Consider the following 124,262-nt stretch of genomic DNA (forward strand, 5'->3'; position numbering starts at 1 on the left):
GAGCTTAATATCTGCAGCATAGTGCCCAGAGTCGATCGCGGTCCTCTGGTTTGGAGCCGTGTGGAGGGTCTAAACCAGAGGCTCAGACGACTCTGCGACTATAATGGTTGCAAATTCATCGACCTCCGTTATTGGGTGGAGAACTGTAGGGCCCCCCTAGACAGGTCAGGCGTGCACTACACACCGGAAGCAGCTACTAGGGTAGCAGAGTACGTGTGGCGTGCACACGGGGGTTTTTTAGGTTAGAGGGACCCCCCCTTGGGCGAAACGATAAAATACCTGACGGCTTACCAGAGAGAACATTATCATCATTGATAAAGAACGTCCGTCCTCAGAGACCAAAAACAGGAAAAGTTAACGTAATATTGGTAAACTGCAGGAGTATCCAGGGCAAGGTTCCTGAATTAGTATCTCTTATTGAAGGAAATAGTGCGCATATAGTATTAGGAACGGAAAGTTGGTTAAAACCGGAAGTGAACAGTAACGAAATCCTAGACACAGAATGGAATATATACCGCAAGGATAGGATAAACGCCAATGGTGGAGGAGTATTTATAGCAGTAAAGAATTCAATAATATCCAGTGAAGTTATTAGCGAATGCGAATGTGAAATAATCTGGGTCAAGTTAAGTATCAAAGGTGGGTCAGATATGATAGTCGGATGCTTCTATAGGCCACCTGCATCAGCAACCGTAGTAGTTGAGCGCCTCAGAGAGAACCTGCATAACGTCGTGAAGAAGTTTCGTGATCATACTATTGTAATAGGGGGAGACTTCAATCTACCAGGTATAGAATGGGATAGTCACACAATCAGAACTGGAGCCAGGGACAGAGACTCTTGTGACATTATCCTGACTGCCTTGTCCGAGAATTACTTCGAGCAGATAGTTAGAGAACCAACTCGTGAAGCTAACGTTTTAGACCTCATAGCAACAAATAGACCGGAACTTTTCGACTCCGTGAATGTAGAAGAGGGTATCAGTGATCATAAGTCAGTGGTTGCATCAATGACTACAAGTGTAATAAGAAATGCCAAGAAAGGAAGGAAAATCTATTTGCTTAACAAGAGTGATAGGGCACAAATCGCAGAATATCTGAGTGACCACCATCAAACGTTCATTTCTGAGGAAGAGGATGTGGAACAAAAATGGAAAAAATTCAGAAACATCGTCCAGTACGCCTTAGATAAGTTCGTACCGACTAAGGTCCAAAGCGAGGGGAAAGATCCACCGTGGTATAACAATCATGTACGAAAGGTACTACGGAAACAAAGAAAGCTTCATCATAGGTTTAAGAGTAGTCGAATCATAGCTGATAAGGAAAAGCTGAACGAAGCGAAAAAGAGCGTAAAGAGAGCAATGAGAGAAGCATTCAACGAATTCGAACATAAAACATTGGCAAACAATCTAAACAAGAACCCTAAAAAGTTTTGGTCATATGTAAAATCGGTAAGCGGATCTAAATCCCCTATTCAGTCACTCGTTGACCACGATGGCACCGAAACAGAGGACGACCGAAGAAAGGCAGAAATACTGAATTCAGTGTTCCGAAACTGTTTCACTGCGGAAAATCGTAACACGGTCCCTGACTTCAGCCGTCGCACGGACGCCAAAATGGAAAATATTGAAATAAACGATATCGGAATTGAAAAACAACTACTATCACTTAGTAGCGGAAAAGCATCCGGACCAGACGAGATACCCGTAAGATTCTACAGTGATTATGCTAAAGAACTTGCCCCCTTTCTATCAGCAATTTATCGTAGATCTCTGGAAGAACGTAAAGTACCTAGCGACTGGAAGAAAGCACAGGTCGTTCCCATTTTCAAGAAGGGTCATAAATCAGATGCGAATAATTATAGGCCTATTTCACTTACGTCAATCTGTTGTAGAATAATGGAACATGTTTTGTGTTCTCGTATTATGACGTTCTTAGATAATACAAATCTCCTTCATCATAACCAACATGGATTCCGCAAACAGAGATCATGTGAAACCCAGCTCGCCCTATTTGCCCAAGAAATTCACAGTGCCGTAGACACTGGCGAGCAGATTGATGCCGTATTCCTGGACTTCAGGAAGGCATTTGATACGGTTCCGCACTTACGTTTAGTGAAAAAAATACGTGCTTACGGAATATCGGACCAGGTTTGTGATTGGATTCAGGATTTCCTAGAAGAAAGAACACAACATGTCATTCTTAACGGTTCAAAATCTGCAGATGTAGAGGTAATTTCGGGAGTACCGCAAGGAAGCGTGATAGGACCTTTATTGTTTACAATATACATAAATGACTTAGTTGACAACATCGGTAGCTCCGTGAGGCTATTTGCAGATGACACGGTTGTCTACAAGAAAGTAGCAACATCAGAAGACTCGTACGTACTCCAGGAAGACCTGCAGAGGATTAATGAATGGTGCGACAGCTGGCAGCTTTCCCTAAACGTAGATAAATGTAATATAATGCGCATACATAGGGGCAGAAATCCATTCCAGTACGATTATGCCATAGGTGGTAAATCATTGGAAGCGGTAACGACCGTAAAATACTTAGGAGTTACTATCCGGAGCGATCTGAAGTGAAATGATCACATAAAACAAATAGTGGGAAAAGCAGGCGCCAGGTTGAGATTCATAGGAAGAATTCTAAGAAAATGTGACTCATCGACGAAAGAAGTAGCTTACAAAACGCTTGTTCGTCCGATTCTTGAGTATTGCTCATCAGTATGGGACCCTTACCAGGTTGGATTAATAGAAGAGATAGACATGATCCAGCGAAAAGCAGCGCGATTCGTCATGGGGACATTTAGTCAGCGCGAGAGCGTTACGGAGATGCTGAACAAGCTCCAGTGGCGGACACTTCAAGAAAGGCGTTACGCAATACGGAGAGGTTTATTATCGAAATTACGAGAGAGCACATTCCGGGAAGAGATGGGCAACATATTACTACCGCCCACATATATCTCGCGTAATGATCACAACGAAAAGATCCGAGAAATTAGAGCAAATACGGAGACTTACAAGCAGTCGTTCTTCCCACGCACAATTCGTGAATGGAACAGGGAAGGGGGGATCAGATAGTGGTACAATAAGTACCCTCCGCCACACACCGTAAGGTGGCTCGCGGAGTATAGATGTAGATGTAGATGTAGATGACTTTCAACAGTTCAGTCAAATGGCGAAATGCATTAAAGCTCATAAGAATCTATTTCTTTTAGCACAAAAGTTTGTTGCGCACAATTTAAGTAGTAGATGGTAGGCACAACTAACCTGTTCAGCTCAGTAGTTAAGTGTGTCAATAGACCTATTAGCACCTTCACATTACATCTCAGTGACTGGCACAACTTTGCCACAATTGGAGCAGCTTTTACTGCTTAGTGGATCACCACCGTAAGCATTTACTCTCTCCGACATTACATTTGCCATATTTCTCTGCTCTAGTTGCTGATTCTTAAGACTATAACTTATAATATAGAAGGGCACAACTGTTGCCTTAGAGTAGTGCAAGCATCTTCTTATAGTATCCACAGGGACTGTGTTCCTTATTTGTTGCTAATAGTTCTGTCCGACCAACACAGTTTACAAGTGAGCATATGGGCACCCATTTCTCAGAGCATAGCGAGGACAGGCCGCCAACAGCTTATCCTGCTTCTTTTTTTTTTTTTTTTTTTGTAGTAACACCTTCACTTGTCAATTCAACTTTTGAGAAAGGAGTAAGCACTGCCGCTGGTGGCAGCACAGCTGGCCATAATACAGTTAAAACTGGTCAAAATTAACTATTACAGTGCGATCAGACAACTGAATTTCTCATTTACTGGAGAGGTCACCCATAAAATAGGATATGGGCCCTCATACACCGAGATGTGAACTTCTTTGTTCTTCCTTTCCTAACTATAGGAGTTAGGAGCAATAGAAGATCAATGGGTTTATACCATGGGAGTATAGCCCCTGTCTTTGAGTACTTTTGTCATTACTCTACTCAACTTATTTCCAAATTGACTTGAGGCACAGGGCCGATACTTTTACTTCACTCATATCTACTCCAGGTTGGAGTTTACTGAGTTCACACTGAGAGTTCATGGCCTTCCATAGACTGCGTTGTAGGGAGAATACCCAGTCCATATGTGCATACAGCTGTTATATGCCGAAGCGACATAAGCAACATATTTATTCCAGTCTTTGTCTGCCTTTCTGTCAAAAGTGAGAGGCTATCCCAGCATTTGGGGCACATTGCCCATTATGGCAGACCTGCAAACTGTTATGACATTGTGCCATAAATGCACTGCTGTAATTCTTTAGGTATTACCACTCTGTTACCCAAGGGTGTCTTGCAATATGGAATACTGTCTTTAGTGATAAACTCTGGATGAGATGTGTACTGGTGACATTCTACATTCTTGTGCTTTCTTTAACTCCTCTATTGAAGCATGGTCTGTCTGAACAATTCTAACTTTGTGGCTTAACCCATCTGGATTTTGGTGGAGACAGCCGTGTTTGTGATGTACTATGTGAAAATACTCCGCTAACTTCAACGCCCATTGAGTTAAGTAACTACTGGGGTCCTTTAAACTTAACATCCAAACAAGAACGGCAGTCAGTGACCACAGCAGAAAGATAGTATTTAAATATTAACTCCAAACATAACGGCTAAGAGCTCTTTCTCGGTAGTGCTATTATTAATCTCAACTGAATTTATCTGCCTAGAGGCGTAACATCGTATTCCTGGGAAAGAACTGCACCCGCAGCATAATCAGATGCATCTGTGGAAAGAATAAATGGTTTTTCAAAATCTGGGTAGATTAACAAAGGTGAACTTGTTATAAGATTTTTAATTTTTCCCATAGAAATACCACATTCCTCTGTCCACTCACATTTAACACCCTTCTTTAACAACTTTGTCAATGGCTTGACTATCATAGCATAATCCTCCACAAAATGGCAATAATAATTTGCTAATCCCAGAAACAATTGCAACTCTTTAATGTTTGTAGGTACTGGAAAGCTGTCTACAGCTTCTATCAACCTAAGGTTTTGCTTAACTCCATCTGTACCAATAATATGTCCCAGGTACTGGATCTGTGACTTAACAAATGAACGCTTCTCTATCTTCAAACTAAGGTGTATATTTTGCAACCTAGACAACACACTCATCAGTCTCTCTGTGCGTTCCTCAACTGTCCTTGAAAAAATTATTATGTCATCCAGATACATGAGACACACAGTAGGCTACAAACCTCCCAATAGTAAGTCAGCAAACCTTTGAAAAGTGGCAGGCACATTCTTTTGACCACAAGGCACATGAAGAAACTCATATCATCCAGTTGGAACCACAAAATCAATTTTGGGTCAATCTTGTGGTAATCACCGTGTATGTCAAGGGCGGTAAAATACTTACAATTCCCTAATTAGTCCAATGTTTTGTGGATACTGGGTAGAGGGTAGTATCAGGGGTAATGACTGTTTATTGCACTCATATTGAAACACAGATGATTTTGTTGGGAATGACAACCACTGGGGATGACTATGTGCTTGCAGAAGGTTGAATTATCTCTGCAGCGAGCTACTATTGAATAGTTCCTTCAACAACAGATTGTAAATGATTTGGTAATCTATATGGTTTCTGAGCGATTGGTCTAGCATCTCCCATTGGAATTTCATGTTGCACAAGGTCAGTTGCTGGCAAGTACTGCCTTTTCTCAAATAACCACACATATTCCTCCAAAACTGGATATGAAAGATTCTGCTCTGACTCTCGCAAATGTGCCAACTTCTCCCTTAATTGATTTCTTAGCAAAGGGGTGACGTACAAACCTTCCTCGTTGGTAACTGTTTCTTTACCTTTCTCTTAAACTGCTTCTGGCTGATTCTCTGCTTGTAATACTCCCGTACCACTTGCTAACATAGTTACACATGGAATTTCTATCTCCAGTTGCCCAGAATTGTTAACTCACACCAGTACTCGAAATTTCTTTCCTAGTACTTCTGGTGTAGTTAAACCCCTTTTGACATGGATCTGCAATCGATCGAGATCATCATTATGGGCGAGTGGGTCAACCAGGAAGTCCAATCTTGGCGATATCCAGTCTTTACATTGATCCAGAGGACTTCTCCCATTCTTCCAGTGATTCTAACAGGTGTGGTAGTTCTTAATGCCCAGGTGTTGGAGTCTGTGTGGGAGGCCCCACCCAACAAGTCCCTCGTGACTGCAGCATGTGCTTATTGTCAAAACAGTGCGTAGCATCGAACAGTTGGCATCTTATAGTCTATCACCGCCTGGTAACAGGTCAGGGAATCCTTTCACAGGATGACATAAAAATCCCATCTGCCCTTAATTACTAATTATGCATCAAATTGTATGATTTTCTATCAATGTGCTTTTTACTGACAAGTTCCTGCAGAAATAATTACTTTTCACCCAATCTACTTATGTTGAAATGTGGCAATTTAAGCATGCCCTTATCAGTATGTCCAACAAATAAAACGCTAATCTGAGCTCCAGTGTTGATAAATATCCTGACAGTCTTCCTCTCGGAGCTTATCACCTACAGCTAAGTTTGCCACATCTGAGGTGTCTCCTGTATTGGGTTCACAATTTTTTACAGTGGTGAGGGTGAGTGGCAGGGCCCACCACTTGCTCGTTTCCCCATCTCCTGTTGCCCCTCTGTAACCATTCATTTCTCCTCCTATTTTGTAGTGCACCCCTTTGTGGGTAACTTCGCCGTCGATTTTGGGGTCATTTGTCAATGTTGTGTCCAATTGTGTGATAATTTGAGCAACATGGAGCACGACAACGCTTGACTGTGTGATTTAGTTTTCATGTTGTGCTTCATTAGTGCACGCAGAGGCTGCAAACCGTCCTGCTTCTTTGTGCAGCAAGGCTAATCTAACTGCTTTGGGCAGGTAGGTTGGGGAAGCTACTTTCACTTCACTCCCAGTTTGTGGCTTAATTCCCCTTATAAATATGCCAATAGTTCTTAACATGGATCTTCAATTAATATCTCATTACGGGCATTCTCCCTTCCCAGAGTGTATGTTCAACAGGGTACCACTCGTATCTAGTCAGCAAATGCCTCAAAAATTTCACCAATTTTTTTGTTGGAGTATAGACAATTGTTCATGGTAGTAGCTAAGACCTCTCTTATCGGAGTAGCACTCTTAACTCCTTGACTATATCATCAAAAGGGATTGCGTAACACAACACATCGACTGACTCTAAATATGTGCATGCATCAAAAGTTTTAATTTGGTTACATTTAAAAGAAAGGTATTAGGCCAGGAACACGTTTGCCCTACATCACAGACATTTTGGAGGAGCATGGTGACACTGTCACCTGGATTTCCAGAAAATGAAGGTGCAAAATTAACTGCAGGGGAGTACTGGTAACATCTGGCACATACATGATAGGATCCACGGCAGCAGCTTTGGAAGAGCTTGCAACAGTCTGTATTGACACCTGTCGGGTTTCACGGCAGGGCTCACATAAAGCTTCCTCAAGCTGTCCCTGTAACTCTAATTTGTCAAATGCCATTTGATTAAGCTGCTTTTGTAAGAGCACTAGGTGATCTACCTCATCACTTGCAGCAGCAGTGGCTGCAGAAGTTGTTTGTAAACATTCTGGCAAAGTACACGATTGTGTATCTGGTATGGTTACAATATTAGGGCCACAATTTCTGTAGACCAACAACGTTACAAGAGAGGGATCTGAGCAGCACCTACATTAGATTAAGCAGTGACAAGTGAGATTTAAAACTTTCCCGAGATACATGATGTTCCACAATATTTCGGGAGAACTGCTGGATGTTTGTAACTTCCTGTCACGATATTTCGGCACAGAGTCGTCTGGCCATCTTAAGGTGATACTGACAAAAACACACTGAGCTCTGGTATTTACGACTCCATGAGCTTACTATTGTGAGAATTATCACACAATCAGCTGAACAGCACATGCATCCAAGTTACTGACAAGAATAATATACAGAGGAATGGAAAAGAAAATTGAGGATGTGTTAGATGATGGTCAGTTCGGTTTTTGGAAAGGTAAAAGTGAAATGAGCGTTTGGTGTCATTGGCCGGGAGGCCCCTTATGGAGCAGGTCCGGCCGCCTTGGTGGAGGTCTTATTACATTCGAGGCCACATTGGGTGACCTGTGCGCCGGATGGGGATGAAGTGATGAAGACAACACAACACCCAGTCACTGAGCAGAGAAGATCCCCGACCCAGCCGGAAATCGAACCTGAGCCCCATAGGACGGCAATCCGTCACACTCACCACTCAGCTATCGGGGCGGTAAAGGCACCAGAAAGGCAATTCTCACATTGCAGTTGATAACAGAAGCACGACTAAAGAGAAATCAAGATACATTCATAGGACCTGTCAACCTACAAAAAGTGTTCCAACAATGTAAAATGGGGCATGACATTTGAAATTCTGAGAAAAACAGATGTGAAGTATAGGGAGAGATAGGTGATATACCATATGCACAAGAGTCAAGAGGAAGTAATACGAGTGAAAAACCAAGAATGAAGCACTTGGATTAAAGAGGGTGTAAGACAGGGATGTAGTCTTTCCCCCTCTACTGTTAAATCTCTACATCAATGAAAAGGATGGAAATAAAAGAAAGATCCATGAGTGGAATTAAGATTCAAGGTGAAAGAATATCAATGATACGGTTCGCTGATAACATTGCTATCCTAAGTGAAAGTGAAGAAGAATTACATGATATGTTGAATGGTATGAACAACCTAATGAATATAGAATAGACAAAAGTAATGATGAGTAGCAGAAACGAGAACAGCGAGAAACTTAACATCAGGATTCATGGTCACAAAGTAGATGTTGAAGACTTCTGCTACCTAGGCAGCAAAATATCCTATGACAGATGGAGCAAGGAGAAGACCAAAAGCAGATTAGCACTGGCAAAAAGGGCATTCCATGCTAAGAGAAGACTACTAATAGTAAACATCGGAACAAAAGAGAATCGAAGCATTTAAGATGTGCTACAGACGAATGTTGAGAGTCAGGTAGACTGATAAGGTAAGAAATGAGGAGGTTCTATGCAGAATCAGAGAGGAAAGGAATATGTGGGAAACACTGACAAGGAGAAGGGACATGATGGTAGAACACCTGTTAAAACATCAGGGAATGACTTCCATGGTGCTAGAGGGAGCTGTAGAGGGCAAAAACTCTAGAGGAAGACAGTGACTCGAATACATCCACCACATAATTGGGGACATATGTTGCAAGTGCAACTCTGAGATGAAGAGGTTGGCACAGGAGAGGAATTCGGGGCAGGCTGCATCAAACCTGTCAGGAGACTGATGACTAAAAAACAAAATGGTGTGAATGTATGCAAATAAATATTATGCAACTGTGTAGTAAGTACTGGAACTGGTGTGAATGCTGATTGTAAAACAACCAATTTTGTCTCTGACAAAAGGATTTGACTATTTTCCTTCACAAAACAGCAGATAGGGGCAGTTTGATATTAATTTGTTTCTCTTAAATTTTGGAACAAGTTAACTGTAACAAGACCTGAGGTTGGCTGATCAGTGGAAGAACCAGATTTTCTGCTGACTGGCTTGTACAAGTGTGTGCTACTATTAAACAATCAATAGTTGAATGACCCTATGTTTCTAGAAGGTAAGACAACTTGGGTAAGTTATGTTTCTCGGTGGGAGGGGCGGGGGGGGGGGGGGGGGGGGGCAATAGCCTCTGAACCTAAAATATGTGCCACCTAGAGCTCTGTAAAGTACAATGGTATGTCTCAAAACAGTACTGTGCGTAGACCACCATGCATATAAAGTTAGCTGTTAGTAGAATTGTGGATTTAACAGACCAGTTACTTTTTTTGTCTACTGCTGTTAGCAGTGAGACTTTTAGCTTGTTCTTCCACGTGCAACATAAAATATGCTTGGCACCATATGTAATGAACTTTCTCATGAATAACAATGCCTTTGTGGAACAGGGACAGTGCAATATAGTGTGAGTGAGAACTACAACTAAGTACTGAGTAAATTTAGATTTGGTTTTGAAATGACTGCAGTCAATTTTTATACTCGTAGTTTGTGGGTTTATAATTTTTTCTGTGAAGGTAACGGCATTGGGGAAACTAACATATTGTTGTGTGCTAAGAACTGCTTAGATTTGGCAGGACTTGACATCAGGAATTTCAGAGTTTTTAAACTTAACAAGATAAAGCAGTGAAATGCAAAGCTTCCGCACGCACTGGAGATAAGTATCTCCAACTTTTTTGCATAGAATAAATGTGTTTTAAAATTATTTCTAGACTGACACAAAGACACATGAAAACAGCTGTGAAAAAAAGGCATTTATAGACACTTCAATCTCTACTTATTGCTTTAGGAACAATAAGAATACCTATGAAATTTATTGAGGGAAGTGCACAAATTATTAGCTGAAACAGTAGACAGGCAAATGCGAGAACACATAATCTATAAAGCTATCTTTTTGACTGACTTTACCAGGAATAATGTAAAGAATGTTGTGTATGTTTAAAGCTGTTGTAACTTAAAAATTCTTCACTTCCACTTAAAGACAAAACTTTGTTGCCTCCAACTTCTGAATCCTTTCCCCTTTGAGAAGCAGATAGTACTCTTGCTCGTTTTCCAAGTCTGTTAATCCAGACTTTCAGGTATGAATGTTGTGCACTGTACTTGGGCGTTAATAAGACAGTTCCCACAATCTCCTTGTCTTTTACAGGTGAGTGCAATAGTTTTAGTCAAAGACATTCATTTTCTGACTTCCTTCACTACATTTAAAATTTTGGTGTCACCGTGATACTCCAATTCTTCCTGTGGCCTTCTGCTGTAATTCTTACGAAGTAATTGCAATCCCACTTGCTGTGGTTTCAGGTTTCCTGTCACTTCACTGCAAAGTGATATTCCCACTTCTCTTACTTTTTGTGGATGTTCTTAGCTGAATGGGTATGTTGGTCTTCACAGGAAAGTGCTGTTACAGAGACTACGGCATGGTTCATGCCAGCAATCTAACACCTTAATATGTAGAAGAGAAATGATTTCTCAAATGTCTCTTCATGTCACTGCCTAATATGAAAGGCATTTGACATGCAAACTGTGTCCTACTTTTGTTAAGAAGTTTATTCAGAAATTTGTCACAGAGAAAAATGAATCCGGATGTTAAATTTTCTTATCTATGAAATTAATACAAACACTCTGTAGAATTTTTTGACACTTAATGAAAGTGGACCAGTTTACAAGTTTAAAATAATCATTTCCACTTATGTACATTTCAGTTCATAAGCTGTGGTGAAGATATTTAGTTTCATGATATTAGTAAACCTGAAAATTTTGTGACTAAGCAAATTTATTTTCCACAGCATCTTCTGGATATTTCACAAAAAATTATAAGCATAAGGGTTAAGAAAAAAATATTACAAATACTGCAATATCTTATTTCTTCCAACAGTTTTACTTATATATACATAACACATCCATATAACTCATAACATCTGCAATAAGATCATTTCAGGTGTCACATGAACAAATTTTAAATTATTATTGTACATTTTCAGCTGTCCTGTTCTTCTTCTTCTTTTTCTTCAGATTCTTTTTAAGTAACCTCTTTTTCTTATCAAGTTTATGACTCCTTACTTTTGCTTTCAGTTTCAATGCTTTTCCTTCTTTGCTTGCAATTTCGGCTGCTTTTTCTATGGGATCGCCATGGAATATATCATCTGTCTCGTCTAACTTGTATGATTCTTTAGGCTTTGTTTTTTCATATGCCACTTTCTGCTGAATTCGATTTATGTACTTCCCTGATGCAGCTTTGGCTATTTGCTGACGGTACTGTAAACAGAGAAGTGTTTTAATACGCATGTTTACATCAACATCCTATAAACATTTAAAAAAGGTTTTTAAGGGCAGGAATGATGGTGGTATTATAAAAACACGCTATGGGATTTCAAAGCTTGGGTGGTATTAAGGGGGGAAAATAATGTTAAGCACAGAGGCCAATAATAATCAAATAAAAATAAGCTTCACTGTAATTTAAAAATGCTGAGCAATCTAAAATACGTGGAATTCTACCTCAAATTAATCAATGTTTGCTCACAAGTCCCTTAGTGTAGTGGTCTGATTAAAATCCTTCTGGGCATACTGTGCATCATCTTATAAAATTCTTAATAAGCAAAATACTAAAACAACTGATGTTTCAGTCCTTCCTTATAGCACAGACTAGTTAGCTGGTGAGTGAGTGTTTATATATTGTTGATTAGTCCAGACCCTGACAAAAGCCAGTGCAACATGGCCAAAAGATCAGCTATGTTACCTTGTTAAGAGCCAACTGTATAAATGTAACTGACTGCAGATCAACTTTGGCCCTAGTTCAGAAAATAAACCCAGTTCCACACTCGCTATTTTGTCAACTTGGGTTAACTGAACAAGGTTCAGTGTTGATCTAAATTACCACAATACAAACTTGGCAACATCGCTGTATCAGCCACATCGTGATTATCGTGCTTCAACCACATCGTGATTATCGTTATTCAACCACAGATGTAAATCATAAATCATAGATACATGGTATTTATTACTGCAGTTTTTGTGTTGTACAGGCAGAGGAAAACAAGCAGAAAAAACTTCAACTTCAAGAAACTCCTCACAACCAAAAAACATTGAAATTGTCAGATTTCTGTAAAGTACACAAAAAGAAATGATTGAGAATTGGCGTCTAATGCTCTCGAACATTGAATGCTGCTCACCACAGCAGCCTAGAACGCTAGGGAAACAGCATGTGGCACAATCATGCAGTGTGGTCATAAAATGTAATGCTGTCATAATTATCTTCATAACAAGTATCATACATTATACATTGTATCCTGTCATTAGTAGTTGGATGGTGCAGCTGATTTGACTATAGACGACAGCTGCTTTGCTTACGGATTTCAGCTGTTTGCTGAAGGCGGTGAAAATAAGCATAAACGGGTTGACAACAGATTTAGGTGGCTTTCTGTGTGATGAAAGTTTCATTACTTCTCAAGTTTTAAAGCCACTGTTATTTCACAAAAAAACAAATTATAAGCACAGAGAGCGGCAAAAGCATACAGGGTGTTTCTGTAAGAGTATACAAAAATGTAACAGGATATAGAGAATGTGCCACTGAACAATTTGAGGTACAGAACCTGACGTTGGCGAAGCCAGCTTAAGGAGACATGGAAATAAACTTGTCTACCGCTTTGTCTAGCATCACTGTTTTGCAGCTTATATACAGCTCATACACATACAAGTTTACACATATTCTTACTGTGCTGTTTATTTACATGTACATTCTTTATTTCCAGCAAGGACGCAAGGAGGATGAGTCTGAATACTAGTAAGTCATAATGCAGGCTTTGTTTACTTTACTTGTCCATAAGGTGGCTCTGTTGTGTCGTATTTACTTTGTCTCGTGACAGAATGTGCTATGAATCAACAACAGACCCATTCATTACTCAGTGCTATTCAGAGAAGTACAGTACAATATAATGGAGAAGTACTGATACAGTTTTTCTGGTCACTGGTTTGGAAGGAGAGGACCTATTCCATGGCCTGCAATCACCTTGATTATTTCCTTTGGGGATATATATAAAGTCACTTGTGTATGAGACCCCAGTGGATATGGAGAGGGAATTAGTAGGCAGAATTGTAGCTGCCTGTGATGTGATTCGAAACATACCAGGGATATTTGTCAGGGTGCGTCAGACTTTTGTTCGCCAATGTCATGCTTGCACTGACATTACAGTTTCAGCACATTTTGTACAACACAGTACAAATGGGGTGTTCATTGTGTTAACGATGGTATTTGCAGTTAACTAATGTACATAAAAAAGTACACAGTAATGTGATTTTATTCCTATTATCTCCTTAAGCTGGCTTCCGTGACCCTAGGTTCCTTACCTCAAATTATTCAGTGGAGTATCCTCTATGCCCTATTAAATTTTTACACACTCTTACAGAAACACCCTGTATATTTGCACTGCACAATTTGGTACAGCTGTCATCAACATGAAGTTCGGTTTCACCACCAAAATGATTTACTGAGCATAGTCCTATTCAGAGATATGTGGGTACCTTTAGTACAACATGGACTCCAAATCACAATACAACTCACAATTTTTACATTAACAAACATGACCAGAGATGTAGAAGTGGTACTTGAAAAATAAATAAATTAATAAATAAAGAAAAACTGAGAACTGACCCGGGATCGAACTGCAGGTCTTTACGACCATAGTCCCAGTTGCAAGCAGTGCTTATGAGCTGGCTGATAAATATCGCTTCTGTAATTGATTTACATGAGCTCACAATATCTGGTGAATGTGTGTGCATTTTCATAACAGTTTAAGCATGTTTGGTAGTCAGATACTCAATGAACTGTGTAGTAATGCTATCCGAACCTACAGAACATTTGGATGTTTTGTGTTGTACAGATGGAGAAAACAAGCAGAAGACTTATATTGCTAATAACCAATCCTATAAATCAAAACATTATTTCAAACTTTAGCAGCACAGGAGTGACACATTCATTTGCCATTTTCTGTGGTAACATCATATTTATGATTTACTTATTTTCAACTTCTATTTGTGCAAAACTAAATCTGTTGTTTTGTAATGTTACTAGATTGTGAACTTAACTTGATTCACAAAATTATGTCAGTCAAATATGATCCTAATTCATGGTGATTTCTGAGCATATTCTCTGTGCTAATCTAAGATGGGCTCTAAGTATTTTATATGATCACACACAACAGTATCTGCAGAAGAATTTTAATGAGACTGACATTGGTTGTGGAAACCTTCATATTACATCACTGCAGTGTTGCCTGCTGTGTTTATTATTGCATTTATTACAGCCAATGGACTTCAAAACACTAACAATAAAATATAACAAGATTCTCTGGGTTTTAAGAACACATACTTCATAAAAAAATAGATCCTTAACTAAAACATTATGATTAAGTGTAGGACTTCATTTGTAATCCTAATTATCAGTTTTACTTGGATTTCCATACTCAGAAACTTTGTATTGGGTTACTTCAAGTGATGTAGTCCAATTTTAGAGATGTTCGCCACTGATCCATCTCAGATTGTGTGTGCAAGCTGGCTAAATGATTACAGGAGAAGCTGCAAAATTTTAGCCAATCTCATTAGCTTTGTGAGTAGCAGTCTTTTAAATGAAGAATGACAAAACTGGTATGGTGATATTTCAAAAATTTTGCCCAAATTTGAACTTCTTTATTTTAAGTTTGATGGCATCTGGTTCATTATGTTTGGTAACACTCAAAAGTGTCAAACTTTGTCATGACAAATTTTTTCCAGGTTTGAGAATCTAGATCTCTCCACTTAATTTGATTACAAAGCTTGTTTATAACTGCTACAAGTTTTATCACTTTTGGATTTATAGTTTTTGAGACATGTGGGGGCTGAAGTAGACTGAAAATTTGCTGCAAAAATAAACAACCTATCACAAAAGTGACATACAATCCATGCAGTGACCACTACTTGGAATAACATTACTTTCTTTACAGAATATTAAATTTCTATGAATGCCTTCCCCCCCCCCCCCCCCCCCCCCAGGAAGTCTACAATTATCCAGTGAAGTCTATGCACCTTGTTGTAAGATCTCACAATTTATTTGAAAGCTACTGAACTAACCATGCTAAAATCACTTTTCAACTTTCTAACTCTTTTAAGCATCCTCCTCATTCTGTGAATTTCTAACACTTTGTAGACCAAGCCTGAGTGTAGGTCAGGCTGCAATTTCATCGACGAGTCACTTACCATTGAAAACTGGACGCATTGCATATTAGAACCCTGTACATACGTCTCACTACCTGTCCCTTGACTGGTGCTGCCTTTTGTTGTCAATTTCTAGAATTATCTCTAAAGAAACATTAGCCAACGTAATAGCTGCTCTCACAAATATGACCGCACTGATGTAATACCATGCGTGTACTTATTAGGTTTCGCCCTGTTCTGCAATTGTGCTGTTTGTTGAGTGAGCAAAAAATTTTGGAAGCTCAAGAGGAAAAAAATTCTCAATAACTCACTTTTTTTTAAGGATAATTATACTTTCTGTCATCATTATTTTAAAATTTGTAATTTATCAAAGAACCAAAGTAAATATGAAAAACAGATCTTGAAGCTTGATCTTTTGAAGATATATCAATTACATATGTGCCAGTAACACTTTAAATAAAGGCACAGTTTCCTAGAACTGAGATTTTCCTAAGGGGCTGGTCTCCAAAGCGTTAATGGACCAACTCCTTGGCACCCTTGAAAATCTGAATTTTCGAAACACGAGTAGATATGTGAAGTTCTTCTTTTACGTTTGACAATAGCTGAATACCATCAGGTAATCCATACACTCTTGTTTACCTGAAGCTGCTTGCTGATGTAACTCATCACAGTTCAAACCACTAGCAGTTATTTGTTTGCTTATTAAAGTTTGTGCTTTTGAAATTGTGTTTATATCGCGTTTACCGACTCTATGAATTTTAAGAGGAGAAGCTCCAAGAGAACATAAAATTGCTCTTATAATTTTCATACATTTCCATCTGCATATCTTCAGCAGATAAACCTGAGGAAACCAATTTCTTATGAGTTCCATGTGACAGATTATACACAACTTTTGCCTAGCTGTACCGTGCTGGCTAAACATTTTACTGCTGGTGTGCCAGTTTCATTAACCCTGTCTCAATTTTTAAAAATTTCACGATTATTCTTTAAAAAATGATTACTAACTTAGCAGGTATTCACACTTTGTCATAAAAGTGACTTTATGGGGTGAAATGTGTAGTACTGCCAATAGACACAAATAAAAGTAAAAAGAACTAAAATGATTGGTTGGATATGTGGTTTTTATACACTGATGTGCCAAAGAAACTGGTATAGGCATGCGTATTCAAATACAGAGATACGTAAACAGGCAGAATACAGGACTGTGACCAGCAATGCCCATATAAGACTACAAGTGTCTGGTGCAGTTGTTAGATCAGTTACTGCTGCTACGATGGCAAGTTATCAAGATGTGAGTGAATATGAATGTGGTGTTATAATCGGTGCAAGGGCGTTGAGACACAGCATCTCCGAGCTAGCCAAAGGTCCACTCGTGTACCCTTGATGACTCCACGACACAAAGCTTTATGCCTCGCTTGGGGCCCATCAACACTGACAATGGACTGTTGATGACTGGAAACATGTTGCCAGGTCGGATGAGTCTTGTTTCAAATTGTATTAACAGATGGACTTGTAAGGGTATGGAGACATCCTCATGAATCCATGGACCCTGCGTGTCAGCAAGGGACTGTTCAAGTTGGTGGAGGCTCTGTAATGGTGTAGGATGCGTGCAGCTGGAGTGATATGGGACCCGTGATATGTCTAGATACGTCTCTGACATCACCTGAATCCATTCATGTTCCTTGTGTCCTACGGACTTGGGCTATTCCAGCAGTACAATGTGACACCAACACATCCAGTATTGCTACAGAGTGGCTCCAGGAACACTCTTCTGAGTTTAAACACTTCTGCTGGCCACCAAACTCTCCAGACAAGAACATTATTGAGTATGTCTGGGATGCCTTGCAATATGCTGTTCTGGAGAGATCTCCACCCCCTGGTATTCTTATGGATTTACAGACAGCCCTGCAGGATTCATGGTGTCAATTCTCTCCAGCACTACTTCAGATATTAGTTGAGTCCATGCATGTTGTGTTGCAGCACTTCTGGGTGCTTGTGGGGGCCCTAAATGGTATTAGGCAGATGTACCAGTTTCTTTGGCTCTTCAGTGTATGTAAGTACTCGAATATATAATATACCGTTTTGACTATACACTTAGGGATTTCTCAGGCACACTGTACAGTGACTTACAGTGTAATCAGAGAAAAATATATTTTAATGTAGTTGAAAGCACCATTTGCAGAACAAAGGAATCACTGAAAAGGTACTGGCAAGCAAATTAAAAAAAAAAGGACACAATCAACAGAATACCAGCACCAACAGAAGTCAAAGTATAGAAAACGTACCTTAGCAGGAGAAATATACGAGGCATTCTCCCACAGTGTCTGCCCACCAAAACTTGAACCAAATATCTTGACAGGATTCAACACAAATCGTGGTCCTAAAAAAAGATATGACCTATAAAATTCCCTACTTCTGTTTAAACAACAATTAAAACAAGAAAATTAAGAATTACATAAGCAAATAGATTTATATGTACTTTCTACTGAAAGAATACAAATTTTTCTATCAAGATATCTAATGAGTGTCCCCTCTTCAAAACTTGATACTAAATGTTAAATATTTAACAAAAAAATAAAAAAATAAAATAAAATAAAAAATGGATAACATGACAATGCAAAAACCACAAAACACCTTCATATTGTTATCTGCACAAGCCTGCACACTTACACTCATTTGCAGGCCACAACAAACTTTTGGGATACTGTCTTAACATAAACTTATTTTGTAGACATGAAAAAAGTTAACAAGAAAACATTTATCATATGAAAATAGCTGCAAATAATGACCAAAAGACACACCATACAGAACTTAAATTCATCTAATCATTACCTAAAATAATAGATACCTGTATATTTGTAATTGAGAAAAATTCCCCTCTTACTGTAAAGAAATAAGATTCAGTTAAATTAACTACTGAAACCCATGTACTCAAAACCAGCACACAAGTTAATTTAGAAGCCAATATAAAATTAAGTGATACAAGGCAAAATCCTGGTGTGATTCCAACTAAAGTATCTTTGCCCCATCTAAACAGGGGAAAGAAAGAAAGAAAGAGATATATGGCATTACATGATTATTCATTTCTCTCTTTCTCTTTCATAAATGCTGATGAATTACTAATGGGAGGGGAACAAGAATGCTAAAGTCAGGACACAATGCAACCTACGAGATATCATTTGTGACAAAGCTCAAATAATACAAATAATGCACATATAATACAGATGGGAACAAAAAAGTGGTTTTGTTTCTTTTATTCTAGGCTATGATGACCATCAATTTCCGTCTAGTTACCCTCTTCCCATCTTGGTACCGTCAAACAGGATGATTTTGTCATTATTTTGATTGTTATGGAAGTGGTAGGGTATATGTGTAACGAATAAAATATCCCAGAACCAGAAAGTGTATGTGTAGGTATATTTATCTGAGGCACTTAAAGTGACTGAATTCACCCCATGGACTGTCCGAAGTTACAGTATGTAGAGGGCAAATTCGGGCAGTTACTGCCTTTTTTAAAATTCAACATGCTTTTTATTTGATTTTGGTGACATTTTACACATTTTAAGGTAGCCCTTTGTTATGAATAAGTGATATGGAATGATATAATGAATTTTATATATTACAGATAAGTTCTGCACGAGCTCGTTTAATATTTCCGCTTAAGCAAACAGAACGATCTTCTGTCGTTTGAGGAATAAATGCACCCATTCTTCTCCTGGAAAATTATTATGAAATTTCTTCTCTTTTCGGCCAGATTTAACAAGGTAGCCTTTAACTAAATATCTAATATACAATTTAGTGAAGGGAAATCCCCAATATGCAGCCCTCAAGATACATTGCTTCAACATTTCTTCTTCTTCTTCTTCTTTATTTAGCACTGGCTGTCCTCCCTTTTTTTCGGATTTGCTTTCTGCACTTTATTTTGTAGGGTTGATTTAGATATACCATACAAATCTCATGCTTTTCTGTACGATAATTTACCACTCTGAATATCACGAACAGCTTTATCTCAAAGTTAGGGGTCATAATTACACTGTACTTTGGCACCTCTCCTGCTCTTATACGTTCTTGGCATTGTCCGAAATCGCCCCACACAGTATACAGTTTTACAAAAACCGTCGTTATTTTATAACCTTGCATAAGAAACTTGACAAACTTGTACAGAAATTGTCTCAATGCTGTTAGCTACTGAGCGCATCGACAATTACGGTTACAATAACTTCCCGCTCGGTGCAACAATAGAAAATTTCCATTTTATGATAAAGCATGGATTTTTAACATTGAGATTGTTCATCAATTATTCACCTAGGGAAACAATTGACGTAAAATAAAAGTTGTGGGAAGTGATAAATGCAACCTTGCGCTTAAAATAACTGGCGCACGGACGTTAAAATAAGTAACTCTTTGTTTCTATGCAGTGGCAAAGAGCAAATAAGCCATACTGTCTGAATTCACCCCCGTGTCCAAAATAACCCCATTTGACGGTACTTATTTTCTGCTTCAGTTTACAAAGCGACACTGTAGTACGACAGACATGTTCTACTTTCCCAAGTTGCAATACAATCATGAATGAAAACAATGATGCGAGTTTGTGTTTAAAACTAGAAAAATAACGCTAGCTCAAAAGTTGTGTGGCTGCCCTTCCTGACTTTTGGTTTATTCCTGGAATCACCATTATTGTAATATATATTCCAGTTACCTGGAAGAATCCTGGAGATACTAATAGGTATCAGATAGATTATATAATGGTAAGACAGAGATTTAGGAACCGGGTTTTAAATTGTAAGACATTTCCAGGGGCAGATGTGGATTCTGACCACAATCTATTGGTTATGAACTGCAGATTGAAACTGAAGAAACTGCAAAAAGGTGGGAATTTAAGGAGATGGGACTTGGATAAACTGAAAGAACCAGAGGTTGTAGAGAGTTTCAGGGAGAGCATAAGGGAACAATTGACAGGAATGGGGGAAAGAAATACAGTAGAAGAAGAATGGGTAGCTCTGAGGGATGAAGTAGTGAAGGCAGCAGAGGATCAAGTAGGTAAAAAGACGAGGGCTAATAGAAATCCTTGGGTAACAGAAGAAATATTGAATTTAATTGATGAAAGGAGAAAATATAAAAATGCAGTAAATGAAGCAGGCAGAAGGGAATACAAACGTCTTAAAAATGAGATCGACAGAAAGTGCAAAATGGCTAAGCAGGGATGGCTAGAGGACAAATGTAAGGATGTAGAGGCTTGTCTCACTAGGGGTAAGATAGATACTGCCTACAGGAAAATTAAAGACACCTTTGGAGAGAAGAGAACCACTTGTATGAATATCAAGAGCGCAGATGGCAACCCAGTTCTAAGCAAAGAAGGGAAGGCAGAAAGGTGGAAGGAGTATATAGAGGGTTTATACAAGGGCGATGTACTTGAGGACAATATAATGGAAATGGAAGAGGATGTAGATGAAGATGAAATGGGAGATAAGATACTGCGTGAAGAGTTTGACAGAGCACTGAAAGACCTGAGTCGAAACAAGGCCCCGGGAGTAGACAACATTCCATTAGAACTACTGATGGCCTTGGGAGAGCCAGTCATGACAAAACTCTACCATCTGGTGAGCAAGATGTATGAGACAGGCGAAATACCCACAGACTTCAAGAAGAATATAATAATTCCAATACCAAAGAAAGCAGGTGTTGACAGATGTGAAAATTACCGAACTATCAGTTTAATAAGTCACAGCTGCAAAATACTAACGCGAATTCTTTACAGACGAATGGAAAAACTGGTAGAAGCGGACCTCGGGGAAGATCAGTTTGGATTCCGTAGAAATGTTGGAACACGTGAGGCAATACTAACCTTACGACTTATCTTAGAAGAAAGATTAAGAAAAGGCAAACCTACGTTTCTAGCATTTGTAGACTTAGAGAAAGCTTTTGACAATGTTAACTGGAATACTCTCTTTCAAATTCTGAAGGCAGGGGTAAAATACAGGGAGCGAAAGGCTATTTACAATTTGTACAGAAACCAGATGGCAGTTATAAGAGTCGAGGGGCATGAAAGGGAAGCAGTGGTTGGGAAAGGAGTGAGACAGGGTTGTAGCCTCTCCCCGATGTTATTCAATCTGTATATTGAGCAAGCAGTAAAGGAAACAAAAGAAAAATTCGGAGTAGGTATTAAAATTCATGGAGAAGAAGTAAAAACTTTGAGGTTCGCCGATGACATTGTAATTCTGTCAGAGACAGCAAAGGACTTGGAAGAGCAGTTTAACAGAATGGATGGTGTCTTGAAGGGAGGATATAAGATGAACATCAACAAAAGCAAAACGAGGATAATGGAATGTAGTCGAATTAAGTCGGGTGATGTTGAGGGTATTAGATTAGGAAATGAGACACTTAAAGTAGTAAAGGAGTTTTGCTATTTAGGGAGTAAAATAACTGATGATGGTCGAAGTAGAGAGGATATAAAATGTAGACTGGCAATGGCAAGGAAAGCGTTTCTCAAGAAGAGAAATTTGTTAACATCGAGTATAGATTTAAGTGTCAGGAAGTCGTTTCTGAAAGTATTTGTATGGAGTGTAGCCATGTATGGAAGTGAAACATGGACGATAACTAGTTTGGACAAGAAGAGAATAGAAGCTTTCGAAATGTGGTGCTACAGAAGAATGCTGAAGATAAGATGGGTAGATCACGTAACTAATGAGGCGGTATTGAATAGGATTGGGGAGAAGAGAAGTTTGTGGCACAACTTGACTAGAAGAAGGGATCGGTTGGTAGGACATGTTTTGAGGCATCAAGGGATCACAAATTTAGCATTGGAGGGCAGCGTGGAGGGTAAAAATCGTAGAGGGAGACCAAGAGATGAATACACTAAGCAGATTCAGAAGGATGTTGGTTGCAGTAGGTACTGGGAGATGAAGAAGCTTGCACAGGATAGAGTAGCATGGAGAACTGCATCAAACCAGTCTCAGGACTGAAGACCACAACAACAACAACAACAACAACATATTCCAGTTCGTTCTCTCTCATCCCTGCACCTAATTTTATCACAGCTTTGTAGGTGTCTTTCTTTCCTTATCTATAATTCAATCATCTGTTCTTCGTTACTTCTTATTTCTCTACTTCCCCCCCCCCCTTCCCCCATCAAATCTGCTTCCCAGATGCACACCAGTCACCTAGGTCCTGCAGTATGAATGACAGCTGTTGTGCTGGCCTATTACAAGTAGAGTTACCATAGTGCAACATCCGCTCTCCTAATCACAAAAAATTTAAAAAGGGAAATGGATAGGTTAAAGTTAGATATAGTGGGAATTAGTGAAGTTCAGTGGCAGGAGGATCAAGACTTTTGGTCAGGTGAATACAGGGTTATAAATACAAAATCAAATTGGGTTATGCAGGAGTAGGTTTAATAATGAATAAAAAAATAGGAGTGTGGGTAAGCTACTACAAACAGCATAGTGAACGCGTTAATGTGGCCAAGAGAGCCCACACCTACTACAGTAGTGCAATTTTATATGCCAACTACCTCTGCAGATGACGAAGAAATTGATGAAATGTATGATGAGACAAAAGAAATTATTCAGATAGTGAAGGAAGACGAAAATTTAATAGTCACGGGTGACTGGAATTTGATAGTAGGGAAAGGAAGAGAAGGAAACGTAGTAGGTGAATATGGATTGGGGGTAAGAAATGAAAGAGGAAGCCGCCTGGTAGAATTTTGCACAGAGCACAACTTAATCATTGCTAACACTTGGTTCAAGAATCAAAAAAGAAGGTTGTGTACATGGAAAAAGCATATAGATACTGGAAGGTGTCAGATTATATAATGGTAAGACAGAAATTTAGGAACTAGGTTTTAAATTGTAAGACTTTTCCAGGGGCAGATGTGGACTCTGACCACAATCTATTGGTTATTAACTGTAGATTAAAACTGAAGAAACTGCAAAAAGGTGGGAATTTAAGGAGGCGAGACCTGGATACATTGAAAGAACCAGAGGTTGTACAGAGTTTCAGGGAGAGCATTAGGGAAGAATTGACAAGAATGGGGAAAAGAAATACAGTAGAAGAAGAATGGGTAGCTTTGAGAGATGAAATAGTGAAAGCAGCAGAGGATCAAGTAATAGTGAAAGCAGCAGAGGATCAAGTAGGTAAAAAGACGAGGGCTAGTAGAAATCCTTGGGAAACAGAAGAGATATTGAATTTAATTGATGAAAGGAGTAAATACAACAATGCAGTAAATGAAGCAGGCAAAAAGGAATACAAATATCTCAAAAATGAGATCGACAGGAAGTGCAAAGTGGCTAAGCAGGGTTGGGTAGATGACAAATGTAAGGATGTAGAAGTACGTATCACTAGGGGTAAGATAGATACTGCCTACAGGAAAATTAAACAGACCTTTGGAGAGAAAAGAACCACTAGCATGAATATCAAGGCTCAGATGGAAACCCAGTTCTAAGCAAAGAAGGGAAAGCAGAAAGGTGGAAGGAGTATATAGAGGGCCTATACAAGGGTGATGTAGTTGAGGACAATATTATGGAAATGGAAGAGGATGTAGATGAAGATGAAATGGGAGATATGATACTGCGTGAAGAGTTTGACAGAGCACTGAAAGACCTGAGCAGAAACAAGGCCCCCGGAGTAGACAACATTCCATTAGAGCTACTGACAGCATCGGGGAAGCCAGTCCTGACAAAACTCTACCATCTGGTGAGCAAGATGTATGAGGCAGGCAAAATACCCTCAGACTTCAAGAAGAATATAATAATTCCAATCCCAAAGAAAGTGTTGACAGATGTGAGAATTATCTATCAGTTGAAAGGTCTCTGTTGGATTCCTTTCATGTTAATTTCTTAAATCTGTTGTCATTTACGGCATTAATTCCTGTTATAAATTTACTGTGGTATTTCTGACTATCTGGGAGGACACTGAGCAGTGAAACGTGTTACTTTTACACATAAACAAGAACGATCTGTCACACTACTACACTTTAAAACACAGTTTATATTTAATTCATGTTCACAGTCTCATACGGAACCTACATCCACTTTCTTTTATATACGGTATATGATAAGATACTGTCATCCCCCTTCCCTTCTGTGTGAGAGGATGAATGAGCAAATGTGTTTCTAGTTGCATGCTTGAGGGTAGCAGACAAGCCTGTCTGCTAGAGAACAGTAGGACCAACGTCGGAACAGGTAGCTACACTTTCTAAAAGCAGAGAGGTTTCCATTCTTAGCATGTTTCTGTCCGTCCCTTGTCATGTTGGCATAGGAAGCTGTCTCTCTGGCCACTTCCATTCGTATCTGGGAAGCACGCTCGGTAGGAGCGCAGGTCAGTCTGTCAGGCGAGCGTCTGAAGTGGTAAGATCTCCGGCTAAGCGCGTGTCTGCTAAGTCCGTAGGACAATGGATTTCTTAAGTTCAGCCTAACTAAAAATTTAACCACCTTTATTTCAGGTTTATCTCCAAAATATCTAATGTTATCGTAAATTGCAACGCAGTGTAATTCGCGTGTGAAGTTCAGAATATCTTCCGGTAGTTGCTTTGTCACTACTTTGTGAGTATAGTGGAACCACGTGTTGATCAGTAACTCTAACTAAGATCATCAATCTTAAATGCGAATGCTTGTGTGATTATAACGTCTCGTCTTGACAATATTTTTCAATATAGCAACTTTTCTTTATGTTCAACCCACGTGGGGTGTACTTGGTGAGACCATTACCACGTGCTTATATAACTGTTTGACCCATCATGTTAATAGTAAGACGATAGTAACCAGTTCGAGGTTTTTCTTTTGTAAACTGCTTTTCGATCTAATTTATTTTAATTATCAAAATTATTGTGGAGTTACACTCTTTGTGTAAACCAAGTTGACCACATGATGCATGTGGTGTAATCATCAAAGTAGCCCTCAGCTATTCTTTTCGGGAAGATTTCACAGAGTTAGTATGAATTTAGTATACCAGTGTGTGGTAATTACATGATGGACTGGATTGTGCTACGAACGTATCTTCTTTTGGTGAAAATTGAATCGGTTGGTTGTGGTTAATTTCCTCTTGCATATGTTTCAACGTTCTTCGTGTGTTATTTTATGAATGCAGTGTTGTATGCAGTCTCCCAATCTTGGCTCCATATTTGATGTGCTCCGTAAGATTACAATCTCTCATTTTCACAATCCTAAATACGGCACCAGCTTAGTTATGAATTGAGTTTAATATGCTGAAATTTCAATGATCAATGTTAAAATAAATTTCCAAATATAAACTGATTTATTTCTTTTTATTTAAATTCTCTTTTTTGTATACGTATCACCGGTTGTCGTATGACTATTAAAAGATTATAATTAAAGTTAGTCTGGTTGGGAATTTGGTAAGCTAGACTGGATACCTGGTGAAACAGTTGCTCAGTAATGCAAGGTTAACTTCCCCAGACAGCTCACAGCTTTAACCTGCTTTTATTGTCTATCAGTACCGCTTTCATAGCAAATTGAAGTAACAACGTTACACAGTTCAATAAGTCACGGCTGCAAAATACTAATGCGAATTCGTTACAGTCGAATGGAAAAACTGGTAGAAGCCGATCTCGGGGAAGATCAGTTTCAATTCTGTAGAAATGTTGGAACACGTGAGGCAATACTGACCCTACGACTTATTTTAGAAGCTAGATTAAGGAAAGGCAAACCTACATTTCTAGCATTTGTAGACTTAGAGAAAGTTTTTGACAATGTTGATTGGAATACTCTCTCTCAAATTCTGAAGGTGGCAGGGGTAAAATACAGGGAGCGAAAGGCTATTTACAATTTTTACAGAAACCAGATGGCAGTTATAAGAGCCGAGGGACATGAAAGGGAAGCAGTGGTTGGGAAGGGAGTGAGACAGGGTTGTAGCCTCTCACTGTTGCTATTCAATCTGTATATTGAGCAAGCAGTAAAGGAAACGAAAGAAAAAGTCAGAGTAGGAATTAAAATCCACGGAGAAGAAATAAAAACATTGAGGTTCGCCGATGACATTGTAATTCTGTCAGAGACAGCAAAGGACCTGGAAGAGCAGCTGAATGGAATGGACAGTGTCTTGAAAGGAGGATATAAGATGAACATCAACAAAAGCAAAACGAAGATAATCGAATGTAGTCTAATTAAATCGGGTGATGCTGAGGGAATTAGATTAGGAAATGAGACACTTAAAGTAGTAAATGAGTTTTGCTATTTGGGGAGGATATAAAATGTAGACTGGCAATGGCAAGGCAAGCATTTCTGAAGAAGAGGAATTTGTTAACATCAAGTATTTAAGTGTCAGGAAGTTGTTTCTGAAAGTATTTGTATGGAGTGTAGCCATGTATGGAAGTGAAACATGGACAATTAATAGTTTGGACAAGTAGAGAATAGAAGCTTTCGAAATGTGGTGCTACAGAAGAATGCTGAAGATTAGATGGGTAGATCACATAACTAATGAGGAGGTATTGAATAGAATAGGGGAGAAGAGGAGTTTGTGGCACAACTTGACTAGAAGAAGGGATCGGCTGGTAGGACATGTTCTGAGGCATCAAGGGATCACCAATTTAGCGTTGGAGGGCAGCGTGGAGGGTAAAAATCGTAGAGGGAGACCAAGAGATGAATACACTAAGCAGATTCAGAAGGATGTAGGTTGCAGTAGGTACTAGGAGATGAAGAAGCTTGCACAGGATAGAGTAGCATGGAGAGCTGCATCAAACCAATCTCTGGACTGAAGACCACAACAACATCTCTGACTGCCATCCATCCTTTCATACAAACACTTTTCTGATTCCAAAATCCGTATACCTCACAACTCTGTCTCTAGATCATCACACCACTGCATCACAGAGAATAATTTGCTGATTTTGCTCCACTTGCAAAATCCATCCACCCTTTGTCAATAATTTCCTACCACCCAGTTCTCAAATAGACTGTTGTCCTCCAATAGGTGGATTACCTTCTTGAACATAATCTGAAGATGGTACCTCAGCCACTTGCACTTTTTTTGCGCCTGGGACTCCCTCTATCTATCCACCACATCCTCTCTAGCCCCTTTTACCCCCAAAACCTCCCTTGCTGATCTACTACAGCTCCCACATCTCATTCCCCACAAAACACTACGTTCCCCAAAAACCTTACCCAGAAGTGTAGCATTATTATCAATCACTCATCCAAATACATTATTCCTACACACACCTCAGTCCTTTCAAAATGTCTTATTTTTTAGTTCAAGCTCAGTTTTAACCTGCTTTGCTTTACTCTTTCCCTTCAGAGAAAGAATATCTTCTTCACCACATATGGTGGGAACTGTACTTCCACCATATGATCTGTTCTTGTGAAGCCTCACCCCCCCCCCTCTTTCCCTAGCCTCACTTTTCTTCTTCTGCCATTTTCCACACTATTCCTTCCCTGCTAAAATGCTGTATTTACCTCCCCTCCCAAATACAATCACTGTCACGTTAGGAAATTTCACTTTTTTTCCTTCAACTCCTATTGTGTTATTGGCACTGAAAAGCAAATGTCTTCCTCTCTGTCACATCTTCCATTATCTTCCCACCATCTTCTCATCCTGCACCTTATACTCTCTCAATTGCCTCACACCTTCCCTTGATCCAGATCTAACATATGCATAAATTAGTGTAATGAAATTTATAACAAGCAAAACATGTGTACACCCCAACTTCATTGTACTCAGGTTATACTGAGGAATTTATTTTTAAATATTGAAACAAGCAACATTTCTTCTATAATATGCTAAAATAGTTTTCAATTCTTTAGCACTGTTATGTCACTACTATTACAGCAATTCTGGAATTAACACATCTGATGTCACATAATGTCATAACATTTAGTGAAGTTAAGTGCTCAGTGGAAAGTTATCTATCTCATTAGCTATTAAAAGCTTGTATACCTACCAGAATATACTCATTTCTCAGTCTACAATGTGCTACTGCTCATAATATTCTCAGTCTGGAATAATACTTCGTATCTTGTTTTACAGAATTAATTCAAATATCAACACACACTTGTTACATTTTAAGCAACTTGTACATACCTATTTCAGTAAGAGCACCATCTTCAGAGAGAATCTGAAAATTTCTAAACCATATTCGATTGTCAAGCACAGAGAACGTGAAGACATGGTCAATGAATGGCTGACTTCTTGGATGTTTGTTTGGAGTCCCGAATACCTAAAAATTAGTACATACAAGTCTTAAAACTGTAAACTCAGCCAATACAATATCATGAAATTAAATGCAGTAATTTAACTCAGTATCATGTACACATTGCATGACATGTTCTGCTCCTAACAGATGGTACTAAGGACCATACAACAACTACAAAATATTTCAATGGAATGATGCAAAAACTGTGGTCCACATCACTCAGTAGATTACATAACAGAAATACCTGTATTTGGGATCATATCTACAAGATTCTGTATTATAGGTAATATTTTCCTTAGACATACATAATAGAAACATCTTTTTATCCTGTTTCTGTACAAATTTTTGCTAGTTTCAAACAGGAAGACACTTTTTGTATGATTGAGATGATTCCAGTTTCACAATGCCAGACACGTGGCTGCCTGGATGTTGAATTTTTTCTTAAGTGACCCTAGCATTGAAGATGATCGGAGAAAAAATCTGCAGCTGAATGAATGACAAATAAGAACACAATTCTCTCACATTCCTTGGATCACATTTCATGTTCACTATCCATGGGTAGACATGCTAAAATCACACAAGTTAACTGCATCCCTTGTCCAGAGAAGTCCTTACAACCCACTTTGCTTCTACATCACAAAAATGTCATTACTCATTTCTGTACAATGGTCCATGGCCCAAAAGAGCTCTTGCCCCCCCACACCCCCCTGCCGTCCCTCTTCTCCCAACTTCAAGTACCTATCAAACATCAAGCAACTCCTAACAGAATCCACTCGTGCAAATCAGCCACACAACATTATTACGATAAACTCGTGCCTTTTGTGGAGACCACACAACAGAAAACTACTTGCTCACGAACAGTTGCCTCCAAAAGACTCCATGTTATAATGGACGGTCATACATCACAAAATGTCCTCCGTCATAAAATCATAGACAATAGCAACTATTATGCACGAAGTCCCATGTCACTTATTGCATTCACAGCATCAATATACTAAGCATAGCAACATCTTTCTCCAATTCTTTCCCTTTCATATCTTAACACATTCTTCTTTCTATATATCTTTATTTGAGGATGAAGAGAATACTTAAAACATGAACTGAAGCAGAGCTCATACATGCAAATTAAAAAGATGGTAATGACTTTAGTGTTTGGAAATTTAAATTGTTATTTTTGTCACCTGACAGCAGACAGGGATTAGAAGAACAAAGATTATTGTTATTGGTGTTGGACGGAACAACAACTTTTTTCTCCTAGGCCGTGATATACATGAGTGACAGAAGCGAGCAACAGCACGCGACAGCTTCAGGTGACAAAACACAACCGCATGTGTAGTTACGGAAGTGTCCTAAGTGAGCGACATCTGTGTCGCTGCCTGTCTCCCGCTGCATCTGGCAACGTTTGAATTCAAATGTGTTTGTATCTTGTTGCTGCAGGACACACAACAGATAGCGACAGCCACATGTCTTCTCAGCAAAGCAGTGGCGCGAACGTGATGGCAACTATGAGTTACTTAACATCCGATTTTACGAAAACTATTCGGTGAAAAAAATTGATTCTTCCAAAACCTATAGCTTGATATCCTTAAATGATAAAGTTCCGAATTTATTTCTGTTATTCGTCATAGTTACTGTGCTGCACGAAATTGAGTACATGGCTGCACATAATTTTTAAGAATTTGCAGGGGTAAAATCACATTGTGTAGACTTTCCATATAGTTCGTTTAAGGCCATAAATTATTGCGTACGAAATGTAACCAATTTATCTAAATTGTGTTTAAAGTTGAGACCAGTACAATATCTCCTTTCATTCTTGAGATATTGGTTGTTATATCTGCGGACAGGTCGCTCATGGCGCATCCGAACCTTTCTTGTGCTTCACAAATCAAGTGGTAGTAAAAATAGTCATATCTCATAAACAGTTCAAGATATCAAAACGACGAATTTTGGAAATGACAGCATGCAGAAAGGACTATTTTATAATGTGATTAACACTCAATACGTTTTTGTAAGCACATAAGCAGAGCCAAAACAAGACACCTTATAACTTACAACATGAGGCTTTGTCCAAATTTTCGTAGCCCAACAAAGGGAGAGACACAGGTAAACGGGGTATCAAAGTGACCGCAGGAGATCTAGTTTGCAGAAAATATTTAAATGCTTGAAAGTAATCAGAGTAATTAACAAAAACTTAATTAATAAACTGAGGAAAAATTGAAATATTTCACGAAAATCTGCTGCCAAGCTATGTAAATGAAGAGTCAAAAATTTCATCTGTTCAAGACCTAGCTATTTTGCACATAAAAAGATACATTGGTGCAGTATTTAAATGTCAAAAAGGCTTCCTTCGAATCAAGTATGGTAGGAAGGTAAACGAGGAGTCAGTAAGATCATGCTTTCTGAATAAAACTTGAAATTACAAAATGAAAGAAGTCAGTCAAATATTTTATGAAATGATTTTTGTAAAAGAAATAAGAAGATCAGAGAAACGTTCTACGTGCCTTTGAATGATGCTCGAGATCATGAACAGAAAATGAGGTGCACCATACGTTTCCCTAACATTTTTTATTTAATACTTTTAGACAAATCATTACACAAAATGTTTGACTTTATTTTCAAAAATTTTGCTAACTTTACTTTTACAGACTATTTAGAGTAATTGAAACACTTGGCCTTAACACTCGCTGCTGATGAATTATGTTCGCAACATCAAATATCTGTAAAATTTCATGGTTCATGGTAATTTATTAAGAACTGAATGTGCGTGATATACTGGGAAAGGTGTGAAGATCAAGTTCTTTAGCAAGACCTTAAAAATATACTTAGTGATGCAATGTAAATAGTATACAGAAAACTTAGTATACAGAATTGTAGGTCAGTCAGTAAAAATATAAGAATGATCCGGAATCGAACACAGGACCTTTTCCTATAACCTAATCACAAACTGTAGACGCTACCCCTCCATCACAGCTAACTGTTGTGTATTGCTCTCAATCTGTGTACTTATGTTTGTATTTAGCGTAATTAGTCGTGTAGTAGACATTCCTCCATATTTATTGGCTGTTAAAAGTTCTTCATCATGTAAAAAAATCATATTTAATTTATTGATGAGATAGTCTAATGCTCCTCTGCTCATTCACATGTATTTGAAGAATTTGTCTGGTGATCTTAAGTAGCCATCTTGTAGCGCAACATAGTTGCTTGCACACAGGACACCCAAGCTTTTTGCCCAATGCTGCTGTTTGTCGCTGGAGTGTTGCGTATCCAGAAGTCGCTTGCTGTCGCTCACTTCTGTCGCTCACGCAGGACAAGGCCTTACTGCAGACAACGTGATTTAAGGAATTTTATAGTCACAATGGACACAGAGACAAAATTCAGATTACACAAACTAATGAGTCATATTAAATTGCGGCAAATAAATCCTCTTTCTCTATGCAAGGATGTCACATCTCCAGCCAAACTAACTATGCACACATTTTTATAAAACTAGGCTACTGCATAGTATGGCACAGACCACTGCCAATTTCTGTTGCTAAAATGAATTTCTTTCACAACTTTTTTGGTAACACAGACAATGAAGACATTTCTATGAACTGAAATGTGAAAAAATGTAACAGAATAGAAAACAACAAATACAGGAAAAGTGTCGGAATAAAAAGATGACATACAGTTCTCTACATGTCTCCAAAACAAGGACAATCATTTCGGAAATGTGTTCTAACATAAATAGAAAATAATTCTTTAAATAAAAAACTTTTTAATGTAACACATTTTTAAAACTGACTATAAAGCATAAAATAAAACAATGGAAAATTGAGGATGAAATGTAACAATATTACGAAAAAGATAGTTGTTACTCACAATGTAGCGGAGATGCTGAGTTGCAGATAGGTACAACAAAAAGACTGTCAAAGTGAGCTTTCAACCAACAAGGCCTTCGTCGGAAATCGATGAAACCTCCCCCCCCCCCTCCCTCCCACACACACAAATGCAACTCATACACATAATGTGTGTGTGTGTGTGTGTGTGTGTGTGTGTGTGTGTGTTGCGTTTGCGTGAGTATGCATGTGTATGTTGTCTACTTCAGACAAAGGCCTTGTTGGCTGAAAGCTCACTTTCTGACAATCTTTTTGTTGTGCCCGTCTGCGATCAGCATCTTCACTGTATGGTTAGTAGCAACTATCGTTTTCATAATACTGTATGAAGCATAAAATAATGTCTCTTAGTCCCATACAGCTTCCTAGTCCTAAAAATTTTTGCTTGTGAATTTTTAATAACTATGACAATACACGTAAAATTTAAAATTAAAAATGTGGGGTGCACACAATAGAATATAGTAAGGAGTATATACAGCAGCTGTCATTGAGAAAAATAACACAACAATTCATATCATTTGCAGTGCAATAAAGCTGTCAGTGACTTAGGAAGTTATTCAAGCATGAATTACCTACTGCATACACCCCATATTTTTTGTTTTAAATTTTACAAGTATTGTAATAGTTATTAAAAATTCAGAAGCACACATTTTCTGTTCTATCTGCACAGCACTACAAATCTGTATGGGACTTTATTCCTGTGATGTATTAAAAAGTTTTTTACTAAAATAATTATTTTCTGCTTTTTAGTCTTGTGTGTGTGAAATTTTTCAATCGATTTCGAACATTTTGATGAGATTACAACAGAGATATGTGGTAGATTTCTGGAATATTTCATTTTCTGTTCGCCTGATTCAACCCATATCCTCCTAAGTATATCTTGCAAAAAGACCAGGGAGGTAAAAACTGGAGAGACTGGAGCTCACACGGAGACTTACAAGCAATCGTTCTTCCTGCAAACCATTTGCGACAAAGACAGCTAAAGGGAAAGTGACACTGCTACACGAAGTCCCTTCCGCCATACACCAGACACGAAAGTGAATTAATATTGCTTTGTAATCTAGTTCTGTGCTATGTTGAAAGTTTCAAGTCTCTAGTTCAATGGGAAGTTAGTTTGAAATCAATTGCAAAATTTGTACCAAAAAGACAAACAGCCAAGAAAGTGACTTAACAAAAACACATTAAAAAGCAAAAATGCCTACATGTGTGATCTAATCACAAAAACAATTAGAGCAATTATTTGCAATACATGAGCTCTGGAAACATGGGTTTAGAAGGGAAACTACATTAATGGTTACACTGATTTTTGGAAGTCTTAAAAAGCCAACTGCATGGAAGAGAGTGTGCCATTAAACCGCATGATTTTAGGTTATGACTCTGTGACTCCTATTAAACATGAGGTGGTATGAAAACACCAAGACAAAAAGTTATTGAAACCAGACACGGTTTAAAAATGAAGCTAACTGATTCCTAAAGTGCCCAGTCACTATCATTACATTTATGTTGAATCAGAATTAAGATTATTAAACTTTATGTGTCTGTATAAGGATTAGTGTAGTGAATACAGTGTAGTGAATACACAGAGAGACAGTGGTCTCAAATTCAGTTTTATGAGGTATTCATATTCAAGCCACAGAAAGTTCTGAGTTCTATTAGAGGAATGGAATTAGCATGTATTCAAAAAAGAAAATGCACATGTACTGAAGCAAATTCTCATTTCTTCCACATCCAAAACTATTCACTTTAAAATAACAGACTCAAGATTTGACAAGTGCATAACTTTGTTTTATGACAACAGCAAAAAAGACACTCTTCTGTTCAGGGATGGCTAAGGACAAATGAAAGTAAATGAATTCATATGCTATTGAACAGCACACAAAGGGCCACTTCTATCCAAGCTGAACTTGAGATGGGACAAGTAATATAGCAGAAAGTACACACAGTGACAGGGATGGGTAGTATCCATTCTGCAATGGAATATCTTTTCATCCCTCCAACATACACGAGTCCATTACATATAGAAGAAAGAAAGGGTGGAGAGGGGGAATAAATGCTTAAAAAAAACCACACACGCAAATATAATTTATCACGCAAAATTGTGAAACGAACCCTGTCATCCAGGACCATGTGCCACAAAGGGTGCAGATTCACCGCGAGATGGGAAAACTCACAAGCGTCTATTGATGCCGAAGTGCTGTAGTGTGGGAGTGACAGATGAGAACCTACGTCATAGGGAAACCCAGTAGAAGCCATTTGTGGCTGAGGAGACGTTGTTGTTGTTGTGGTCTTCAGTCCTGAGACAGGTTTGATGCAGCGCTCCACGCTACTCTATCCTGTGCAAGCTGCTTCATCTCCCAGTACATACTGCAGCCAACATCCTTCTGAATCTGCTTACTGTATTCATCTACTGGTCTCCCTCTACAATTTTTACCCTCCACACTGCCTTCCAATACTAAATTGGTGATCCCTTGATGCCTCAGAATATGCCCTACCAACCGATCCCTTCTTCTAGTCAAGTTGTGCCACAAATACCTCTTCTCCCCAATTCTGTTCAATACCTCCTCATTAGTTATGTGATCTACCCATCTAATTTTCAGCATTCTTCTGTAGAACTACATTTTGAAAACTTCTATTCTCTTCCTGTCCAAACTATTTATCGTCCATGATTCACTTCCATACATGGCTACAATCCATACAAATACTTTCAGAAACGACTTCCTAACACTTAAATCGATACTCGATGTTAACAAATTTCTCTTCTTCAGAAACGCTTTCCTTGCCATTAACAGTCTACATTTTATATCCTCTCTACTTCGACCATCATTAGTTGTCTTCCTCCCCAAATAGCAAAACTCCTTTACTATTTTAAGTGTCTCAATTCCTAATTTTAATTCCCTCAGCATCACCCAACTTAGACTACATTCCATTATCTTCGTTTTGCTTTTGTTGATGTTCATCTTATATCCTCCTTTCAAGACACTGTCCATTCCATTCAGTTGCTCTTCCATGTCTTTTGCTGTCTCAGACAGAATTACAATGTCATCGTCGAACCTCAAAGTTTTTATTTCTTCCCCATGGATTTTAATTCCTAGTCTGAATTTTTCTTGTGTTTTCTTTACTGCTTGCTCAATATTTAGATTGAATAACAACGGGGATAGGCTACAACCCTGTCTCACTCCCTTCCCGACCACTGCTTCCCTTTCATGTCCCTCAACTCTCATATCTGCCATCTGGTTTCTGTACAAATTGTAAACAGCCTTTCGCTCCCTGTATTTTACTCCTGCCACCTTCAGAATTTGATTGATAGTATTCCAGTCAACATTGTCAAAAGCTTTCACTAAGTCTACAAATGCTAGGAACATAGATTTGCCTTTCCTTAATCAATCTTCTAAGATAAGTTGTAGGGCCAGTATTGCCTCACGTGTTCCAATATTTCTATGGAATCCAAACTGATCTTCCCCGAGGTCGGCTTCTAATAGTTTTTCCATTCGTCTGTAAAGAACTTGCGTTAGTATTTTGCAGCCATGACTTATTAAACTGATAGTTCGGTAATTTTCACATGTGTCAACACCTGCTTTCTTTGGGATTGGAATTATTATATTCTTCTTGAAGTCTGAGGGTATTTTGCCTGCCTCATACATATTGCTCACCAGATGGTAGAGTTTTGTCAGGACTGGCTCCCCCAATGCTGTCAGTAGTTCTAATGGAATGTTGTCTACTCCCGGGGCCTTGTTTCTGCTCAGGTCTTTCAGTGCTCTGTCAAACTCTTCACGCAGTATCATATCTCCCATTTCATCTTCATCTACATCCTCTTCCATTTCCATGATATTGTCCTCAAGAACATCGCCCTTGCATAGACCCTCTATATACTCCTTCCACCTTTCTGCTTTCCCTTCTTTGCTTAGAACTGGGTTTCCATCTGAGCCTTGATATTCATGCAAGTGGTTCTGTTCTCTCCAAAGGTCTGTTTAATTTTCCTGTAGGCAGTATCTATCTTACCCCTAGTGATACGTACTTCTACATCCTTACATTTGTCATCTACCCAACCCTGCTTAGCCACTTTGCACTTCCTGTCGATCTCATTTTTGAGACATTTGTATTCCTTTTTGCCTGCTTCATTTACTGCATTTTTGTATTTACTCCTTTCATCAATTAAATTCAATATCTCTTCTGTTTCCCAAGGATTTCTACTAGCCCTCGTCTTTTTACCTACTTGATCCTCTGCTGCTTTCACTATTACTTGATCCTCTGCTGCTTTCACTATTTTATCTCTCAAAGCTACCCATTCTTCTTCTACTGTATTTCTTTTCCCCATTCTTGTCAATTCTTCCCTAATGCTCTCCCTGAAACTCTGTACAACCTCTGGTTCTTTCAATGTATCCAGGTCTCGCCTCCTTAAATTCCCACCTTTTTGCAGTTTCTTCAGTTTTAATCTACAGTTAATAACCAATAGATTGTGGTCAGAGTCCACATCTGCCCCTGGAAATGTCTTACAGTTTAAAACCTGGTTCCTAAATCTCTGTCTTACCATTATATAATCTATCTGATACCTTTTAGTATCTCCAGGATTCTTCCAGGTATACAACCTTCTTTTATGATTCTTGAACCAAGTGTTAACAATGATTAAGTTGTACTCTGTGCAAAATTCTACCAGGCGGCTTCCTCTTTCATTTCTTACCCCCAATCCATATTCACCTACTACGTTTCCTTCTCTTCGTTTCCCTACTATCAAATTCCAGTCACCCGTGACTATTAAATTTTCGTCTCCCTTCACTATCTGAATAATTTCTTTTATCTCATCATACATTTCATCAATTTCTTCGTCATCTGCAGAGGTAGTTGGCATATAAAATTGCACTACTGTAGTAGGTGTGGGCTTCGTATCTATCTTGGCCACATTAATGCGTTCACTATGCTGTTTGTAGTAGCTTACCCACACTCCTATTTTTTTATTCATTATTATACCTACTCCTGTATAACCCAATTTGATTTTGTATTTATAACCCTGTATTCGCCTGACCAAAAGTCTTGATCCTCCTGCCACCGAACTTCACTAATTCCCACTATATCTAACTTTAACCTATCCATTTCCCTTTTTAAATTTTCTAAACTACCTGCCCGATTAAGGGATCTGACATTCCACGATCTGACCCGTAGAACGTCAGTTTTCTTTCTCCTGATAACGATGTCCTCCTGAGTAATCCCCACCCAGGGATCCGAATGGGGGGGCTATTTTACCTCCGGAATATTTTACCCAAGAGGACGCCATCATCATTTAATCATATAATAAAGCTGCATGCCCTCAGGAAAAATTACGGCTGTAGTTTCCCCTTGCTTTCAGCCGTTTGCAGTACCAGCAGAAGAAGACCGTTTTGGTTAGTGTTGCAAGGCCACATCAGTCAATCATCCAGACTGTTGCCCCTGCAACTACTGGAAAGGCTGCTGAACCTCTTCAGGAACCACACATTTGTCTGGCCTCTCAACAGATACCCCTCCGTTGTGGTCGCACCTATGGTACAGCTATCTATATCGCTGAGGCAAGCAAGCCTCCCCACCAAGGGCAAGGTCCATGGTTCATGGTTCATGAATGGAGGAGGGGGGGTGGGGGGTGAGGAGACGTAGCAGTGTTAAATATGACGGACGTAAGATTGGCCATAAAGGGATATATTTATGGAAACTATTTAATTCTGTATTAATTCAGGGAATAAAGTCACAGTCATTTTAATCTGCCATCCTCCATATATTTTCACGGTGATCCCAATAAAACTAGAATATTGACCATATCTATAATAGTTTAGGATTTACTGTTAAAGTGAAATTAACACGTTTCGTAACAAAGACCTGAATGCTAAAATCTGAACGCTTTGGTCGATCTTAAAGATCGACATTTCATTTCATATAGCGGAGATGCTGAGTTGCAGATAGGCACAACAAAAAGACTCTCACGGATAAAGCTTTCGGCCAGTAAGGCCTTCGTCAACAATAGACGACAAATGCGCATGCGCCCGCCCACACACACACACACACACACACACACACACACACACACACACACGACTGCAATCTCAGGCAACTGAAACCTATGCCTGCCTGCAACTTAATGTGTCATCTTCACAGTAAATGGTGATGTATCTTTTCCTACAATGTTGATATTCCTACCTGGAGTTTCCATTGGTCATTTAAAGTAGAAAAATTAAAATTTCCCATGTATTAGTTGCCTATATATGAGTGGTTGCCTCTCCTCACAGCTGTTTATTACTTTCATCTTGATATTTCAACTACCATAAAACAAAAAGATGGTATGATAGTGGAAATTCCAAGGAGGAAAATATGAAGATTGGTTGCAGATACTATTACAGAAACAATATAAAATGAATAAAATAAAAAAGCATTGAAAAGCAAATTATACGAGTCTACAGGAGCAAATTGAGAAGAAACCAACAAATTAAGACAATGTGGTAGCTAATATGCAGATGAGGCGATTTATAACAGAAGGCTATACTTTTATGTTCATCACTGAGAAAGAAAGTACTGGTTGGACAAAAGTGAGCAGTAAGAATAATACATTGTGTTCATCTGCAGTTGTCATCTGGGTACGTCTTCAAGGAGTTCGACTTTTTAACTGCACCATCACAATACATATGTTCACTAACGAAATTTGTCATAAATAATGCATCACAATTTGAGAAGAACAGTGATGTTCATACCCACAACACTAGAGGAAAACTGATCTTTATTATCAACTGTTAAAGCTGACAGTACCTCAGAAAGGAGTTCAATACAGAGCATCAAAAATTTTTGATCATTTGCCCAATAACATAAAATGTCTAACAATAATGGAAATTCCTGGTGCAAGCAGAAAGTTGGGCATGCCTAATACAGTGCTGCTTACATGAATGGCCACCACAATATTATAGCAAAACGAAAGTTGTCTATCCAGATGCCAAATATGCTGCACACAACAACACAAACGACTACAACAGCTGCTTCACTAAATGGGCCACTTGGATACTTCCTTCAAGCAAAAGGTCCTCTGAACTACATAGATGGGAATTGTCTGTCATACACATCCTGCACTCTCACATTCCCCCTGGCCTAAACCTCCACTAACCTGTTCCCAAAGTCTCACCTAGCTTTTTTCGTCTCTTCTTTCCACACCACTTCTACTCCATCCAGCTCATGCATTGCCTTCTCCCATCACTCTTCTTCCTCCCCCCCCCCCCCCCCCCTCCATGCGAACAGTCTCCATCCCCTCTACTCCAATATCAACCCATCTCCCTTCTCTCTCCACTTCCTTTCTCCCTCTTCATCTTTTCTCATCTCCCCTCCCCTCCCCTCCCAACCTCATTCCCCCCCCCCCATAACCCTCGGTTATGGGGGGTAACTATTTAATAAACTTTCGGAAATGTTTGCTCGTGGTTTTTTTTTTTTTTTCTGTGCATTGAAGTCATTTAGTAAATTTTGTGCTTTAGTTTTCAGTTGACATTTCTTATTGTTTCTATGAAATAGTTCAGTAAATTTTCATTCACTGTTTTAACTTTGCTGAGTGTTCCAGTGGTCATTTGGGTTTAGCTAATAACTTTTGTGAAGTTTTATTGGTATTGGTATTAGTTGTGGTTTAGTAGTATTAATAAAAGTTGTTGCTTTCTTAGTAGAGAGAGAACTTCGAGACCGCTATTGTTAGTTCTGTAAATAGTTCTACTGGTGTAAATGAACTTAGGCAATGCAGACGTATAGTTTTTTTCAGTAACCATAAAATTTTACATGGGTGGGAAGTGTGGGCTTTGTCGTAGGTTTGTGCGTAGTGGGTTACGTTGTGGGATTTGTTCAAAGTAGTTTCATTGGGGGGCATGCAATGGGGAAGCCAGTGGACATTATAGCGATATCTTCTCCTGGGAATGCAGAATCTGCAGTAGAAATAAGTTGATAGAAGAACAGGAGTGTGGGATCTGTGCCCTTCAGGTGCAGTTACAATACACAAAGGAGGAACTAGATAGGCTGAGGAGGGTGAAGGGTGCTGGGGTATGGGAACTGGCAGCTGGCAAGAAGGCAGCTAGAAGGAGGTATTCAGACAGTTGTACTTTGTGTATATACAATAGATTTGACCAACTGTCAGAGTTGAGTGGAGAGGAGCTTCTTGTAGCTGTAGGTGTAGGAAACATGCAGCAGTCTTCAGCAATAAGGAGGCTTAAGTCAGCTGCAAAGTCTAACAGAAAGAAGGAGGTTCTGGTGCTAGGTAGTTCACATGGTAGAGGTGTGGGTCAGCAGTTGCAGGAAGTGTTTGGGATTGAGTACCAGGTCAACAGCATTGTGAAGCCTAGTGCAGGGTTGGCTCAGGTGACTGACAGCATAGGGGAGTTATGTAGGAATTTTACAAAGGAGGATCAGGTAGTGATAGTGGTTGGAGCAGGAAATAGTCTTGACAGGGACGGGGAATATGATGTAGGTGGTGACCTGGTAAAGACAGCTACTCAAACTGGTAGCACTAATGTGCATTTCGTGCAACTGTTTCAGTGTCATGATTGGCCTCATCTTAATGCAGCTATCAGGCGCATTAACATGGTGCTGGAGAAGACACTGATGGCAGAGGACATGGATCACACTGCAGTGGTGCCAGTTGAGTCTATCAGTAGATCAGGTTTCACTAGGCATGGCCTGCACCTCAATAGGTATGGGAAGGGGAGGCTGGCAAAGCTTGTAGGTGACATTGTAATGGGTGGTGGTAGGATCACTCGTGGAAAAGTTCCTGTAGTAGTTGGTGTTAGAGCTGAACCTTTTTTAGATTTAAGTCAGCTCACAGGTATACTTATTTTAAGGAAGTCTTTCTAACGAAGGAATCACCTTCAGAGGACATCCTATTTCATAGTAGAGAAGGACTAAGAATATTTCATCAAAATACAGGGTGATTCAAGAAGAATACCACAACTTTAAAAATGTGTATTTAATGAAAGAAACATAATATAACCTTCTGTTATACATCATTACAAAGAGTATTTAAAAAGGTTTTTTTTTCCACTCAAAAACAAGTTCAGAGATGTTCAATAAGGCCCCCTCCAGACACTCGAGCAATATCAACCCGATACTCCAACTCGTTCCACACTCTCTGTAGCATATCAGGCGTAACAGTTTGGATAGCTGCTGTTATTTCTCGTTTCAAATCATCAATGGTGGCTGGGAGAGGTGGCCAAAACACCATATCCTTAACATACCCCCCATAAGAAAAAATCGCAGGGGGTAAGATCAGGGCTTCTTGGAGGCCAGTGATGAAGTGCTCTGTCACGGGCTGCCTGGCGGCCGATCCATCGCCTCGGGTAGTTGACGTTCAGGTAGTTACGGACAGATAAGTGCCAATGTGGGGGCACTCCATCCTGCTGAAATATGAATTGTTGTGCTTCTTGTTCGAGCTGAGGGAACAGCCAATTCTCTAACATCTCCAGATACTGTAGTCCAGTTACTGCTTGCTGGATGCGTGCTACATTTTCATCACTCGTTCTCGGCCGTCCAGAACTTTTCCCTTTGCACAAACACCCATTCTCTGTAAACTGTTTATACCAACGTTTAATACACCACCTATCAGGAGGTTTAACACCATACTTCGTTTGAAATGCACGCTGAACAACTGTCGTTGATTCACTTCTGCCGTACTCAATAACACAAAAAGCTTTCTGTTGAGCGGTCGCCATCTTAGCAACAACTGACGCTGACGCCTAGTCAACAGCGCCTCAAGCGAACAAATGTACAACTAAATGAAACTTTATAGCTCCCTTAATTCGCCGACAGATAGTGCTTAGCTCTGCCTTTTGTCGTTGCAGAGTTTTAAATTCCTAAAGTTGTGGTATTCTTTTTGAATCACCCTGTATAAGAGGTATTAGAGATAAACTTAGTGAACTGCTTATAGATGTTGACTCTGAAATTACTGGTATATCAGAACACCACTTAAATAATTTGACAACTCAGAGGCTTCCTTTACCAGGCTACAGATTAGCAGGCTGTTTTTTCGGCTACAGATTAGATGGCTGTTTTTTCAAGGAGTTCCTTGCGGGGCAACGGAGTGGCTATGTACGTAAAAAACAGTATTCCATTAGAGTACATAGACGTTATCATGGCACTGCACTGAACAGATATTTGAATGTTGTGCAGGGGCAGCTGAATTTAGTGAAACTAAACTTCTAATTTTTGTTGTTCATAGGTCCCCTAACTCTGACTTCAGAGCATTTCCGTTCAAGCTAGAGAGGGTTCTTGATTCACTTTGTAGGAAGTACCAGAAATTAGTTATTTGTGGTGACTTGAGTATTAATTTTGTATATGACTGTGCAAGAAGAAGGATGTTGGTAGATCTCCTAAACTCATATGATCTGATGGAGACAGTGTTCTTTCCAACTAGGGCGCAAGGGAACAGAAGCACATCCACAGACAATATTTTTATTCATTCTTCATTACTAGATGGGTATTATGTTAGTAAAAGGGTGAAAGGCCTTTCAGACCATGATGCACAAATTTTAACACTAAAAGGATTTTGTACTCAAACAAATGTCACATACAATTACGAACTATGTACGCAAGTTAATCCAATGTCAAGGAACAAGAGTGGTGGGCTGTTTATTGTGCTGTTAACATGAATGAAAAATATAATGCTTTCCTTAACACATTTCTCATACTCTTTGAGAGTTGCTTTTCATTAGAATATTCTAAATGGGATACTAGCAGTAAAAGGCAGCCCGGGTGGCTGACTAGTGGGATAAGGATATCATGTAGAACAAATCGAGAATTATATCAAAATGTTAGGAGAAGTCACAACCAAGCTACTGTAGCCCATTACAAAAAGTATTGTAAGGGGCTTACAAATGTTATTCGGAAGGCAAAGAGTATGAGGTACGCAAACAGAATAGCTAATTCACAGGATAAAATTAAAACCACATGGTCAGTTGTGAAGGAAGTGTCTGGTCAGCAGCATAAGGTTGACGATATGAAGTCAGTTTGTAATAAAAATATTTCTGTTATTGATAAATCAGATATATGTACAATATTTAACAATTATTTTCTGAGCATTGGTGGCGAATTCAATAAAAATTTAGTTTCTGCAGGGAATCATGTAACTCTCTTGGCAATTTGGTCCTACGGAACTTGAAGTGTAAATAAAAAGAATTAAAAAACCTTCCAGTTATCTGTTCAAAGACCTATCTCTTTTCCATTACCTTCCTTTCATCCTTCACTGCCCCATCCCCACCATCAGCTCAGGTAACTGCTTTCAGTAATCAAGTTTCAGTAATCAAGTATCAATAATTAGTCTTGCCATGGCCACAAAAGTGTACATTGAGATGTTTATGAGTGGTTGTGTGTGTGAATACGTGTATAATTGCTACAAAAAGAGCTAGTGCTCAAAAGCTAGTGTGAATGCTGTTTTCTGTTACATGTTACTGTGCTCACATGATACCAGTATATCTTGTTAAAAATTTTATCTCTTTCTATTGAATTAGTTTTCTTGATCCAGTGAATAAGTTACAATTGATGTGGTCAACTGTTTCAGTAACCTGCAATAAAAATTCTGGAAATTAGCAGTGTATAATTTGTTGATGGTTTCTTGTTGGGAGCAAATTTACCTGAAAAGCCAACAAAACAAAGTTTATTGTTTTTCCTATAATCGAGCATGTTTCTCCAGTCACCATGAATTTCATGAGGCCCACTAAATAAATTTTTATTGTACCTGGACAAAGAGCTCTTTCAGAAGTGCATAATGTGGATATTTAGTGAAATTTTCATCAAATGAGAGTAGTGGTCTTGATCCTTTCAAGCAATTTCCTGTGAACTTCAGTTCTGCCATTGTGTACGCTGAAAAACAAAATAACAGCATTAAGACCAAGATAACTGAAGGAAAAAACAATTCTCTTAATAAATGAACAAAGAGGAAAAAATTTACTCTCAGCAAAACAACTAATTTTTAAGTATGGCTAAAATCTGTTGGTAAGTCAACATGAAAAGATATTTATTTTTAAATTTAATTTTGATCTCTTTTCTGCAGGTGCCATCCAGATGCCAAAAAATTTTCAATATGTTCAGTTAAACCTTCACATTATTGGTCATTACTTATTCTGTACTGTGGAAGGTACATTTTTCTGACACAAAAACTCAAGTTTCAAATCTCCTTCATTTAACCAACACATCAAATCACTGATAGCCAAGCATAAAAAAGATGGAAAGTTAGGAATTTTAAAGTTATTGCTCAATGAAAGCAGTCAGATTTGCAAAGCAGCTGAATAAAGCATAATAAAGATGCTTGCCAGTATAAAAGACAACGCGTGGATAGTGAAGGAGAAAACGTAGCTTTTATTTTGAACACACTGTTGCATTTGTTTTGATGGCTCTTTTTTTGAACAAAATTTGGTCAACCGAAGAACATTTATAGATCCTTTTAGAGAAAAAAAGTGTGTCTGGAATCTTCATTCCAAACTGGTGCAAGACAAACAGAATTTTCCTTCAGATAATTGTTGTGGCAGAAATAATGACACCATGAAATCATTGCCACAAAATTTAATTGATTTTTAATTACAATGCCGGCAAACATTGCACCTATTAATAAGAATCCACTTTTTTTACCTAGTATGTTGGGTTCCATTTACCCAGCAAACACTTTTAGACCCTAAAGGGATTACAAAAATCATGATGGCATTACACAGTACCATTCTTCTGCTTATGATGGTAGCCTTATAGTACAAAACCCTTGTACTGAGTTGATAGATAGCTGTCTTTGTATTCAATCTATGACACTGGATGATTCCTGGCAGATTTGAATATGTACTAGTGATTGATATCCATGTGTAAAAACACAATCTATTAACCTCTAATTACAGACCAATTTTAGTACAAATCTTTTCAAAATAAGTGGCCTACAATAGAACACAGATCCATTTTCACATCATAACATGACTAAATTTCAAGCTGGTTCCTGCAAAGAATTATCTATGAAGTAAGCTATGTACAACAAAATAGATGATATCCTGACAAAGAAAAAAAGTACTGCCATCCTGTTGGCGTATTCTGTGACCTTTTCAAGACCTCTGTACCAACAACTTCCAGTTTGTAAACTAGAATGTTATAGCATTAATGATATCACTTTATGATGATTCACATCTAACTTTCACAAATGGAAACCACAGGACCACACCGAAAGTTACACCACAGGGACAAAACTGAACACAGGATTGAGGAATATAAAATATTTAGTTGCATGACATTCACTGCTGGCTCCATTCCCAATAAACTGCACAAATTATCTGTAAATGACTAACAGACAGTTCAAAAACCACAATGTTTGCTGCTCATACAAAAACAAGCAAACTAAAGACCAAAGCTCAGTTTTACCCGAGAGGTCAACTGATCCATGATCAGTTCAGTGAGTGAGGTTGTGATGTGGTAAGACATTAGACTCATTACGGATGGCAGAAGTTGAAATCCCCAGATAGTCTGCCAGATTTTGGTTCTCTGTCATTGTCCTAAATCATTTAAAGTAAATACAAGGATGGTGGTTCTACATCTATATGCTGCAAGCCACTTTATGACATGGTAGATGGTTCTTCGCACACCTGCATCACTTCCTTACTTTCCTGTTACAGTTGCAAATAGTGTCTGGGAAGCACGTTCATCAGTAAGCTTGCATGTGAGCCAACATCTCTCTTAATTTTACCTTTGTGATCTTTTTGTGATATATATATATATTGGTTCACTGTTCTAGGAACATATGCTCTCAGAATTTTAACATTAAACCATACAGCGAAGCACAGTGCGTCCCTTGTAGACCTGTCACTGAAGTTGGATGAGAAGCTCCATGACACTTTTGCACTTACAAATAACCCTGTGGCCCCTCCTTTTTGGATCTTCTCTATTTCCTCAACAATCCTATCTGATAAGGGTTCCAAACTGTTGAGCACTATTCAAGTATTGGTTGAATGAGCATTTTGTTAGCTACCTCCTTTGCAGGAGGACCATACTTCCTCAGGATTTTTCCAATGAATCAGTTTGTCTTTCCTACTATCAGTTTTATGTGGTTGTTCCACTGTAAATTGCTCCATATGCATACTCCCAGATATGCAATAGATATGAAAGCTTCCACAAATTCTTTGGTGATCATGTAATCATACAGTAATGGGCCTTCTATCTGTTTACATGCAATGTGTTACATTTACTCTAACTGCCAATCCTTACACCAAGTGTCAACTATCCGCAGGTGTCCAAGCATTTCATTACAATTTTCTAGTGTTGCAACTTCCTCATATACAACAGTGTCATTTGCGAACACACTCGTGTGAGGTTCCAACATATAAATACAAACTCTTTTGGATGTTCTTTAAAGATTAGCTACTGAAAGTTTTGTCACATAAAACACAGAGCACTCCTCATAATTTCTCAACATGAGAAAATTCACTCTAATAAACATTCTAAAAAATTGTACACTACACATTTTTTTAAAACAACGTGCAGGTTTTCTGTTAAAATCAACTGTGAGAAAGCTGTGCTCTTAAAACATGCAGTTTCATTTCTTTCTCACAGTCAGTTTTAACTATGAAAGCTTTAACTGAACGTGTAAATCAGTTGGGATCATTGGTATACAAGGCATATGAGAGTGAAGGGGGGAGAGGGGGGGGGGGGGGGGGGGGAGAGAGAGAGAGAGAGAGAGAGAGAGAGAGAGAGAGAGAGAGAGAGAGAAACTCTTCCAGCTGTGGATCTGTGAGGAAAGTAGCCTTAATAACATTATTTTGTGTAGTTTTAATACTTGAACAGGTAGCATTAAAAGGTTTCACATGTATCAGATTGTGTAGTAGCATCCTAACAGTACGCAGATAAGCCATAAATACAACTATTCTAATATCAGCTTTTCTTTTAAAATCAATTGCAAGGAAGAAAACAAAACAGCACACTGTTGTGTACACGTTTGTTTAAAATTACATATACAGAGAAACAATACATATGCAATAAACAATTTGTCTAATGCACAGAATTTTATGTCTCGCATATGATTTAAATAGAAAACCTGTACATTGGCTTTTTAAAAAAATATATTGCCTATATCTACATGGATATTTATTAATGCATCATCTAAGATTCAAAGCATGTTGGTGATGAGCTTTCCAAGATCTTTTTCATTCATATTCTATATGATTTATTAAAATTATTTTCCATACCTTCGAAGTGTACGAAGTTGCAATATGGAGCCAAAATTTGTGTGCTGGCACAATTCCTACGGGTACCCCATATTAGAATGTATATTCAACCACATAAATACTTAGTAATTGCGAAGAATTGCCTTATTGGGTAGTAGATATATATTTGATATATGTTGTGAACAATAATGGCCGTCTAACACTCCTTTGGGGTGTGTCCAAATTAACTTTTACATTTGGAGAGCTATCTACATTATGAACAGCATATGCTATGTTCTATTCACTAGGAACTCTTCAATCCAATCACAAAACTGTCTGATACTCTCTGTATTGACACACACACACACACACACACACACACACACACACACACACACACACACACACAGGCGCGAGCGCGAAAGTGAACCACAGTATACAAATTTTCAGTAAGACATATTTTCATTTAAATGTTATTCATGTTCAAAAGCTGTTTCAAGCACAATTACATCATTAGTTGTTGCTAACCAACTACAATAACACTGTACATTTGTACACTTTTTTCTTTGTCATGTCACTGCAGTAGAGCTGTAAATGCCCATGTGAAAGGTTCTGCTTTCAAAACAAAGGAAAACATTATCTTCATTTTAATGGCTGCTTCACAGCCTGTGTCATCTGGATCCTACCTACCAACATCAGCATTTCTGAGTTGCATAAATGGAAACTCTGCTTGCAATTTATCTTACGTTCTCAAACCCTGCTGGCCTCAACGTTCATCAGTCATTGTCCTTTCCTGTTCCCACTCCAGCATACACAGCCGCCTATTCCACCAATTCAGCCACCATCTTTTTGCTTCTCTCCTCTTCCACTCGTTGACCTCCACCTATCCTCCAGACTGCACCTAGCTGCCCTATCCTCTTTCCACCTCATCTCTGTATGCTCCCACAAGCAGCACTACCATCCTCCATCCTATCCTGCTACCCCTCCCCCCTCCCAACCCCAGCCTCCTCCTGAGCATGACCACCCAGACTGCTTATCCCATCAAGTGCAGCTGCTTGCAGACTGGCCTCGGCAACCAGAGACAGTGGTTGTGTGGTGTGTGTGTGTGTGTGTGTGTGTGTGTGTGTGTGTGTGTGTGTGTGTGTGTGTGGACTGGGGGGGGGGGGGGGGGCGAAATCAGTAGTGTATCTCAATGAGGAACTTTAAACTTTCAGCACAGGTCAGGAGCATATAGAAGAACTCTGGCTCAAGTTTAAAAGAAAAGTTGACCACACACTGGATAGATATGTACCAAGTAGAACAATTCATAATGGGAGGGAACCTCCAAGGTATACAACCACTTAAAGAGACTTCTAAAGAATCAGAGATTAATGCATAATAGGTGAAAAAGTGTACAGCTATGGATAGAGAGATGATGAATGAAATAAGTTTGGCTGTCAAGAGAGCAATGTGTGCCTTCAATGACTAGCACATGAAAATATTGTCAAGTTATATTTCACAGAACCCAAAGAAATTCTGGTCGTATGTAAAGGCTGTTAGTGGCACCAAAGTTAAGTGTCCATTCCCTACTGAATGACACAGGAACTGAAATTATGGGTAGCAAAGCAAAAGCTGAAATGCTTAACTCCATTTTCAAATGTTCCTTTACTAAGGAAAACCCAGGAGAATTGCCTCAATTTCATCCTCGTACCACTGGAAAGAGGAATGAACAATTAGTGTCAGAGGTGTTGAGAAACATCTGAAATTGTTACAACTGAACGAAGCTCCAGGCCCTGATGAAATCCCTGTCAGATTCTATACAGAATTTGTGGCTGAGTTAGTCCCTCTTCTAACTATAATCTATCACAGATCCCTCAAACAAAAAACCATGCCAGTTCTTGGAAAATGGCACAGATCACATCCATGTACAAGATGGGTAGTAGAAGTGATCCATAAAACTACCGTCCAATATCTTTGACATTGATTTGTTCCAGAATCTCATAACATATTCTGAGCTCTAACATAATCATAATGAATATCTTGAACAGAATGACCTCCTCCATACCAACCAGCATGGACTCCAAATACTGGAAGCTTTGGATTGGGGCAGTCAGGTGAATGCAATATTTAAGATTTTCAAAAAGCATTTGACTCGGTACCAAACCTACGCTTATCGTTAAAAGTATGACCATAAGGGCTACCAAGTGAAATTTGTGACTGGACTGAGGACTTCTTGCTTTGGAAATACCCCAGGGATGTGTGTTGAGACCCTTACTGTTCATATTGTATGTTAATGAACTTCCACACAATATTAATAACATCAGGCTTTTTGCAGCTGCTGCACTTATCTGTAATGAACTACCATCTCAAAGATGCTGCATAGATATTCAGTCAGACCTTGAAGATTTCAAAGTGGCGCAAAGATTGTCAACTTGCTTTAAATGTTCAGAAATGTAAAATTGTGTATTTCACTAAACAAAACAATACTGCTCAAGTTTTCGGCACCCATACCAGATAGGACTAACATGGAACATTGAATGAATCTGCGGAAGCCCAGCACAAATGGTGACAGGTTTGTTTAATCCATGAGAGATAGTCAGAGACATACTGAAGGAACTGAACTGGCAGACTCTTGAAGACAGACGAACTATCCTGAGGAAGTCTGTTAACAACGTTTCAAGAACCAGCTTGAAATGTGTGCTCTAGAGATATACTACAACCCCCTATGTATTGCACATAGGGATCATGAGGATAAAATTAGAATAATTAATGCACACACAAAGGCATTCAAACTATCATTCTTCCTGTGCTTCATATGTGATTGGAACAGGAAGGAACCCCAATAACTGAAACAATGGCACATACCCTCTGCTACAGATGTAGATGTAGCTATCTGTCAATGTAATTAAATGTTTACAAAAATCATGTTCTTAAGAACAGAAGTTAAAAGTTTTGAATCTCAGCAAGAAAGGAGAGCATATTGCGGCCATTCCATGTGTTATCGGATTTAGTTAATCCAAAATGACAGCTATTTGTGATCCCACAAAATCAGTTCAGTATACCTTGGCATAACATGACTCATTCTTGTTTGAGGAAATGGAAAACATGTTTAGGTATTACATTAAAAAATATATATAGATAAAAATTTAAAAAAGTGACTAGTACATGCCTGTTTGGTTATCTACACTTCAATCTAAAGCTGAATTTTATTTATTTATTGCGGATTTCACAAAAGAAAATGGACAAAGCATTGCCTCTCTCCGCCAATTCAGGTTGGTTCAATGTCCCCATCATCACTTCTTCCTCCACAGTATAAAAATGACAGAACGGGCAAGTTTGGGAGATAAATTGTAAGCAAACTAATTTTACATTAAGTCTGAAGCAAACTGTGACAGATAAAAGTTACACACTGAAGCTGTTTACCAGATGAAATGAACTTAGTCTGTAAGTAAAATGCCTAGCTATATTAGGGCCAGACAGAAAGAAATGTCTCCTGTTTCTTTTTATTTTACAAACAAAAGTAAATGCCACATATATAGGATAACAGCTGCAACATTCACAATTAATTTGTCCACTTCTCAATATTACCACCATATTTGTCCACAGTTTTTTTTTTTCTGCCTTGAAACAAGAGCATGCATACCTGCATTTTTGTGGTTCCTCAGTCACTGGTGCAAAAATTTTTTCAAGTTCTCTGCATCTTCTAAGTGATCCCCTGCAACGAGTTGCTTGAGTGGACAGTTGGAAGTCTGGTGATGCAACTTCAGCACTGTATGATCGATGGGGAGGAGGGGAGTGGGGGGGGGGGCAGACATCCAACTGGTTTTTTCATCAGTGGTGAAGTGACTGTTTTGTTGCCTTCCTCTGTCATGCAAAAGAAGGAACATCCGCTGTAGCTTTTGTTGGGCAAACTCCATGAAGTCGTGTTCTCAACTTCTTCAGGGTATTGTGCACCGTCTCCAAAACATAAACGAGAATCATGTGCTTTGCACCCCAAAAGACTGGTGCCACAACCTCCCCAGCAGAAAACATGAATACATCAATCTGAATTTTTTCCTTGTTGATTCCTTGTTGATGATATGTAATTCAATTCTATCAACTGCCTCTTGGACTCAGACTCAAAAAAATTAACCCAAGTCTTGTCTGCAGTCACAGTTTCCCCCGAAAAGTCCTCCCCTTCGACAATGAAGCACTGCAAAACGTTGGCTGCAGTTGTTTTCCTTGCCTCTTTAATATAGTCAGGCAACATTTTCAATAGCTACTGTGCACAAATTTAGGAGAAGTCCAGTTTTTCAATAATGGCCATCACACTACCTTTGCCAATGGATAACTGGCAATACAATTTATCTGTAGTTACCCAATGGTCAATACAAATGATTTGGTTGGCATCCAGAGTGACCAGCTGCTCCAAGTTGCATTAGCCAACTACGTTTGTCCTTCAGCTTCTCTACAGTGACAACCCACTGCCTAATGGTGCTGAAATCTGCCATTGGATCTTCATATAACACCATCAGCCTTTCATGAATGTAACTGGGCATATCACCTTCTGCAGTAAGAAATTCAGTCCCAGAATGCTGTGTTATATGTAACTGTAACTTTTGATGGGCAAAAAACTTAGCACTAACACACATAGCGCTGTCATCTGTTGATGCAGTAAGCTGTTTCTGGACTGTAGAAGAAGGAAAAAGAAAATAAGAGGCATTACTTTCTGACTGGGCTTCATATATTCATTTCTACCAATGAAGAAACTTCTAATGGGTGTAAGTGTGCCAAGTACTGATGAACTCTCCTTTTTATAGGCAATAATTCAGGATACTGTAAATTAAAACCTTTGTGGCTCTCCATTCATCAAATCTGTGCTAATGCAAGGGATTTGTCAAGAGTGGGTTGACTGTTCACCAGACACAGAGTACAACAAGTTGGGCAACATCTTCAATTTTCAGGGATTACTTTGACAAAGAACTGAATGCAGAGTTCAAGACATTGTTATAAATAAAATATTACTTCAATAATGATTTTAGCCTTCCATCTTCCAGTTCTGCATTGAATGAAAATACTAGTCTTATGCTGATACCTCTTAACACCATGTCAATACTGCAACTCATGGCCCAGGATGCTATTGCCACATATAAGGTCTAATGGCTATGCCAAATTCTTGCAAATCCTACTGAAGTGCGACTTGAATGATGAATTCACTGTAAAATCGAGATTCTGATGACACTTCATTACAATGGCAATTGATACAATTAGAGGGGCCGTGAAATCACGATTTTTAAATTTATGAACAGTATATAGACAAAACTGCTGCTTGGTGCTGCATCAGTTTTGAAAAATGAATTGTATGGTGATGTTATCAGAGTAACTGCAGACAAAGTGCACATAGCAAAAGAAATTGATTTCACTTATTTTGGTGATAGAATGTTTACAAGATTCTTCTGGAACTAAGGAATGAGCATCTTATAACTGAAACTGAAGTTGAGAAAGTTCAACCTACAAGACAGCTGACAACTAAGATGGTATAAGGCCTTCCAAATGGTAGTTGCTGCAAGGGAAAGCTTTGGAGACAGTGATCCAAATATGAAGAGAATCAACAGTCATGAAAGAAGTTCATCATGTTCTAAATCACAACAACATTTACCATAAACACATGAAGAAAAACCAGGAAGCAGCAATCAAACTTTTTTCTCCAAAACAGTTCAATACTTCACATGAACTCTGAACACTTATTCCAAATTACATATGTTCTACTTGTTCCAAAAATCAATGCACAGCAACTTAAAGAAACACAGCATCACTTTAATACACTAGCATGTTCAAAAACTGGGGGTTGCTTAGCAAAGAATTAAGAGATTAATGTTGGGAATTGCTAGGAGACACACAAATACAAATAAATGCACCAAGGGAAACACTGAAGGGGAAGGTGTAATTACAAATGCAATGAAAATTAAATGGAGGTAGGAGGGACAAGATGCAGGCAAATGGACAAAGGAAGTTCTTTGCTGGATTTATAGAGACAGGAATAGATCAAAGGATGACTTAATGAATATAGAATAGATGGTAGAGCAGAGTATGCACGAGCAACTGGGTGCCCAACTGATGAAGATGAATGAAGAAGCTTGGAGGCATTATTGCGTAGTGTGTTGTGTGTCCGATGCTGACATTAATTTTTTTGTTTTTGATACTAAAATAACTTACATAATATGAATTGCTTTTAGTCTAAATGCAGCACAAAATGATTGTAAGAATTGGCCCATTGCAACATTTTGCATACAATTTACTGTCACTTAAGTGCTTTTGTCACACACCACATTTTGTGTTGTTGCGGGAGCTCAACATCACGGTTAATAGTGTCCTTACCATTACCACATGAGATGAGTAGGGTTAAAACACATGAAATGCAGACATGTTGAAAAGCTCCGCAACACAGAAAACGCTCCGCAACACAGAAAACGCTCCGCAACACAAAAAACGCTCCGCAACACAGAAAACGCTCCGCAACACAGAAAACGCTCCGCAACACAGAAAACGCTCCGCAACACAGAAAACGTTATGGGGAAGGCTAACCAAAGACTGTGTTTTATTGGCAGGACACTTAGAAAATGTAACAGACCTACTAAGGAGACTGCATACACTACACTTGTCTGCCCTCTTTTAGAATACTGCTGCTCAATGTGGGATCCTTACCAGATAGGACTGACAGAGTACATCGAAAAGGTTCAAAGAAAGGCAGCATGTTTTTTATTATTGCAAAATATGGGAGAGAGCGTCACAGAAATGGTACAGGATTTGGGCTGGAAATCATTAAAAGAAAGGCAGTTTTTGTTGCAATGGAATCTTATCACGAAATTCCAATCACCAACTTTCTCCGCTGAATGTGAAAATATTTTGTTGACACCGACCTACATATGGAGGAATGATCACCATGATAAAATAAGGGAAATCAGAGCTCGTACGGAAAGATATAGGTGTTCATTCTTTCCGCATGCTATACGAGATAGGAATAATAGAGAATTGTGAAGGTGTTTCGATGAGCACTCTGCCAGACACTTAAATGTGATTTGCAGAGTACCCATGTAGATGTAGATTGCATTCTCTCTCTCACTCTTCCTCACATTAGGACACACTGTTGTTCTTAACAGTACTAATGTGAAAACTGGTATAAGACGGACTATTAAAATATTGTGATCAGATCAGAAAAGACTCACAGGTTCAAGTCAAGAAAAGCTGGTTGCCTGATTACTAACATAATAACTGGATGAGCCAACCACTCACTGCCTAACTGCTTATGCAGAAGGTCAGACAAAACTATAATTGGAGAAATCCTGTCTCACAACTAACAACTGAACACACGTCTTCTACTAAAACAGTTTCTACACTACACTCAGTTAAAATATGGTGGACTGTAATCGGCATGCCACATGCATAAGTAATGGGTAGTTCTTCACATCTGAGAAGGAAGGCGTGTTGGGGGCTGTGTCCTATTTAAAGATGTGATAAGCAGACTTCATCACTTCTAAGTGGTTGGAAGAGAGAGTACCACACCCTTATTCGCCCTTTCACTGACTGCAGCTTGTTCAACATGCCCAGCCGCTCTTCCACATTGAGCATATCAATTGTATATGAAAAGATTCTATATAAAGCTAGTAGAACACAATAAAACCACAACTGGTTAATTTAATTGGAGAAGAAGCAGTTCTTTTCAAAGTATAGTCTTTAATACTAAATTAACAACATTACATTTAGCACAACTAAGCACAATCAGCTTAATGCTGTTTAATAACAGTTAATTATTAATGCTACAAGGTGTGTCAGAATGGACTCCCTAAATTGACGGGTGAATTGGAAAAAAAAAAAAAATCAACAGAGATAATTAAAAATGCCATTTTAATTTCATTAGGTTTAGAAAATTATATCATCCAGGCGACAACCAAGGCTAGCCATGCTCATACTGAGTGGTTCAAAAAAGTATTCGAGAACTATCTTCAGCATATCTTGCGTTATTCCAGTGATGACATCTGCAATTGCCCTCTTAAGAGCTTCCAAGGTCCTTAGTCGAACTTTGCAAACCTCTGCTTTGAGGTCCACAGGAAGAACGACTATAAGCAAGCCTTCATGTGAACTCAAAACACTAGTTCTACCGTCAAACAATGGAAAATCCAGAATGGAATGTAACAGTATCATGAAAAGGAAAGTTGCTATGCACCATATAGTGGAGATACCGAGTTGCAGATTGGCAAAACATAAAGACTGCCACAAATAAAGCTTTCGGCCATTAAGGCCTTCGTCAACAATAGAAGTCTCTCTCTCTCTCTCTCTCTCTCTCTCTCTCTCTCTCTCTCTCTCTCTCTCCCTCCCACACACACACACACACACACAGGCGCACGCGCGCAGCCACGTACGCAGCCACGTACGCACCCACGCACAAGATTGGAGTGGCGACTGGGTGGGGATAAGGAGGAGGCTGGGACAGGGAAGGGGAGGGATAGTATGGTGAGGGTGGCAGACAGTGAAATGCTGCAGGTTAGACGGAGGGCAGGGGAGAGGTGGGGGGGGGGGGACAGAAGTTGTGGAAAAGGAGAGAAGTTCAAAGACTGGGTGTGATGGTGGAATGATGGATGTGTAGTGCTGGAATAGGAACAGGGAAGGGGCTGGATGGATGGATGAGGACTGTGACTAACCTAACTAGCCTTCGTTAGTCACTACACAGACGTCATTCCACCATCACACCCAGCCTTTTTACTTCTCTCCTTTTCTGCTGCTCCCCCCCCCCCCCCACCTCTCCCCTGCCTGCCGTCTAATCTGCAGCACTTCACTGTCCGCCACCCGCACCATATTATCCCTCCCCCTCCTCGCCCCGCCCCAGCCTGCTTTTTACCCCCACCCAGTCACCACTCCCATCATGCACTGGTGATGCTTCTCACAGTGTGGTTTCAGTTGCCTGAGACTGCAGTCATGTGTGTAAGTAGCATTTGTGTGCACATGCATGCGTTTCATCTATTGTAGACGAAGGCCTTAATGGCTGAAAGCTTAATTTGTGACAGTCTTTTTCTTGTGCCTATCAACGACTCAGCATCTCTGCTAAATAATTTTACGTTCATTGTCTTCTGGCAAAATGTATGAAGTAGGGAGAAATACACTGGTTGACTCTTCTAAGAATGTATGCAGTAAGCCACAGTGTGATGCAGAATGCTCCTCTTGCTGCATCTGCAATTGGAAATGGGTGATCACCTCCACGACACCTTTCTTGCTTATAAAATGAACCTGTAACAAAACACACTGCTGTTTTTTGGATATCCTGTTTTTCTTATTGGTTCTCGTCTTTCTTATGGTGATGAAGCAGGAGGCTCAATACTTCATGTCTATGCTCCTCTGAAAGCAGAACGGCTGTTTTTACTGCCAATTTCCATAACCGAAAGCAGAATTAAGTGTTAGGACATTGTTTTCTCTCGTCAAGGACTGCAAAATCACCAAATACATGAAACAGCTACAACCCCCTGGACAATGATTGTCAACTGATCTGACACAGTGTTCAGTAGGGACACTTAAGGGCAGAAATCTGTCTATTACCTCATTGCCCCACTAACAAAGAAAAGGAATTCTTCATACTTTTAACATTCCCCCAAGCTCATACAAATCATAATCAAGTACTACAGCTTAATGTTTGACATAGAAAACAAATATTTAACATCTCATTTTATTTCTAACCTCTACTAACAATTTTATAAAGATTTCTGTAATACAATGGACATAGTTATTGACTCGGTAGCCTACATTTATACAAATAATCACTGAAGTATAACGACACAAAAGCTGCGTATTTCTTGATTTGTTTCTAAATTATTTTATTGTTATCTGCAAAGAACATCAAAAGTGTAATATAGCTTAATAATGTCCAACAGTATTCCTTTAAATGTGGCTGTCTGTTGCTACATGTCTCCTCTACAGTGAGCAGTAATCTATTCTAATTCATATTGTTAAAGAGTAACATACAGGGTGTTCCAGGGTGTTCCAGAGTCATTGCATCAAAATGTCTAGGGGTAATAGATCAGGCCATGGGGAACAACTTTTGTTACAGGCAAAATGTTTGCTGATGCTACCCAGCAACACTACAGGTGCTATTGACAGGGGATGTCAAATTGATTCCATATTTTTAGATTTCCAGAAGGCTTTCGATATCATTCCTCACACGCATCTTCTAATCAAACTGCGTGCCTGCGGAGTATCGCCTCAGTTGGACGACTGGTTTCATGATTTCCTGTCAGAAAGGTCACAGTTTGTAGGAGGAAAGTCATTGAGTAAAACAGAAGTAATATCCGGCATTCCCCAAGGACGTGTTATAGGCTCTCTATTGTTCCTGATCTATATTAACGACATAGGAGACAATCTGAGTAGCGGTCTTAGATTGTTTGCAGGTGATGCTGTCATTTACCATCTTTTAAAGTCATCAGATGATCAAAACGACTTGCAATCTGATTTAGATACGATATCTATATGGTGCGAAAAGTGGCAATTGACCCTGAATAAAGAAAAGTGTGAAGTTATTCACATGAGTACTAAAAGAAATCAGCTAAATTTCGATTACACGATAAGTCACACAAATCTGAGGGCTGTAAATTCAACTAAATACTTACAGATTACAATTACAAATAACCTAAATTGGAACGATCACATAGATAATATTGTGGGAAGAGCAAACCAAAGACTGCGATTCATTGGCAGAACACTTAGAAGGTGCAACAGGTCTACCAAAGAGACTGCTTACACTACGCTTGTCCGCCGTATTCTGGAGTACTGCTGTGCAGTGTGGGATCTGCATTAGGTGGGACTAACAGATGACATTGAAAAAGTACAAAGAAGGGCAGCTCGTTTTGTATTATCGCGAAATAGGGGAGATAGTGTCACAGACATGATATGTGACATGGAGTGGCAATCATTAAAACAGAGGCATTTCTCATTGCGATGGGATCTTCTCATGAAATTTCAATCACCAGTCTTTTCCTCCGATTGTGAAAACATTCTGTTGGCACCCACCTAAATAGGGAGAAATGATCATCGCGCGCGCGCACAGACACACGCGCGAGCGCGCACAGACACACGCGCGCGCGCACACAGACACGCACACACACACACACACACACAGACACGCACACACACACACACACACACACACACAGACACGCACACACACACACACAGACACGCACACACACACACACACACAGACACGCACACACACACACACACACAGACACGCACACACACACACACACACACAGACACGCACACACACACACACACACACACAGACACGCACACACACACACACACACAGACACGCACACACACACACACACACAGACACGCACACACACACACACACACAGACACGCACACACACACACACACACACACAGACACGCACACACACACACACACACAGACACGCACACACACACACACACACACAGACACGCACACACACACACACACACACACACACAGACACGCACACACACACACACAGACACGCACACACACACACACACAGACACGCACACACACACACACACACACAGACACGCACACACACACACACACAGACACGCACACACACACACACAGACACGCACACACACACACACAGACACGCACACACACACACACAGACACGCACACACACACACACAGACACGCACACACACACAGACAGACACGCACACACACACAGACAGACACGCACACACACACAGACACGCACACACACACAGACACGCACACACACACTTCTACAAGCAACATGGGTTTATATTATGAAAAGTTATGATATTGTTTTCGGCAGTGCTACCAATAGAAATAATGTAATTTTTCCTTTGTAATACTGCAATCCACAGCCTTCTTCATGAAAGTTACCAACTTTATTTGATCTTGAAGAAACACACATAAATTTTTTTACATTTTAAGCAGGTGCAGATATACACACAATTCCTACGCGATTTTAACATTTTTATATATAACTTATATACATATTGGAAAGTTTTATAAAGGGACAAAAAGCTGGAATCTAAGAACTGTCCCAACTGCTCTTTAACTCCAAACCTCTCCCCAGTGCCACAAAGAGAGGGTTCCTGACACTGTTGATGGTGATCCATCCTTCATCTGGAGATATTGAACTCTGAAGATCCTTTGGTGCTGGCACCAGGTTTAACCCTCTAGCTTCCCTTCATCCAGAACAATACAAACACCAACACTATGCTGTATAAGCACTCATCACAGTTATCAACATGACACAGATAAAAACTTAACACTTCATAACAGGTCAAAGGAAGGCAACGGCAAACCGCTTCCATTAGGTCTTTGCCTAGAATGACACTGCAGGGTTCCTGCATCTGGTTCCCCACCCTCATTCCCTGAGTATGCAACTACTTTGAGACATTACCATAATAGAAAATGGTGAATAGTCATTAAATGTTACTGTGTGCCACACAACAAAAAGTTGCAGAGTCACTAACATCATTATGTACATCCAAATTACTTCTGTCTCATCTATTACATACATATATCTAAAAACAAAGATGTGACTTACCAAACGAAAGCGTTGGCACGTCGATAGACACACAAACAAACACAAACATACACACAAAATTCTAGCTTTCGCAACCAACGGTTGCTTTGTCAGGAAAGAGGGAAGGAGAGCGAAAGACAAAAGGATGTGGGTTTTAAGGGAGAGGGTAAGGAGTCATTCCAATCCCGGAAGCGGAAAGACTTACCTTAGGGGGAAAAAAGGACGGGTACACGTACACACGTACACACGTACACACGTACACACACACACACACACACACACACACACACACACACACACAGACAGACACAAGCAGACATATTCAAAGGCAAACTCTTTGGCCCAAACTCTTTGCCTTTGAATATGTGTGTGTGTGTGTGTGTGTGTGTGTGTGTGTGTGTGTGTGTGCGCGTGCGTGCATACCCGTCCTTTTTCCCCCCCTAAGGTAAGTCTTTCCGCTCCCGGGATTGGAATGACTCCTTACCCTCTCCCTTAAAACCCACATCCTTTCATCTTTCCCTCTCCTTCCCTCTTTCCTGACGAACCAACCGTTGGTTGCGAAAGCTAGAATTTTGTGTGTATGTTTGTGTGTCTATCGACCTGCCATCGCTTTCGTTTGGTAAGTCACATCATCTTTGTTTTTAGATATACTTTTCCCATGTGGAATGTTTCCCTCTATTATATTCATATTACATACATACCTTAACTAAACTGTAAATGACTGAATTCACAAGCGAATGGTTATCTGATGTGCACAATATTTTACAGAGATAGAACAGACAACTTACCCGCCACTCAAAATCTACACCTCCACTAAAACAAAACAGGTTCAGAAAAGTCACAGCTGACATGTTATTTGCTTCTTGTAATAATAATAATAATTTATTTTTATTAACTATTATTATTATTATTATTATTATTATAGAAAGGAGTTTCTAATAAACAGTCCACAATAGGGTCAATGACATTTCTTATTTGTTCTGTTGAGCAATGTTTGTGGTAGAGCTTTCTGTGTTGGGAACCGAGGTGATTGTGTCAATAGCTGACCATAAGTATCCAATGAAAATTCAACAGGCATGCAAGGTCTCACAGTAATGACTTGAAATAATTTTGTCAAATCAAAGAATACTTACGATCCGAGAATGCGAAGTTTTATCAAACAGGTAGTGGTCATAAAACATAAAGCCATGATATTTGCCATAGCAATAGAAATAATTTTGTGGTACAATATACTGCCAAAATTACAATACAAATAATGAGAGACCTTTATAACCTCGGATGACTGTCATTTAAATCACTGTGGTACTTGAATTGTTCAGTGACTGTATTGGAGCTGCTTCTTTTTGATACTAAATTTGTTGACTCCAATTTGGAACCAAAATATTCCCTTGCAACCTAGCCAAGACCTTGTGTTATGCTACAGATAGGGCAGTCACCACAACTTTCATTGCAAAAATGTAGTAAAAAAATCAGTTACAGCAGCCACAATTTAAGGCAACCTTAAATGCCTCAATAGTACCTCAAATCTCTAAGTAATATAAAATGGTTGCAATCTGAGCATTCAAAGTAGTTTATAAATTTTTATTGCTTCTTACTGGTTATCAATAAATGTGTTTCCATTGGCGGCAAGAAACTCATGCACTGCCAACCTATGTACAATTGGTACTGACTCCATTCATGACTTTTACTGTTCTTTTTAATTCTGTACTTACTGTTCTCAACCAAAAATTTTGCACATGGTCCTGTCGGTACATTTGATATCCACAAATATAAATCACGCTTATGGCGACCCTCAAACAGTATGCACTTATTGCAGTTCTTCATTTCGCATATCTGTAAAAATACATAAATATATTACAAAGAGTTACAGTTAGCCTTTAAAAATGTTGTTACATACAAAAACATAGAAAGCTTGTTCTGATAAAACACAAATACTATTAACCCACTAAGAGAAGCCTGAAAGAGGTAATTTAGCAGCAAAATATAAGCTATAAGGTAACAGGCAACTGTTTTATTTTCTGTGTACACCAATGTCGCTAACTGTCACAGAAATTCAATACCTCTAACACAATGAAAAACATTCCTACTACACCTATAAGACATCTAAGAACATATACAATGTGGTACCATCTCCAGAAAACTTTTCTTTCAACTGACTGGCAATGGAAGCCTACACAGTTATAATAATTATTTGTTTTACAACTGATGTATGTTAATCAGAAGCTCTCATTCTCTACTTTGCAGTAAACATCTTACTTCTTCCAGTAACTGTGTATTTAAAAAGTAAATACTTATTAATAATTATTTCATTCCACAATGTTCAAATCTTAAAACATGACCCTGTCCAAATTCCAGTGTTATAGTTTTGTAGCCCTGATTTTCCCAATCCTAAAAAAGTATAACTTTCCTAGAATAGAATGTTACTTAAAACTTACTCAAATTATAAAATTAAGGTTCGAGAAAATTCTCAATGAGCTTTGGAAATCTTACTGCATATTAACATTTCCACATCATAAAATGTACCCCATCATTTTGCCATTTTTGTATTTACTGTTTATGTTTTTTTACTTTTATTGTCTTTCATGTGCCCATCTGAAATATAACAATCTAGCGGAGATGCTGAGTCACAGACAGGCATCTATCTGCGACTCAGCATCTTCGCTATACGGCGATTAACAACTCTCCTTTTCATAATTTTGTGTTTTACCATTTTGTCACTTCTATTCTGTGCACAAAGTCAGACTCAGTTAGGGATACAAACTCTACACTGCAATGAGTAATCATTTTGTAATTTTCTATGTCAGCCAGTCAGTGCAACTGCTATATAATTCATCTACTTCGTTCAGTAGTTGTTTGGCCAGCTGAGATGTTGGTTCTGACCTCTTCAGTATTAGCCTTCAATACTGCTACTTAAAATCTGATCAAAGTAATAAAGGTTAACTCAAAAGAATCTTCAGCAGTGTTGCAATAAATTAGGATTTATTGTTTCCCCAATAATCATCTGAAGAATACTGGTAAATATGAACAGCCATGAGACTTAAGAGGCATCTAAGATAGGGCAGTAACCTTGCAAATTACATAAGATTAGTTGACATATAAAAATTATTTGAGAGTGTGAAACGGGAAAGACGTTGAAATCCCAGGACAAAATACGTATCAAGATAGATGGGTTATTCACAATATGCACAAGAATGAAGAAGCAACAATAAGAATGGAAGATTAAGAGGGAATATGTACAAGAAAAAACAGTAAGTATAAAAGATTATGAGAGAAGCACTCAGATCAAAAAGAATGGTTAGGTGGGGATGCATTCTTTCTCCTGTACTGCTCAACTTGGACGTTGAAACAGCAATGAAGGAAATAAAAGAGAGATTCAGATGTGGGATTAAAAGTATATCAATGATAAGATTCACTGACGACATCATTATCCTCAGTGAAAATGAAGGAGAATCACGGGATCTGTTGAAGATTACATTGTTATACTGTGTCGAGAGGAAGGTCCGATAAGAATCATTGGCTCTGGCAGGTGACTATGTTAATGGCTGCTGTCATGTCACCTTTCAGTGCATATATTCACAGTTTTGTTGTTAGTTGCCGAAGCCAACAAATGTTAAAGAAGAAGGGGGGAGGGCGGTGGGGGTGACTTTACAGTGACACATTAATCTGTAGCTTAGCCCGAGGTATAGGTTAGGTTGCAAGATAACAGTTTGATTGTGAGTTTGCAAAGCCAACGAATGTGATACTAGAAAAATCTGGTTGTAGTGACTGATCTGTAGCTCTACACGATGTCTAGGTTAGACTGGAAGGTAACAGTCTGGTTGTGAGCTGGCGAAGCCAAAGAATCTGATACTTAAATAAAACTTGGTTGTTGTGAGAGACTGATCTGTAACTTGGCCCATTTGAAAAATGTTTCCAATAATACCCTGTTACAGTCACTGCAATTTTTACAAAGTTTGTTGCACATTTCCTATGTCATTGGTCAAAGCTGACATCCATATCAAACATTCCTGTACATCCATTATACTTGGCATTTCAATTATCCATAGTGAGGAGACCCTCAAAGATGCAGACCATGTCAAAGCAAGAATACATAATACATATTTATACAAAAAGGATGTGCCAATATCTCTCAACTTGGCACAAAGCAAGTAAATGTACAATACAATGAGGTGTGTACAGATTACAAAACAAGAACAGACAAAAGTAATGGAGGTGTCAGAAATGAGATTAACAATAAACCTATATTACACAATGAACAAGTCTCAGACAATTTTTTTGATGCATATTATGATATATATGATACATAAACTACAAAAAATGCAAGGATGACCAATACGCAACTTTTACCATAAAGTAATTGACCTAATTCAACAATAATTAACATTAAAAATTACCTGTGTACGTCACTGCACCTTAATACATTTATACATTAGATATGTATTTTGGGGTGTCTCCCTTAATGGCCTCGTACTATATCTTTATCAGATGAGTTAATGGTAGAGGGAATAAGGGAGATTTACTTGGAGTCCAGATAGGATTAAAATTTTTATGTATCAGTATCGGATTTTCTGACATTGCAGCAGAACAAACCACACGGCAAAGTACGTGCCTTGGCAAGATCTTTCAATGAACTGTATCATAGAAACTGCATATTTTTGTAATACTTAAGTATCCACAAAATATGGTCGCCAGCTTCCAAAACACTGAAATTAAGACAGTGGCTGCTTGACTTGCTGCAGTCAGCCAGCCACGGTGAGCACAGGACACATGATGAACTTAGTCAATTACAGTGTGCACAGCATAAGTGATGATCTCAGCCAATTACAATATCACTGTGTCTTTGTATGAACTCACACAAATAAGATGAACTAAGTTTTCACATACAATTTTAGTTGTCACAAATATTGGCTGTTCTTCGACTAACATACATAATTTGTACTTTATTAAATTACTTTTGTTATTTTCGTTTAATATGATGGCAACTTCAATTTCTCTGGAAGTCTTTCAGTGAATGTTATCATTTGCATTCATCATTTTCCTTTATATCATCTTAATCCAAGTTGTTTAGTTAATGCAACTACTCTACCTCTATTGTTTCAATGAGACAAAAAATGTCACTATTGTCATTTCAGTGCTTTACTGTTTCACCACTAGAGTTGTATGTACAAAAGATACTAACAGTTTTGATCAACTCTTGTTATTTTTGCTTATGTTTAGACCCATCACTGCCGCCTCTGCGATATATTTCTGGAATTCATCAGAAAATGACTTCTCTCAATCAATAACACACGCAGAAAGATTGCACATTTTATTAATTATGTCGGCTGAAATACCTAAGTAAATTGCAAACAGTCAGGGTCTACTATTTCTTCCCTCTAGCATCTGCCCTTTTCATTTATATCTATAGCATGTTCCATTGGGAGGGCATCTCTCAGCATATGTTAGTGCAGGACATCAAAGAGCACTGCTATTAAAATATATAAAATATTTTTAGCAAAAGGGCTAAATCCAGTACTATTTTCACCATGTGCAGATATATATAGTTAAGAAGTGTATTTTAGCAACTGCTGCACAATACATATATTCATTAAGGTCATTTGTTGTTATAAACACTTTTACTTTAACAAAAAAATATTGAAATGCACGAACCTAACAATGTGGACTTAAACAGAATTCTACAAACACTTCATGGTATATAGAACAGAGTCAGACACACAGCTGAATGTGTAGCTGACATCCTGGCAGAGCATACCTATTATAGTGTTTTATAGAAATGTGAAGTTGAAGACTGTACTGAGAAACATTATCTGGAAAAAGGTCCACTTATTCACAAGAACTCCAGAAGTTAAGGTTCTGTTATTTTATAAATTTTATACCTGGAATTCAATATCATTCCACAATGATAAATTATCTCATTGTATTGAACTACAAAATCTTAAACATGGCTGCGAATCAGCAACTGTAAGTCTGAAGAGGCTGAAACAATCAGCCAACCTGTTAGCCCTAAAATGTATATAACCATTTACAAAAATTATTCTTACATACATACAAAATATTAACAGAAAAATATTTGCAAGGTAAGTATGCCAATTGTTACATCACATGATGGTACATTAGATTAGCTGAAGCCAAGCGGCTCTTGTCATACATATAAAACTGACCAAACAAGAATTATCACAACCCATGGCTTTAGGTAGCAGCCAGATTACATTTAGTTAAATAGCATAATTTTACATTAAAGCAGTACGACAATCCCTTGTAGAGGCAATTTCATGCATAATGTAAAATGCTGTTATTTAACACAAGCAAGGCACAGTTCTTACGCTCCTGTACTTTGCACCCTCTGCAACCCAGTTTTTCCTGGTTGCTTGAGCCTATATATTTGTAACAGTTGACCTTTGTCTCTGGCATGATGTATGCTTACCTTATGCAAATATTTTATTCTGTGATTCCTGTTATAATTTTATGTTGACAAGAGCCTCTACCAGTGGGCATTTACCATTGAGCATTCATTCTGAAGTACACTACATGTAATATGGCTTGGGATCAATCTTGTTTTATCAGTTTTATATACGACAAAACCCACTCGGCATCAGTTAATCTAATGTACCATCATGTGATTTAACAAGTGAGTACGCTTACCTTGCAAATATTTTTCTATTGATATTTTGTTATGTTTGTAAAAATTATTTATGTAATTGGTTGTATGCATTTTAGGGCCCATTCCCTCTGAAGAAGATATTTTTAGAAATATTGAAACCTAGGTCAAGGGCTAGTAAACCTTTGTTTTCCAACTGGTTGCCTACTTTTTTTTCAACCTGTTTCTATTGAACTACTTTCCCTCCCGTGGGACACCAGCTTATCAAAGGCACCTTCAGTGCAAGGCAGGAAAGTCTGCCTGCTCCTAGAAAGTCAAGGGCTGCGCCGATGGTAGCATAGCTATCAACAGGGTCACCAAGGCTGGAGACAAGCGCCAGGTAAAGTGTGTCTCACAACATACGGCAGGGATGACTCAAAAGGTGTAGGGATGCAAACCTTCCTAGGGGAATAAACTTTTTACATCATTGACTGGCTAATTCCAGTACAAAACAGAGTGCGCAGAAGTTGTATAAATTGAATCCTTTAAGTCTTTAGGCCTTTCACATACATTTTGGAGCCATTTAAAATGCTTGAAAAATGAGTCTGCTACTCATCTTTCAAAATTAAACTTATGTTAAATAAGACTAGGTTTTGATTTTTATGAACCTGTTATGTGACAATGAAGCAATAAAACAGGTTTTATGTATGGCAAAAATCTTCACCTGTTTATAAAACCTGTTCAACCTAAAAGTGGAAGCTTTCCTTTTCAGGGAATGTAGAACTATATGGTATGAATCAAAAGAAAAAAAATCTAAACTTTATGGATTGGCAGTTTTGTAATAATAAAAATAATAATAATTTGTAGTCCACAAATCTATCAGCAACTCTGTCATTGACTTCCAGTCTGTCTCAGAATGTATATCAACGCTCTCCATCAAATCGGCCAACAAAGCATATACCTTGATCAACGCACACGCACCCACCAATAACTATAACAAGAAGAACCCCCAGAAAGTGGATGACTTCTGGAATGACCTTGAAGAGACGACAAACAAAACTGCCAAACACCATGTAATAATCTTGTTAAGCGACTTTAACGCACAATTAGGCAAAGAGAAAAAATACAGGAAAATCACCGGAATCCATACAGCTCACAAGAGAACTAACAAGAATGGGGAAAGATTGATAAACTTTTGCGAAAATTTCAGCCTCGTAATTATGTCAACACAATTTAAAAAACCCAACAAGAAACTGTATACTTGGAAGTCGCCCAACACAATGTTAGATGAATTCCAGATAGACCATGTGGCCATCTCCAAGAGTAACACAACAGAAATTCTGAATGTGAAAATGAGAAGAGGATTTTTTTGAATCAGACCACCATCTTCTACAGATAAAGACCAGATTACAACCTAATAGAAAAAAGCCAAAACTAAACAAAGTGCTGAGACCAGACCCCGAATACATAAAACTCAACAAGGAAAACATCTTACAGGAAATCAGTCAGACAAACACCACAAAGTGGACAGAACTTGTGGACGTCCTCAAATCCACGATGAAATTGGGTCAACCCCTGAGGAGGAGAAAACACAGGTGGTGGAATATAATATGTGACCAAGCAATAGAAGAAAGGACCAATGCCTGGAAAAACTTCAATAGTCAAAAAACATCAGAAAAATGGCAACAATTTCTAGTAACCCGAAAACAAACATCGAAAACAATTCGGAGGGAAAAAAGAAATTATGACAAACGGCGACTAGATAAGATAGAACAAGACTTTAAGAAGAACAACACCAGGGATTTTTATAAGACGTTTAAAGAACATATTGCATGATACCAGCCACCCAATCTTTGCTTCAAGAAACCGGATGGTTCACTAGAAACTAACACGAAGAATAACTGCCAAATCCTCGCAGACCATTTCAACAAACTTCTCAACTGCGAAAGACCTACAGAGGATATTCACTACCAGACATCTACACCAAATCCCGACGCTAAACCACCAACCATCAACGAAATAGCAGAACAAACAATAGAGCCCCAGGAGAAGATGGAATTATTGCAGAACTATGGAAGTTAAATGATGAAAGATTAACAGGAAAAATCCACAAAGTCATATTAAACATTTGAGAAACAGAACAGATCCCTTCTGAATGGAAATGCGCACTCATCCATCCACTCCACAAAAAAAGGGGAAAAAAACGGAACCAAATAATTACAGGGGTATCTCACTCGTGCCGGTCACATATAAAATCCTATCAAAAGTTCTCATGAATAGATTAGAAGAACACGATGACCCACAAATAGGAGAATACCAGGCTGGTTTTCGCAAGGGACGATCCTGCATAGAACAGATCTGGAATCTGAAAATGATTCTCCAGATGAGAAACACCCGAAACACAGTGGTCACTTTTGTAGATTTTAGAAAGGCCTACGACTCAATAGACAGAGTAGCGCTCTGCAACATGGTGGAAGAATTCAGAATTGACAGAAAGACAAGAGCAATCATTCAGCAAACATTAACTGACAGTCTCCAAAGTCAAATTTATGGGGGATATCTCTGAACCATTTGAAATCCAAACTGGAGTGCGACAGGGTGACGGACTTTTGCCATTACTCTTTAATATCATTCTTGAAAAAATTATCAGGCCATGGAAAAAGAAGTCAAAGGAATCCAAATTGGCATTAGAAAAGATAATAGATTCAATGTGAAGTGTTTAGCTTTTGCAGATGACCTTGCAATCCTCACAAATAATAGAAAAGAAGCCACTAACGCCATAGAGAAGTTACACGAAATTCCACAAGGAACTGGCCTGCAAATTTCATATGAGAAAACCCAGTACATAGAAAAGAGTGCCACAAGACAAATTGCCTATTATGACAACCCATGGGAAAATCGTACAAGTACCACATTTTAAGTACCTGGGAGAAATCATCCAGCCATCAGGGATCAACCTAAAGGCCAATGAGGAAAGAATAAAAAAACTACAGAAATCATATAAACTCACGTGGAACTATTATAACATAAAGTCCATATCCATTAATGCAAAATTGAGGCACTACAAGACTGCCTTACTTCCGGAGGCACTGTATGCATATGAAACAACACAAATAAGTGGGCAAACTAAAATCAAATAAATAGAGAAACAAGAAAGGAAAATTCTCAGGAAAATTTTTGGCCCGATACAAGGGCAAGGAATCTGGAAGAAGAGACCAACATCAGAATTATATAAATACACAGACATGATTACAGATACAATAAGGAAAAGAAGAATGCAGCTCTACGGACATATCCACAGGTTGAATGAAAACAGAATTTCAAAGCAAATCCTTAAAGTCATCAACTCAAGCAGAGGAAAAACAAAATGGATAAAAGAAGTTGAAGAGGACCACAGACAAGCACACATAACAGTAAACGATGTAGAAAATAGAACTCAATTCAGGAACATAGTGAAAAAACAAATTTGACACCACAACACAGAAGAGACCAGGATGCAAATGGACAGCGGAGCGAAAGAAACAACACAGTGAACACATGAAGAAAATTTGGGCTCAGAAAAAACCATAAACAATCATCATAAAGGAATTCAAGTTCAAACGCTCTCTTTAAATGGGAATAATGTAAAATAATAATAATAATAATAAAAGAATAGGCCTCCGGTATGTTCTGCCAGCCGAAAAAGGCGACGAAAAGAACAAACCACTAATAGGGCTAACCCCCTTTTAGTGTCATTAGTTGGTTCAGGACAGAACTAAAGAAGCCTCGGACAAGCGCCGTCATGGTCGGGGACGACGCTTGAACCCTATGGCCGCCCACAATGGTAATGACACTGCTAGCCAACTGGAAAATGATTTAAATCCAAATAGAGGTGTTTTGCAGGATATGCTTCCTGCAACCACCCTAGAAGGAAAACAAAGAGGATGAGATGGTCAGATGAAGTTAATCGACACCTCATGTTCTGTTATTACCAAGCAACAAACCTAGGAACCAACACAACTGGATACAGATCACAAGTATACACAACATTTATTACCAGATACCCAGAATTAAATTTTTTAACAGAACAACGACTAGCTGATCAGATCCGTGTAATAATCAAAAATAACAGGATACCCCAGTCAGAATTAGAAAACATCAAACAAGTACAACAAATACTGGAACAAAATAATGTGCAATCAGAAGAAGAAAATAAAGTAATGGACTCAAACATCTCAGAGCAAACAAACAAAGAACAACACGCATCAATTAAACAATCAGAGGAAAACGAAATCTTAAGACAGCCACCAGAACTAGCACAAATAGAACACAAAGTGACACATGTTAGATATAGAAGAAAAATTTCAGCTGACATATGTAGAATACAAAGACACAAATACAGACATTAGACCATTCATGCATAGACCGCCAAATAACCCACAAGTCGAAACAACAATAGAAACTATCAACACAATCATACACAACAAAATAAATGAAAACACAACTATGGAAGAGTTACAACTACTGGTTTATATAGGAGCACTCAGTACACTAAATATACACATTAGGCAGAGATCAGAACCAACCAACACACAGAAGAAACCCACAAAACCAGCATGGCAACACAGGCTACAGATCAGAATAGAAAAACTGAGAAAAGACATCGGACAGCTAACACAATTTATAAGAAATGAAATGTCAGACAAAAAACGAAAAAGGTTAGGTAAAATCTCACAACAAGAAGCGATAGAGCAATTAGATGAAAAGAAGCAGAAATTACAAGCACTGGCCAAACGACTTCGAAGATACAAAAAAAGTGAAAATAGAAGGAAACAAAACCAAACATTCAACACAAACCAAAAGAATTTTTACCAGACAATAGATAACACACACATTAAAACAGACAATCCCCCAAACATAGCAGACATGGAACACTTCTGGAGCAACATATGGTCAAACCCGGTACAACATAACAGGCACGCACGGTGGATACAAGCAGAAACAGACACATACATGATGATACCACAAATGCCTGAAGTGATAATTTTGCAACATGAAGTCACCCAAGCAATTAATTCTACTCACAATTGTAAAGCCCATGGAAAAGATAAAATAGCAAATTTCTGGCTAAAAAAGTTCACCTCAATACATTCACATCTAACTAAATTATTTAACAGTTACATTGTAGACCCATACACATTCCCTGATACACTTACACATGGAATAACTTAGCTGAAACCTAAAGATCAAGCAGACACAGCAAACCCAGCTAAATATTGCCCCATAACATGCCTACCAACAATATACAAAATATTAACTTCTGTCATTACACAGAAATTAATGACACATACGACACAGAACAAAATTATAAATGAAGAACAAAAAGGCTGTTGCAAAGGAGCACGAGGATGTAAAGAGCAACTGATAATAGATGCAGAGGTGACATATCAAGCTAAAACTAAACAAAGGTCACTACACTACGCATACATTGATTACCAAAAAGCTTTTGATAGTGTACCCCACTCATGGTTACTACAAATATTGGAAATATACAAAGTAGATCCTAAATTGATACAGTTCCTAAACATAGTAATGAAAAATTGGAAAACCACACTTAATATCCAAACAAATTCAAATAATATCACATCACAGCCAATACAGATTAAGCGTGGAATATACCAAGGAGACTCATTAAGTCCTTTCTGGTTCTGCCTTGCTCTGAACCCACTATCCAACATGCTAAATAATACAAATTATGGATACAATATTACTGGAACATACCCACACAAAATCACACATCTGCTATACATGGATGATCTAAAACTACTGGCAGCAACAAATCAACAACTCAACCAATTACTAAAGATAACAGAAGTATTCAGCAATGATATAAATATGGCTTTTGGAACAGACAAATGTAAGAAAAATAGCATAGTCAAGGGAAAACACACTAAACAAGAAGATTACATATTGGATAACCACAGCGACTGCATAGAAGCGATGGAAAAAACAGATGCCTATAAATATCTAGGATACAGACAAAAAATAGGAATAGATAATACAAATATTAAAGAAGAACTAAAAGAAAAATATAGACAAAGACTAACAAAAATACTGAAAACAGAATTGACAGCAAGAAACAAGACAAAAGCTATAAATACTTATGCTATACCAATATTGACCTACTCATTTGGAGTAGTGAAATGGAGTAACACAGACCTAGAAGCACTCAATACACTTACACGATCACAATGCCACAAATATAGAATACATCACATACATTCAGCAACTGAAAGATTCACATTAAGCAGAAAGCAAGGAGGAAGGGGATTTATTGACATAAAAAACCTACATTATGGACAGGTAGACAATTTAAGAAAATTCTTTCTAGAACGAGCAGAAACTAGCAAAATACACAAGGCAATCACTCATATAAATACATCGGCTACACCACTGCAATTTCATAACCACTTCTACAACCCTTTAGATCACATAACATCAACAGATACGAAGAAAGTAAATTGGAAAAAGAAAACACTACATGGCAAGCACCCGTATCATCTAACAAGGCCACACATCGATCAAGACGCATCCAACACATGGCTAAGAAAAGGCAATATATACAGTGAGACAGAAGGATTCATGATTGCAATACAGGATCAAACAATAAACACCAGATATTACAGCAAGCATATTATTAATGATCCCAATACCACAACAGATAAATGCAGACTTTGCAAACAACAAATAGAAACAGTAGATCACATAACAAGCGGATGTACAATACTAGCAAATACAGAATACCCCAGAAGACATGACAATGTAGCAAAAATAATACATCAACAGCTTGCCTTACAACATAAACTTATAAAACAACACTTTCCCCACATACAAGTATGCACCACAAAATGTACTGGAGAATGATGAATACAAATTATACTGGAACAGAACCATTATAACACATAAAACACCACCACATAACAAACCTGACATCATACTCACAAAAAAAGAAGAAATTAACACAACTAATCGAAATATCCATACCCAATACAACAAATATACAAAAGAAAAATACATCCAACTGGCTGAGGAAGTCAAGGACATGTGGCATCAGGATAAAGTTGACATACCAATTATACTATCTACTACAGGAGTCATACCACACAATATCCACCAGTACATCAATGCAATACAGCTACATCCAAACTTATATATACAACTACAGAAATCCGTAATCATTGATACATGTTCAATTACCCGAAAGTTCCTAAATGCAATGTAACATATACTGTACAGTTAAAAGGAAGTCACGCTTGATCAAGGTCCACGTCACTTTCCACTTTTGACCAGACATAACGTCTGAGAAAAGAAAGGAAGAATAATAAAGTTCAGAATGCTATAGTAAAAGAACTTTGACAGACAAGTCCAAATGGAAGATTTCTTTGTAATCATAAAGCAATGACATTTCAAATAAAAGACCAACAAAATATCTAGAACTGTTACAGAGATAAATCATAATTCGAATCTTCAAAATGGTAAGCGCAATGTCACCTTTGAAGGGCTGTATCTCTGAGCAGAAATTTTTTTGGAGAAACCAAAAAAACACGTGTTCCTTACCTAGTCCATTTCAGCATATGCTACATTCTATAACATCAGAGACGATGAAGGTAAGATTTTTTTTGTAAGCCTGCCAGAAGTGATATGGACTATGCCAACTACAGTGTAATAGTTTCACGGCTACCGGATAATTTCTGCCGTAATGTCATTTCAGAAGTGTATGAGGGGATGCCCAAAGTGCAATTGACCAACCACCTCCCCAATAAATTTGCGACTATAGTGACATTCATGATACACAAAAAAAAGACATGGTCATACTTCTAATATTTCTCGAATGGGACTTATTTGTGAGAACTGCAATTCAAAGTTTTACCTCGTTCACGACGAACAAATTTTCTGTTCTTTCCATTTTACTTTCAGGTTTACAGTGTGGCATCAACGTTTTAATATCTTCCATGAGATGCCTGTCCCTATGTGAAATGCGCCGTGTTGCGAACACGAGCACGCGTTGCTTGTTAATCCATTTCACCTGGACAAAAGGAAATATTGCAATGAGAACTCAGAAACATAAAAATTCTGAACTGTCAGCTACAATCAATTGTAAAACCTTCTTCGGCACAGGTTCGTCAGAATATCGTGTAGTAGGCAGCGCAATTCCATCTGATTCCTCTTTGTCATTCGCTGTTTCCTGCCAGGTCCGCTTCACCATTACTCCGAATCTTCCAAACAAACCACGTGCGTACAACACTCACGTCTTGACTTATTAAACACAGAGAAATTGAAAACAAACGCAAAGATTCTGACAACTGAAAGATGATTTACTAATCACACGCATTATCGAGGATAAATATACGTTACAGAAAATGCCTATCGACAATCGATACCAGCATATAAGCTATCGCAAAAAATTGTGATGAGTAGGTTTACATGTATTGAAAGTTGAACCACAGTCTAACAGTCTAACCAGTACGAGTGTCTAACATCTTAGACTGTGGTTGAACCTAAACAACGAGGAAATAACATACTAGCCCGACTAATACGACAGTCCGAAAAGTTAAAAGCCTTCGTCTTACTGGAGTTATTTCATTTCCCCAAGAGCACTCATAACCTTTACCTAGCAGCAAGTAGCATCCATTCAGTAATTTGTTTCTTTCGTTGACTTTCATAGTTGTCGGTCCACTCTTCACTGGAATGTATAAAAGCGTGCTTCGTCAGCGTTCTTTGGCTTACTGGTACAAAAAATGGTGCCTTGAGAAATCGAGAGATGAATTTTACAACGATAGAGAATAAAAGAAGATATTTATAAATAACGCCTTCAAATATAGAAATGTATCCTCAGAGATCAAATATCAAACAATGTCACAAGAGAAGGAATTAGTTCAGGTGCACTGTTAGCTGCAACAGACAGAAGATGTCCTTCTTTGGTGTTGTACATTTTAGCGATTTTGACCGAGATTAACGCACGCTGCAGCGATCTTCTTTGGCATGGCAGTGTAGAATTGTGCACAGAAAGGGATAAATGAAAAATTCGTGTAATACACACTTTTATTTATATATAAAAGCCGACTTCGGAGTTTCCCTTTGTGTGAGACCGTGTGTGCGAGATTCGTGGGCCGATACATTCTTATATTTTACTGTTCGCGTCGCTTCTGCATAATCTTTCACTGATTCTATCAGTACTCGTTTTTATTACAATATATTGTGAAATTTCGAAAAATATTTGTATTTTCATCATCAATTATAGGCTTTAACTTTATTGTTCTCTTTTAACATTTTTGAGAACAGTAGGCCCATCCACGTTCAAAACAATTTCATTGTGCAATTACGTGTGAAATATGCTATTTCTGAGAATTTTGGGACGCTTACAAAACTATATTTTTGTAAGTTACCAGTACGAGTGTTTTGGATATGTAAGTTATTTTGTAGCAAATCAGCGTCTTTGTTTAAAATTTCTGTCAATGAATACATGATCTCTGAAATTCACAGTATATCAAGGCAAATAAACGTGCGATTTTGAGAATTTTGGAGCCTGCCATCACCCTTTGGATAACCTACGAGCAATCTGCAGTAAATCGTCCTTTGTGATTTAGTTACTGTAGTAGATATTCTAATCAACATATTGTGTTTCCTTAAAGAGGCGTAGCCCTATATATTATCTACATTTATTGTAAATTAACACTCTTTTCGAATTGCTGACAACTATAATCTGCCTCAAAACGTTCCAGGAAATTAGTAACTATAATCACAGGTTTTTGTTTTGCTTTAATAGAAAACTCATTTGGTGTATTTGTCTCAATTTTTAAAGGGAATTAGCAGTAATTTAGTTCAACAAATTAAATGACAGTCAGTGGGCTTATTTTAAAGTTATTTGTTCTTCTTGCAATAAATTGCACCAAGCAAAATGCAGCTGTACTGTGAATGCTGATCTCGAACACAGTACGAATTGGTTGACGTTTGTACACCGCTGGGAATCGCCCAGACTACTATCAGACTATTGGTAGCTACCACAAATTGGTGAGTTGGAAGAGCTCCCAAGAGTTGTGCTCCTGTAATACCGGTACTAGAGGTATCTCAAGTACTATACTTTCCTGTGAATTCTGTCTCCTCTGCCAAAAGTATGGGATCTGTCATTACTCGTCCACTAGACTTTGATGCATGTGCAGGGTGGACAAGGACTAGGTATGACTCAAGGTGTTGTACTGATCCCCCTAACCAGTAAGTTTGAAATTCTCTCTTTCTCTGAAACTGAAACTAAGCCTGTGGGACTCACTTCACCTATCTTGGGGAAACTTGTTTTGTCTGGTGTTAAGAGGAGGGAGATGCAGAAGAATAGAAGGGGTCTATATGTATGGTGAATTATGATACATCTTAGGGAAATAGTACCAAGGGACAGAAAAGGATACCAGTGTGTGTGCCTGGGGGCCTCATTCTACATTTTGAAGAGGTTATTCCAGCAGCCAGTGATGGAACAGGGTGCAACCAAATGCAGACTGAGGCGCACATTGGAACAAATGATACCTGTCGTCTGGGCTCCAAGATCACACTTTGGTCACACCAACGACTGGCAGAGAAAATTGAGAGGCCCAGCGTTGTGCATGCAGTTTCAATAAAGCTCACAGTTTGCAGCATTGTTGGCGAACTGATTGTGGTCCTTCAGCAACGAGTTGAGTGGAAGGACCAAACCAGAGACTTCGAAGGTTCTGTAAGAAGCCATGCTGTGACTTCCTGGCCTTGCGCCATAGTGTTGAGAACTGTAGGATCCCCCTATGTGGGTCATGTGTGCACTACACCTCAAAAGCTGCTACTCAGGTAGCTTACTGTGTGTGGGGTGCACACAAAGTTTTTTTTTTAGATTAGGTGACTATCCATCCAATACAAATAATTATAGCTGTAGGAAACCCAGAAGTATCAGCATGTGATAGAAAGAAATACCGCCCACCAATAAGTGTATTAAAATCTTTATAGCAAGCTGCTGAAACGTTTGCAACAAATTGCCAGAGTTAAAAGCGCTTATGTAAATAAGTGAAGCTCACATAAAACTAGGTACAGAAAGGTGGTTGAAACCTGAAACTGATCACAATGATTTTTGAGGAAATTTAAGTGTATATCGAAAAGATAGGCAAATGGGAAATTAAGGTGGTGTATTTGTCACAGCAGACAAGATACTCAGATCCACTGAGATAGAAATTGAAGCTGCGTGTGAAATTGTCTGGACAAGACTCAGTATCAGGGATGGGCCTAAAAATATAACTGGATCCTTATATCGTACACCAGATTCATCTCTTGACATAACCGAGAACTTTAGAGAAAACCTCAGTTCATTTGTACCTAAGTTCCCCAATTACACTGTAATCATCAGTGGAGACTTTACTAACACAACAAGTAACTAGTAAAATAACAATCTTGTTACTGGTGGGCGTGATAAGACACCCCATGAAACAGAACTAAATACCTTTTCTGAAAACTACCTAGAACGATAGTTAGGAACCCCACTCATGATGGAAATATATTGGATAAAATGGCAACAAATACACCTGACCTCTTTGAGCTGGTATCAGTGTCCAGGACACCGTTATGGGAACAATGATTACCAAAGCACAAAGATCACCTAAAACAAGCAGAAAGAAATATATGTGCAGCAACAAAGACAAACAAAATCAGAATGAACATGAAACTTTCAGCAGAGGGCAGGAGCATGTAGAAGAGCTATGACTGAAGTTTAAAAGAAAAGTGACAATGCACTGGATAGATATGTACACAGCAGAAATGTGCATAATGGGAGGGAACCTCCATGGTATATGGTAACTTAATGAAATTTCTCGAGAAACAGAGATTACTGCATAACAGGTGTAAAGCAAATCATATGTCTTTAAATAGAGAGATGCTGAATGGGACGCAATTGTCTGTCAATAAAGGAATGTGTGGTGCCTTCAATAACAATTACAGCAGAATATTGTCAAATTATTTTTCAAAAAACCCAATGAGGTTTTGTTCACATGTGAAAGCTGTTAGTAACATCAAAGTCCGTATTGGATGAGACAGAAACTGAAACCTATGGTAGCAAAGCAAAAGCTGAAATGTTTAACTCAATTTTCAAATGTGCCTTTGCGAAGCAAAATGTAGAAGTATGGCTCCATTTTAATCATTGTACCAGTGAATAGATGAATTAAATAAGTATTCGTGTTAGTGGTGTTGAAAAACAGCTAGAATCGTTGAAATTGAACAAAGTTCCAGGGCCCAATGAAATCCCTGTCAGATTCCATAATGAAGTTGCGACTGAGTTAGCCATTCTTCTAATTATAATCTGTTGTAGATCCCTCAAACAAAAAACCGTGCCCAATTCTTGGAAAAAAGCGCAGATCACACCTTTGCATGAGTAGGATAGTGGAAGTGATACACAAAACTACCGCCAAATATCCTTGACCTCGATTTCTTGTATAATCTTAGAACATATTCTAAGCTAAAATATAATGACATAATGAGGTATCTTGAACAGAATGACCTCTTCAGTGCCAGCCAATATCGATTCCAGAAACATCGATCATGTGAAAGCCAACTCGCAGTTTACTCACATGACATACTGAAAGCTTTGGATAAATTCCATATGGTAGATGCAGTGTTTTTTTATTTCTGAAAAACTTTTACTCAGTACCACAATTACACTTATTGTCAAAAGAACGATTATATGGGGTATCAAGTGAAATTTCTGACTTGACTGAGAACTTTTTAGTATTGAGGATATAGCATACTATCTGGGCTGGAGAGTCATTGTCAGATGTAAAAGTAACTTCAGGTGTGTTCCTGGGAAGTATGGTGGAAACCTTGAAATCATGTTGTATATTAATGGTCTTGCACAAAATATCAATAGTAACTTCAGACTTTTTCAGATGATGCAGTTATCTAGAATTAAATGCTAGCAAAAGAAGCTGTATAAATATTCAGTCAGATTACGATAAGAGGAGAGAGTGGTGCAAATGATTGGCAACTTGCTTTAAATGTTCATATATTAAAATTGCGCACTTTACAAAACGAAAAAAATGTAGTATTTTATGACTACGACATCAACGAGTCACTGTTGGAATCGACCAACTCATACATATACCTGGGTGTAACACTTTGTAGGGACATGAAATGAAATGATCACATAGTCTCAGTTGTGGGTAAATCAGGTGGTGGGTTTCATTTTATTGGCAGAATACTGGGGAAGTGCAATCCGTCTACAAAGGAAATTGCTTCCAAATCATGCATGCCACCAGTTCTAGAATATGCCATACTCATATTACTTGTCGTAACCTCTTGGTGCAGCATTATGCCCTGCTGCTCTTCTAGGAGACCAGCACTACTGTCCAGTCAGTGAACAAGATACAGTAATCTGGGATGCTCCAGTGTGTTGCGGAAAGTGGTGAACATGACACCTGCAGAAAACACTCAACGACAAGCCTGCCCTTACACATATAAATACAGATGTATGGGCCAGGCTGTTGGTGAGTCATTAAGTCAGAATCCACTGAAGTGTGTGCTTCTACCGTGAGACTGTCACTGCACATCTGTCATTCTGACAGTACTTCCTGCCTGAGGGTCCAGCCGCAGCTTTAATAGACTGACAGTCAAACTCAGGCCTTCCTAGTAACCAAGCCACTGGTATCTGCGAAAACCATATGCCACTATCCAGAAGTTGAGACTGGGGTTTGTATCTCATGTAGTTACACTTTCATCACTCGCCATAACTGGGTAGGTCCTCCAGTCACCTTGCTAGCAGCCTAGGTGGGCCAAGCCACCACATAAGCACCTAAACAGTTCAGACACTGCTGCCTTTGAACGTATACATCTTAAGATAGTTCCAGTCCCAAGCCACATTAGGTGTAGTTTCTGTTGACATTAACAAGACTGACCATTGGGTACTGTTTTCAGTGGGTTCGACTACCAATACAATGTGCCAATCTGACTTGCACACGTGTACTGAAAGAAACTATAGGGAAATAAATAAAGTTTCAAAAGTCTTCGAGCTGCCTGTTACTTACCTGCGCACCAACCTCCACCAGAGAACAGTTACATATCTACAACTGCTGTCAGAAGTACTGGTGGTGGCTACAGAGGTGGTCTGATGTCGGCGTCAGTGAAGGGCAACAATGGTTGTTACATTTCAGCAGCGAAGATCAGCAGGGCGATAGATGTAAGTGCCAAATTTAAGCTTTTGTATCGTCCTCTATGGTTATTACTTTCCTTTCCCTTTTCTATACCTGGTGATACTTTTATTTTGTACTTCTGGTAGTCATAGATGCTAAGCAGAATGGCACCACGTGAAAAGGTATCAACTCAAGAAACAACTCATCACTTGCTTCATTAGACTACTCAAATACGAGCTCATAACGTACAATTACAAGAGAGCACTATAGGTTATGGGAGGAGAGAAAGGAACGGTCGTCTACCAACTTCTCCCTGATTTTTCTAGACACCAGCACACCATCGTTGGTAATTCCTTTTTCAGCAAAATCAAGAAAAGCTATTTTGATTTTTGTAAGTAATTTAGTTACAAGGTTGGGGAGAATAGAATGGTCGCAAGTTGGAGCTATGGGGTGGTTAAAGTTGACAGGTAATGCTAAGATGTATGTGACGTCCCATGAAAAGTTACAAAGTCCCTGATCTATCCAGGACCAACAGGAAGGAGTATTGGAACTGTGTAGCAGAAAAAAACACCTCTAGGTATTATTGTGGACAGTTCAATAGTATAAATCAAAGGTAACAAGAGTTCTTGGAAAATTTTCTTGACTGAATTAGAAAGTTAACTATTTATACTTATGAGATGACGAATAACGACAACTCCAACAAAGCAATTCGTCAAGAGACATAGCACAGGGCGCTAGACGTGTATTTTCGGGGACTAGCAGCAGAAATTTTCCATGAAGTGTGGGCAGAATTTCCAAAGTGTTTAAACAAAATTGTCAATACTACATCAGATGTGGTGTCCATAACTAGGGAAAATTAGTTAATTCTTAATGCAGATATCGTATGCTATCGATGTGGTCAGCCTGATCACATTTGGTGGGTGAAACTGTAGAAATCTTCATTGATAGAGGTGTAAGCCAACTGGGACGTGGAATGGGAATGTCAGCATAGGTTTCCAAGGGCAACAGGAAGGTGGACATAGGTTAGACCTCAGACTCGGTCCTAAAAGTGACAAGGGACTGTGCTAACACTGTGCAGCGTTCCTACTAAATGTGATCACAGGATACCTGTGTGCAGAATCAAAGGCAGAAGATTGTTTAGCCGGCTGTGTAGGAAGAAGGGTGTGTAAATTTTTACTCGATACGGGTTCACAGATATGTACAGCAAGTCAGGATGGACTTGGTGTAAGGAATTTGAATCCGCCTTATCGCAGAGTAAGTGGCGTATGTAGAGTTCGTATTCATACATTCAATTTGGCATTGATGAAATTCCAAGAGGAAGGGGAAGACTTCCAGGCTTCTGTGGAAGTACTCGCTCGGAATGGCGATAGCTATGGTGCAGGAAGTTCCACATAAAACTGATACGCCAGACTGTCTCGAAAGTTGGCTACAGTGCACTTATCGGAAAGTTGAGTGTAGTCTATACATCGGCTATTGTGAAAAGATCGTATTGCAGAGTTGCTACAGAAGTGGGGCTGTTTGTGTTAGAACAGCGATTGATATTATGGACAGGCTTCATCAAGATGTAAAAAAAATGTTTCATCTGAATTATCCTGGTAGGAAACTCCCCATGAACAGAATTATTCAAGACCTGTACAAGAAATGGAGGGCTGTAGAATCTGTTCAGAAAGGGCAGAAGAATAGGCCAATTACAATGGGGACGCCCCAAACTATAGACAGAATTCACATGGACTTACGAGAAGTTTGTGCAAGTCGGTAAGGAAGTTATCACAGAAGGTTGTGTATCTTGTACATCTGGCTTTCAAAAGTTGCTTGGACCACTTGCTTTACTTCATTTCAGATGAGGCCTGGTTTCATTTGTCAGGTTATGTAATCTTCCAGAATTGGTGATACTGGTCACAGGATAACCCACATATTCTGGATGAAGAACTTCTCCACTCAGAGAAGATAGGTGTTTGGTGTGCATTGTACAGCATGTGCATTATTGGCCCCATGTTCTTAATTACACCTTGAACAGTGCTAGATATCTAGAGATCCTCAACTCTTTCTATGAACAACTACCATACACAAAGAAGCTGTGTGCAGTATTGGAAAAAGTTAGAAAAACCACTCACACATTCAACCAAAGTATGGACCTCATTACCAATGTGTTCCCTCAAGACCGACTTGTCACTAGACGTCTCTGACCCTTAAGGTCCCTCGACTTAACATCATGTGATTTTTATTTATGGGCACTATATAAAGCAAACTGTACTCTAACAGCCCTCATACAATAACCGGTCTTAAATGAAAAATTACTAGAGACTTTAACAGCATCACACCTGCAGAATTACAGTGTGTTGCTGGTAATAAGGAGTCAACGATTCCTGGATACCCATGGTCACCACTTAGAGCATCTCTTATTAGCAGGTAACCAATCGTTACTGATATATATTTTTTTAGTTAGCACATAGTCTCTCCATGAACCATGGACCTTGCCGTTGGTGGGTAGGCTTGTGTGCCTCAGCGATACAAATAGCTGTACTATAGGTGCAACCACAACAGAAGGGTATCTGTTGAGAGACCAGACAAGCGTGTGATTCCTGAAGAGGGACAGCAGCCTTTTCAGTTGTTGCAGGACCAACAGTCTGGATGATTGACTGATCTGGCCTTGTAACATTAACAAAAACGGTCTTGCTGTGCTGGTACTGCGAATGGCTCAATGCAAGGCGAAACGACAGTCGTAATTTTTCTCGAGAGCATGCAGCTTTACTGTATGATTAAATGATGATGACGTCCTCTTGGGTAAAATATTCCGGAGGTAAAATAGTCCCCCATTTGGATCTCTGGGTGTGGACTACTCAGGAGGATATCATTATCAAGAGAAACAAAACTGGCGTTCTACAGATCGGAGCAGGGTATGTCAGATCCCTTAATCAGGTAGGCAGGTTAGAAAATTTAGAAAGGGAAAAGAACAGGTTAAAGTTAGATATAGTGGGAATTAATGAACTCTGGTTGCAGGAGGAACATGACTTTTGGTCAGGTGAATACAGGGTTATAAATTCAAAATCAAATAGGGGTTATGCAGGAGTAGGTCTAATAATGAATAAAAAAAAGGAGCACAGATAAGGAACTACAAACAGCATATTGAATGCATTATTGAAGCCAAGATAGACACAAAGCACATGCCTACCACAGCAGTACAAGTGTATGTGCCAAGTAGCTCCGCAGATGACAAAGATATTGAAGAAATGTTTCATGAGGTAAAAGAAATTATACAGACAGTTAAGGCAGTTGAAAATTTAGTAGTCATAGGGTCTGGAATTCGGTAGTGGGAAAACGAAGATAAGGAAAAGTAGCAGTTGAATATGGAATGGAGGTAAGGAATGAAAGAGGAAGCTGCCTGGTAGAATTTTGCACAGAGGATAATTTAATCATAGTTAACACTATGAATCATGAAAGAAGGTTGTATACATGGAGGAGGCTGGAGACATTGGAAGGTATCAGACAGATTATACAATGGTAAGTCAGAGATTTTGGGACCAGGTTTTAAATTGTAAGACATTTTCAGGGACAGATATGGACTCTGACTACAATCTATTGGTCGTGAACTGTTGATTAAAACTGAAGAAACTGCAAAAAGGTGGGGATTTAAGGATGTCGGATCTGGATACACTGAAAGAACCAGAGGTTGTAGAGCATTTCAGAGAAAGCATTAGCAAACGATTGACAAGAACGGGGGAAAGAAATACAGTAGAAAAAGAATAGGTAGCTTTGAGAGATGAAATAGTAAAGGCAGCAGAGGATCAAGTAGATAAAAAGACGAGGGCTAGTAGAAATCCTTGAGTAACAAGAAATACTGAATTTAATTGATGAAAGGAGAAAATATAAAAATACAGTAAAAGAACCAGGCAAAAAGGAATGCAAATGTCTCAAAAATGAGATCGACAGGAAGTGCAAAATGTCTGAGCAGGGATGGCTAGAGGACAAATGTAAGGATGTCAAGGCATATATCATTAGGGGTAAGAGAGTTTCTCCCAACAGAAAAATTAAATGGCGCTTTGGAGAAAAGAGAACCACTTGCATGAATATCAAGGCTCAGATGGAAACCCAGTTCTAAGCAAAGAGGGGAAAGCAGTAAGGTGGAAGAAGTATATAGAGGTTCTATACAAGAGCGATGTACTAGAGGATAATATTATAGAAATGGAAGAGGATGCAGATGAAGATGAAATGGGAGATATGAGATTGCGTGAAGATTTTGACAGAGCACTGAAAGACCAAAGTCTAAACAAGACCCCAGGAGTAGACTGCATTCCATTAGAGCCACTGATAGCCTTGGAAGAGTCAGACTATCAAAAGGCTACCATCTTGTGAGCAGAATTTTGAGACAGGTGAAATATCCTCAGATTTCAAGAAAAATATAATAATTCCAATTCCAAAGAAAACAGGAGTTGATCGATGTGAAAATTACTGAACTATCCGTTTAATAAGTCACAGCTGCAAAATACTAAGATGAATGATTTACAGATGAATGGAAATACTAGTAGATTGGATTCTGTAGTAATGTTGGAATACACGAAGCAATACTGACCCTACGATTTATCTTAGAAGGTAGATTAAGGAAAGGCAAACCTACGTTTCTAGCATTTGTAGACTTAGAGAAAGCTTTTGACAATGTTGACTGGAATACCCTCTTTCAAGTTCTGTAGGTGGCAGGGGTCAAATACAGGGAACGAAAGGCTATTTGCGATTTATACAGAAACCAGATGGCAGTTATAAGAGTTGAAGGGCATGAAAGGGAGGCATTTGTTGTAGCCTATCCCTGATGTTATACAATCCGTATATTGAACAAGCATTAAAGGAAACAAAAGAAAAATTTGGAGTATGAATTAAAATCCCTGGAGAAGTAATAAAAACTTTGAGGTTTGCCAATGACATAATTCTGTCAGAGACAGCAAAGGGCTTGGAAGTACAGTTGAATAGAATGGGTAGTGTCCTGAAAGGAGGATATAAGATGAACATCATCAAAATCAAATCGAGTGTAATGGATGTAGTCGAATTAAATCAGGTGATGCTGAGGGAATTAGATTATGAAACGAGACATTTAAAGTAGTACATGAGTTTGCTATATGGGGAGCAGAATAACGGATGATGGTCGAAGTAGAGCGGATATAAAATGTAGACTGGCAATTTGTTAACATCGAGTATCGATTTAATTGTCAGGAAACCTTTACTGAAAGTATTTGTATGAAGTATAGCCATGTACGGAAGTGAAACTTGGACGATAAATAGTTTAGACAAGAGGAGATTGGAAGCTTTCTAAATGTGGTGCTACAGAAGAATGCTGAAGGTTAGATGGATAGATCACATAACTAATGAGAAGGTACTGAACAGAATTGTGGAGAAGAGGAATTTGTGCACGAACTCGACTAGAAGAAGGGATCGGTTGGTAGGACATGTCCTGAGGCATCAAGGGATCACCAATTTAGCATTGGAGGGCAGCGTAGAGGGTAAAAATCGTAGAGGGAGACCAAGAGATGAATACAGTAAGCAGATTCAGAAGGATGTGGGCTGCAGTAGTTACTTGGAGATGAAGAGGCTTGCTTAGGGTGGAGTAGCATGGAGGGCTCCATCAAACCACTCTCTGGACTGAAGACCACAACAACAGTTCGTCATTATTTGAATCTCGGCCGTGAGGCATACAGGTTTCATGTGGGACACTCTCTATCTTACTCGGGCTATATTTTATTAGAAAACATCATGCCAGAGTCGATGTGGGATGGGGCATGATAGAGCTGGACAGAACATCGTTCTGTTTAGGCCTACTGCCAGAAAGATCGAAATTCCCTAAGGCATGTCCCATCAGCCAGGAAAGCTACCTAAATTTCCTGCATGGCCCCTTAGAATCGACTCGTGTGATATGACACCAAAAGCTACAGGGAAACGAGTCTGGGTAGACATAGGAGTGGATTTACCAGTTAATTCTTTGTGTGTACTTGAACACTTAGTGGAAAATGAGGAACTGTATAAAGCACATTCTTTTGTGTCCTTTAGTTCATCATATACGCAAGAGGATGACGGAAGCCAGGTAGTGCCCATCAGAATGGATAATTTTGGTTCAGTGGAAGTGGAGCTATCATGAAGGGCATTGATAATCTGTATGTGGTGAAAGATGAAGAATTGGCTATGGATTTCAATATAAATTGCTCTAAGCTGAAACAGTCTGCCAATTCAGCCATGTGCTGGGGGGGGGGGGGGAAATAGTGTCACTTTTGCAAGAAAATGATAGGGAGGAGAGGAAAATTTATTAGTGGAATACACACAATTTTGTGACCCTCCAAGAACATTGCCAGCTACACTGATAACGTAGCATAGGATTCCTGCTGACAATGAACCGCTGGTGTACAGGAAACTATTCTGAGTTCCACTTAATCTCCAACTGCTGAGGTAGGAATTTATCAGTCTACAACCCTGTGATGGGATAACAGAAGCGATTACCAACCCGTGAGGTGTGCCAGTAGTAATTGTAGAAAAAAAGCTCATATGCTAGTAAGGCATATACTTCTGTTGTGACTATTGGTATTTAAAACAACAAATCAATATGTGTATGTGTACCCAATGTCAAACATCACAGAAACTTTAGATATCTAGGGGCAATGTGATTATTTTATGGCCATGGGCTTGCAAAGTGGGTACCATCAGTTGGAGTTTGTGCCAGAGGTTCGAACCCAAGACCACATTTGAAGTTCTTTTTGGCCATTATCAATACTACCAAAGGCCATTTAGACTGAATAATGCTTTGTCAATATACAAATGCCTACTAGCTGGTGTATTACAAGATCTAAAACTAAGATAATGTGTGATATACTTACACGAATTTATTTCCAATTACATCCAGTAACATGTGAAAAGTCGACTATGAGCTCCACAACAAACACCTGGTTTGAAAAAGTCTTTGTGCAATTAATGGAATTACTGACCACTGGTCCCATCCCCACTTTCGCAGATTATCAGATACAATTCATTTTATCTTGATGACAGCTGTCATACTGGGTGCTCTAAGCTAGGAAATAGATGGAATAGAGCACCTAATAGCTATGTTTCTATGCATCTAAATAAGGTAGAAAAGAATTACTCAACCAAGAAAGAAGATGCTTAGCTTGATTTATGAGATGAGGGACTTCAAATTTGTAATGGATGGCACAGCATTAAAATCGTTAATGAGCTTTAAAGATCGAACTAGCTGCTCTACCTGATTGGCTTCACAAGATATTCAATTTTATTTCGAAGTAATACACTGCCCCAGAAAATATACAGAAATGCAAATGGTGTATGTGATGGAATGTGGTGGCATTTCTGCAGATAATGGGAGAAAGGCTCAGGCCAATGACAAAAAGCAGTTAACAATGAGAACTCAGTTTCGATTTGATGATGGAGTATTATACAAACAAACTAAAGTGTGGATACCGTATTGTAGTCGGCCAGTGTTTAGTAACACTAGACACTGAGAATCAGTGACAGGGGGGAGCAAAGGTCATTGTTTTGTCAGAGATGGCTAGAGGAAAAACGACACTTTGTGGGTGATGGAGTGGGCTCTTTGCCTGTCTCAGAGGGTGAGGTGTGAGTGAGACATTGTTGGTTCCACTAACAGTCATTTATTGAGACATAACACTCTTTAAACAAACAGAGTAATGCATTGTGTTTTAACTCGCTCAATTCCTCGCAACAGCGGAGCGGTGGAGTCGTAACATGCAGGTTCTGGTGACTGTTGATGCAGCGACGGCTCGTGTTGCAGTGGCGCGCTGGCGGCTTTTTCTTCCATTCAGTACCGAATTTTGTAATTCGGTTGGCGACGAATTTAATTAATAGCGACAGCAGCTTCAGCTTGGACAAATCATGGAATCCGGCAATTTCTGTAATTAAATCACAAAGACATTGCGATGCAGCCATAGATCTAATTCTGTACATATGTCATACCTCTTTGCCACCGATCAACGTCTCTGACGCCTTCTGTATCTGTGGTCACATGCGCAGTGCTTCGTTCCGTGGGTTTAAAACGATGGAGCAAGTGTTGGAGCATCTATCACCTTGGCTCACTCCGAAGATGGCTGGAGGGTATTCAGCCAAAATATTAGCAGAAGAAGTTGAATTTATGCGGCTGCATGCACGAACTTTTATGGAACAGCTTTGAAATGCTTAGGATCAAATAAAGCAGAAAGTAAAGATAAGATTGCATGGATTTCTTAAATATTTGGGAGAAGTATCAACAATACGATTATTCACATTGATGGGTAGAATGTATGAAACTGGAGATATACCATCAGACTTTCAGAAAAACATCTTCCATACAATTCTGAATGGAAAGAACCGACAAATGCGAGAATTATCGCACCATCAGCTTAACAACTCATGAATCCGAATTGCTGACAATAACAATATACAGAAGAAAGGAAAAGAAAATTTAGGATCTGTTACAGGATGTCCAGTTTGGCTTTAGGAAAGGCAAAGGCACCAGAAAGTGTGTTCTAACGTTGCAATTGACACTGGAAGCAGAAGAGTGGTACAACGTTTTTTCCTTCTTGTGATGTGCACAATTTTATATTACTAAACATTTGTGGCAAGTTATCAGTCTTTGCACCCCTTTGAAATCTTACCAAGATCTGGTTGATTTATGTACCTTCCTTCAGACAGTTTTTCATTGTAGATAACTGATCATCTGCAGAAAGTCTGAGGTTACTATTCATATTGTTTGCAAGATTGTTAATATAAAATGTGACTTCAAGGATCTCAATACACTTTCAGGGGTACATCTGATGGTACATCTACATCTGTCGATGACTCTAGATTCCAGATAACGTCTGCGCCCTCCCTGCTAAGAAATCCTCAATCCAGTCGCAAATTTCGCAATCAAGTCCAAAAAAATCGATCATGTGAAACCCAGTTCGCACTTTTCTCACGTGACATACTGAAAGCGTATTTGACTCAGTACCACATCTACAAGTATTATCAAAAGTACGGTTGTATGGAGTATCATGTCACAAGAATTTGTTTCAAATATGACAGAACAAGACATAGTAGGTACATTAGACACTAATGTGTCATCAATGAATTCAATGTAAATCATGTATAAAGACCTCACTGAACTAATGAAGAGTTAATTTAATAATTTTTCTGCACAATAAACCGAAAAACTTGATGAAACATTTCGCGATTTTAAAAATGAACAAAAGCAAACATTTGATGTTTTTAAGAACGACGTATCACAGAGGTTCGATATTTTAAGTCAAATCTACGCTTTAACCTTTCTAGTGATTTAACATGCAAACTTGCGGATATGGAGAAGAAATTAAAGGTGAAATTATTCACTGATTTGTCTCTGCAGATATGGAGAAGAAATTAAAGGTGAAATTATTCACTGATTTGTCTCAGGGGACAAACAACCTAGATCAGAAAGTGTCATTTACAGACAAGGCACAAGAGGAAATGGCAGGTGTAGTAAATATTGTGAGTGATGTGTAGACTCAGGTGCAGGAAATCACAAACAGAATTACATTAGACTGACTCCTGTCAAACAAAGGAACTGTGGCTAACAAGTTAACAATGCACCCCCCCCCCCACAGCTGGCAATAACCAAGACAGTAATTGGCAGGAACAAACAGCAAATAGACCATCCATCTGTTATCCTCCTTGTGGTATCGATAGCTACGATGCCACTGCTTGGGTTGGCATTACGACAGACACCGACGACAGCGCCCTCTAGCCAGAGTTGGAGAGCTCTACGAGCATCGCTACAGTCTCGCCCATTTCATCAGGTGCAGCCAGCCAGGAGGAGGAGGAGGATATGAGTGTTTAACGTCCCGTCGACAACGAGGTCATTAGAGACAGAGCGCATGCTCGGGTGAGGAAAGGATGGGGAAGGAAATCGGCCGTGCCCTTTCAAAGGAACCATCCCGGCATTTGCCAGAAGCGATTTAGGGAAATCACGGAAAACCTAAATCAGGATGGCCGGAGACGGGATTGAACCGTCGTCCTCCCGAATGCGAGTCCAGTGTGCTAACCACTGCGCCACCTCGCTCGGTGCCAGCCAGGACACTTCGTTCCAGCATTGCACGTATGTACAAAGTTATGTAACCGTTTATCACCTTGTTTTTGCACCAGTAAACCATTTTCTTGCAGTACTGACTTTTATTACCTTTTCCCACTCCTACGCACGCGCTGCCTTCCAGGTGGGATACAAAACTCCTGACTAACAACTATATATCCAGTGGGGGGCAGGGTAAGGAGAATTTGATTCCAGGCGAATACAGGACATGAACTGCTGAAGTCAAATCCACAACGTGCAGGTAGTTGAAGTTACGCACAAAGCAGAGGCTAACCTCCCGACCAATCAGGAAAACTCGAACAGGTCACGATAAGCCCCAGTTCGCCAACCAATAAAAGGGATGGGGCATGCAATTTATTCCAAATTACTTCTTCAGATGTGACCAAGGGATAGATATGAAAGAAGCGCTGTCTCGGGAAGATGTAAACAAATTAGACAAGGATAATGAGGAGTCAGTGTAAGCTGTAATTCATGCTTGGATATGTGATCTAGATGTACCTGTGGTACTTGATAAAGCTATAAAGACGATGGTATTTACCAACTTTTCCAGTGCAGAATTGTCATATTCTGACCACAATCGTACCAAGTTAAAAGGAGCTAAACGTCAGGCATTAGTAACCATTATCATCAGCAATTTTCCTCTAAGGTGTATTTTTCTGATTGTGGAAAAACTTGGAGTAAATTGTCTTGGGATGGATACCTTTAGACAATACGTAGTACAGACTGACATGTCACATACCCAGAGGAGTGTAGGGAACGATGCGGGAGACCCGCACTGCTGACTACGCAAGGCCGTAGCAGGGGTGGTTTGCCATTGCCTGCCTCCGACCATAATGGGGATGAATGATGATGAAGACAACCCAACATCACCCAGGCATCTCGAGGCAGGGAAAATCCCTGAGCCCACTGGGAATCGAACCTGTGCACAGGAAGTGAGAAAGCTACTGCAAGACTACTATTTACAAAGTGCAAAGAAAATGTTTCTTTGGCATGGCACAGGCGGCCAGACCGGATACAGCAGCGGCAGGAGCGCCCTTGGGGGATGCGCGAGTGGCGGAGGTGCCGTCGGTGGAGACGTGGGCTGAGGCGGCGGAAGTTGGGAAGCATCCAATTCTGCCGGAAAAGAACCAGCTACAGAAAACCGAGGGGGACACAAACGGATCTGGTTCCAGTGTCACTTGACAGTGCCAGAGAGATCAGAAATGACAAATAAGGCGCGGCCGAACTGGCGAAGAATGCGCCCCTACTCCCAGCGCTGCCTGCCAGAGAAAACGCGATAGAACACCAAATCATGCGGCACCAAGTCAGAACGAGGCGAAGCAGCGGGAGAGAGCGGCGGCGGGTGCAATACCTGCAGGAGCGACCGATGGGCGCAGCTGTGTAGCAATTCCGCTGGGGAACGGGTGCCACGCAGCTGGGAGCGATAGGAAACAAGGAAAGTCCATAGTGCATGGTCGTGAGAGTGAGTGGCGAGCAACTTGCTCATCTGCGATTTATACGTATGCACAAAGTGTTCAGCCTCGCCGTTCGACTGGGAGTGGAACAGGGCTGAGGTCAGGTGGCGCATGACATTAGCAGCACAGAATGTATCAAACTCTGAGGACATAAATTGGGGGCCATTGTCAGAGACAATAACTTCAGGACGGCCCTCAATGCAAAATATAGATGTCAAAAGCCCAAATAGCACTGACAGATATAGTAGAACACATAGGTACAACAAAAAGAAAGGTGCTGAATGCATCAATGGCTATCAACCAGTGGGTGTCCCAGAAAGGACCAGCAAAATCAATATGGAGGCGCAGTAAGAGCCGGCCATGCAAAGAGGCGGGGACCAGAAGCAAGAGCCGCGCAAGAGTCGCGCAAGAGCGACTATAAGCAAGCAAATTCTCAATTTATTTATCAATACCGACCCAAGTGCAGTGACGATGTGTTAATTTTTTCGTTCGCACTATGCCCCAGTGACCAGCGTGCAGTAATCGGAGGATTTCCTACTGCAACGAATGAGGTACAACCACACGAGACTGATCATTTTCAGTTCGTAACAAAATAACACCATGGTGTACAGACAGGTTGTGACGTTGCGCAAAGTAACGCCAAACAGGAGGATCACTAATCTGGGTAGCAGATGGAGGCCATTGAGAACGAATATACTGCAAAAGAATCTGCAAAGAATCTCCAAAGAAGCATCGGCGGCTGTCTCAGAAGCAATGCGACAAAAATCCACCAGAAAACCATCAGCTAATTCCTTATCTTGTGAATCAATAAACATGCACGACAATTCGGAAGAAGCAAACACTTCGTCAGGACCGATAGGTAGACGAGACAGAGCATCAGCATTGCCATGCTGGGCCGTAGGCCGAAAAAAATTTCGTAATTGTAGTTTGCGCATTACAGGCCGGAACTGGATTTGATGGGTGAAACAACGACGTCAATGGCTTATGGTCAGTGACCAAATAGAAATTGCGACCATACGAAAAAAATCATGAAATTTTGTCACTCCATGTAAAATAGTAAGGCTTCTTCCTCGATTTGAGAATATTTTTGCTGGGAAGAAGACCAAACAAAAGGAACATTCTTACACCGAATGCAATGGAATGGCACTGCAATCTGCACTGCATTTGGTATAAACCGAATATAGTATGTAATTTTGCCCAAAACCGACTTAAGTTCCTTCAAGTTTCTGGATGCTGGCAAGTCTCTAATCGTACTGAGATGTGACGGCAAGGGGTGGATACCCTGTCCGTTAATCATATGTCCTAAATACTGAACCTCAGTTTGAAAAAAATTGCACTTTTCTGTTACACTTGAGTTCTGCATGCAAAAGTACAGTAAATAAGGCACACAAATTCTGCAAAACTTCGTCAGGCGTTCGACCCAACACAACTTTATCGTCCAGATAATTTGAGCGGCCAGGGATAGTGGCACACAACTGCTGCAAGTAAGACTGAAAAATAACAGGACCCGAAGCACAACCGAACGGAAGGTGGCGAAACTTGAACAATCCAAGGTGTGTGTTGATCACAAAATAGCGCTGAGACAGTTCGTCGAGCGGAATTTGAAGTCAATCGTGGAAAACAATTTTTCCGCCTCGAACTTATTAAAAATGTCTTCAGGACGCGGTAAGGGAAACGTAGCTACCACTGTTGACTTGAAGTCAGCACAAATACGGAGAAGACCGTTTGGTTTTTTCACACACCATAGGTGAAGCCAATTGCGAAGCAGAAACAGGTTCAATGACACCACTGCAAATGCGTGAGTTCAGCAGCTACGGCGTCGCGCACTGCGTGGGGTACCAGGCGTGCACACCGGAAAATAGGCTTGTCATTGTATTTGACTACAACATGCGCTGCAAAGTCCTTGGCACAACCAAGTCCATCAGAAAAGAGTTCAACAAAATCATCACATAGTCCGGCAACACTGTTTGCATGGTCACCAGCGTTGATGCAAAGTACATTGTCCTGAATTGCGAGGCCAAAAAGTTCAAAAGCGTCCATGCCAATAATGTTCGTAGCATCACTAGAGCGAAGCACATGGAAAGACACTGTACGTGGCTTGCAAACTACACACGCCGAGCACTGATTTCCTGTCCAGTAAACGCAGTTAGTGTGGTATGCGAACGGCAAAGCGGGGGGAACCAAGCAAGTCATACGTGGAGTTGTTCAGTGAAGAAACTGACGCACCTGTGTTCAGCTGCATGGGAACAGAACGTCCACAAATGTTTCCTCGCATCGCGCTGAATGCGAGAGGAAGTGTGGCAAAACTTGATTCAAACCACGAGCTGTAGAAGCACGTGTAGCAGAAGGCTTTGAATATGGAGGGGTTCATATTGGGATAGTGGCCGATATTAAACATGAATAAAATATATTAATGTGACAGTGACGGCTAACTACCACTAATGCTTCTCACGAAAGAAATTAGATCATATTGAACAAATCATGAATGAAAACAAATTAAACAAATTGTACACTGTTCTTAGATATACTGCACTGGTAAGATTGGCTCTCAGCTCTTAATGTTAAGTTGATGCGAAGTTAGATTTAATTATTTCCTTGGATAAGCAAATGGTAAATGCGATCTGACAGCATTCCTATAATCTCTTTTGTGTCTGAAACAATATGCACTTCGGACACCACCACCGTGGAACAAACCAAACATGCAAAAAGAGAAATAACCAATAACGAATCGTGAGCAAAACTGCACAGATGCTCAGTGGATGGCAAGAACACGATCCAACAACTATTTCTGAACTTTACTGCCGCTGCTGCAAGCTTCACAATACCGTCTACCAGCGTGTAGGCTCCGTCGATACTGCTAGGGCGACGACTGCAACTGCAAAGTCGCTGAATTAAGATAAGTCTCTCAAATATCTTGAGCAGAATAAACCACTCAGAAACTGCTAATACCACAAGCCCTATATTTCCTCTAAATGGTATACAACGCTTTCAAGACTGGCTCAACAACCTTTAAGGTGCAGCCCAGTGTGTCTTGTACTAACGTGCAATACCAGTATGATAGCTCTGTGCACTGGTTAACTAAGTTCAATGGTGACTGCCAGCCTAAAAGGCGGAATCAACTGCAATTATACTAGTAGTCAATGCAATGCCTATCGTGGACGCTGGTGTCCTACTGTAGCTGCAGACTAGATCCTACACAGCACAGTATTTAGAATCTAAGTCCCTATCTCAGAGCTACCGAACTTTGCGACTGTCAGCTTTCACGGCACAAGACGCTCTCCTCTCTGCCTCGCTCTTCACGATGCTCGTGCAACAATCTTGCCGCCAAACTCTAATCAGCCAATCCTGATGCTGCAAAGGCCTCCCACATCTCCCTCACGGAGTGATACAATTTCCCCGCCTATCCAAAAATTTCTCTGTTCAAACAGCGGGCGTTGACGCTCAGCGTTTTCCGCACTTTCTTATGAACTGCCCAATCACAGATCAGGCCATTTGTCGCTAAAACAGCGCGCGATCGGGCAGTGTCAGCACGTACGTTGGACGCTCTCTGTTAGTGGTGGGCAGGAAATCGCGTATCTGTTAGAAATCACAGTGATTGAGAAGTCACAGATATCACAATAACAACTTTCCAAAATCTAACTGTGATTTCAGTCACAGTTAACAGTCGCAAGTAGCATTTCACATTCAACGCCGTGAGCCATCTGTTGGGCGAATTCCGTACTCCTTTCTGCGATTTCAGTGACAAGTCGCGGCTAGAAGTCGCAAGTAGCAACTAAAAAGCGCAGTTAAAAGTGCCATCTGTTGGCCAAAGTTCGTACTACGCTCATCTCTGCGACATGCTAGCGAGTCCAGCTGCGATTTCTATGACAAGTCGCAACTAAGAGTCGCAAGTAGCAACTAAAAAGCGCAGTTAACAGTGCCATCTGTTGGCCAAAGTTCGTACTACGCTCATCTCTGCGACACGCTAGCGAGTCCAACTGCGATTTCCGTGACAAGTCGCAACTAAGAGTCGCAAGTAACAACTAAAAAGAGCAGTTAACAGTGCCATCTGTTGGCCAAAGTTCGTACTATGCTCATCTCTGCGACACGCTAGCGAGACCAACTGCGATTTCCGTGACAAGTCGTAACTAAGAGTCGCAAGTAGCAACTAAAAAGCGCAGTTAGCACTGCCATCTGTTGAGCAAAGTTCATACTACGCTATTCGCTACCGAGTCAAACTGCGATTTCTGTGACAAATCGCAGCTAAGAGTCGCAAGTAGCAACTAAAGGCGCAGTTAACATTCTTTTCCTAGTACCATCTGTTGACCGACGTACGTACTTCGTTATGAGAGTCTTGTGCCTCACGAGATCGATGTGCTGTGTGTGCATATGAAGGGCTTATTTCAATAGTGGTACAAGTCCATTTTTGTTCATTTTGAGATACAGAGTCGTAAAGTTAAATGAGCGCTGAAAAATCTGCAGTTCAGATACCAGAAATATTCAAGCATATAGCTTCTTGTTAGAGATGAACCTTTATTTATGTTTGTTTGGATCATTAATTTCAGAAGCATTATAGACAGAAAAGTGGAGGTAATGGACTTGTACCACTATTGAAATAAGCCCTTCATATTATATGACGACATGCACATTCAGCATCAGTTATGGTTGGTCAAACACTGCTGTAACTCTGAATGTATTATGTTAATAAGAAGCAACATTGATTTTTTCTCCTGAAAATATCAAGTAACGTAACAAATGTGTTTGATTCTGCTTCCAATATGACAGTTTTGGTTAATACTCCACATGCATACAGGACTTTGCAATGTTTACACAGCTGAACTCAGACGTCTGTATAAGTGTAGTGAAATGAAAACAGTATTATTGAGTCATATGAATGCCTCACTTTTGTCCCGACACAGTTCAAGACTAGGGAGAACAGTTTACACCTGATGTTCTACATGGCAACTTCACACACAAGACCTTTTTGCCGACACTACTACCACCTACATATAGTAAGCTTTTCCTGTGTTACTTTCAAGTAATGCACTTAAGCTATTCCTGATTTAACTGGAAGATCTGTACTTCCCACTTTCATATCAACAGCCTCAAAATGCATATTGTAGACTTCGGGATATGTTACAGGTCAGTGTCACACCAAGATTGTGAAGAAAGGGGGAGGGGGGGAGGCATGTCACTCTCCAACAAGTGTTTACGAATAAATAAGTGGCGAAAATTACGGGTATAGGACGGCTTAACATGTGGAAAATGAGATTTTCATTATTCACTCACTGTATTTAACATTTATTATTCCTTTAAAATCGCACAACAACTTCAATAAAACACAGTTTAATCACTCATCTGCACACTTATTTCACAATTATTTTACTTTTAAACTGCAAATCCTCTAAGGGCTGTCTTGAATCTTCACGAGTCTCTCTCAACAGCCTTGATGTGGATAGTGTAATGGTCCACCTGGTCGTCGTTGATATCGCTAATTGCTGTAAACGCACTATTTCACTCCAATTTACGGAGCTTGTTAGCACTTGATGTTAGATTGGCGCCATTACAATGTATTGTATTGTAGTAATCGCTGCTGCTTGCTGGATCGCTGCTGTGTCTCGATGCTGATGCTGGCTCTAAATCTGGTTGTCTAGGGTTAAAAAACATGAGGTCCCGTGTTTTTCATGTGCTTTTGATGATAAAGAACGAGCGAAACCAACACGTATGTAAACATCAAATATTTATTACTTTAGTGGCCATATTAATTCCACTGTCCACCAAAGACCATAACACAACACAAAGTAGCACTTCCTTTACATGTTCTTTGCCTTGTTTTGCCAAACAATAACACAGAAACACACTTCACCAAAGTGACATTCCGACTGCCCCTGACTGCCTCCGACTGTTCTCTCGACCCTTCTTGCTGCTTGTATTTATAACATTGTCAAAGAACTACTAACAAGAGATATAGTTTATAAGTCACATGTACATCTGTTGTTATAATTTGTGCAGAAAAGTTATTAATTTGCATCGAGTGACATAATTTAACATGTTAGTAAAATGACAGACAGATTTGTTGACTTGACAGAATAATTCTTTGTTACAAAAAGGCCGTTTTTTAGAAGTTTGTCAACTGACTTCTCTAATTTGCATAAATAAGTAAGTAACATGAATTATTAAGAATTACATTGGTTTTCGTCTAAAATAGGATTGATTACGTGAATACTGAGTGAAAACGCTCCTAGTGAACAAATAGGTTTCACTGGGTGATTTTTATTTAAGGAGATCCAAAATACTTAAGTTGGCCACTATTTTTCGTACTTCATATTAATTATTTAAGATGAACTTAGTGTTTTTACATGATGACATTTGCTGTATCAGTGATCAAGTGATATAAACTTTTGTGTGGGTCAGTTATTCAGTATAATTTAATGGGTTGACTGTTTATGGAGACATGTTGTGCAATCATTGTTAACATACACAATAACTTTTCTATAATCATAAATACTCGTTAAACTGGTTGAATTTGGAAGGGATCGCATACTTCATTAAAGTAAAGCCTTTAATATGTTCCGTTACAATAGATACATACACCAACCAGTAATCAGAGTCAGAACTGTGTCTGCGAAAACACAAGGATTATTAAACAATTTTTGCTGTCACTAATTACAAGCAATATAATTGACAGAGTAGATTGCTAATATTTGCTGTAATGAAAGCCACTCAATGGGGTATATTTCACATTTGCAAGAACGTTCTCACTGAAGTAATTATTCCTTCCAAACACTTAGAAACTAACCTCTCGTCTGACGAAAACGGACTAAAGACGCGTGGCAATTTCTCCAGATCTTTTGACAATGATATTTTGAGATATCACTTTACTGAGTGACTGAAATGTAGTTCAGGTACCTGTGAACATAACAATATGTTAGAATTAATTTTCTAAACATGAACTATTACGGTACTGTATGGCTGCTTACATATTAATTACACTATTAATATTTTCACAGTTGTTTCTTTAATACAAAATTAAAGCCAACGGAAGAAAAAACGTAAAACATACATACCAATGACAGGTTTGTTGAGATGCAATTTTCTGTGTGCTCAGATGTAACTTTTTCATACGGTGGTGAGTCACAGAAATCGCAGAAGTAGCAAAAGTCACAGAAATCGCAGAAGTAGCAGAAATCGCAGAAATAGCAGAAATCGCAGAAGTAGCAGAAATCGCAGAAGTAGCAGAAGTTGCAGAAATCGCGGAAGTAGCAGAAATCGCAGAAATAGCAGTGGCGGAGGGATACACGACCTAGGTTCCTTAACTGCGACTCTTAACTGCGACAAATCACAGTTAAGAATAACAGATACTGAAAAGTAGCATTCACAGAAATCACTGATATCGGAAAATCGCAGTTTAGCCCATCACTACTCTCTGTCTGCTCGACATTTCCCCTCTCTCTCTCTCTCACCTAGCACCCGGCGGTGTTCCTTTTTGATGCTTGCCGGTCACTGGCCCCATCCCCTGGGACCCCCGGCCCCTGCACAATGCTCTTCCAGCGATCGCCGGCCTTCGCCTCCCCGGCTGCACCCACCCACTCCTCGCCTCCACTGGCAAATTTACTTTGCTTACACCTACAGCATGCAACTAAATATTGTCATTACCAAAGCCCATATTATTTCAGACATGTGTGTAATCATCACGTATCTCTTTTTCTAATGCACCTAATAAGACTAATTAAGCATTATATGGGTTTATTTACTTCAAACATGCAGAATAATCTGCGAAATGAACGTCAGAAATGAAAGCCACCTTTCAAATAAATGGCATTAATTTCCATAGGCTGATGTGAATCATGATCACGGCGGTTTCCATCGCGGTGACGCCCATGCTAGTCACGCGAACGTAAGACGAGTTGTGAATTAGAATGTCTCTTACTACACACAGCTTGCACATGGCCTTTCTTATTACAAATATAATACTGCGCTTGACGGGAAGGGTAACTGTCCCGTGAGTGGACACGAGAACAGTTCGGACATGATTTCAGTTTGTTAGTGGGTCCCTGGCTTGAAACTTGTTTACTTGAGCGCTTGCGGCGCGGCATGGCCTGCTGTGCTGGGGCTGGGCGGGAGGGCACATGTTGTGCTGCTCTAACAGTACACACACCCAGAGTCATGTCGAACGCGGAAGTAGCCATGACTAATATATCTTGTCTGTGTAGCAAGTCCACTACTTCCTGCAATGACGGGTTTTTAAATTTGAGGATTTGCTTGTGGATGTGCAATAGTGTCTCTAATCATTATATCCGCATATGAGCGTCCACATGAGCAATTGAAGTTACAATCAGACGTTAGTCCCTGAAGGTCCGCTAATCAAGATTTATTCGACTGAGTAGGACCACGCCGGAGACGAAAGAATTTAAAGCGTGCAGCTCCCACTTTTACACTATCACCGTAATGGGATTTCAAACCATCAATCACTTTGTCGTAAGTTTTAGTTTCTAGGCGGATGGTGGGAAACAATTTTACGAGCACACAGTATAACGCAACACCCACATTGGCAATGAAAAAGGCAAGCAGCTCTGTACCTGGTATGTTGTATGCTGCGAAGTGTGCGACGAGCTGGACGATGTATACAGGCCAGTGTTCAACGTCAGCACTGAAGGCACAAAATGGCGGCGCCGGAATCGCTGGCGACGGTGGTACAGACGGAGACGTCGGTGGTGCCGAAGTAGCTGCAGTTTGTAATGTGACCAGTCCATTTATGGCAGCAAGCAGCTGTGTTATTTGCTGAGCCTGAAAACGCACAAGATCGGACAGTGAAGCCTGTTCCTGTGGCGAAGCCATGGTTTACACAAAAGAAAACCTTATAGCGAATGGTGGGAGCATTCATACACTGGTTCACACAGGCAAATTTACAAACCTAAAGCAGTACTGAGCAGAAAAGACACATACTCATCGCCAGTTTTTGTATCCTGCCAAGGTCGGAGGTGCGTAGATCTGCTCCTGTGAACTGCTTCTGCAAAATAGGCCTGGAGTGAAGGACGCGAGTAGGAGCAGGACAAGGTGAAGTACTCCGGTACTGTGTATAGTTTAAAGCTCTTCTAGTGATGTATGAACATTACAAATTATAGTATTACTTAACTTGATGAGATGAGTGCGTAGGTGCGAAGCCGTTAATGTATCAAAGCTAACAGTTAATAATAGTTGGATAAGCTATCATTGAAGTAACAAAGGCAAAGTCTGTCATGGCTAGCCCCCTATGAAGTAGAAGCTAAGTTGGCTGATCGTCTGCTCTTGATCAACTGGGCTGAATCTGGAGCTTCGCTTGCAGAGCTGCCCAGCGCCGGCTAGAGGGCGCTGTCTTAGGTGCCGGTGTCGTAGTGCCAACCTAAGAACTTGTACCTACGCCGTGGCATTGTAGCTATTGATACCACAGTATCTATCTATGAGACAAAACTAGAGTTGCACACTTAAAGTGATGCAAATATTTTAACTGATTATTTTTATATGAAGTTGATGTTGACTTAGACAGTTCTTCACATAGTGTATTGTTCAACAAGATGACATTTCCAGTAAAGTAAATATTCCATAGAATGATACTTCACATGTACCTAACGTGCTAATAAGTGATCAGCCAACTGATCCAATTAGTTTATTGTCATAAAACTTTAAACCAATTGAAAACAACTTATCAGTGGCATTGCTGAAGCAATCAGTGCAAAAAGAAAAATTACAAAGCAGTACAATGAGTAACAAAAACAATCCAATGATTTATAAGAACAACCCAATGATTTAGCGACTGCTAATTTCTACAATTTTTCAGTGCATTATAATAGTTTAGCAGGTGATGTTTCATAGTAAAAAAATTTAAAAGCAATGACAGTTAGAAAAAATAATTGACACTTTTGTGCAAGAACAGTGCACTAAATAGCAAGAGTAATTTAATGGTCAGCATAAATCACACCAAGGTGTGACATATGGCATGTTGACAGGCGCCTGCCGAAACAGAATAATAAGAAAAGAAGAAAATACAATTAACAGTATCATCCTGGTTACCATTGTAACAGAGGCGAACAGTTCTATAGGTGTAACAGTAATGGTTACTGGAATTCATGTAATGCAAATCAGAAACAAGGAAATATGAAAATGTCATTCACATAAAGAAATGATCAGATGCCCAATGGTACTCTGGACTGTAACTGGCAGAATCAGTGCCTTTCAATAATTATGACTGAGGTCAAAAATGAGCCATAGCCTGCAAAGAATAACGAAGCTTCATCAAACTAATTCTGACATCATTAAGCCCTCCAGTGATGGTCATTTTATGGCTTTGAGGCAATCAAGGCAATCGTGGTGGCCTGTTAAGTTAAAATGAAGGAACTGAAATAATAGACAAATAAACTATTGTTCAAAACATATGTTCTAATAACCTACAGATAATAGTTCAATCTTGAATCAAGGCCATAGCAAAGAAAATTCCTACTTCAGTTCTTCTAGACACAGCTGACTCTGTTTAAGTTGATTCGGGGGATAAACAAAGTGCCGACACACCCAACAGAAAACTGCCGTATAACTGGAACTTTAGTTGCCAAGTCGTAATCTGTCAAGTGGCAAATGCAAGTAAATAACGTAATATAAAATAGAGTTATGTCTGATCCTAATTTTGAAGGGTCTCCTAGCAGAATGATTGCTTGGCATACAGTTTTTCCATGAAAAGGATGTTAATTACTTTTCTTTAGGCAAGTGCTGTTTGAGCTCCAAAGGCAAAGATATCATAGTTGACTTAAGTTGCAGGTTAAAGCCGTTTCTAGTGCATATTGTTTGTTTAGGTAGCATACAATGAGGGGTATGCATAGATTCTGGGACAAATTATCGCCCTCGATTACTCTTTACTCTATTGTTGAATTAGTTGATTTACGAGCCCCTGTTAGTTAATTCACAAACACCTGGGGATAATACCTCTTTCTGAGAAACTCATTTCTCCTCGCCCTCCTCCTCTCCCCCCCCCCTCCTTTCGGAAAAGGGACATGTTGCTTTGTCACCACTCTCCAGTTCCGTTCAGGGCCATATTTCTCCTTCCTGGGCAATCCCCAGCCCTCCCCTCCCCCAATTCCCCCTCCCCTCAACCATCTGGAAATTGTCATGAAAAAGACTGTCTGTTTTGGAGAGAAAGGATTCATGACATGAAATACAAATCAATGTCAATAATTTATTGCTGCATATCCTATGTTTAATCAGTCTATGGGAGACAGGACTCCCCCACTTGGTTACAGCTCATGTCTGCACCCTCAACCCCATTTTCCATGACGTAATAACTGTAAGTACTGAGGAAAGGACTGAAGTGCGGTGTATCAGCCACCGTTTTGGGTCATCCATACATGTGCCTGTTGTCTGGATGCTGAATCTGCACACTGTGGAGGTCATGCCCTTACTGAGTTCCATGCACTACTGCCAGGTGACAGCAGCTTTCCAATTAGTTCCAACCCCTAAATCACACAGACTGTGTTGAGGTGTCAGAAAGGAAGGATCTCACTATGGAGGATTCGTGTGATCATGTGAAAAAAACTGTAAGATATTGTTGTATAGTATACATTTTGCTGGATATTGTAGGTCACTTCAGAACTATGTTCCTCTTACATGATGAATGGAAAGGTGAAAATGAATGAGGGTGGGGTGAATACTTTTCAGCAAATAATGATGATGCAGCAGGATGGGCTAAAGATGCATTTCACAACTCATAGAGACTACTGCCTGGGCTGGAACTGATCGTGTTTTTTTAAATGGTCGATCAATCCACAGTGCAAGAGACAACATTGTCTTGCTCCATTATCCCAGACAGAATGAACCAGAGGTGTTCACCTTGGTGCATGGGCCTCGACTGAGCTAGTACACAAAATTGCCACAGAGGGCATTTTAAATGGGTTCTTTTTGCCCCACAACTTCTCTCACGAACCAACAGGAGTGCAGAATCCCCCATCTCCTAACTGAAAATTGATGAGGGAGAATAGCAGTCTTTGAATGCTACATCCAGGCATGTCGTTACAATGTCAGGGGATACAAAACGGATGTGTTCTCAGTTGCAGTCAGTCAATCAGTCCGTGGAAGAACCATGAAGTGACAACAGCAGCTGAGGTCTCATCTGCCTCTGTCTCACAGAAGAAGCATAGAAGTACGGGTGGTTTAGTTCCTTGTCTTTGCTCAACTACATGTCGCTGTCTGTGGATGCTTATTGTTTCTTCCTCTTCATTCAGTGACCTCCAGCATGACCAGACTGGCAGCTCCCACTAGCAAGCCAGACCCGCAGCAACCTCTGGCCTGCAGTGGCCAGCAGCAGCACTAAAGGATCCTACAGCGCACCTTACCAACACACTGGAGCAGGACAACGAGCTGCTATTCCATTCCGTTCATCGATTTGTGTAATGAAGACACCCTGCCAGTCCCTGGCTCTCAGAAGAACTGTGCTGGGGGCCCTGCACCACCCAGTGGAGGACAGTACTGGTCTCGAATATGTGCACCATCCCAAAACATTCTGGTTTTACTGCAGGGGTGTTGATGTGGTGGATGAGAAGCTGCCGATTCCTCCCACTTCTCTATTGCTTGTTATTTTAACTTATAACTAACAAAAAATGGATCAAAGCGCTTAAATATTGATGTAGAAACATCAGTGAATGTCAGAGATTGAAAATGTATCAACAAGTGTTAAAGTGCTGTTTCTTGGGTTGGAACGTGATGAACTGTTTCGTGCAGAAAATTACCTCAGTTAAAAGATGACCTCTAAGTATTCTCCATGTTGTCTACCCCACAACATTTACTGTGCTGGCCTGGTGCTACCTATAACATCATTGTACGATGGCGTGACACTCTGATGAGCTCTGGAGGTCGATCCATTTATGTTCAACAAGCCACTGTTAGGAACTGGTTTGCCATATGGATGGTGCTGTCTCTTGTGTTGGAAAGACTAAACCATGGGTTGCTGTATGTTGAAACTGTGTCTAAGGACATTATGAACTATCTCCAACGTATAGCACACATGCAAACGATTTAGAACACTGCAATAATATGGTGTCAAAAGAAGAAACAAAAGAAATATCCATCAGTTTGAGAGAAATAATACTGAATTCTGTGCATACAAGTAAGTTCTATTGTGCTACATACTGCACTGTTGTGAAGACTGAAGCAGTAAATTTGTACTAATGTATACCACTGCTGATGTGTAAATAAAAATATTATTGCAAATCTTTGTTATTTTTCTTATTTAAGTACCTCATCATTACATAATTTAAGGTGTAGCCATTGCACCTCAATCAGTAAGATGATAGCGCTATAGCAGCTACACATATTACTATATTATTATTATTTTTACAAATTTCATTTTTCTATAAAAGCCCATTTCATACCAAAACCTGATATCGTTGGTATCATGGCAAGGTGGTGAAACCTCTGGACTTCATTGTTAAGTGACTGGTCCTGTGATGGAGTGGAAGAAGACCAGTAGGAGAAGAGAAGAAAGAGATACTCTTACCTGACAAAATACGAGCGATAAAGCTAGGTCCATCCAACTGCAGCAAGGCAAATATTCTCATTTCATTGCTAACATACCTGGAAGGAGCCTGCTTTGATCACTTAGGGGTGTTTTCAAAAACGGTGTTTCAGCCCATGTAGCAGTTACTGTAAAAGATAGTGCAAGGTATAGATGGTACAACGAACACAATTTTCAGTCAAAACAGTCAAATCACTCCATCAAACAAAGTAAAGCTAAACACCATGTTCATGTTTGATGATGTTGCCATGGAAAACTGGGATAAAATACTACAATGCTTCTGTTTGGCCATAATATGCGTGTTGCTGTGTTTTATTTGAGTCAAAATGATCCAGAACACTGAAAAATTTGGTGACAGATAATGCAGATCTCATTATATCTTTCAAACAAGACAATTACACTTTAACAGACATTTAGCTGATGCATGTAGGAACCAATATACCATTAAATTATTTTGTACATATATATGCAGATTGCTGGAATTACACACAGTATGGGTTTCTCGTTATTGATAAATCAAGAAAAATGATGACAGTACGTGTAGATGGAACTTTCAGGAGTTTCTTTATATATGGATAAGAGAAAAGTGATGAGTACGGTATTTTACATCACATAATGGACAAGTTCGCATGTATGTCAGGTACTCTGCCCAAGATATAGGTGTGCATAGACAGAGAAAGCATCTATACATAAATGGAAAATTTCAGCCTAAAGAACATAAAGTTAAGGACTTAGAGACGTATGCCCAGAACCTCATGGGACTGAGCAACGACTTAGATGCTCAGGTTAAGAAACTAGATACATACATCCAGATCATTCTGAGAAAGAAAGTTATTGACTTAGCTGTAATGGTTGATGGAACTGAAATGAATGTACATGACTTAACTACGTATATAGGTTGCTAGAACTGAACGGAATGTGTATAAGATGCGACATGTGAAGTACAGTTGGTTGATTTGGGGGAGGGAACCAAACAGCGAACTCATCGGTCCCGTCAGATTAGGGAAGAATGCGGAAGGAAATTAGCCATGCCCTTTCAAAGGAAACATCCTAGCATTTGCCTGAAGCAATTTAGGGAAACCACAGAAAACCTAAATCGAGATGACTCGACTTGGGTTCGAACTATCATCCTCCCAAATGCGCATCCATTGTGCTAACCACTGCTCCACCTCGCTCAGTCATCACGGTACAGAAGGCTGTTAGTAGGAACATTCAGCAGGTTCTAGCTCAATTGGCTCAGTCCTGGCTCACGCCAGAACCGACCCAGGTTACCCGGAACCTACCAAATGTTCATACTATAGTCCACTTTTTCAGGTCTAACTCACATAATTTCATTAAAACAACTTCAGTTTTATATTAAATTACTTAGAAAATAAATAGAAGTGAATATATTTTTCTCACATTCACTTATTGGAAAATAATTATTTTTTATACAAAAAGTGAATGTAAGAATATAATTAAATAGTTTTTTAATAAAACATGCCTGTAAGAAAAAAATTTAATTCATTCTCACAAAGAATAATTAAAATTAAAATTTTACTGGCAGTCCAGTTCAGTGTATTTTATTATTTAACTGGGCAGTTAGAATTAATTTAAATAAAAAATTCATTCTCAAAAACCCAAAAACCTTCAGTGGCATATGAACGAAACCTAAAGGGCTTTTTCTTGATGTTACTCTCTTTATTTCATTTTACTCTCTGGGGCTTTTCGAAGTCCATCTGGAAGTCCAGGTAGCTATCCTTCTTGCATATGATCCCATCATCATTAATTGAGTGGCTAGAGCTCGACTAGCAGTGACTTGATAATAGATGATCCACATCGCTTGTGTGGCCAGCCCACACCCGGGCTGGGGTACTCCAGGAGCAAATGTATTCAATTGCAGCTTGTATACACAGTTGGAATCTCAATGACAAAGCACATGCTTTGTTATTTTAATCAGTTTATTTAAGTTGCAAATAAATTATTTTCTTCACATTTTCGTGTTTCATGAAATGTAAATAACATGTATTTTTTCCTTTACAACACTCAAAATAAGATTTGAAAAGAATATTTTATAATCATCTTGTGGTGTAGCAGTTCTATGTCAGTGTTTGCTATTAAAATGGGACGAGGAAGTCCGCCTTATGCAAGACACTATTTCCGTTTCGTTTTTACCCGTTTTGTATTATATTCACTGGATATTTTTCATTCTCTTACTGTAAAAGTCTTGTTACATATTAAAATACACTCCTGGAAATTGAAATAAGAACACCGTGAATTCATTGTCCCAGGAAGGGGAAACTTTATTGACACATTCCTGGGGTCAGATACATCACATGATCACACTGCCAGAACCACAGGCACATAGACACAGGCAACAGAGCATGCACAATGTCGGCACTAGTACAGTGTATATCCACCTTTCGCAGCAATGCTGGCTGCTATTCTCCCATGGAGACGATCGTAGAGATGCTGGATGTAGTCCTGTGGAACGGCTTGCCATGCCATTTCCACCTGGCGCCTCAGTTGGACCAGCGTTCGTTCTGGACGTGCAGACCGCGTGAGACGACGCTTCATCCAGTCCCAAACATGCTCAATGGGGGACAGATCCGGAGATCTTGCTGGCCAGGGTAGTTGACTTACACCTTCTAGAGCACGTTGGGTGGCACGGGATACATGCGGACGTGCATTGTCCTGTTGGAACAGCAAGTTCCCTTGCCAGTCTAGGAATGGTAGAACGATGGGTTCGATGACGGTTTGGATGTGCCGTGCACTATTCAGTGTCCCCTCGACGATCACCAGTGGTGTACGGCCAGTGTAGGAGATCGCTCCCCACACCATGATGCCGGGTGTTGGCGCTGTGTGCCTCGGTCGTATGCAGTCTTGATTGTGGCGCTCACCTGCACGGCGCCAAACACGCATACGACCATCATTGGCACCAAGGCAGAAGCGACTCTCATCGCTGAAGATGACACGTCTCCATTCGTCCCTCCATTCACGCCTGTCGCGACACCACTGGAGGCGGGCTGCACGATGTTGGGGCGTGAGCGGAATACGGCCTAACGGTGTGCGGGACCGTAGCCCAGCTTCATGGAGACGGTTGCGAATGGTCCTCGCCGATACCCCAGGAGCAACAGTGTCCCTAATTTGCTGGGAAGTGGCGGTGCGGTCCCCTACGGCACTGCGTAGGATCCTACGGTCTTGGCGTGCATCCGTGCGTCGCTGCGGTCCGGTCCCAGGTCGACGGGCACGTGCACCTTCCGCCGACCACTGGCGACAACATCGATGTACTGTGGAGACCTCACGCCCCACTTGTTGAGCAATTCGGCGGTACGTCCACCCAGCCTCCCGCATGCCCACTATACGCCCTCGCTCAAAGTCCGTCAACTGCACATACGGTTCACGTCCACGCTGTCGCAGCATGCTACCAGTGTTAAAGACTGCGATGGAGCTCCGTATGCCACGGCAAACTGGCTGACACTGACGGCGGCAGTGCACAAATGCTGCGCAGCTAGCGCCATTCGACGGCCAACACCACGGTTCCTGGTGTGTCTGCTGTGCCGTGCGTGTGATCATTGCTTGTACAGCCCTCTCGCAGTGTCCGGAGCAAGTATGGTGGGTCTGACACACTGGTGTCAATGTGTTCTTTTTTCCATTTCCAGTAGTGTATATAGAAATTGTTGATGGAAAATATTTACAACTGTGAATGAATAATTGCAGGAAAAAATTATACAATATTTGTTGACAGGTCACAGTTGAGATATGTATTAACGACCTGAGGCACTGTATGTTGTTTATTACATTATGTCTAAAGTTCTAGTTATAGATTAACTGGCAAAAGAGTAAATTATGGGTTAATTGACAAACCTTACATGAAGCTATTGGGTATTTATGTTGGTAGCTAGTCTCCTACACAATTTATAACTTGCCATCTGCAAATAGCAAAACGTAATTTTTATGTTTATTATGCATTTAAGGAACGGAAATGAGTATATATCTTACAGCTTTGACGTTGTAGTGTCTCATGATATGTTTTGGCGAGGTGAATACACTGATTTCTGTGATTTATGGTCATTGAGAAATCATTTTCTGCGAATTTTCAAACACGGGCAGAGTTATCGCCACCATTATGAGTTGTTGTAGGTGTGGAGTATTAATTTGTTTGGTGGCGTGTTTGGATGAGGCTCTTGTCGTTTGTGGCGTTTGGTTTATGTATGTGTGTGTGTTCAGAACTGGGCAAAGAGAGAGAGAGAAAAGGGTTTTTTTCATGAGTTGTTTTGGTGGGTGTGTTATTTGTATAGTCCTTCAATTGTGACAAAGAGGGTTTTATTGCACAGTGATGTGTATTCATTTAGTAGTTTCTTTACTTGGGTTATTGCTTTTTGGATGTGAAAGTTTCCTTCTATAATTAATTTTTGGTATAAGCTGCTACTAGTTTTTAGGATCCGTAAGTCAGTTTCAATGTTTGTTGGGTGGTGATTGTGTGCTATCAGGTGATCTGTTAATGTTGAGTGTGAGCTACTGCTTTTCAGTGCTCTGAAAAGTTCTGTATAACTGATTCTGAAATTCCTGCATGTCTGACCCACATATATAGATTGATAGCAGTTGGAAGTATGTTGGTGTCTACCGGACTGGCTGTATTTGTCAGTGTTGGTGGTATTTCTTCCCAGCCTGCTTTCTATTGTGTTAGTTCTGTATGCTATGCTGAGTCTTTGTTTCTTCAGTGTACTACCCACCCTGTGTGTGACTTTGTTGTTGTAAGTCATAATGTGCCATTTCTTGCTTACTGTCTGATGATTTGTTGTGTATTGTGTTGTGTTGTGTTCGTTTGTGTGTGTGTTTCATGGTTTGTGTTGCTTGTTTATGTATTTTGTGATTTATTTTTGCTACTCTCTTTGCATCATATCCATTCTCCTGTGCAGTTTGTTTTACTGTAATGATAATTAAATCGAAACCCTTAGCTGCTGACAGGTGTTGTTGATACAGGGTGTTTCAAAAATGACCGGTATATTTGAAACGGTAATAAAAACTAAACGAGCAGCGATAGAAATACACCGATTGTTGCAATATGCTTGGGACAACAGTACATTTTCAGGCAGACAAACTTTCGAAATTACAGTAGTTATAATTGTCAACAACAGATGGCGCTGCTGTCTGGGAAACTCTATAGTACGATATTTTCCACATATCCACCATGCGTAGCAATAATATGGCGTAGTCTCTGAATGAAATTACCTGAAACCTTTGACAACGTGTCTGGCGGAATGGCTTCACATGCAGATGAGATGTACTGCTTCAGCTGTTCAATTGTTTCTGGATTCTGGCGGTACACCTGGTCTTTCAAGTGTCCCCACAGAAAGAAGTCACAGGGGTTCATGTCTGGCGAATAGGGAGGCCAATCCACGCCGCCTCCTGTATGTTTTGGATAGCCCAAAGCAATCACACGATCATCGAAATATTCATTCAGGAAATTAAGGACGTCGGCCGTGCGATGTGGCCGGGCACCATCTTGCATAAACCACAAGGTGTTCGCAGTGTCGTCTAAGGCAGTTTGTACCGCCACAAATTCACGAAGAATGTCCAGATAGCGTGATGCAGTAATCGTTTCGGATCTGAAAAATGGGCCAATGATTCCTTTGGAAGAAATGGCGGCCCAGACCAGTACTTTTTGAGGATGCAGGGACGATGGGACTGCAACATGGGGCTTTTCGGTTCCCCATATGCGCCAGTTCTATTTATTGACGGAGCCGTCTAGGTAAAAATAAGCTTCGTCAGTAAACCAAATGCTGCCCACATGCATATCGCCGTCATCAATCCTGTGCACTATATCGTTAGCGAATGTCTCTCGTGCAGCAATGGTAGCGGCGCTGAGGGGTTGCCGCGTTTGAATTTTGTATGGATAGAGGTGTAAACTCTGGTGCATGAGACGATACGTGGACGTTGGCGTCATTTGGACCGCAGCTGCAACACGGCGAACAGAAACCCGAGGCCGCTGTTGGATCACCTGCTGCACTAGCTGCGCGTTGCCCTCTGTGGTTGCCGTACGCGGTTGCCCTACCTTTCCAGCACGTTCATCCGTCACGTTCCCAGTCTGTTGAAATTTTTCAAACAGATCCATTATTGTATCGCTTTTCGGTCCTTTGGTTACATTAAACCTCCGTTGAAAACTTCGTCTTGTTGCAACAACACTGTGTTCTAGGCGGTGGAATTCCAACACCAGAAAAATCCTCTGTTCTAAGGAATAAACCATGTTGTCCACAGCACACTTGCACGTTGTGAACAGCACACGCTTACAGCAGAAAGACGACGTACAGAATGGCGCACCCACAGACTGCGTTGTCTTCTATATCTTTCGCATCACTTGCAGCGCCATCTGTTGTTGAAAATTGTAACTACTGTAATTTCGAAAGTTTGTCCGCCTGAAAATGTACTGTTGTCCCAAGCATATTGCAACAAACGGTGTATTTCTATCGCTGCTCGTTTAGTTTTTATTGCCGTTTCAAATATACCGGTCATTTTTGAAACACCCTATACATATCGATGGGGACAGCTGAAAATGTGTGCCCTGGCTGGGACTCAAACCCAGGATGTCCTGCTTACATGACAGACGCTCTATCCATCTGAGCAACCGAGGGCACAGAGGATAGTGCGACTGCAGGGACTTATTCCTTGCACGCTTCCCCTGAGACCCAAATTCCCAAAAGTCCACAACCTACATTCGTAGTGTTCCCAATAGATATTTGCCCATTCATTCATTACTCGCACTGGACTAAGATGACGAGTCCCCTAAGAGTTCGGGCAAAGCGTGCACATTCGCACAGAAGGTCAATAGCGGGGTAGCCTTTAACTCTACGAAGATGGTAACTGTTCCCGAAAGAACAGATACCATTGAAGACCGTGCAGATTTTCTAGAATGAAATGATAATTAAATCGAAACCCTTAGCTGCCGACAGGTGTTGTTGATACATATCGATGGGGGCAGCTGGAAATGTGTGCCCCGACCAGGACTCGAACCCAGGATCTCCTGCTTACTTGGCAGACGCTGTATCCATCTGAGCCACCGAGGGCACAGAGGATAGTGTGACTGCAGGGACTTATCCCTTGCACGCTTCTCGTGAGACCCACATTCTTAACTGTCCACAACCTACATTCATAGAGTTCCTAATAGATATTTGACCATTCACTCAGTACTCGCGCCAGACTATGCTGATGAGTCCCATAAGAGTTTGGGCAAAGCTTGCGCATTTGCACAGAAGAAGGTCAATGGCTGGGTAGCCTTTAACTATATGAAGATGGTATCTGTTCCCAAAAGAACAGATACCATTGATGACTGTGCAGCTTTTCTAGACTGAAAAGATAATTAAATCGAAACCCTTAGCTGCCGACACATGTTGTTGAGTCCCGGTCAGGGCACACATTTTCACCTTTCCCCATCGATGTGTATCAACAACACCTGTTAGCAGCTAACGGTTTCGATTTAATTATCATTTCGTTCTAGAAAAGCTGCACAGTTATCAGTGGGATATATTCTTTCGGGAACAGATTCCATCTTTATATTATTTTATTGTGTTGACTTCTTGTGTGTGATCATGTTTGTTGATGGGTCTTTTGTTCAGTCTGTGTAGTAACTATCTGAAGCTGGCTTCTTTGTGAGTTAGGGGGTGATTGGATTGGTTATGAGTAATGGCGCTGGTGATTGTGGGTTTCCTGTAAAGTGTGAATTCATGTTTGTTGTTTCTCTTGTGTATGGTGAGATATAAGTAATTAAGTTCACCATCTTTTGTGTTTCATTGGTGAACTGTATTTGTGGGTGGATGGTGTGGATGTTGTCATGAAGTTCTTTCATGCGAGGCTGTGCTTCATCTTTTAAATAAATTATATCGTCTACAATACTCTCCCCATATATTATTTAGTACTGTTTTGGTATTACTATTTCGTCAAAGATTTCTTTTTGTATCTGTAGAGGAAAATGTCAGCAAGGAGGCCACTGATTGGGGATCCCATGGGTAGTGCACCTCGTTTGTAGTAAAATGTGTTGTTAAATGTGAATTAGTTTAGCTCTGTGATGAGCTTGAGTGTGGCTTATATTTCTTGTACATTTGTTGTGGGTATGTTTCCTTATAGTTGGAGGTTACTTTCTCTGAACTTGATGGTGTCTTCTTATGGGATGTGTGTGTACATGGAAATTATGTCAAATGAAATTAATGTTGCTGTGTTTGGTATGTTTTCATTTCTTATTTTATCCATTAAGTCCACTTCTTTAGACTTCTGTTTTCATTGTATTTATATGCTGTCTGTAGCAGAGTGTGTGTGTGTTTGGCAAAGTAGTATGTTGATGCCTTGGTACAATTTATCTATGGATGTATAGGTATTCCAGCTTTGTGAACTTTAGGCAATGATTATAGCGTGGGGGCCTTGGGACTTGTCTGTATCATTTGTTAATCTGTGCTTCTGTAAAAATTGAGTCTATGTTTTTCAGAGCTTTCTGTAAGCTACTTTGGTATCGGTTTGTCAGATCACTTCTTAAGTCTCTGATGTTGCTTTCGATGAATTCTAATGTTTTGTCAATGAATTCCTGTTTGTTTATGACTATGATCGGACTACCCTTGTCGTATTTTGTGATAATGGCACTTTCATGTGTTAATTAGTTGCATAGTTTTCTGTAGGTATTTTCTTCAGCGGTGTTTCCTTTTAAGGTGGTTTTGTTCTCTTTGATTATGTTTCTTACTTCCTCAGCAACAATTCTTTTGTTAGATTTGCACTGAATTCAGGTGGGTTTTATTTTTCTTGTTGCTTTGTGATGTGTTTAGTTTCTGTTATCATATTTTCTATTGTCCTGTGTGACACCATTGTATTTATGTTATGTTTGGGTCGCTTTTCAAGCAGGCTGCTTTCTTAGTCAGATAATTTTATGTCTGTTAGATTATCACTCTTTTGTGAAAGGTGTGTTTGTTGTATTTGTGATGGGATTTGTAGGTGTTTTCGTGGTTTATCATTTTGGTGAGTTTCTTTTGCTGGCTGTATGTTTCCTGCCTATTATGGTATCTATGTATGTTCCAAATCTGTACATTAATTCATCAAAAATGGTGGATACTTTATGTGATTTGCTCATTCCATATGCAATCCTTATAGTTCAATATTCAAAGCCTGTTTTTTAAATACAAAGAACAGATGTCTTGCTTTACTCACATGATTCCACCCTTAGGTTTTTTAGCTGTGCTGCAAATGACATGTTGCTTACAGTTACAAATGGGCTAAGTTACAGATCAGTCTCCCTCTACAACCAAGTTTTTTTCAAGTATTAGTTTCATTGGCTTTGGCAACTCACAAGCAGACAGTTACCTTCCAATCTAATCTAGATATTGGATAAAGCTATAAATCAATCACTGCAACTACGTTTTTTTAGTAATATACTCGTTGACTTCACAAAATCACAATCAAACTAAAATCTTCCGACCTAGCCTACACCTTGGGCTAAGCTACAGATTAATGTGTCACTATAAAAAGTTACCCCCACACCCCTCCCCTCCTCTTATTTAACATTTTTTGGCTTTGCCAACTAACAACATAACTGTGAATATAGGCATTGAAATATGACATGACAGCAGCCATTAACATCAAGTCGCCTACCAGAGCCAATGATTTTTCTAGTATCACATTCGTTGGGTTTGCAAACTCACAATCAAACTGTTATCTTGCAACCTAACCTATACCTCGGGCTAAGCTACAGATTAATGTATCACTATAAAGTCACCCCCGCCACCCTCCCCCCTTCTTCTTTAACATTTGTTGGCTTCGGCAACTAACAACACAACTGTGAATATATGCACCGAAAGGTGACATGACTGCAGCCATTAACATAAAGTCACCTGCCAGAGCCAATGATTCTTATCGAACCTTCCTCTCGACACAGTATATCAATGCAATTTTCAACAGATCCTGTAATCCTAATTCACTTTCAATGAGTATAATAATGTCATCAGTGAATCTTATCATAGACATACTTTTAATCCCACATCTGAATCTCTCTTTTATTTCCTTCACTGCTTCATCAGTGTCAAAGTTGACTAGTGCAGGGCAAAGACTGCATCACTATGTACCATTCTTTTTAATCTGAGTCTTCTCTCAAAATCTTTTATCCTTATTCTTCGTTCTTGTACATATTCTCTCTTCCATTCTATTTGTTGCTTCTTCATTCTTATGCATATTGTCAATAACCCATCTTTCTTGATACATATTTTATCTGAGGATTCCAAACCTCTTTCTCATTTCAAATTCTCCATCTGCAATATAGTTTATTATTTTTTGATGTAATATTTGGAGGTAATGAAATTGCATAAAAATCAACTGATATCAGAATTTTATGTTTGTCTTATTGGAACAGTTACTCCTTCTTCGAGAACAGGACATATCACCCAACTGAAACAGATGAACCATTTATACTAAGAAAAATTTATTTAAATAACTGACAAATTGGAAACCAAAAGCAAGAAATCCAGAAAAGAAATAAAAAGAACAATGAAAACTTTTACCAAATTCTATTCCTAGTGCAATAACAGGACGGTCGTAGAAAAACTAAACTAATGATTGATAATAATATTCTAACTCAAGGATGGTTGAACTGAAATTTTACTAATCATTAGTATGTTTACTCCAAAAGATTAGATCTACCAAAATACTCAGAATTTATAAAAAGGTGAAAGAAAATTGAAGATTACTGATAATAATCAAGAAATCATTCTATTATATCAATGTCTAGATAATTCAGTAGTCGTACCTGATGACTTCATTCTTGAAAATTAGGATATCGTTAGAGAATATTTTACAAGAGGAAGATGTACGGGAATAGATAGATTTTATTTAGCTCAAGATAACTTAACAATGCCAAAACAACCTTAATTCTTTAAATATTTTGACAAGTTGCACAAGTGTAAATCATATTTGTTGGTGGTGATTTAAAATTTGATAGTTTTATAGAAATGTGTAGTAAATATTGGAATAATCAATTTGGATATTTTATGATAGATAGTAGGAAAAGGGAGAGAAGGAAACATAGTAGGTGAATATGGATTGGGGGGAAGAAATGAAAGAGGAAGCCGCCTTGTAGAATTCTGCACAGAGCATAACTTAATCATAGCTAACACTTGGTTCAAGAATCATAAAAGAAGGTTGTATACCTGGAAGAATCCTGGAGATACTAATAGGTATCAGATAGATTATATAATGGTAAGACAGAGATTTAGGAACCAGGTTTTAAATTGTAAGACATTTCCAGGGGCAGATGTGGATTCTGACCACAATCTATTGGTTATGAACTGCAGATTGAAACTGAAGAAACTGCAAAAAGGTGGGAATTTAAGGAGATGGGACCTGGATAAACTGAAAGAACCAGAGGTTGTAGAGAGTTTCAGGGAGAGCATAAGGGAACAATTGACAGGAATGGGGGAAAGAAATACAGTAGAAGAAGAATGGGTAGCTCTGAGGGATGAAGTAGTGAAGGCAGCAGAGGATCAAGAAGGTAAAAAGACGAGAGCTAATAGAAATCCTTGGGTAACAGAAGAAATATTGAATTTAATTGATGAAAGGAGAAAATATAAAAATGCAGTAAATGAAGCAGGCAAAAGGGAATACAAACGTCTCAAAAATGAGATCGACAGAAAGTGCAAAATGGCTAAGCAGGGATGGCTAGAGGACAAATGTAAGGATGTAGAGGCTTGTCTCACTAGGGGTAAGATAGATACTGCCTACAGGAAAATTAAAGAGACCTTAGGAGAGAAGAGAACCACTTGTATGAATATCAAGAGCTCAGATGGCAACCCAGTTCTAAGCAAAGAAGGGAAGGCAGAAAGGTGGAAGGAGTATATAGAGGGTTTATACAAGGGCGAAGTACTTGAGGACAATATTATGGAAATGGAAGAGGATGTAGATGAAGATGAAGTGGGAGATAAGATACTGCGTGAAGAGTTTGACAGAGCACTGAAAGACCTGAGTCGAAACAAGGCCCCGGGAGTAGACAACATCCATTAGAACTACTGATGGCCTTGGGAGAGCCAGTCCTGACAAAACTCTACAATCTGGTGAGCAAGATGTATGAGACAGGCGAAATCCCCACAGACTTCAAGAAGAATATAATAATTCCAATACCAAAGAAAGCAGGTGTTGACAGATGTGAAAACTACCGAACTATCAGTTTAATAAGTCACAGCTGCAAAATACTAACGCGAATTCTTTACAGACGAATGGAAAAACTGGTAGAAGCGGACCTCGGGGAAGATCAGTTTGGATTCCATAGAAATGTTGGAACACGTGAGGCAATACTAACCTTACGACTTATCTTAGAAGAAAGATTAAGAAAAGGCAAACCTACGTTTCTAGCATTTGTAGACTTAGAGAAAGCTTTTGACAACGTTAACTGGAATACTCTCTTTCAAATTCTGAAGGTGGCAGGGGTAAAATACAGGGAGCGAAAGGCTATTTACAATTTGTACAGAAACCAGATGGCAGTTATAAGAGTCGAGGGACATGAAAGGGAAGCAGTGGTTGGGAAAGGAGTGAGACAGGGTTGTAGCCTCTCCCCGATGTTATTCAATCTGTATATTGAGCAAGCAGTAAAGGAAACAAAAGAAAAATTCGGAGTAGGTATTAAAATACATGGAGAAGAAGTAAAAACTTTGAGGTTCGCCGATGACATTGTAATTCTGTCAGAGACAGCAAAGGACTTGGAAGAGCAGTTGAACGGAATGGACAGTGTCTTGAAAGGAGGATATAAGATGAACATCAACAAAAGCAAAACGAGGATAATGGAATGTAGTCTAATTAAATCGGGTGACGCTGAGGGGATTAGATTAGGAAGTGAGACACTTAAAGTAGTAAAGGAGTTTTGCTATTTAGGGAGTAAAATAACTGATGATGGTCGAAGTAGAGAGGATATAAAATGTAGACTGGCAATGGCAAGGAAATCGTTTCTGAAGAAGAGAAATTTGTTAACATCGAGTATAGATTTAAGTGTCAGGAAGTCGTTTCTGAAAGTATTTGTATGGAGTGTAGCCATGTATGGAAGTGAAACATGGACGATAACCAGTTTGGACAAGAAGAGAATAGAAGCTTTCGAAATGTGGTGCTACAGAAGAATGCTGAAGATAAGGTGGGTAGATCACGTAACTAATGAGGAGGTATTGAATAGGATTGGGGAGAAGAGAAGTTTGTGGCACAACTTGACTAGAAGAAGGGATCGGTTGGTAGGACATGTTTTGAGGCATCAAGGGATCACAAATTTAGCATTGGAGGGCATCGTGGAGGGTAAAAATCGTAGAGGGAGACCAAGAGATCAATACACTAAGCAGATTCAGAAGGATGTAGGTTGCAGTAGGTACTGGGAGATGAAGAAGCTTGCACAGGATAGAGTAGCATGGAGAGCTGCATCAAACCAGTCTCAGGACTGAAGACTACAACAACAACAACATGACTAGCAAACAGAATGATGACAAGTTCACAAATTGAATGCCGAATTTCATCACAACATAACATTAGCGAGTAGTTCCTCATGAATGCTAAAAAAAACTAAACATAAATGTGAAACTATTAAAAGAATTCATTAATGTTTTTTCTTCTGTACAATGTGTTTCCAAAATACGATCCACAGGTTGTTAAGAAAGCTAAAAGATACAAAAGAAAACTGAAGAATTGAAAGGACAATTAAGGCTTTTCAAAGAATAACCATAAAATGAATACAAAAAATATGAAAATAGAATATGAAAAACACGAAAAGGAAGATCATTCTGTTATCAATGTTATTGAACAAGTGAAACAAGGAATCGAAGGACTAAGTGATAATATATTAAAAGCTATTGAACGAAATAGAGAAGTTGTTAAACAAATGATTCCATACTGCCCTCATACAGAAGATTTTCTAGATTTACCACCAATTAAACAAACACATGATTGGTCTGAAGATGATAGTGGTAAATATGGCTATAAATTACAATGAAATCCGGACCTTTAGCTACTTACAGGTGTTGATAAATATCAACAGGGACGGTTGAAAATGTGTGTCCTGACTGGGACTCGAGCCCAGGATCTCCTGCTTATGTGGCAGACACTGTAACTGACTCACCCACTGAGGACATAGAAGATAGTGAGACAAGAGGGACTTGTCTCTGGCACACTCTCTAGATTTTCTAGATTTACCACCAATTAAACAAACACATGATTGGTCTGAAGATGATAGTGGTAAATATGGCTATAAATTACAATGAAATCCGGACCTTTAGCTACTTACAGGTGTTGATAAATATCAACAGGGACGGTTGAAAATGTGTGTCCTGACTGGGACTCGAGCCCAGGATCTCCTGCTTATGTGGCAGACACTGTAACTGACTCACCCACTGAGGACATAGAAGATAGTGAGACAAGAGGGACTTGTCTCTGGCACACTCTCTGTGAGACCCGCACTTCCAACTTACTTTGATGATACTTCATTAGTAGTTACATAGACTTGATCAAATTTTAACTGAGGCACAAAAACGATAGAGAGAGAATAAACTTACTTATTGCACTAGGTATTTTTCTGTTGTGAAAAAGAAAGAAGGTCCTTGATTAACAAAATATGAAGATATATTTTTACCATTACTATTAGCTGCATTAATATATCTATCTACTACTGGCTCACATGCTGATGGTTCTGCAGCAATCGCAAATGCAGTGATAAAAAATAAAAAGCTGGCAAAGAATTTGAAGAAAAAAAAGAAATAATTTAGCAATGGAAAAGAAAGGAAGTGGATTTAAAAAAATGCAAAAAATAGTCCATATGTATTCTAATCCATTACTTAATTTTGACCTAGGAAAACTTGCTAAACAATTAAAAATTTAACACTACATAGAACATATATGATTGAAGAATTACCTAAATAACAAAAAATTTTAATCTGTAGTAGTAAATAAAGATACTTCTAATCGTTCTGGTATTCATTGTATTTGTTATTATAAGATTAGACATATAATTTGATGGTATTATACCAAAACAAATAATCAACTATTTGGGAAAAAATGATCTATGCTACAATACTGAGAGAACACAAAACTTCAGTGAAGTGATATATGGTCATCTGGATGTGATTGTTTTAAAACTGTAACATTTAATTATAGATTTAATGATATTTTGAATCTAATAAATTGACTCATTTGGATATAATCTGCATCCTAAAAGTCCACATTAATGGTCAAATAAACTGTGAAGATTTAAAAAAAGAATTAGAAGTAAAATCAAACCAAAAATAGAAAGTATAATTAAACAGTTTCATAAGAAATTAAATAACACTTTTAAAGCAACTAAATGATATACTGATTTGAAAGCTAGAAGAATAGCAGATATAAATGATCCAGTAAATGGTTATGATGACATTACAAAACTGTACTTATAACATGAATTAATCAATCATGTTACAAAACCTGTGTCCGCAGCTCGTGGTCGTGCAGTAGAGTTCTCACTTCCCGCGCCCGGGTTCCCGTGTTCGATTCCCGGCGTGGTCAGGGATTTCCTCTGCCTTGTGATGACTGGGTGTTGTGTGATGTCCTTAGGTTAGTTAGGTTTAAGGAGTTCTACGTTCTAGGTGACTGATGACCATAGATCATAAGTCCCATAGTGCCTAGAGCCATTTGAACCATTTTTGAACAAAACCTGTATAGACAAGTATTCTAACACAACTCAGTAATTGATTACTTTTTCAAAGGCAGAATTAACACTGTCCTCAAATAGTTAAGTAATCTTCATAAAACCATGAGTGACAAACAAGAACTGAAATTTCATTTTGTTAGAGGTGAAGAAATATTGAAATATTCATTTGACTACAGAATTAATAAAAAGAAACCTACTATTTTGGTTGCCAATATAGATTATCTTTTGGGAACTACCCATTTTAAAATAGAGATAAAAAGACATATTTATGATAAATTTTATATCCACTTCAATAATAAATAACCTGAAATGAAAATGAAATATAAAAAAATTATAACTCTACATCAATCAGTTGAAACTACCCCTGTTTCAGGAAGACAAAAAATCGAGGTTCTTTGTACAAGATGTAAAACTAAGAAGAGTAAATTCGTTAAAAAATGTTTGTATGGAAGGTATAAGTATTTACGAACAAATTATTAATCAAATACGTAAACTGATAAGAAATAATTTTAAAAGGAGAAATGTGATGTCTCTCGGTAATGATGATTTATGGCAAGCTCATTTAGTCGAAATCGATTCAGGTAATTTGAAAGCAATTTCAAAAATAAATAAAGGATGTAAATATTTATTAACTATTATTGATGTTTTTTTTAATTTCCTTGGGCTATTCCAGTTAAAGATAAAACAGATAACATTGTTCTTGATGGTCATGAAAAAATATTGAGAGGTAGAAATCCAGAAAAATTATAAACAGATAATGGTGAAGAATTTTATAATAAAGATCTCAAAGAACTGATAAAATAATTAATATTAATCATGATCTAGGTTTTGCAGAATTAAAAGCATCTGTTGGTGAATGATGTGGAAAAAATTTTCTCTTCAGTGAAATTATAAATGGATTGAACACATTTCGAAATTAGTTGATGAATACAATAACACGAAACATTCATCTACAACAATGAAACAAATAGAAGGTAGTGAGAAGAATTATTAACCAACTACTGCTGTATCTCATGGGAAAGCGAGTTAAAAAAGGAGATAACGTTAGAATCAGTTAACTTAAGAGAATTTTTTAAAAAGGATATTCAGGTAAATGGTGAACAGAAATTTTTGAAACTGAATCTGTTATTAATTCTATTCCAATAACATATAAATTGTGAGGTTTAAAACATGAAGAAACAAAAGGAAATTTTTATGAGTATGAATTACAGAAAACAAAATATCCTGATGTACATATTGTTGAAAAAGTTTTGAGAATGGAAGGGGATAAAATGTACGTTAAACGGTTGGGATTTGATAATTCGCGTAATTGTTGTGCAAATAAAAATAATATAATTTTATAAAAGCTTCGTCTGTGAAGATTTTTTATATCATTAATCAATTATTCTTGTGAATATTCATCCATAATATTAAAATAGTTCAGATGACAGATGGTCCTCAAATTGTATTCCATTTTTTTGCTATAAATTTATTGAGTTAGGATCGTACACAAGTCCTAACAAAGATTCACAGTTCGGTTGCCTCCTTACAATTCTATATAACTGTCATTGTAAATTTCTTCTCTATATTATTATGACATAATAATCACAGCCACAATCAGCATATAATAATTTTAGAAGAACGAACATATGTGTATTTCATTTTTCTCCTTAATTTGTTGTTGTAATTGTTGATTTTGGCGTTCAAATTCAATGGATAATTGTTTAGCTTGAATAGTGTAAAATTCTTTTATGTAACACAAATAATCATAAAATGAGGGTTTCCCAGAAAGTAATGCACCATTTTTTTCTTCAACATCTCTTTATTGAACGTAATGAGAATTACACACATGAAAGAATGGTGTTCTATCTACACCCTTTATGTTTCCACATAATCTGCATCCCATTCTATCACCTTCTTCCAGCACAAAACATGGGTGTGTATACCCTGTCAGTACCAATCCTTCTGCTTCTTGTACTTAAAATATCTTCCACAATCGACATCCTTTAATGGCACAAACAAGTGGAAGTCCGTTATGGCTTGGTCAGGGCTGTAGGGTGGATGGAGTAACACTGTTCAAGCCTGTTTTGCAATGTTTTTAGCAGTCCTGAGACTTGTACGTGACGGAGCATTATCGTGTTGTAGCAAAACATCTCTTAGGTGGCTGTGGTGCTGAAGTCTCTCGAAGAGCGTCTTGAGTTTTGTTAATGTGTTGACAATGCTTGTGAAGTATTGGTACCACCTATTAGCATCACATCAATGAGAATCACATCTTCTCAGTCCCAGAACACGGTGATCATGACCTTACAGGCGGAAGCAGTTGCTTTGAACTTATTCTTCTGTGGGGAGTGGGAATGGCGACATTCCATAGACTGTCGTTTTGTTTCGCTCTCAAAAT

At 39.2% G+C, this 124,262-nt stretch overlaps 1 protein-coding gene across 1 annotated transcript; it reads right to left on the reverse strand.

Annotated features, from left to right (window-relative positions):
• Nucleotides 1-11,429: 11,429 nt before the first annotated feature.
• LOC126236304 (ribosome biogenesis protein BRX1 homolog) lies at nt 11,430-75,357 on the reverse strand. Its single transcript, XM_049945505.1, has 7 exons — nt 75,167-75,357; nt 74,933-75,088; nt 62,159-62,279; nt 44,476-44,600; nt 28,785-28,920; nt 18,041-18,135; nt 11,430-11,825 (listed from the first exon to the last, which is right to left on the reverse strand). Exons 1-7 carry the CDS (start codon nt 75,266-75,268, stop codon nt 11,535-11,537), a joined length of 1,026 nt encoding a protein of 341 aa, XP_049801462.1. The 5' UTR covers nt 75,269-75,357; the 3' UTR covers nt 11,430-11,534.
• Nucleotides 75,358-124,262: the final 48,905 nt, after the last annotated feature.

Source organism: Schistocerca nitens, chromosome 2 (genome assembly GCF_023898315.1).
Source record: "Schistocerca nitens isolate TAMUIC-IGC-003100 chromosome 2, iqSchNite1.1, whole genome shotgun sequence".
NCBI classification, from domain to species: Eukaryota; Metazoa; Arthropoda; class Insecta; order Orthoptera; family Acrididae; genus Schistocerca; species Schistocerca nitens.

Bases quoted from the DNA above. Each gene is read 5' to 3' on its own strand.
- LOC126236304 (XM_049945505.1), bottom strand. From the start codon at position 75,268: ATGGTGAAGCGGACCTGGCAGGAAACAGCGAATGACAAAGAGGAATCA. The intron at 75,089-75,166 runs GTTTTACAATTG...CCTTTTGTCCAG, and splicing joins ACGAACCTGTGCCGAAGAAG to GTGAAATGGATTAACAAGCA. The intron at 44,601-62,158 runs GTAAGTACAGAA...TTTGTTTTTCAG, and splicing joins AAAATTTTTGGTTGAGAACA to CGTACACAATGGCAGAACTG.